The 144,179-nt window shown below is 50.2% G+C and overlaps 1 protein-coding gene across 1 annotated transcript; it reads left to right on the plus strand.

The window, feature by feature from the left end:
- The first annotated feature begins 437 nt into the window (after positions 1–437).
- LOC139250426 (uncharacterized) lies at positions 438–72,224 on the plus strand. The gene is made up of 7 exons (XM_070872820.1): positions 438–976; positions 6,040–6,384; positions 35,777–36,121; positions 48,713–48,857; positions 57,452–57,495; positions 62,435–62,478; positions 71,115–72,224. Exons 1-7 carry the CDS (start codon positions 664–666, stop codon positions 71,229–71,231), a joined length of 1,353 nt encoding a protein of 450 aa, XP_070728921.1. The 5' UTR covers positions 438–663; the 3' UTR covers positions 71,232–72,224.
- The last annotated feature ends 71,955 nt before the right edge of the window (positions 72,225–144,179 follow it).

A 144,179-nucleotide genomic window follows, 5' to 3' on the forward strand; every position in this document is an offset into this window, starting at 1 on the left:
GGAGGAAGTTAAAGCAAACCCAGAACAATACTTTCAGATATAACCAGGGCAGGAGGGCACAGTCAGGATTGTAAAGGCCAAGTTCAGGACTCAGTTATTTGAAGACGGTGATCAAAAGCTGGAACAGGTTCCCAGGCGAGGCCAGAACACGGGACAGGTTTACAAACCGCTGGACGCTGCAATGGGACGATGGTAGCATTGGAATTCTGGAAGGATGAAACGAAGTGGACCGAGAGCCTTCTGTATCTGAACCTACATCAGAATCTTGTGTTGGGTATCGCAAAATATTACTAAAACTGGCAACTTTTTACCTGATTTTATGCTTTTAATACCAACCTCCGTGGTAAAAGCAGCAAAGAACATATCCACAGCAAGAGTTCTGAGTTCAGTTGCAGTGCATGTGTTTTTGGGCTGCCTGTTCACACTGGGATTGTTGGTCAGTACAGGGCAATGTGGGACAGCTAAGCTCAGGATATGTTTGAAACAACTCAGCTACAAATTACTGATAATACACAATATCCATTCGCAAACAGACAGGAAATTTTATAATCGCTTCGGCTTCAAGTTATTACTTTATGTGGTTCCTCATCTGTTCTGATCATCAGTTATTTATTATTCACAGGTCTAAAGGCAAGTCCGGTTCTTATCCAGTCCCCAGAAGTTATGACTGTGCCCAAGGGTGGGACGGTGCAGTTTCGATGTACCTTGGAGAGAAGCAAAGTGCAATACAGTGTGGACAGATATGATGTACACTGGTTCCTCTCACAAGATAGGAATCACAAAATACTTACTCATTATGCAGATGGCAGGATTTACCGATCACGCGGTTTCTCTGAGCGGTTTCAGCTTTCCAGAGATGTTGCCAGTAACAGCTACATTCTGACCATCAGAGGCGTGCAGCACAGAGACAGCGCGGTCTATATCTGTGGTATTTGGAAAACAATCTATGGAAATGGAACCCCATTGAATGTAACCAGTAAGTACCTTCTATATTATATCAGTTTTCTATCTAATAATGTTACAATACCAACATCTCGTGTTTAAAAATGTTGTACAATGTTGCCACTTTTACAGTAACAACACTGAGTGGAAGTTCTAAGCATAGAATAGAGGGTGAAATCTGGGCCAAACTCAATTTGTTTTTAATTGAACAAAAACATGTGAGCACATGGTGGGAAAAAACTCTCACACACAGGATTAAATGGTAAAATACATCTTGAAGGAAAAATGCAATAATAGGAATAACAGACACCTACCTGATAAAATCAGGACATTGACAGGGTAAATGTATAAAACATCATATCATCATCATAGGCAATCTCTTGGAATCGAGGAAGACTTGCTTCCACTCTTAAAATGAGACCTTCCGTGGCTGAACAGCCCAATACGAGAATCACAGACCCTGTCACAGGTGGGACAGATAGTCGTTGAGGGTAAGGGAGGGTGGGACAGGTTTGCCACACGCTCTTTCCATTGCCTGCGCTTGATTTCTGCATGCTCTCGGCGATGAGACTCGAGGTGGACAGGAGTTCCCAATATAGTGCTTGCTTTAGGAGTCTCGTGTCTGGCATCCGGACCATGTGGCCTGCCCAGCGGAGCTGATCAAGTGTGGTCAGTGCTTCAATGCTGGGGATGTTGCCCTGGTCGAGGACACTAATGTTTGTGTGTCTGTCCCCCCAGGGGATTTGTAGGATCTTGCGGAGACATCGTTGGTGGTATTTCACCAGCGACTTGAGGGGTCTACTGTACATGGTCCATGTCTCTCAGCCACACGGGAGGGCGCGTATAGCCCTGTAGACCAAGGGCTTAGTGGCAGATTTGAGGGCCTGGTCTTCGAACACACTTTTCCTCAGGCAGCCGAAGGCTGCACTGGCGCACTGGAGGCGGTGTTGAATCTTGTCGTCAATGTCTGTTTTTGTTGATAAGAGGCTCCCAAGGTATGGGAAATGATCCACCTTGTCCAGGGTTGCGCTGTGGATCTTGATGACTGGGGGACAGTGCTGTGCGGCGAGGACAGGCTGGTGGAGGACCTTTGTCTTATGGATGTTTAGCGGTAGGCCCATGCTTTCGCACGCCTCAGTAAATATGTCGACTATGTCCTGGAGTTCAGCCTCTGTATGTGCGCAGTCACATCTCTTAGTGACCAAATCTGCACTCATCAATACAAACAAATGACCTCTCGACACTTTCCAAGATGCAATAAACCATCCTTCAGCTTGCTAATGTAATTCAGGAATGTGCAATCGGCTTTCTGAATGGCTGGGCGGCAAAGAACAGCGTCTTGTTTTGGAGTTGAAAGCCAGAAACTATTTAATAATGGTGTCCCGTGAGATTCTCTTCCATGGGCCTGCAATGTACCCAATACACACAGACTGTACTGTGTCTGGAATGTACCCAATACACACAGACTGTAGTGGGTCTGGAATGTACCCAATACACACAGACTGTAGTGGGTCTGGAATGTACCCAATACACACAGACTGTAGTGGTTCTGGAATGTACCCAATACACACAGACTGTAGTGGGTCTGGAATGTACCCAATACACACAGACTGTGGTGGGTCTGGAATGTACCCAATACACACAGACTGTAGTGGGTCTGGAATGTACCCAATAAACACAGACTGTAGTGGGTCTGGAATGTGCCCAATACACACAGACTGTAGTGGGTCTGGAATGTACCCAATACACACAGACTGTAGTGGGTCTGGAATGTACCCAATACACACAGACTGTAGTGGGTCTGGAATGTACCCAATACACACAGACTGTAGTGGGTCTGGAATGTACCCAATACACACAGACTGTAGTGGGTCTGGAATGTACCCAATACACACAGACTGTAGTGGGTCTGGAATGTACCCAATACACACAGACTGTAGTGGGTCTGGAATGTACCCAATACACACAGACTGTAGTGGGTCTGGAATGTACCCAATACACACAGACTGTAGTGGGTCTGGAATGTACCCAATACACACAGACTGTAGTGGGTCTGGAATGTGCCCAATACACACAGACTGTAGTGGGCCTGGAATGTGCCCAATACACACAGACTGTAGTGGGCCTGGAATGTACCCAATACACACAGACTGTAGTGGGCCTGGAATGTGCCCAATACACACAGACTGTAGTGGGTCTGGGAGGGTGTGACCCAGAGAGAGAACATGACCAACCTGGTCGGAAGCCTGAGATCTGTGAACTGACAATTTATGATTTAAACAAACATATCGATGTACGGCTAGAATGTGACTGTAAAGGAGTAATGTTGGAAGCCTCGCCCACTGGGACAGTATATGGAAGGTTCAGCAGATGCCGCCCACGATTTTCTGACCATCTGGCAGCGAGATTCCTTGCAGAGCTCTGGTCTCGTTACCTTTTTTGCCTTCTCAAAAAAGCCTATGCAAAAGAAGTTCTTTCCTCGTGTCCAATGCCAGGTACCACTTCGAAAGACAAGTGCACACTTTGTATAAGCACCACTTGGAGAAAGGACTGAGGGTAGCAAGGGCACAGAATGTACTCTGGCTAGGCAGCTTCAATGTCCATCACCAAGACTCGGGAGTACCAGCACTGACCAAGCTGGCCGAGTCCTGAGGGACATTGCTGCCAGACTGGGCTTGCGGCAGCTGGTGAGAGGACCAACATGAGGGAATTACTGATCTGGCTCTGTCCTCCCCAAGCTACAACAACTTGTATTTATACAGCGCCTTTAACATAGTAAAATATCCCAAGGAGCTTCACAGGAGCGTTATCAGACAACATTTGACACCGAGCCACATGAGGAGATATTAGGGCAGGTGACACATGTTGTAACTTCTATGTATATCAGAGCCATTGAAGATGTTGCTGGGGCCGAGGAGATTCACCTATGAATCTAAAACTTTAGAAGCTGAAGGATCCAGAGTAAGAGACCCAAGAATATAATAGGTCCAACTGTGTCGCAGGCTTTCACGTGTAGCAGAAGTGGCAAGTGTAGGTCTGCACGGACTTGGCCAACTAGGTGTGTCAGGGCCAATTACAAGTGGCTGCCAGGCACCTGAGGTACAAGTCCATCACTCATTCTGCCCCCTCCCTGAACTCCTCTTCCACCTCCAAATCCACAGGAGCCACTGGCAAGGCCCAGTGAGCCTCCGTGCAGAGCAGTATGGTTAGAGAGGAGATTCACAGCTTGACAGCAACAATACAGTGGCTGGGGAGCTGTGCAAAAAGGAAACATCAGAAAATAACTATTGCACGGACAACGATGCAGAAACAGCAGTACGGGAGATGGAGGGGAAAAAAACAACTTTCCAAAAATCAGTCCCTCTGTCCCAGCTTCGAGTGGACATTCTGCGGTGAGCAGCTGGGAAGACCACAAGTGTCCATTGTAAACGGGCAAGCAAAAGGCACCAAGTGAGGACACGTGGGGATTCACCATGGGACTGAGTGACATCTATTTACATATTTCTCAGGGTATAATGAATCCACGCAGGCTTTCAACACAACCTGAAAATACTTCAGATGTCTTCTCCAGCCGCATCTGTTGCACCCGGACCGCCTGCCCCATCCCGCGCTGCTTGTGCACTGGCTGCAGAGCACCGCCCCTCCAGTCTGACATTGAGTCAGTGTGACAGTGATTTCAGTGGGAATTAGATCGACATAAAGGCAGCGCAGGTGGAAGACAACAAACACTTGCATTTACAAAGCTCCTTTCACATAATTGTCTCAAAGTGCTTCACAACAATGGAACTAGGGCGACAGGCACCAAGCCGTCAAGGAAGAAATTGGTAGAGGTGTCGGAAATGCTGGTCAAAATGATGGGTTTTTGTAACAGTTTCTAAAGTTGGAGAGAGAAGTGGAGAGTTGGAGGGCGTAATATATGAAGTTTATGGAGCTGTTGCATTGTGAGTGGCTCAGCCAGTCACGTGATGTTCACAAAACTCAATAAAACTTTAATGAGGTATGCAGTTGTGAGCCTAGTGGATGAACTGCTAATGTGTAGTGGGATTGTTAAACCTTTGTTAATAAACCAACTCGTTCTTGATAATAATGTGTTGCTCTGAATTCTTAAAGCAAAGAACCCATGAAGCAAATGCATTATGGAGGGGTTTAGCGAGGGAGCTCCAGAGAGTAGGGCTGAGGCAACGAAAGGCTTTTCCACCAATGGGGGGAGGGGAAGGGGGAGTGAATGCACAGTTAAAGAAGCAAAGAGTGCCGGGGTTATCAGCCTGGAGGAGGTTACAGAAGGTTGGAGGTGGGACATGGCAGTGAGAGATTTGAAGCTGAGGACAAGAGTTTATATTTAGTGCATTGAGGGACAGGGAGCCTCTGTACGATGACAGTGAGGAGGATTTCCTGTGGGACAGGATATGAGCGACTGTATTTTGGACAAATCAGTCGAGTTCACTGAGGATGTGAGGCCAGCAATGAGAGCATTGGAGCCATCAAGACCAGAGGTGACAGGAGCATGGATAAGGATGTCAGTGTTGTAGGGTATCAGGTGTGACCTTGGGCAGGGCCACTTCAATGCTGTGAGCTGGAATTGGACTGGACAGATTGGAACAGGCAGCATTGAGAGGGTTGGGCTTGGAGTTTAGGTGAAGATGGGTCAGCAGGCAGAGAGGACAGGCGGGTGGGTGGCTTGTTTGAGGAGGGGATTGATGACTGGTTTTGAATGTTTGAGGAAAGTCACTAGTAGTGTGAGCTACACAGTAAGGGATAAAGAGGAGTCAGGAGATGTATGGAGAAGAAATCAATGGGCCAGGGTGTGAGCATCATTTGGGAAATAAGTGAAGAGAAGGCATGGGAGGGAGATTGGGGAGAATCTGCAGTGATGGGGATCAGGGAGGAAGACTCGGGGAGGTTGGGGAGGAAGTGGCAGAGGCAGCTGTGTGCATGAAGCAAAGAAATCCTGGAGCTTTTCATATCAGGCCATATAATGATCATTTGTTTAGAATTTACTGAAGCTCAGGTGAGCTGCCTGCAGTTTTCATTGAAACACTTCAGACATTTATCAACCTTCAGACCGGTTTTTAAGTGATTGATATTTTCCCATTAAAGGTGCAGTTGTCCCTGTCCTGACCCAGTCTCCGAGCCTGGAACGTGTCACAGAGGGTCACACGGCGCGGTTACAGTGCACCATGAGGAACGCCAGAGTGAGTGACACCGATGTCCACTGGTACCGGCAACTACCGGGGCAAGATACGGAGTGGGTTTTAACACATAAGGCAAGTGGCAGCACACGAGGGAGCCCAGGTTCCACTGACCGTCTCCAGCCTTCCAGAGACACCTCCAATAACAGCTTCATTCTGACAGTCACAGACGTGCAGCCCAGTGACACTGCCGCCTATTACTGTAAAGTGTGGGGCGATATCAGCGGGAGCGGAACCCAGCTCAATGTAACCAGTAAGTATAAGTTACATTTGGTTTTATTCATAATAGCATTACTACATAGAGGGTAATTTTACAACAATACACTCCCAGTCGAGAGGCACACACACACTGGGAGCATGGACTGGAGAATTGGGGCTGTGATGTTGTGGCCCTATATCTGACCCACATTCCATGGGACTGTGGCTTCTCACTGGGAGCACGGCATTGTGGGATCCCTCTTATACACACTTCACTTCTCAATAGAACACAGGAGCTTCCCAAACTTGATGGAAATATTTTGTTTAGCCTAAAGTGTGATTTCACTTATACTGACAGGAATTAGAAATTCTAAGGCGATTTGATTCTTTTAAAATTCAACATTACTACACGTTAAAGTGCCAGTAATCCGTCACAGTGCAACTCAGCAGCAGATAGTTTTGCAATAATTTCTCACATTTATCTGCGCCTATTTTCTCCTCGTGATGGTCCAGTCCACAGGCCCTGACTCCTTGCCCAAGTTACCATTCACACCCACACATATCCCCATCAGTGTTACCCTGCATTTGCTTTTTGATGCGTGGTTCCTTTAATGGGCGGCGCGGCCCATTCAAAGTTTCACATCGGGAAAGCTGAACCCGGGCTGTGCTGATCTCCCCCTCCCCCACGTCCCCCCCAACCCACATCACCCCTCCCCCTCCCCCACGTCCCCCCCCACCCACATCACCCCTCCCCCTCCCCCACGTCCCCCCCAACCCACATCACCCCTCCCCCTCCCCCACGTCCCCCCCCACCCACATCACCCCTCCCCCTCCCCCACGTCCCCCCCCACCCACATCACCCCTCCCCCTCCCCCACGTACTCCCCCACCCACATCACCCCTCCCCCTCCCCCACGTCCCCCCCCACCCACATCACCCCTCCCCCACATCCCCTCCCCCACCCACATCCCCCCTCCCCCACTCGCGTCTAACCACCACACCCCCATCTCCCCGCCCCCCCACACATTCCCTCCCCTCCCACATGTCCCCTCTCCCCCCCCCAACACGTCCCCTCCTCCCTCCCCGCCCGCTCCTCCCCCCCTCCCTCACCCCCACCCACATCGCCCCTCCCCCACCCACATATCCCTCCCTTACCCTCGATTTAATTCCGAAGTTGATTTTTATGCAGCTCCTTTCCGCTCCCGACAGGATTTGTTCATTCTTTATAAATTCACCTGAAATAATGATTTGTGGTTAATTCTATAAAAATTGTTTGGCTGGATTTGCGATGTTCTGGGCAGAGGATGTGTTCCCCCTCGCACCAAGTGCAGTTATTGAAGTAGGGCAGGGATGACCATCACTGGTATAACATTGAGACAAACACCATGCGCTGTATATTTTAGGTACTTGCTGTCTCACAATACAAGCTGTTCTCGCTCCACAGTCCCATTGACCAGTTTTATGCTCCGACTTCCTTCTGTTTGAATCAAACTTTGATAAAATTTACACTTGTATTATCCATGCCTTTATATAATCTTACAGCACAGAAAGAGGCCATTCGGCCCATCGTGCCCGTGCTGGCTCTTTGAAAGAACGATCCAATTAGTCCCACTGCCCCTGCTCTTTCCCCACAGCCCTGCAATTTTATTCCTTTTCAAGTATTTATCCAATTCCATTTTGAAAGTTACTATTGAATCTTCCACCGCCCTTTCAGGCAGCGCATTCCAGATCACAGCAACTCGCTGCGTAAAAAGGAATTCTCATCTCTTTCCCCCCTCCCCCCTGGTTCTTCAATCTGTGTGCTCTGGTTACTGATCCTCCCCACACTGGAAACATTTCATCCTCATTTACTTCAGCAAAACCCCTCAGAATTTTGAACGCCTCGATTAAATCCCCCTGTAACTTCACTGCTCTAAGGAGAACAATCCTAACTTCTTCAGTCTCTCCACATAACTGAAGTCCCTCATCTCTGGTCACATTCTAGTAAATCTCCTCTGCACCCTCGCCAAGGCCTTGACATCGTTCCTAAAGTGTGGTGCCCAGAATTGGACACAATAGTCCAGCTGAGGCCTAACCAGTGATGTATGGACGTTTAGCATCACTTCCTTGCTTTTGTACTCTACACCTCGATTTATAAACCCAGGGTTTTTTTTTAGCTTTTAAAGCCTCATCAACTTGTCCTGCCACTATGAAGATTTGTATACGTGAACCCCCAGGGCTCCCTGTTCCTGCACCCACTTTATAATTGCACCATTTAGTTCATATTACCATTCCTCATTTTTCCTTCCAAAATGCATCACTTCACACTTCTCTGCATTAAATTGTATCTGCCATGTATCTGCCCATTTCACCAGTCCTCCTGGAGACTGCTGCTTTCCTCCTCATCTGCAAACTTTGAAATTATGCCCTCTAAATCCCAGTCTATTTTCAGCATTTAAAATACCTGCTTCATGTCCTCTCTCAATGAAATATCCCTGCTCCAGTGAGAACTAATTTAATTCTATCATCACACTTGTTAATCGGCTTGAAATCCTTTGCGCTGCTATTCTGAGCCCTCTCCAATGTGTCACTCCCCCGGTGAAGATAAGACCACAACAAGCAATTAATCAGGAAGTCAAATGGAATGTTGGCCCACATTACAGCAAAATTCTAAAGGGGCAAAGTGTGTTAAAAAGACAAGCCTGAAGGCTCTGTGCCTCAATGCGAGGAGTATTCGTAATAAGGTGAACGAATTAACTGCGCAGACAGGAGTTAACAGATATGATGCAATTGGCATCATGGAGACATGGCTCCAGGGCGACCAAGGCTGGGAACTCAACATCCAGGGGTATTCAACATTTAGGAAGGATAGGCAGAGAGGAAAAGGAGGTGGGGTAGCATTGCTGTTTAAAGAGGAAATTAATGCAATAGTAAGGAGGGACATTAGCCTGGATGATGTGGAATCGGTATGGGTGGAGCTGTGGAATACCAAAGGGCAGAAAACGCTCGTGGGAGTTGTGTACAGACCACCAAACAGTAGCAGTGAGATTGGGGACAGCATCAAACAAGAAATAAGGGATGTGTGCGATAAAGGTAGAGCAGTTATCATGGGGGACTTTAATCGACATATTGATTGGGCTAAACAAACTGGGAGCAATGAGGTGGAGGAGGATTTCCTGGAGAGTATTAGGGATGGTTTTCTGGGCCAATATGTCGAGGAACCAACTAGAGAGCTGGCCATCCTAGACTGGGTGATGTGTAATGAGAAGCAACTAATTAGCAATCTTGTTGTGCGAGGCCCCTTGGGGAAGAGTGACCATAAAATGGTAGAATTCTTTATTAAGATGGAGAGTGACACAGTTAATTTGGAAACTAGGGTCCTGAACTTAAGGAAAGGTAACTTCGACGGTATGAGGCGTGAATTGGCCAGAATAGACTGGCAAAGGATACTGAAAGGGTTGACAGTGGATAAACAATGGCAAACATTTAAAGATCACATGGATGAACTTCAGCAATTGTACATCCCTGTCTGGAGTAAAAATAAAACGGGGAAGGTGGCTCAACCGTGGCTGACAAGGGAAATTAAGGATAGTGTTAAAACCAAGGAAGAGGCAGATAAATTGGCAAGAAAAAGTTACAAACCTGAGGACTGGGAGAAATTTAGAATTCAACAAAGCAGGACTAAGGGTTTAATTCAGAGGGGGGAAATAGAGTATGAGAGGAAGCTTGCAGGGAATATAAAAACTGACTGCAAAAGCTTCTACAAATATGTGAAGAGAAAAAGATTAGTGAAGACAAGTGTAGGTCCCTTGCAGTCGGATTCAGGTGAATTTATAATGGGGAACAAAGAAATGGCAGACCAATGTGGAATGTGGGAAGGGAGGACCTTGAGACAATCACTATCACTAGGGGGGTAATACTGGACAGGCTAATGGGACTCAAGGTAGACAAGTCCCCTGGTCCTGATGAAATGCATCCCAGGGTATTAAAAGAGATGGCGGAAGTTATAGCAGATGCATTCGTTATAATCTACCAAAATTCTCTGGACTCTGGGGAGGTACCAGCGGATTGGAAAACAGCTAATGTAACGCCTCTGTTTAAAAAAGGGGGCAGGCAAAAGACAGGTAACTATAGGCCGGTTAGTTTAACATCTGTAGTGGGGAAAATGCGTGAAACTATCATTAAGGAAGAAATAGCGGGACATCTAGATAGGAATAGTGCAATCAAGCAGACCCAGCATGGATTCATGAAGGGGAAATCATGTTTAACTAAGTTACTGGAATTCTTTGAGGATATAATGAGCATGGTGGATAGAGGTGTACCGATGGATATGGTGTATTTAGATTTTCAAAAGGCATTCGATAAGGTGCCACACAAAAGGTTACTGCAGAAGATAAAAGTACGCGGAGTCAGAGGAAATGTATTAGCATGGATCGAGAATTGGCTGGCTAACAGAAAGCAGAGAGTCGGGATAAATGGGTCCTTTTCGGGTTGGAAATCGGTGGTTAGTGGTATGCCACAGGAATCGGTGCTGGGACCACAACTGTTTACAATATACATAGATGACCTGGAAGAGGGGACAGAGTGTAGTGTAGCAAAATTTGCAGATGACACAAAGATTAGTGGGAAAGCGAGTTGTGTAGAGGACGCAGAGAGGCTGCAAAGAGATTTAGATAGGTTAAGCGAATGGGCGAAGGTTTGGCAGATGGAATACAATGTTGGAAAGTGTGAGGTCACCTTGGGGAAAAAAACAGTAAAGGGGAATATTATTTGAATGGGGAGAAATTACAATATGCTGCGGTGCAGAAGGACCTGGGGGTCCTTGTGCATGAATCCCAAAAAGTTAGTTTGCAGTTGCAACAGGTAATCAGGAAGGCGAATGGAATGTTGGCCTTTATTGCGAGAGGGATGGAGTACATAAGAACATAAGAACATAAGAATTAGGAACAGGAGTAGGCCATTAGCCCCTCGAGCCTGCTCCGCCAATTTAAAACCGAGTTGAGAAGGAATTTCTTCTCCCAGAGGGTTGTGAATCTGTGGAATTCTCTGCCCAAGGAAGGAGTTGAGGCTAGCTCATTGAATGTATTCAAGTCACAGATAGATAGATTTTTAACCAATAAGGGAATTAAGGGTTACGGGGAGCGGGCGGGTAAGTGGAGCTGAGTCCACGGCCAGATCAGCCATGATCTTGTTGAATGGCGGAGCAGGCTCAAGGGGCTAGATGGCCTACTCCTGTTCCTAATTCTTATGTTCTTATCTTCTTATGTATGTTCTTAATTGAACAAATACTTCGGTTCTGTCTTCACGAAGGAAGACACAAATAACCTTTTAAATGTACTAGAGGACAGTGGGTCTAGTGAAAAGGAGGAACTGAAGGATATCCTTATTATGCGGGAAATTGTGTTCAGGAAATTGATGGGATTGAAGGCCGATAACTCCCCCGGGCCTGATAGTCTGCATCCCAGAGTATTAAGGAAGTGGCCCTAGAAATAGTGGATGCATTGGTGATCGTTTTCCAACAGTCTATCGACCCTGGATCAGTTCCTATGGTCTGGAGGGTAGCTAATGTAAAAAGGAGGGAGAGCGAAAGCGAGTAAGTATAGACTGGTTAGCCTGACATCAGTAGTGGGGAAAATGTTGGAATCAATCATTAAGGATGAAATAGCAGCGCATTTGGAAAGCAGTGACAGGATCGGTCCAAGTCAGCATGGATTTATGAAAGGGAAATCATGCTTGATGAATCTTCTGGAATTTTTTGAGAATGTAGCTGGCAGAGTGGACAAGGGAGAACCAGTGGCTGTGGTGTATTTGGATTTTCAAAAGGCTTTTGACAAGGTCCCGCACAAGAGATTGGTGTGCAAAATCAAAGCACATGGTATTGTGGGTAATGTACTGACGTGGATAGAGAACTGGTTGGCAGACAGGAAGCAGAGAGTCAGGATAAACGGGTCCTTTTCAGAATGGCAGGCAGTGACTAGTGGAGTGCCGCAGGACACAGTGCTGGGACCCCAGCTCTTTACAATATACATCAATGATTTGGATGAGGGAATTGACTGTAATATCTCCAAGTTTGCAGATGACACTAAACTGGGTGGTGGTGTGAACTGTGAGGGGGACGCTAAGAGGCTGCAGGGTGACTTGGACAGGTTAGGTGAGTGGGCAAATGCATGGGAGATGCAGTATAATGTGGATAAATGTGAGGTTATCCATTTTGGGGGCAAAAACACGAAGGCAGAATATTATGTGAAATGCCGGCAGATTAGGAAAAGGGGAGGTGCAACGAGACCTGGGTGTCATGGTTCATCAGTCATTGAAGGATGGCATGCAAGTACAGCAGGCGGTGAAGAAGGCAAATGGTATGTTGGCCTTCATAGCTAGGGGATTTGGGTAACGGAGCAGGGAGGTCTTACTCCAGTTGGTGAGGCCTCACCTGGAGTATTGAGTTCAGTTTTGGTTTCCTAATCTGAGGAAGGATGTTCTTGCTATTGAGGGAGTGCAGTGAAGGTTCACCAGCCTAAATCCAGGGATGGCTGGACTGTCATATAAGGAGAGACTGGATCAACTGGGCCTTTATTCACTGGAGTTCAGAAGGATGAGAGGTGATCTCATCGAAACATATAAGATTCTGACGGGACTGGACAGGTTAGATGCGGGAAAAATGTTCCCGATGTTGGGGAAGTACAGAACCAGGGGACATAGTCTTAGGATAAGAGGTAAGCCATTTAGGACTGAGACGAGGAGAAACGTCTTCACTCAGAGGGTTATTAACCTGTGTATTCCCTGCCGCAGAGAGTTGTGGATGCCAGTTCATTGCATATAATCAAGAGGGAATTAGATATGGCCCTTACGGCTTAGGGGATCAAGGGGTATGGAGAGAAAGCAGGAAAGGGGTACTGAAGGAATGATCAGCCATGATCTTATTGAATGGCGGTGCAGGCTCGAAGGGCCGAATGGTCTACTCCTGCACTTATTTTCTATGTTTCTATATTTCTATGGCCTTTATTGCAAGGGGGATTGAGTATAAAAGCAGAGAAGTTCTGCTACAACTGTACAGGGTATTGGTGAGGCCACACCTGGAGTACTGCGTACATTTTTCGTCTCCGTATTTAAGGAAGGATATACTTGCATCGGAGGCTGTTCAGAGACGGTTCACTAGGTTGATTCCGGAGCTGGGCAGGAAAGTGGACCTGAGTCCATGATCGGATCAGCCAAGATTGTATTAAATGGCGGAGCAGGCTCGAGGGGCCATATGGCCTACTTCTGCTCCTACTTCTTATGTTCTTATGAGGGGGTTGACATATGAGGATAGGTTGAGTAGGTTGGGTCTATACCCATTGGAGTTCAGAAGAATGAGAGGTGATCTTATTGAAGCATAAGTGGCTCGACAAGGTAGATGCAGAGAGGATATTTCCGTTCATAGGGGAAACTAAAACTTAGAATAATCATGGGTGATTTTAACCTCCATATTGATTGGACAAATCAAATTGGTCAGGGTAGCCTTGAGGAGGAGTTCATAGAGTGCGTAAGGGACGGGTTCCTTGAGCAGTATGTAACGGAACCAATCAGGGGGGCAGGCTATCTTAGATCTGGTCCTGTGTAATGAAACAGGATTAATAAACAATCTCCCAGCGTCGAGGAGGTGCGTGGAGAGGCCTATAAAAGGCACAGCAGGGAGTCCGGGGCCCAGCGTCGGCGGCAGTCGGGAGCAGCGTCGGAGATGCGTGGAGAGGCCTATAAAAGGCACAGCAGGGAGTCCGGGGCCCAGCCTCGAGGAGGTGCGTGGAGAGGCCTATAAAAGGCACAGCAGGCAGTCCGGGGCCCAGCGTCGGCGGCAGTCGGGAGCAGCGTCGGAGATGCGTGGAGAGGCCTATAAAAGGCACAGCAGGCAGTCCGGGGCCCAGCGTCGGCGGCAGTCGGGAGCAGCGTCGAGGAGGTGCGTGGAGAGGCCTATAAAAGGCACAGCAGGGAGTCCGGGGCCCAGCGTCGAGGAGGTGCGTGGAGAGGCCTATAAAAGGCACAGCAGGGAGTCCGGGGCCCAGCGTCGAGGAGGTGCGTGGAGAGGCCTATAAAAGGCACAGCAGGGAGTCCGGGGCTAGCGTCGGCGGCAGTCGGGAGCAGCGTCGAGGAGGTGCGTGGAGCGGCCTATAAAAGGCACAGCAGGGAGTCCGGGGCCCAGCCTCGAGGAGGTGCGTGGAGAGGCCTATAAAAGGCACAGCAGGGAGTCCGGGGCCCAGCCTCGAGGAGGTGCGTGGAGAGGCCTATAAAAGGCGGGACTTGTGCAGCTACAGGGAGAAGGCAAAAAAGAAGTAGAAAGAAATCAAAAGGTGACGTCACAGCCAAGAGGGTAAGTGATTGGCTGGTGATTGGTGAGTAGTTTTTCTTTTTTCTCTTCTATATCAGTCAGTAACTTTTAACATTGTTGTTGCCAATTTAAGTGTATATAAGGGTTAAGTCATGGCAGGAGAGCTCGGTCGGGTGTTATGCTCCTCCTGTACCATGTGGGAACTCAGGGACACTTCCGGTGTCCCTGACGATTACGTGTGCGGGAAGTGTATCCGCCTCCAGCTCCTGACAGACCGCGTTGCGGAGTTGGAGCTGAGGGTGGATTCACTCTGGAGCATCCATGATGCTGAGAATGACGTGAGTATCACGTGTAGCGAGTTAGTCGTACCACAGGGAAAGGGTCCACAGCCAGATAGGGAATGGAAGACCAACAGGAAGAGCAGTGCAAGGAAGGTAGTGCAGGAGTCCCCTGTGGTCATCCCCCTGCAAAACAGATACACTGCTTTGGGTACTGTTGAGGGGGATGACTCATCAGGGGAGGGCAGCAGCAGCCAAGTTCATGGCACCGTGGCTGGCTCTGCTGCACAGGAGGGCAGGAAAAAGAGTGGGAGAGCAATAGTGATTGGGGATTCAATGGTGAGGGGAATAGATAGGCGTTTCTGCGGCCGCAACCGAGACTCCAGGATGGTATGTTGCCTCCCTGGTGCAAGGGTCAAGGATGTCTCAGAGCGGGTGCAGGACATTCTAAAAAGGGAGGGAGAACAGCCAGTTGTCGTGGTGCACATTGGTACCAACGACATAGGTAAAAAGAGGGATGAGATCCTACGAAACGAATTTAAGGAGCTAGGAGCTAAATTAAAAAGTAGGACCTCAAAAGTAGTAATCTTGGGATTGCTACCAGTGCCACGTGATAGTCAGAGTAGGAATCGCAGGATAGCGCAGATGAATACGTGGTCTGAGCAGTGGTGCAACAGGGAGGGATTCAAATTCCTGGGGCATTGGAACCGGTTCTGGGGGAGGTGGGACCAGTACAAACCGGACGGTCTGCACCTGGGCAGGACCGGAACCAATGTCCTAAGGGGAGTGTTTGCTAGTGCTGTTGGGGAGGATTTAAACTGATATGGCAGGGGGATGGGAACCAATGCAGGGAGACAGAGGGAAACAAAAAGGAGGCAAAAGCAAAAGACAGAAAGGAGATGAGGAAAAGTGGAGGGCAGAGAAACCCAAGGCAAAGAACAAAAAGGGCCACTGTACAGCAAAATTCTAAAAGGACAAAGGGTGTTAAAAGAACAAGCCTGAAGGCTTTGTGTCTTAATGCAAGGAGTATCCGCAATAAAGTGGATGAATTAACTGTGCAAATAGATGTTAACAAATATGATGTGATTGGGATTACGGAGACGTGGCTCCAGGATGATCAGGGCTGGGAACTCAACATCCAGGGATATTCAACATTCAGGAAAGATAGAATAAAAGGAAAAGGAGGTGGGGTAGCATTGCTGGTTAAGGAGCAAATTAAGGCAATAGTTCGGAAGGACATTAGCTTGGATGATGTGGAATCTATATGGGTAGAGCTGCAGAATACCAAAGGACAAAAAACGTTAGTGGGAGTTGTGTACAGACCTCCAAACAGTAGTAGTGATGTTGGGGAGGGCATCAAACATGAAATTAGGGGTGCGTGCAATAAAGGTGCAGCAGTTATAATGGGTGACTTTAATATGCACATAGATTGGGTTAACCAAACTGGAAGCAATACGGTAGAGGAGGATTTCCTGGAGTGCATAAGGGATGGTTTTTTAGACCAATATGTCGAGGAACCAACTAGGGGGGAGGCCATCTTAGACTGGGTGTTGTGTAATGAGAGAGGATTAATTAGCAATCTCGTTGTGCGAGGCCCCTTGGGGAAGAGTGACCATAATATGGTGGAATTCTGCATTAGGATGGAGAATGAAACAGTTAATTCAGAGACCATGGTCCAGAACTTAAAGAAGGGTAACTTTGAAGGTATGAGGCGTCAATTGGCTAGGATAGATTGGCGAATGATACTGAAGGGGTTGACTGTGGATGGGCAATGGCAGACATTTAGAGACTGCATGGATGAACTACAACAATTGTACATTCCTGTCTGTCGTAAAAATAAAAAAGGAAAGGTGGCTCAACCGTGGCTATCAAGGGAAATCAGGGATAGCATTAAAGCCAAGGAAGTGGCATACAAATTGGCCAGAAATAGCAGAGAACCCGGGGACTGGGAGAAATTTAGAACTCAGCAGAGGAGGACAAAGGGTTTGATTAGGGCAGGGAAAATGGAGTACGAGAAGAAGCTTGCAGGGAACATTAAGACGGATTGCAAAAGTTTCTATAGATATGTAAAGAGAAAAAGGTTAGTAAAGACAAACGTAGGTCCCCTGCAGTCAGAATCAGGGGAAGTCATAACGGGGAACAAAGAAATGGCAGACCAATTGAACAAGTACTTTGGTTCGGTATTCACTGAGGAGGACACAAACAACCTTCCGGATATAAAAGGGGTCGGAGGGTCTAGTAAGGAGGAGGAACTGAGGGAAATCCTTATTAGTCGGGAAATTGTGTTGGGGAAATTGATGGGATTGAAGACCGATAAATCCCCAGGGCCTGATGGACTGCATCCCAGAGTACTTAAGGAGGTGGCCTTGGAAATAGCGGATGCATTGACAGTCATTTTCCAACATTCCATTGACTCTGGATCAGTTCCTATGGAGTGGAGGGTAGCCAATGTAACCCCACTTTTTAAAAAAGGAGGGAGAGAGAAAACAGGGAATTACAGACCGGTCAGCCTGACATCGGTAGTGGGTAAAATGATGGAATCAATTATTAAGGATGTCATCGCAGTGCATTTGGAAAGAGGTAATATGATAGGTCCAAGTCAGCATGGATTTGTGAAAGGGAAATCATGCTTGACAAATCTTCTGGAATTTTTTGAGGATGTTTCCAGTAGAGTGGACAAGGGAGAACCAGTTGATGTGGTATATTTGGACTTTCAGAAGGCTTTCGACAAGGTCCCACACAAGAGATTAATGTGCAAAGTTAAAGCACATGGGATTGGGGGTAGTGTGCTGACATGGATTGAGAACTGGTTGTCAGACAGGAAGCAAAGAGTAGGAGTAAATGGGGACTTTTCAGAATGGCAGGCAGTGACTAGTGGGGTACCGCAAGGTTCTGTGCTGGGGCCCCAGCTGTTTACACTGTACATTAATGATTTAGACGAGGGGATTAAATGTAGTATCTCCAAATTTGCGGATGACACTAAGTTGGGTGGCAGTGTGAGCTGCGAGGAGGATTCTATGAGGCTGCAGAGCGACTTGGATAGGTTAGGTGAGTGGGCAAATGCATGGCAGATGAAGTATAATGTGGATAAATGTGAGGTTATCCACTTTGGTGGTAAAAACAGAGAGACAGACTATTATCTGAATGGTGACAGATTAGGAAAAGGGGAGATGCAAAGAGACCTGGGTGTCATGGTACATCAGTCATTGAAGGTTGGCGTGCAGGTACAGCAGGCGGTTAAGAAAGCAAATGGCATGTTGGCCTTCATAGCGAGGGGATTTGAGTACAAGGGCAGGGAGGTGTTGCTACAATTGTACAGGGCCTTGGTGAGGCCACACCTGGAGTATTGCGTACAGTTTTGGTCTCCTAACCTGAGGAAGGACATTCTTGCTATTGAGGGAGTGCAGCGAAGGTTCACCAGACTGATTCCCGGGATGGCGGGACTGACCTATCAAGAAAGACTGGATCAACTGGGCTTGGATTCACTGGAGTTCAGAAGAATGAGAGGGGACCTCATAGAAACGTTTAAAATTCTGACGGGGTTAGACAGGTTAGATGCAGGAAGAATGTTCCCAATGTTGGGGAAGTCCAGAACCAGGGGACACAGTCTAAGGATAAGGGGGAAGCCATTTAGGACCGAGATGAGGAGGAATTTCTTCACCCAGAGAGTGGTGAACCTGTGGAATTCTCTACCACAGAAAGTTGTTGAGGCCAATTCACTAAATATATTCAAAAAGGAATTAGATGAAGTCCTTACTACTAGGGGAATCAAGGGGTATGGTGAGAAAGCAGGAATGGGGTACTGAAGTTGCATGTTCAGCCATGAACTCATTGAATGGCGGTGCAGGCTAGAAGGGCCGAATGGCCTACTCCTGCACCTATTTTCTATGTTTCTATGTTTCTATCCCCTCGGAATGAGTGATCATAGCATGATTGATTTTCAAATTCAGATGGAGGGTGAGAAAGTTGGATCTCTAACTAGCATACTAGAATTAAATAAAGGAGACTATGAAGATATGAGGGCAGAGTTGGGTATAGTGGACTGGGAAAGTAAATTAAAGTATAGGATGATTGATGAACACTGGTGTACATTTAAGGAGATATTTCACAACTCTCAAGAAAAATATATTCCAGTGAGGGGGAAAGGGTGTAAGAGAAAAGATAGCCATCCGTGGCTAACTAAAGAAATAAAAGGATGGTATCCAATTAAAAACAAGTGGCCAAAACTAGTGGAAGCACAGAAGATTGGGATCCTTTTGAAAGCGAGCAAAGAATGACTAAAAAAATGATTAAAAAAGAGAAGATAGACTATGAAAGTAAACTAGTGCAAAATATAAAAACAGATAGCAAGAGTTTCTATAGGTATATAAAAAGGAAAAGAGTGGCTCAAGTAAATGTTGGTCCCTTGGAGGACGAGACCGGGGAATTAGTAATGGGGCACATGGAGATGGCAGAAACTCTGAACAAATATTTTGTATCAGTCTTTACGGTAGAGGACACTAACAATATCCCAACAGTGGATAGTCCACGGGCTATAGGCGGGGAGGAACTTAACACAATCACAATCACTAAGGAGGTGGTACTCAGTAAGATAATGGGACTGAAGGCAGATAAATCCCCTGGACCAGATGACTTGCATCCTGGGGTCTTAAGAGAAGTAGCGGCAGGGATAGTGGATGCATTGGGTGTAATTTACCAAAATTCCCTGGATTCTGGGAAGGTCCTAGCAGATTGGAAAACTGCAAGTGTAACGCCCCTATTTAAAAAAGGAGGCAGACAAAAAGCAGGAAACTATAGACCAGTTAGCCTAACATCTGTGGTTGGGAAAATGTTGGAATCCATTGTTGAAGAAGCAGTAGCAGGACATTTGGAAAAGCAAAATTCGATCAGGCAGAGTCAGCATGGATTTATGAAGGGGAAGTCATGTTTGACAAATTTGCTGGAGTTCTTTGAAGATGTAACGAACAGGGTGGATAAAGGTGAACCACTGGATGTGGTGTATTTGGACTTCCAGAAGGCATTTGACAAGGTACCACATAAAAGGTTACTGCACAAGATAAAAGTTCAAGGGGTTGGGGGAAATATATTAGAATGGATAGAGGATTGGCTAACTAACAGAAAACAGAGAGTCGGGATAAATGGTTCATTCTCTGGTTGGCAACCAGTAACTAGCTGGGATCAGTGCTGTGACCCCAACTATTTACAATCTATATAAACGACTTGGAAGAAGGGACTGATGTAACATAGCCAAGTTTGCTGACGATACAAAGATGGGAGGAAAAGCAATGTGTGAGGAGAACACAAAAAATCTGCAAAAGGAAATAGACAGGCTAAGTGAGTGGACAAAAATTTGGCAGATGGAGTATAATGTTGGCAAAGCAAGTTATTATTTAAATGGAGAAAGATTGCAAAGTGCCGCAGTACAGCGGGACCTGGGGGTACTTATGAAACACAAAAGGATAGTATGCAGGTACAGCAAGTGATCAGGAAGGCCAATGGAATCTTGGCCTTTATTGCAAAGGGGATGGAGTATAAAAGCAGGGAAGTCTTGCTACAGTTATACAGGGTATTGGTGAGGCCACACCTGGAATACTGCGTGCAGTTTTGGTTTCCATATTTAAGAAAGGATATACTTGCTTTGGAGGCAGTTCAGAGAAGGTTCACTTGGTTGATTTCAGAGGGGGTTGACATGAGGAAAGGTTGAGTAGGTTGGGTCTCTACTCATTGGAATTCAGAAGAATGAGAGGTGATCTGATTGAAACGTATAAGATTATGAGGGGGCTTGACAAGGTGGATATAGAGAGGATGTTTCCACTGATAGGGGAGACTAGAACTATAGAGGCATGATCTTCGAAGAAGGGGCTGCCCATTTAAAACAGAAATGAGGAGAAATTTCTTCTCTGAGGGTTGTTAATCTGTGGAATTCTCTGCCTCAGAGAGCTGTGGAAGTTAGGACATTGAATAAATTTAAGACAGAAATAAACTGTTTCTTAAACGATAAGGGGATAAGGGGTTATGCGGAGCGGGCGGGGAAGTGGAGCTGAGTCCATGATCAGATCTGTCATGATCTTATTAAATGGCGGAGCAGGCTCGAGGGGCCATATGGCCTACTCCTGTTCCGATTTCTTATGTTCTTATGTAATAAGGGACACAAAGAGAAAGAACCTGCACTTCGATAGCGCCTTTCACAGTCTCGGGATGTCCCAAACCACTTTACATAAGCCAATAACGTACATGTGAAGTGCAATCACTGTTGTAATTTAGGAAACACACAATGTCCCACAAACAGCAATTAAATAAATAGCCAGATCATGTGTTTTAGGTATAAATGTTGACCTGGACACTGGGAGAACTCCTCTGCTAATCTTCGAATAATGCCGTGAGATCTTTTCCATCCAACTGAGATGGCAATCTCATTTCAATGACGGCACCTCTGGCAGTGTAGCACACCCTCCATGCTGCACTGGAGTGTCTAGATATGTGCTAGGATCTCTGGAGTGGGATTGTGACTCTGAGAAAGAAAGACTTGCATTTATATAGGGCCTTTCACGCCCTCATGATGTCCCAAATTGCTTTGTAGTCAATGAAGTACTTGTTGAAATGTAGACACTGTTGTAATGTAGGAAACACGGCAGCCACTTTGCACACAGCAAGCTCCCATAAACAGCAATGTGATAATGATCACATAATCTGCTTTAGTGATGTTGATTGAGGGATAAATATTGGACAGGGCACTGGGGATAACTCCCCTGCTCTTCTTCAAAATAGTGCCGTGGGATCTTTTATATCCACTTGAGAGAGCAGACGGGGCCTCGGTTTAACAAGTCATTCAAAAGACAGCACCTTGGACAGTGCAGCACTCCCTCAGCACTGCACTGGGAGTGTCAGCCTAGATTTTTGTGTTGAAGACTCTGGAGTGGGACATGAACCCATAACCTTCTGACCCCGAGGCGAGAGTGCTACCCACTGAGTCATGGCAGACACTATTGATGATGTCGAGTTCCACTTTGTCTGGGCTCTCAGTTTACAAACTGCTGGGTTAAGCATCAGGTGCTCTCATAACATTCCAAATGTTATAAATTTTTCAACTTTGAATGCTGGAGAAATATATTTCTTTGTGTCAGACTCCATATATTTCCCACGTACAGATCCATTAGCTGATCCGGTCCTTGTTCAGCATCCAACAGTCAGCAAGGTCCCAGAGGGTGAAACCGTGCAGTTACAATGTGCCATGTACAATGCCAGTGTGAGTGACACTGATGTCCACTGGCACTGCCAGCGACCCGGGAACAACAGCGAGTGGGTGATGAGCCAGTTTGTGAATGGCACCATTACCAGGTCCCGGGGTATCCACGACCGTTTTCTGCCTTCCAGGAACATCACCAGTAACAGTTACATTCTGACCATCGTGAATGTGTCCCTCAGTGATACTGCTGCCTACAGCTGCAGTGTGTGGAGCTACATCTATGGAGCAGGAACCCAGCTCAATGTAACCGGCAAGTCAATGTTAACTCACACTGGCAGGGTCACAGTAACAGCTCCTTACTGGGAACATATGTAACCTTCACACAGTGGGGTGGACCAGTGGAAATATACCGTCAGACACAGTGGTTACTGTCGTGCTGTGGAACAGAGAGTGGGAATGTTGTTAGTGATGTGCGAAATGCCAGAGTTGAATAGTGGCGATGTAAGAATGGATCAAAACTCTGGAACAACAACAGAACATACGGAATGTCTCGGCCAGTCTGTTTTTTGTGGAGAAAATGGAGGAGTTGACATTTTGGACACCCAGAACAAAAGGGAAGCGAGAGTGGAAAACAGACATGACAAAAGAAATGGGCACACTTATTTATACTGCAAAAATGGCTGCCATGCTCCACCCTTTGTCAATGATTGGTCCTCATGGAGGATAAGCCACACCCTGAAGTTTCACAGGAATGTATAACTGGAATCGTCCATCCCAAGGTCTCACTGACTTTGCAAATTGTAACTCGATCCACTTTGACTTCCTGTGTCGACAGAGGACAAAGCTCCCCAGAAGACAGCAATGGCCAAAGTGCCTTACCCCAGTCCAAACCCATCCCTCTCTCCGCACCCCCCCCAAAGTACCTCACCCCAGTCCAAGTACATCCCTACCCCAGCCAAAGTACCTCACCCCTGTCCAAGTACATCCCTCCCCCAGCCAAAGTACCTCACCCCTGTCCAAGTACATCCCTCCCCGGGCCAAAGTGCCTCCTTACACCAGCGCAAGTGCATGACCTTACCCTCCCCCACCATAGATGGGGCTTTGTGTACGGATTGTTAACAGGTTTATTAATAATAACTGTTATTTATATAGCGCCTTTAACATAGTAAAATGCCCCAAGGCGCTTCACAACAATTTTACTACAGTTTCGATATTGACCAGTGAGGGAAAGAGAGAGAAAGTGTGAGAAGGAAGTGTAAAGAGAGGTTAAAGGCTCAGGTCCATTAAATAAGTGGAAGGTGGCTCAATCGTGGCTAATAAGGGAAATTAGGGATAGTGTTAAATCCAAGGAAGAGGCATATAAATTGGCCAGAAAAAGCAGCAAAGCTGAGGACTGGGAGAAATTTAGAGTTCAGCAGAGGAGGACAAAGGGTTTAATTAGGAGCGGGAAGATAGAGTATGAGAGGAAGCCTCCAGCGAACATAAAAACTGACTGCAAAAGCTTCTATAGATATGTGAAGAGAAAAAGATTAGTGAAGACCAACATAGGTCCTTTGCAGACAGAATCAGGTGAGTTTATAATGGGGAACAAAGAAATGGCAGACCAATTGAACAAATACTTTGGATCTGCCTTCACTAAGGAAGACACAAATAACCTTCCGGAAATACTAAGGGTTCGAGGGTCTAGCGAGAAGGAGGAACTGAAGGAAATCCTTATTAGTCAGGAAATTGTGTTTGGGAAATTGATGGGATTGAAGGCCGATAAATCCTCAGGGCCTGATAGGCTGCATCCCAGAGTACTTAAGGAAGTGGCCCTAGAAATAATGGACGCATTGGTGATCATTTTCCAACATTCGATTGACTCTGGATCAGTTCCTATGGATTGGAGGGTAGCTAATGTAACACCACTTTTTAAAAAGGAGGGAGAGAGAAAATGGGGAATTATAGACCGGTTAGCCTGACATCGGTGGTGGGGAAAATGTTGGAATCAATTACTAAAGATGAAATAGCAGTGTATTTGGAAAGCAGTGACAGGATCGGTCTAAGTCAGCATGGATTTATGAAAGGGAAATCATGCTTGACAAATCTTCTGCAATTTTTTGAGGATGTAACTAGTAGAGTGGACAAGGGAGAACCAGTGGATGTGGTGTATTTGGACTTTCAAAAGGCTTTTGACAAGGTCCCACACAAGACATTAGTGTGAAAATTAAAGCACATGGTATTGGAGGTAATGTATCGATGTGGACAGAGAACTGGTTGGCAGACAGGAAGCAGAGAGTCGGAATAAACGGGTCCTTTTCAGAATGGCAGGCAGAGACCAGTGGGGTGCCACAGGGCTCAGTGCTGGGACACCAGCTATTTACAATATACATTAATGATTCAGATGAAAGAATTGAATGTAATATATCCAAGTTTGCAGATGACACTAAGCTGGGTGGCGGTGTGAGCTGTGAGGAGGATGCTAAGAGACTGCAGGGTGACTTGGACAGGTTAGGTGAGTGGGCAAATGCATAGCAGATGCAGTATAATGTGGATAAATGTGAGGTTATCCACTTTGGGGGCAAAAACAGGGAGACAGAATATGATCTGAATGGTGACAGATTTGGAAAAGGGGAGGTGCAACGAGACCTGGGTGTCATGGTACATCAGCCATTGAAGTTTGGCATGCAGGTACAGCAGGCGGTGAAGAAGGCAAATGGCATGTTACATAGAAACATAGAAAATAAGGCATTCGGCCCTTCGAACCTGCACCACCATTCAATAACACCATGGCTGATCATTCCCTCAGTACCCCTTTCTACTTTCTCTCCATACACCTTGACCCCCTTAGCCGTAAGGGCTATATCTAATTCCCTCTTGAATATATCCAATGAACTGGCATCAACAACTCTCTGCCATAGGGAATTCCACAGGTTAACAACTCTCTGATTGAAGAAGTTTCTCCTCACCTCAGTCCAAAATGGCCTACCCCTTATCCTAAGAATGTGTCCCCTGGTTCTGGACTTCCCCATCATCGGGAACATTCTTCCCGCATCTAACCTGTCCAGTCCTGTCAGAATCTTGTAAGTTTCTATGAGATCCCCTCTCATCCTTCTAAACTCCAATGTATAAAGGCCCAGTTGATCCAGTCTCTCCTCATATGTCAGTCCCGCCATCCCGGGAAACAGGCTGGTGAACCTTCACTGCACTCCCTCAATAGCAAGAACGTCCTTCCTCAGATTAGGAGACCAAAACTGAACACAATATTCCAGGTAAGGCCTCACCAAGGCCCTGTACAACTGCAGTAAGACCTCCCTGCTCCGATACTCAAATCCCCTAGCTATGAAGGCCAACATACTATTTGCCTTCTTCACCGCCTGCTGTACCTGCATTCCAACTTTCAATGACAGATGAACCATGACACCCAGGTCTCGTTGCACCCCCCCCTGTCCTAATCTGCCGCCATTCAGATAATATTCTGCCTTCGTGTTTTTGCCCCCAAAGTGGATAACCTCACATTTATCCACATAATACTGCATCTGCCATGTATTTGCCCACTCACCTAACCTGTCCAATTCACCCTGCAGGCTTTTAGCGTCCTCCTCACAGCTCACACCGGCACCCAGCTTAGTGTCATCTGCAAACTTGGAGATATTACACTCAATTCCTTCATCTAAATCATTAATGTATATTGTAAAGAGCTGGGGTCCCAGCACTGAGCCCTGCGGTATTCCACTAGTCACTGCCTGCCATTCTGAAAAGGATCCATTTATCCTGACTCTCTGCTTCCTGTCTGCCAACCAGTTCTCTACCTCCAATACCATGTGCTTTAATTTTGCACACCAATTTCTTGTGTGGGACCTTGTCAAAAGCCTTTTGAAAGTCCAAATACACCACATCCACTGGTTCTCCCTTGTCCACTCTACTAGTTACATCCTCAAAAAATTCCAGAAGCTTTGTCAAGCATGATTTCCCCTTCATAAATCCATGCTGACTTGGACCGATCCTGTCACTGCTTTCCAAATGCGTTGCTATTTCATTTTTAATAATTGATTCCAACATTTTCCCCACAATTGATGTCAGGCTAACCCGTCTATAATTACCCGTTTTCTCCCCCTCCTTTTTTAAACAGTGGTGTTACATTAGGTACCCTCCAGTCCATAGGAACTGATCCAGAGTCGACAGATTGTTGGAAAATGATCACCAATGCATCTACTATTTTTATGGCCACTTTCTTAAGTACTCTGGGATGCAGACTGTCAGGCTCCGGGGACTTCACAGCTAGAGGATTTGAGTATAGGAGCTGGGAGGTCTTACTGCAGTTGTACAGGACCTTGCTGAGGCCACACCTGGAATATTATGTTCAGTTTTGTTCTCCTAATCTGAGGAAGGATGTTCTTGCCATTGACGGAGTGCAGCGAAGGTTCACCAGACTGATTCCCGGGATGGCAGGACTGACATATGAGGAGAAACTGGATCAACTGGGCTTGTATCCACTGGAGTTTAGAAGAATGGGAGGGGATCTCACAGAAATATATAAAATTCTGACGGGAGTGGAAAGGTTAGTGGCAGGAAGAATGTTCCCATTGCTGGGGAGTTCCAGAAACAGTGGTCACAGTCTAAGAATAAGTGGCAAGCCATTTAGGACTGAGATGAGGAGAAACTTCTTCAGAGAGTGGTTAACCTGCGGAATTCTTTACCGCAGAAAGTTGTTGATGCCAGTTCGTTTGATATATTCAAGAGGGAGTTCATTATGGCCCTTACGGCCAAAGGGATCAAGGAGTATGGAGAGAAAGCAGGAAAGGGGTACTGAGGGAATGATCAGCCATGATCTTATTGAATGGCGGTGCAGGCTCGAAGGGCCGAATGGCCTGCTCCTGGAACTAATTTCGATATTTCTATGTTTTTATGTTATTAGCTGTCGTTAAGTTTCATTCCCTGTCCAGTGATTCACTTAATCGGGAAGAACCAATCACTGTCCCCCATTCTTGTGATGTCATAATTTTAGTGGGTATGGTGACTCGTGATAGTTTTGTGACGTCTGGATTTTATCCTCTCCAACGATGTCCCTTGCAGGGGATTGGAACAACGTGATCCATCTTCCCTGAGTTCCCTCTCTTCCATCTGATTCCCTGCCCCCACGCATGTGTCTCACCCCCACAACCAACCCCCCCCCCCGTCACTCTCCCTTCCCCCCACTTTATCACCCCCACCCCGTCTCTCCCCTCCCGTCTCCGCCCCCCTCATCTCCCTCCCCCAGATCTCTTCCCCCGCCATCTCTTCCCCCCCCTCCCCCATCTCTCTTCCCCCATCTCTCTCCCCGCCCCGTCCCTCCCCCCACCCACCCTGGTCTCTGCCGCCCCCCGTCTCTCCCCTTCCCTCCCGTCTCTCTTCCCCCCTCCCCCGCCTCTCCCGCACGTATCTTCTGCCCCCCGTCTCTTCTGCCCCCCTCTCACTCTCCCCCCTGCCCCGTCTCTCCCCACCACATCTCTCCCCACCCCCTCTATTCCCCCGCCTCTCTTCCCCCACCTTCCTCCCCGTCTCTCCCTCCCGCCCCCGCGTCTCTTTCACCACCTGTCTCTCCCTCCCGCCCCCGTCACTCCCTCCCCCCCCGTCACTCCCTCCCCCCCCCGTCACTCCCTCCCGCCCCCGTCTCTCCCTCCCGCCCCCGTCACTCCCTCCTGTCCCCGTCTCTCCCTCCTGCCCCCGTCACTCCCTCCCGCCCCCGTCACTCACTCCCCCCACGTCACTCCCTCCCCCCACATCACTCCCTCCCGCCCCCGTCTCTCCCTCCCACCCCCGTCTCTCCCTCCCGCCCCCGTCACTCCCTCCCGCCCCCGTCACTCCCTCCCCCCCGTCTCTCCCTCCCGCCCCCGTCACTCCCTCCTGTCCCCGTCTCTCCCTCCTGCCCCCGTCACTCCCTCCCGCCCCCGTCACTCACTCCCCCCACGTCACTCCCTCCCCCCACATCACTCCCTCCCGCCCCCGTCTCTCCCTCCCACCCCCGTCTCTCCCTCCCGCCCCCGTCACTCCCTCCCGCCCCCGTCACTCCCTCCCCCCCGTCTCTCCCTCCCGCCCCCGTCACTCCCTCCCGCCCCCGTCTCTCCCTCCCACCCCCGTCTCTCCCTCCCGCCCCCGTCTCTCCCTCCCGCCCCCGTCACTCCCTCCCCCCCGTCTCTCCCTCCCGCCCACGTCACTCCCTCCCCACCCCGTCTCTCCCTCCCCCCATCTCTCCCTCACCCCCCATCTCTCCCTCCCGCCCCCATCTCTCCCTCCCCCCCGTCTCTCCCTCCCCCCATCTCTCCCTCTCCCCCATCTCTCCCTCCCCCCCTTCACTCCCACCCCCCCGTCACTCCCACCCCCCCCGTCACTCCCTCTCCCCCCCCGTCTCTCCCTCCCGTTCCCGTCTCTCCATCCCGCCCCCATCACTCCCCACCCCCTCTCTTCCCCCGCCTCTCTTCCCCCACCTTCCTCCCCGTCTCTCCCTCCCGCCCCCGCGTCTCTTTCACCACCTGTCACTCCCTCCCGCCCCCGTCACTCCCTCCCCCCGTCACTCCCTCCCTCCCCCATCTCTCCCTCACCCTCCATCTCTCCCTCCCGCCCCCATCTCTCCCTCCCCCTCCATCTCTCCCTCCCCCCCCCCGTCTCTCCCTCCCCCCCATCTCTCCCTCCCCCCCATCTCTCCCTCCCCCCCATCTCTCCCTCACCCCCCATCTCTCCCTCCCGCCCCCATCTCTCCCTCCCGCCCCCCGTCTCTCCCTCCCCCCCCGTCTCTCCCTCCCGCCCCCGTCATTCCCTCCCCCCCCATCTCTCCCTCCCCCCCGTCACTCCCACCACCCCCGTCACTCCCTCCCCCCCGTCTCTCCCTCCCGCCCCCGTCTCTCCCTCCCTCCCCATCTCTCCCCACCCCCTCTCTTCCCCCGCCTCTCTTCCCCCACCTTCCTCCCCGTCTCTCCCTCCCGCCCCCGCGTCTCTTTCACCACCTGTCACTCCCTCCCGCCCCCGTCACTCCCTCCCCCCGTCACTCCCTCCCCCCCGTCACTCCCTCCCCCCCGTCACTCCCTCCCTCCCCGTCTCTCCCTCCTGCCCCCGTCTCTCCCTCTCACCCCCCGTCTCTCCCTCTCACCCCCCGTCTCTCCCTCTCACCCCTGTCTCTCCCACCCACCCCCGTCACTTCCTCCCCCCCGCCACTCCCTCCCCCCACGTCACTCCCTCCCTCCCCGTCTCTCCCTCCCGCCCCCGTCATTCCCTCCCCACCCCGTCTCTCCCTCCCCCATCTCTCCCTCACCCTCCATCTCTCCCTCCCGCCCCCATCTCTCCCTCCCCCTCCATCTCTCCCTCCCCCCCCCGTCTCTCCCTCCCCCCCCCGTCTCTCCCTCCCCCCCATCTCTCCCTCCCCCCCCATCTCTCCCTCCCCCCCATCTCTCCCTCACCCCCCATCTCTCCCTCCCGCCCCATCTCTCCCTCCCCCCCCGTCTCTCCCTCCCCCCATCTCTCCCTCCCCCCCCCCCATCTCTCCCTCTCCCCCATCTCTCCCTCCCCCCGTCACTCCCACCACCCCCGTCACTCCCTCCCCCCCGTCTCTCCCTCCCTCCCCATCTCTCCCTCCCCCCCGTCACTCCCACCACCCCCGTCACTCCCTCCCCCCCCCCGTCTCTCCCTCCCGCCCCCGTCTCTCCATCCCGCCCCCGTCACTCCCCACCCCCTCTCTTCCCCCGCCTCTCTTCCCCCACCTTCCTCCCCGTCTCTCCCTCCCGCCGCCGCGTCTCTTTCACCACCTGTCTCTCCCTCCCGCCCCCGTCACTCCCTCCCCTCCATCACTCCCTCCCCCCCCGTCACTCCCTCCCCCCCGTTACTCCCTCCCCCCCCGTCACTCCCTCCCGCCCCCGTCACTCCCTCCCCTCCATCACTCCCTCCCCCCCCGTTACTCCCTCCCCCCCCGTTACTCCCTCCCCCCCGTCTCTCCCTCCCTCCCCGTCTCTCCCTCCCGCCCCCGTCTCTCCCTCCCGCCCGTCTCTCCCTCCCGCCCCCGTCTCTCCCTCCCGCCCACGTCTCTCCCTCCCGCCCCTGTCTCTCCCTCCCGCCCCCGTCTCTCCCTCCCCCCATCTCTCCCTCCCCCCATCTCTCCCTCCCCCTCCGTCTCTCCCTCCCGTCCCCGTCTCTCCCTCCCCCCATCTCTCCCTCCCCCTCCGTCTCTCCCTCCCGCCCCCGTCTCTCCCTCCCGCCCCCGTCTCTCCCTCCCGCCCCCGTCTCTCCCTCCCGCCCCCGTCTCTCCCTCTCCCTGCCATCTCTCCCTCCCCCCATCTCTCCCTCCCCCTCCGTCTCTCCCTCCCGCCCCCGTCTCTCCCTCCCCCCCGTCTCTCCCTCCCCCTCCGTCTCTCCCTCCCGCCCCCGTCTCTCCCTCCCCCCCGTCTCTCCCTCCCGCCCCAGTCTCTCCCTCCCCCTCCCGTCTCTCCCTCCCGCCCCGTCTCTCCCTCCCCCTCCGTCTCTCCCTCCCCCCCGTCACTCCCTCCCCCCCCGTCACTCCCTCCCTCCCCGTCTCTCCCTCCCGCCCCCGTCTCTCTCTCCTGCCCCCGTCTCTCCCTCCCCTCCATCTCTCCCTCCACCCCCCCCGTCTCTCCGTCCCCCCCCGTCTCTCCCTCCCGCCCCCGTCTCTCCCTCCCCCCCCGTCTCTCCCTCCCCCCCCCCGTCTCTCCGTCCCCCCCAGTCTCTCCCTCCCCCCCCGTCTCTCCCTCCCCCCCCGTCTCTCCGTCCCCCCCAGTCTCTCCCTCCCCCCCCGTCTCTCCCTCCCCCCCCGTCTCTCCCTCCCGCCCCAGTCTCTCCCTCCCCCCCCCGTCTCTCCCTCCCGCCCCCGTCTCTCCCTTCCGCCCCCGTCTCTCTCTCTCCCCCCCGTCTCTCCCTCCCTCCCCCGTCTCTCCCTCCCCCCGTCTCTCCCTCCCCCCCGTCTCTCCCTCCACCCCCCCCGTCTCTCCCTCCACCCCCCCCGTCTCTCCGTCCCCCCCGTCTCTCTCTCCCCCCCGTCTCTCCCTCCCTCCACCGTCTCTCCCTCCCCCCCGTCACTCCCTCCCCCTCCCCCCCGTCTCTCCCTCCCGCCCCTGTCTCTCCCTCCCGCCCCCGTCTCTCTCTCTCCCCCCCGTCTCTTCCCCCACCCCCATTTCATTCCCCCACTGCCGTGTCTGAGTCTCTTTCCCCCACACCGTCCGTCTCTCGTTCCCCCTACCCCTGTCTCTCTTCCCCCAGTACCGTCCCCCTCTCTCTCTCTCCCCCAGCCCCATCGTTCCTTCCCCGCAGCTTCGTCTCACTCTCTCTCTCTCCCCAGTTTCTCCCTCTCTCCACCCCCCCGTCCCTCTCTTTCTCCGTCTTCCCCCAACCCTTTCTCTCCCTCCTCGTTCCTCCCCCAGCGCCTCTCTCTTTCACTCCCCCCCCCCTTGCCCCCCGCACAACCCGCTTTCTCTCTCTCTCCCTCCCCCCGCCCCCCCCCCCGAAGCACCTCTCTGTCTCCCTCTTCCATCCGCCCTCTCGGCCCCCCACCAAGACCAGGTTGGCAGTCTCGGGCCTCGGGTCCTGCTTCTCGGCACCATGTGAAGTGAATGATTCTGGGCGGTGGGGAGGGGTGCGGAGGCGGGAGGGAGACAGTGCTTGAGATGAGCGCGGGGCGGAGCTAGATAAATGGCAGACTCAGCACCGGGCGGGTGTAGCGCGGGGGCTTGACAGACACATGCGCAAAAAAAGTGCAGTACAGATAGTTACATCGAAAAGAAATCGGGTGCCTCGTTAACTGTTGAAACATAGAAAATCGGTGCAGGAGTAGGCCATTCGGCCATTCCAGCCTGCACCACCATTCAATAAGATCATGGCTGATCAGTACCCCTTTCCTACTTTCTCTCCATACCCCTTGATCCCTTTAGCCGTAAGGGCCATATCTAACTCCCTCTTGAATATATCCAATGAACTGGCATCAACAACTCTCTGCGGTAGGGAATTCCACAGGTTAACAACTCTCTGAGTGAAGAAGTTTCTCCTCATCTCAGTCCTAAATGACTTACCTCTTATCCTTAGACTGTGTCCCCTGGTTCTGGACTTCCCCAACATCGGGAACATTCTTGTCTAGTCCTGTCAGAATTTTATAGGTTTCAATGAGATCCTCCTTCATCCTTCTAAACTCTAGTGTATACAGGCCCAGTCGATCCAGTCTCTCCTCACATTTATCCACATTATACTGCATCTGCCATGCATTTGCCCACTCACCTAACCTGTCCAAGTCACCCTGCAGCCTCTTAGCATCCTCCTCACAGCTCACACCACCACCCAGTGTAGTGTTATCTGCAAACTTGGAGATATTGCACTCAATTCCTTCATCTAAATCATTGACGTATATTGTAAATAGCTGGGATTCCAGCACTGAGCCCTGCGGCACCCCACTAGTCACAACATTTTCCATACTACTGATGTCAGGCTAACCGGTCTCTCCCCCTCCTTTTTTAAACAGTGGTGTTACATTAGCTACCCTCCAGTCTATAGGAGCTGATCCAGAGTCGATAGACTGTTGGAAAATGATCACCAGTGCATCCTATTTCTAGGGCCACTTCCTTAAGTACTCTGGGATGCAGACTATCAGGCCCCGGGGATTTATCGGCCTTCAATCCCATCAATTTCCCTGACACAATTTCCTGCCTAATAAGGATTTCCTTCAGTTCCTCCTTCTCACTCGACCCTCGGTCCCCTACTATTTCCGGAAGGTTATTTGTGTCTTCCTTCGTGAAGACAGAACCAAAGTATTTGTTCAACTGGTCTGCCATTTCTTTGTTCTCCATTATAAATTCACCTGAATCTGACTGCAAGGGACCTACGTTTGTCTTCACTAATCTTTTTCTCTTCACACATCTATAGAAGCTTTTGCAGTCAGTTTTTATGTTCACAGCAAGCTTCCTCTCATAATCTATTTTCCCCCTCCTAATTAAACCCTTTGTCCTCCTCTGTTGAATTCTAAATTTCTCCCAGTCCTCAGGTTTTCTGCTTTTTCTGGCCAATTTATATGCCTCTTCCTTGGATTTAACACTATCCTTAATTTACCTTGTTAGCCACGGTTGAGCCACCTTCCCTGTTTTATTTTTACTCCAGACAGGGATGTACAATTGTTGAAGTTCATCCATGTGATCTTTAAATGTTTGCCATTGCCTATCCACCGTCAATCCTTTAAGTATCAATCGCCAGTCTATCTAGCCATTTCACATTTCATACCATCGAAGTTACCTTTCCTTAAGTCTCTGAATTAACTGTGTCACTCTTCATCTTAATAAAGAATTCTACCATATTATGGTCGCTCTTCCCCAAGGGGCCTCGCACAACAAGATTGCTAATTAGTCCCTTCTCATTACACATCACCCAGTCTAGGATGGTCAGCCCTCTAGTTGGTTCCTCGACATATTGGTCTAGAAAACCATCCCTAATACACTCCAGGAAATCCTCCACCACCATATTGCTACCAGTTTGGTTCGCCCAATGTATATATAGATTAAAGTCGCCTATGATAACTGCTGTACCTTTATTGCATGCATCCCCAATTTCTTGTTTGATGCTGTCCCCAACCTCACTACTACTGTTTAGTGGTCTGTACACAACTCCCACTAGCGTTTTCTGCCCTTTGGTATTCCGTAGCTCCACTCGTACCGATTCCACATCATCCAAGCTAATGTCCTTCCTTACTATTGCGTTAATTTCCTCTTTAACCAGCAACGCCACCCCACCTCCTTTTCCTTATCTTTGAAGGGGATAACAGAACATTAAATGACATAAGCGATATAATCAATAACTGTTTCAGATTGTCAGCATTTGCAGTTGAAATCCTAGAATGGTTACAGCACAGGAGGCCATTCGGTCCATTGATCCCGTGCCGGCTCTCTGCAAGAGCAATTCAGCTACTCCCACTCCCCCGCCCTTTCCCCATAGACCTGCAAAAAGGTTTTTCTTCAGGTACTCATCCAACTCCCTTTTGAAAGCCACAATTGAGTCTGCCTCCACGACCCTTTCAGGCAGTGCATTCCAGATACTAACCACTCGATGTGTAAAAAGGTTTTTCCTCATCTTGCCTTTGGTCCTTTTGCCAATCACCTTAAATCTGTGTCCTCTAGTTCTCAACCCTTCCGCCAATGGGAACAGTTTCTCTCTGTCGACTCTGCCCAGACCCCTCATAATTTTGAACACCTCCATCAAATCTCCTCTCAATGTTCTCTGCGCCAAGGAGAACAAGTCTAGCTTCTGCCGTCTATTAAAGTAACTGAAGTCCCTCATTCCTGGAATCATTCTCGTAAATCTTTTCTGCACCTTCTCTAAGGCCTCAACATCCTTCCTAAAGTATGCTGCCTAGAAATGGACACAATACTCCGGTTGGGGCCGAACCAATATTTTATACGCTATAGTTCTACCCCTCTCTGCCCTTTACACTATTACTATCCCAGTCTATATTGGGATAATTGAAGTCCCCCATTATCATTACTCTATAGTTCCTACACCTCTCTGTAATTTACCTGCACATTTGCTCCTCTTTGCCTTTTGAGAATATTCTGGATTTTTCCGTGATTACCTTTGAGAATCAGGGAGCGTTTATACAGAACTTCCCCTCAGGAGATTAAATGAGTGAGTGAGTAGAGTCTATGATAGGGTAGCGTGTATACAAACTGTACAAGGAGATTTCATGGGCATGTAGTGTTTATGGTGTGTTTGTGTGAAGCGGGGTGGGGGCATTAAATGGACAGAGTAAAGTCTATGATAGAGTAGAGTGTACATGGACTGAATGAGGAGAATAAATAGGTAGGGTAAAAAGTCTATGATTGGGAAGAATGTCCATGGGCAGTGGGAGGAGAGTAATTTGATGGTAGAGTCCAGGATAGATTGTATACAGGTTTGCAAGGAGTTCAAATTGGTGGGTGGTCCATGATAGGCTGTAGAAGGAGAAACAGTTGGTTGCTGGTCCATGATAGGCTGTAGGAGGAGATACAGTTGGTAGCTGGTTCATGATAGGCTGTAGAAGGGGATACATTGGTAAGTGGTCCATGATAGGCTGTAGAAGGAGATACAGTTGGTAGCTGGTCCATGATAGGCTGTAGGAGGAGATACAGTTGGTAGCTGGTCCATGATAGGCTGTAGAAGGAGATACAGTTGGTAGCTGGTCCATGGTAGGCTGTAGACGGAGATACAGTTGGTAGCTGGTCCATGATAGGGTGTAGAAGGAGATACAGTTGGTAGGTGGTCCATGATAGGCTGTAGAAGGAGATACAGTTGGTAGGTGGTCTATGATGAGGTGAAGAAGGAATGGACCAGATGAAATGAATGTCCTTAAGTAGTTCAATGCTTTATAATTTTGCTGGTTATCAATTGTATTCAACTCTTTTCAGATACGTTTTTGTCTGAGTACTTAGTGACCAAGGAAAATTCTTAAAAAATATATTTTTAATCACATTCAACACTATATTTTATCCCAAGTGTGGTTACATAATATTCCCGCACAGCTAAACTCATAGTAAAGAGTTCATGGTTCAGAACTTTAGAAAATGATTCCATTTTTAATATAAGGTATTAACAATTTAACTCTGCTGATTTAGTATTAGAATCTGTTTTTCCTTTTAAGCACATAATCTATGTTGCCTGAACTTTCCATTTAAAGAATGAGGACTATTGGAAACCTTCAGACTGGTTCTTACATTACTGATATTTTTCCCTCATAGTTGCAAATGCTCCAGTCCTTATCCAGGCTCCGAGCCTGGAACGTGTCACAGAGGGTCACACGGCGCGGTTACAGTGCACCATGAGGAACGCCAGAGTGAGTGACACCGATGTCCACTGGTACCGGCAACTACCGGGGCAAGATACGGAGTGGGTTTTAACACATGAGGCAAGTGGCAGCACACGAGGGAGCCCAGGTTCCACTGACCGTCTCCAGCCTTCCAGAGACATCTCCAATAACAGCTTCATTCTGACAGTCACAGACGTGCAGCCCAGTGACACTGCCGCCTATTACTGTAAAGTGTGGGGCGATATCAGCGGGAGCGGAACCCAGCTCAATGTAACCAGTAAGTACAGTTTACGTTATACTAACTGATCTCCGATGGTGTCGTTGATGGGCAGGCTGAGAATTGAAGAGCAGTTTTGCTTGTTTATTTCTAATTTTTATATCACGGATTAAAACGTTGTTCAAAAATCTGAAAAAATTAAAGTATTTTTCATGAATTTTCAGTGCTTGCACCTGATGAAATCAATATTTGTAAATTTTGCGGTGTGCTCGACTGTAAGGGGTGGTCTCTATGAGGGGGTCAGGTTCCCTTCTGTCCAACTTGAGCGGTTCGAATCACTTCCACTCCCTTGGGTTCTCGACTCTGGATTTATTTGGGGGATGTGACAAAGTGCAAAGGACAACTGGTTTGATGCAAAAGAACTTTGATTTTATTTTAGTCAAGAAATTACAAACTTATAATTACTCGAATAGGAAAGTACAATGTCAAAACTGATTCAAACTTATTAAAGAACAATACCGTACACTCTCAGAGGGGGTTACAGTAGCTTATAATGACTCTAATAGAGAACAACACATTACATTCAAAGGGGGTTACAGTAGAATTATACCTCCCACCTCCCAATACCTAATTCTAGCTAGGTTAGACTCCAGGGCAGGCAGGGACTATGCTTACCAATCCTTTTGACAGTTAACGGTAGATCGCGGTTTCAGGGTTCGCTGGATGTGGTAGGGTCTGCTTGCCGTACCCCGAATGTTGGAGAAGACTTTCTGCTGCACAATCTTCAGTTGGGTTGAATCCGCTGATGCGGTAAGACGCGTTTTGGATCAGTGGGGTAAGTACCCGTTTTGTTTGGTTAGAAATAGGTTTCTACAGTCGTTAAGGTAATGTTTTACCCGTTGATAGGTCAGGATGAGATTGTAGAGTGGAAACTTTTCGATTCTTCGTTTTTTTTCCCGTTGGAGTTTTGTTTCGAGTTTGGTCGATCGCGGTGGTTTTCCGTTGATACCACGTTGGTTGTGGTCGGTTGGTTGTGGCCGCGATGGTGATGTTCTTCCTTCCTTCAGGACTTCAGCCTTCAAGGCTGGAGAAGTTAATTTATAACTGTCGCATTTGGTTTCTCTGTTATATGGCAAAGTGTGTCATTCCCTCTGTTGAGACAGGGTGCCAGTTATACGGTTTGAGTGGTTCTAATCTTGGCGCCAAATCAGTTTAGAATTCTTTGTTTAAATTTGGCAGGCTTGACTCTTTGTAATATTTTGGCGGGCTCGTTAAAAGTTGATATGTTTTGGCTGGGTTGATGTTAGAAAACTGTTTCCTGATGGAAATATTAGTTTGTTAAATGCAATGTCCTTTTGTGCTTAGTTTTTCGCATACAGGCTAGCTTGTGCCTCTTTGTGATGTATATGCTAAAATGGTTTTCCAGTTTCAAGTTGATGGTTAGCTATCTCTGGGTCATTTTGTAATGTTAATGTCTCTTGTGGAGAAGGATTCTCGAATACCCATTTCTCCAGACAGGCTACTTTAGTCCTCACACCCAGGTAGTCTCACTAATCAGGTTGTCTCCTGTCAGTTCTTTTAGGCCGCCCACAGCCTTGAATTTGTCTTGTAAAAGTTCAAAATTCTATTAAAGGTCATAGTTTCTTGTATTAGCACTTTAGGGTTCCAAACTCTTTGATAGATAGTCCCAAATTAAATTTCCTTTCGAATGAGCCCAAACACAAGTGGGGGTTCTTGTGAATTTTGCACCCTTTCAGTCCCCACTATTGACACTCCATACTCTTGAGTGTCAATCAAGGTAAGCAAAATTCCCAAGAGTCAACCTTTCCTGCATTTATATTAGCTAAACATTACCCTGCATCCCCCGTTGAAATGTAATGCAATTTGCAGGCGAATATAATCATTACAATTCGGTTAGAGCATAGAGGGAGTGCCCCTCCTTTACTCGGTTTTCTCAGTCGAGTAACGGTATACAGTCAAACACAACTTTAAGTAAAATAAAATGAAAGCACATAGTAACACATTCTCAAGTCAAACACATTTTAAGTTCAGTAAAATAAAGGTACATAGTCAAAACATTTTAAGTAACACTCACGATGTTGCGGTTTACAGCAGGTAAAATCAACACAAATTAAACATGGCAGTATGGTGTCACCCCTCCCTGCGCGATTCCCAAGTTTGGCCAAGGAGCATACAGCACCCTTTGGTGCCTGACCTGACGGCCTCTGCGTTTCACTCGGCAAGTGAGACACCATAAGTAAGGAATAATCGCGAGTTGGCAGATAACTAAAGTGTGGGAAGCGATTTGGATCCAGACTGGGACTTCTATATTTCTGAAAAAGTCCCACCAAGGTGGAATTGTGATCGCGAGAATCTGTTTCCCTATCTCAATTGTTTTCTGTTCTAGAGTGTAGAAGTGTTTTTGTGAGATAATTACAGCTTTTAGCAGAGCGGTAAGATGTTCGGGTAGAGGGGGAATTGCATAGCCAAAATGTACAACATAATCCTGCAGGTTTGTAATGTGTTCCTTCACAGTAAGGTGGACAGTGGAGGGTTCAGGAATGGGGACAATCTGTTCCTGGGCCACTTGAACTGATGCCTCAAGTTTGAAGCAAAAACTGCTGTCACTTACCGGACACCAGAAGTGTCCATGTTGGTAGTGGGGTGCACTGGTGGTGACACAATATGTCCCACCCCCTATGTATGTTACCTGTGGAGGGACCTGGTCTTGTGCTGTTACCTCCATGGTGCAGTTAATAGACTGTGCGCCAGCAGCTTTAAACCCACACTGTGATTTTGAATGGGCACTGAAGTACTGGGGACACAGTATTACGTGTGCACCCCGGCTCCGACACCTGGAGAGGTCAGTACCCGTTACAGTGTGCTCCCACTTTATGACATAGGGTGGGACCGCTGTGAAACGAATGTGTGCACCTCCCTGAATAACTCCAATGTTCTCCACCCGGTATACCGGTGCGGGTCGGGCTGTCCCACCTATGACCGGCATCCTTAATACCATCCCCATAATAGTGTGGTTAGATTTTCCACAGTCTACTGGGACAGGGTAGGCTTCAGAGGCTAGGCGGAGCTGGCACGGGCTTAGTGAATTGCTGTACGGGTGGAGGGCTGCGAGGTGCTTGTTCCTGATCTAAGAGGGGACTACACCTTGTTTTAAATCTTCCAGGTTGTTGCGGCCCTCTCCCAACAACCATGCCCCATACAATACGCACACCTCGTTCTGTGCAGCCTGGTCAGAAGCGTTTCTATCCTCCCGTATGAGTGCATTCACTGTCTGTGCATGTTTTTCCAGCTCGGCCACTATTTCCTTTAAATGGACAGTCATAGCCTGGTCCTCGTGTAGTTCTGAACCTACTACTGTATTCTCTTGTTTCAGGATTTTCCTTAATTGGTTCTTTAAACCGTTTATCTGTGTTTGCAGTTGTATATCATCAAAGCTATTTATTACAGAGGATGCTGTATTGTAGGTAGTGAAAACGTCGTTTATGATTCCCCTCCTAGGTCTCCCCGAGCCCATGGTGTCCCTAGCGTTTAGGGTGTATAGATCTGCTTTGTCTACATTTCCAAAGTCTAACTCATAACATTTCTTGAACATGTCTCTAAGTAGGGCCTGGTATAGCAGCTCTGTTTCCTTCGGACACCATGCAGGCAGGTGTACCTCGGTAAGGTTTAAAATTACTGAAGCTATTGCATAATGTACCCCCTGGTATAACACCTTCTCGGTCGGTACCAATACTAATCCGTTCCCAGGTCCCTTGGTGGTGGTAGGACACCTTTCTATTATTGTGTGTATTGGCGGGTTGTGGGCAGGGGTTTCTTAATATGTGCTCTAAGTTCAGTGGCGTTAATTGGGAGTGGGGAGTGTGGGACCACGCACCCGTGTAGGCTAGAATCCCACCCCATCCCTTCCCCTTCACCTTGCCATTGCCTGGCGAAGGCGATCGATATGCCTGCGGGACAAATACTCTCTGATCCCCACATGCAAACATAAATTCCTTGTTCGGATTCCCACCATTTGTCCCGACACACTTTTACTCCTCTTCCCTGTGTCCCCGTGATGGTGCGCTACGTATCATTACTGAGTCTTTCCCAGTCCGATTCCTGGTCCCATGCATCCTTGCTGAGTTTTCTGAGCCACCACCATCTTCCCAGGAGAATATTCCCTTTGCAAGTCAAACATACACGCTTTCCCTCTGTAACACTGACTCGGGCAGCGATGATCCGTATCCGGGGACATGGAACTGATGCCTCCTCGTAGGTAAAACCTTCCTGGCTGGAGTAGCGGATAGAGTTAGATCCCAGCCACCCTGGCCATCTTCCCTCGTGGGCGTAAACGGCGAGTTCTTCCACGTCTCGGGGGCCACCCTCAGTGGGTACGATCGGTGCTCTCCCTCCTGAACACCCGTAAATGAGGGATTCTTCCACGTCTCCTCGGTCACCGCTGCTCATCCCTATCAGGGCGAGTAGGAACAGGATCCTTTCCATACTGTTCTCCTTCCTGTGGGTACACAGAAAACCGATTGTCTAGCCCTGAGAAAGCTCTCTGGCTTGACAAAGGGGACCGATTTCCAATTTGGGCTCATAGTCTTTAATCGACTGGCTGTCTTATTCAGTTCCTTGTGGACTGATGTCTGCTTCTAACTTTATCTCAAAGCCATTTTACTCTTATCTTACCGGTGCTTCCTTAATAGCCATACCGATAGATTCTTCTTACTCCCAGGCATTACCCAGCCTGTGCCTCTTTTAATAGCTTCTTTCCTTATCCCAGTAACTAATAGATATATACTTATTATTACACAGACGAACCTTACATAGTCTAACTTATTCCTTAAACATTCTTAAATTCATATCGTATTATATATGTACATCTGCCACCCGTCTCCGGGTGGCCAGGTTAATTCCTGCCTTCTTTCTTTCTTTCTTCTTCTGCTGGGTATCCATCGAGGTCGGTAATAGGTCCGTCTGCACCGCTGGACCCGGAGTGTCTTGATCGGAGGTGGGCCTGAGTCCCACACTATCGGGGAAACGTCCCCTCTAGTGCTGCAGCACACCGCTCCTTTGGGGGTGGCTGCCTGGTTCGTTTCTTCCCCTGGGGGTTCTGCCTGGTTGAGGGCTACAGGCTGGGGACTCTCACTTGGTGGCTGTTCCACCGCTATCTCTTCTGGGGGCCCCTTGTTGCCCGAAGCGACCAGCTGGGTGTCCCCGCTCGCGGGCCGGTCTCTGACCTTAGGTGCCCTTTTGCAGATGGTCCCTTTCCCGGGGCTGAACCATTTAAATTGGAGCACTGGTGACCACGGTGTCTTTGGCCGTGCTGTGCGGGGAGTCCTTCTTAAGGCTCTGGCTGCTGGAGGTGCGTCCAATTCCCAAATGATTGGGGGGAACAGCTCCTCCAGTAACACAGTCCACCGCCCCTCTAGGTACAGTCTGTGGGTCTGCCACGTTCCCTGTGGGATCTCCAGTCTTCCACAGTGAACCCTTCCCTTTTGTGAGTGCTCTTCTGTCCCTCTGCCGTTTCTGTAAGCTAGGGTCAGTTGCCTAAGCACTCCCTGTTCGGTGGCTTGGGGATCTCTTGGGTCGAACCAGGCCTCAGCCTTGGTTCTTATTCGGGTTAAACTGTTAGCTACTAGGCTTCGGAGCCAGTGTGCTAATTCGTCTGGCCTTAAGTTATCCCTGTCTATGTCCTCGGTAACCTGACATTGAAAATAGTTCTGACTGTTTTTAAACCTTCCCATTATTTGGGTCCTTTCCTGTTTTAGCTTACCGAGTTCTCCCGATAATCTTTCTTCTGACATAACCCTTTCCTGGTAGTTCTCTGCGCATTCCCATAACTCTGCCTGTAGTGTCTCATTAGTTTTATCTAGGAGTTGGACCTGTCGCTGTAGACAGACCAACCATATTGCCTTCTCTACTGCTTCTTTGTGATCTTTGCTTGCTGTCCACTGGGCTGCAGCGTCCGCTGGATGCACAGCACGCATAGACTAAACACCCATTCCTTCGTGACATTCACTTTCTTATACACATAGGAGGAAATCCTCTCTTCCATTTTGGTTCTTTGCCCCAAACCAGCACTCTCCACATCACAGCCCGTGTACCAGAGTCCTGCCGCGGTCGCCATTTTGTAAGGGGTGGTCTCTATGAGGGGGTCAGGTTCCCTTCTGACCAACTTGAGCGGTTCGAATCGCTCCCACTCCCTTGGGTTCGCGACTCTGGATTTATTTGGGGGATGTGAGAAAGTGCAAAGGACAACTGGTTTGATGCAAAAGAACTTTGATTTTATTTCAGTCAAGAAATTATAAACTTATAATTACTCTAATAAGAAAGTACAATGTCAAAACTGATTCAAACTTATTAAAGAACAATACCTTACACACTCAGAGGGGGTTACAATAGCTTATAATGACTCTAATAGAGAACAACACATTACATTCAAAGGGGGTTACAGTAGAATTATACCTCCCACCTCCCAATACCTAAGCCTAGCTAGGTTAGACTCCAGGGCAGGCAGGGATTATGCTTACCAATCCTTTTGACAGTTAACGGTAGATCGTGGTTTCGGGGTTTGCTGGATGTGGTAGGGTCTGCTTGCCGTACTCCGAATGTTGGAGAAGACTTTCTGCTGCACAATCTTCAGTTGGGTTGAGTCCACTGATGCGGTAAAGCACATTTTGGATCTGTGGGGTAAGTACCCGTTTTCTTTGGTTAGAAATAGGTTTCTATAGTCTTTTAGGAAATGTTTTACCCGTTGATAGGTCAGGATGAGATTGTAGAGTGGAAACTTTTCGATTCTTCGTTTTTTTCCCGTTGGAGTTTTGTTTCGAGTTTAGTCGATTGCGGTGGTTTTCCGTTGATACCACGTTGGTTGTGGTCGGTTGCGATGGTGATGTTCTTCCTTCCTTCAGGACTTCAGGACTTCGAGGCTAGAGAAGTTAGTTTACAACTGTCGCGTTAGTTTCTCTCCTTGTCTTGATGACATCAGCTTGGTCTCGGTTGTATGGCAAAGTGTGTCATTCCCTCTGTTGAAACAGGGGGCTAGTTATACGGTTTGAATGGTTCTAATCTTGGCACAAAATCAGTTCAGAATTCTTTGTTTAAATTTGGTGGGCTTGACTTCTGTGTAATATTTTAGCGGGCTCGTTAAAAGTTGATATGTTTTGGGTGGGTTGATGTTCGAAAACTGTTTCCTGATGGAAATATTAGCTTGGTAATTGCAATGTCCTTTTGTGCTTAGTTTTTCACATACAGGCTGGTTTGGGCCTCTTTGTGATGTATATGCTGAAATGGTTTTCCAGTTTCAAGTTGATGGTTAGCTATCTCTGGGTCATTTTGTAATGTTAATGTCTCTTGTGGAGAAGGATTCTCGAATACCCAGACAGGCTACTTTAGTCCTCACACGCAGGTAGTCTCACTAATCAGGTTGTCTCCTGTCAGTCCTTTTAAGCCCACCCACAGCCTTGAATTTGTCTTGTAAAAGTTCAAAATTCTATTAAAGTTTGTAGTTTCTTCCATAAGCAGTTTAGGGTTTCAAGCTTTTTGATAGATAGTCCCAAATTAAATTTCCTTTCAAATGAGGTGGCGGGGTGGGGGGGGTGTGGGGGTTCTTGTGAATTTTGCACCCTTTCACTACATTGTGAGACCAAACGCACATTGGGTGTCTGCAAGTGTGACCCTGAGCTTCCGCTCACTTGCCATTTTAATTCTCCTCCCACTCTGCCCTCTCGGCCCTCGGCCTCCGACACTGTTCCAATGAAGCTCGAGGAACAGCACTTCATCTTTCGATTAGACACTTTACAGCCTTCGGGATTCAACATCGAGTTCAACAATTTCAGGTCAGAGCCACTGCACCCATTTTATTGCGCTGGTAATGAAATAAAAACAGAAATTGCTGGAAATACTCAGCAGGTCAGGCAGCATCTGTGGAGAGAGAATCAGAGTTAATGTTTCAGGTCGATGACTTTTCATCAGAACTGGAAAAAGTTAGAGATGTCACAGGTTTTAAGCAAGTGCAGGAGCAGGGAACTCTCCCCTATCACAGATCCTACCCACCCATTGAATCCCCTCCCACAGCCCATGTACACACTCCCCTATCACAGACCCTACCAACCCATTGAATCCGCTCCCACAGCCCATGTACACTCTCCCCTATCACAGACCCTACCCACCCAGTGAATCCCCTCCCACAGCCCATGTATACACTCCCCTATCACAGACCCTACCCACCCATTGAATCCCCTCCCACAGCCCATGTATACACTCCCCTATCACAGACCCTACCCACCCATTGAATCCCCTCCCACAGCCCATGTATACACTCCCCTATCACAGACCCTACCCACCCATTGAATCTACTCCCACAGCCCATGTACACTCTCCCCTATCACAGACCCTACCCACCCAGTGAATCCCCTCCCACAGCCCATGTACACTCTCCCCTATCACAGACCCTACCCACCCAGTGAATCCCCTCCCACAGCCCATGTACACTCTCCCCTATCACAGACCCTACCCACCCAGTGAATCCCCTCCCACAGCCTATGTACACACTCCCCTATCACAGACCCTACCCACCCAGTGAATCCCCTCCCACAGCCCATGTATACACTCCCCTATCACAGACCCTACCCACCCAGTGAATCCCCTCCCACAGCCCATGTACACTCTCCCCTATCACAGACCCTACCCACCCAGTGAATCCCCTCCCACAGCCCATGTATACACTCCCCTATCACAGACCCTACCCACCCAGTGAATTCCCTCCCACAGCCCATGTACACACTCCCCTATCACAGACCCTACCCACCCAGTGAATCCCCTCCCACAGCCCATGTACACACTCCCCTATCACAGACCCTACCCACCCAGTGAATCCCCTCCCACAGCCCATGTACACACTCCCCTATCACAGACCCTACCCACCCAGTGAATCCCCTCCCACAGCCTATGTACACACTCCCCTATCACAGACCCTACCCACCCAGTGAATCCCCTCCCACAGCCCATGTATACACTCCCCTATCACAGACTCTACCCACCCAGTGAATCACCTCCCACAGTCCATGTATACACTCCCCTATCACAGACCCTACCCACCCAGTGAATCCCCTCCCACAGTCCATGTACACACTCCCCTATCACAGGCTCTACGGGTTCGAAATGGCTCCTCTCCTTAAGGCCTATTATCCTCGCAAATTGTCAGCCTCGCTGCAGAGTGGAGTGGCTGCCGACTTTTGGTGGAATGGCCGCTGCTAGCCCAATTGCCCTCCCGAGGTTTCCCGGTAGTGCCCCAATCGCTCCCCCCCCCCCCCCGCCCACCTTATCACTCCACTGCTGCCGATCCGTGTAAAGTGTGTCATCACCGTGCGCACTGCCGACCTACCTCCTGACGGCGACAATCCCCTCGGAAAATCTTCGGCTCGTCCGGCGGTGCCAAAACCTGTTTTTTTCCCGGTGGTCCAGTGAGGCTGTGGCCTTCTGCAGCGGTGGTGTGGCTTCCCTTAAAGGGAGGGCGCACTGCCGCTGCCGCCATCTTTTTTTTTGTTGGCCAACTGCCATATCGGCCTGACTATTATGCTCCCAGGTTCGGCCAGGCCGCCAACAGGCAGCTGGGCACCCCATGCCCTCTTAGGTGACAGGCTGCTGGCCCGGCCGAAACCCTCCCTAGTGGCCCAGGGCGCAGAAGTTTTAAAATCGCGGAGACTCTCCCCTTTAAATGAAGTGGAGAGCCGTGGTGACGCGGCGCCGTGATGACATCATTGCGGCAGCCACTCCGTACCGCCCCCAGCTTCCGCCCTAAAGTGTATTCCCCAGCCCGTATCCGCCCCTCAAGTGTTGTCTCCGCCCCCTTTAGGAGCGACTTCCAGATCCAAGGACAAAAACAACAAAGAGCCGAATGTCGCTGAAGAACCACAGCTGCGGTAAAAGCCACAGAAACGGGGTGGGAGCGTCCGTTTCAGGCGGGGGGCAATTTCTACCCCTATCTTTTTATTTAATATATTAAGGAAAAGTACTGCAAAATATCTCACTGACGTTAAATATAATTGAGCAGAACTGTACAATATTCACCTACATTCACGTTTTCATTGTTCAACCTCAGCCCGTTGCTTTTCATAGATGACATTTCAATGATTGTAGTAACACAGATTTAAGCAGAAGTGTTATTGCATCAGCCGAGTGTTACAAACACCGCGCAATATTCAGCTCCCTTACAGTCAGTGGAATTCAGTATCAGGCGGGGCGTTTCCTGTCCGGCCGATTTGTTATTGCCTGTTTTGTACTGTCCCCCCAAGGCAGATTTCTGCTCCCGTGTCTTTATATAGAGCCTTTCACAAACAGCTTCACAGCCAATGACGTACCTTTGATGTGTAATCACTGTGTTACGGAGGCCAAAGTGCAGCCATTTTGTGCACAGCAAGGTTCCACAACAGCAATAAGATCAAGAGCTCGTTCATCTGATTTTGGTGATGTTGGTTGAGGGATAAATATTGGCCAAGACACCGGGGAAAACTTCTGCTTTTCTTGGAAATAGTGCCATCATCATCGTAGGCGGTCCCTCGTATTGAGTGCCACATCCACCTGAGAAGACAGACAGGGGCCTCGGTTTAACGTCTCATCCGAAAGACGGCACCTCCGACAGTGCAGCGTTCCCTCAGCACTGCACTGGTGTGTCAATTCCTTGGAGTGGGGTTTGAACCTACAACCTTCTGACTCCAGTGTCAGCTGTGGCTCAGTGGGTAGCACACTCGCCTCTGAATCAGAAGGTTGTCGATCCCACTCCAGGGACTTGAGTACATAAATCTAGGCTGACACTCCAGTGTAGTGCTGAGGGAGTGCTGCACTGTCTGTCTTTCGGATGAGACGTGTAATGTACAAGACATTAAACCAAGGCCCCGTCTGCTCGCTCAGGACCATTACCAGGTCCCTGGGTTTCCCCGACTGTTTTCAGCCTTCCAGGAACATCGCCAGTAACAGTTACATTCTGACCATTGTGAATGTGTCCCTCAGTGATACTGCTGCCTACAGCTGCAGTGTGTGGAGCTACATCTATGGAGCAGGGACCCAGCTCAATGTAACCATTACAATCTCCTTACAAAGGGAGCGTAGAAATCTTTTCTCTGGTGGGGGAGTTTATTGGCCCCCTCCCCGACTGACAATGGACAACCGTTTCCAGCAGTGAGGGGCTGGCGGGCAGTGGCACTGACTCCCACTTACCCCGAGGAGATGGAATGCTCTCCCACTAACCCCAGCTCTGCCATGGTCAGTGTTGGAGGGCACCAGTGAGTGCAATCCCACCATAACTGTCGAGATCGCGGCCCATGCAATTTCAGGGCCGAGCTTTTAGCTTTCTCTCTGCTTTTAGTGAGAGAATATCAAGGGTAGATTTTCGAGTTGCCACCTGGGATTAAATCGGCGTCGCAGACCACAGCCGATTACAGAAACCGCCTGAATTACATTTTCAGTGAAATTAATCTAAATTAAAATTTAACATTTTCTGTGACAGGCAACTATCTTCAACGTCAATTGTACGCCCAGCCGGTATGTTGAAAATCTACCCCAAGTGTTTCTATTGCTCTGTATAAACACCACATCCCTCAGTAACCACGATCCATAGAATCCTAGAAATTTACAGCACAGAAGGAGGCCATTCGACCCATCGTGTCTGTGTCTATTCTTCCTTAGTGCCTGAGAGCAATGTGATACCCAGGGGGAGCTGTCTGTCTCAGTTGTGCTTATATTAAACCTGGTTTTAATGTTATACCGAGGGAGAGTTGCCTGTCTCGGTTGTGCTTATATTAAACCTGGTTTTAATGTTATACCGAGGGAGAGTTGTCTGTCTCGGTTGTGCTTATATTAAACCTGGTTTTAATGTTATACCGAGAGAGAGCTGTCTGTCTCGGTTGTGCTTATATTAAACCTGGTTTTAATGTTATACCGAGGGAGAGCTGTCTGTCCCGGTTGTGCTTATATTAAACCTGGTTTTAATGTTATACCGAGGGAGAGCTGTCTGTCTCGGTTGTGCTTATATTAAACCTGGTTTTAATGTTATACCGAGGGAGAGCTGTCTGTCTCGGTTGTGCTTATATTAAACCTGGTTTTAATGTTATACCCAGGGGGAGTTGCCTGTCTCGGTTGTACTTATATTAAACCTGGTTTTAATGTTATACCGAGGGAGAGCTGTCTGTCTCGGTTGTGCTTATATTAAACCTGGTTTTAATGTTATACCGAGGGAGAGCTGTCTGTCTCGGTTGTGCTTATATTAAACCTGGTTTTAATGTTATACCGAGGGAGAGCTGTCTGTCTCGGTTGTGCTTATAATAAACCTGGTTTTAATGTTATACCGAGGGAGAGTTGCCTGTCTCGGTTGTACTTATATTAAACCTGGTTTTAATGTTATACCGAGGGAGAGTTGCCTGTCTCGGTTGTGCTTATATTAAACCTGGTTTTAATGTTATACCGAGGGGGAGTTGCCTGTCTCGGTTGTACTTATATTAAACCTGGTTTTAATGTTATACCGAGGGGGAGCTGCCTGTCTCGGTTGTGCTTATATTAAACCTGGTTTTCTGAAGGACAGGAATCCGAGTCTTTACTCGATTCACCTTACTGCTGTTGAACTATATGTCACTTTTTGATATTTTACAGAGTTATCTGAAAAGTCATCTCTGAATATCATCATCAGCATTGCAGTCTGTGCCCTGGTATTAGCCGCCTTACTCTGCATCTTCATAGCCGCAGTATTCTACGTGAAAAAATGGGCATGTTTTCAAAGCAGACTAAAAGCGGAAGGGTAAATACAGTTTCATTTCCTGTCTCATTTCAGTCTGATATTGATTGGTGCAGGGGATGGAAGCAGCCCAAGAATGGGGGCAGACTAGCTGGGGACTGAGGGTTTTCTCTTGCTGTACAGGTCAATAAATACAAACATAAACAGCATTAAATCACCCAGTTATAAAATACACTGCAACTTCTCAGGTAATTAAAGGAGTTTTGTGTTTTACACCCTCTCTCTTTCAGTGTTTCTCTCCTTCTCCTCTGCCTCTCTCTATCCATCTGTATCGCCCGCTCTCTCTCTCTCTCTCTCTCTCGCTGCCACACACTCTCATTGTCCCACCTGTTTTCTCCATGTGACTGTATCTCAACCTTTCCCTCCCTTTCTCTTATTGTCCTTCTGTATCTCTCTGTCCCGTGCTCTCGTTGTTGTGTTTTCTCTCTCTGCCCTTCCCTCCTTCTGCACCTTTGAAATTTTACGGCTGGAATTTTCCAGGTGGGAGCGCTGCTTCAGGCTGTGCGCTCAGCCGGGGGTCCATGTGCTCACGGCCTTGTGTCTTCCATATAACTGCCAATGTAAAGCGTCTATCTGTCTGTAACTCATCTACTCCTTTTATCACTTTGAACATCTCGATCAAATCCTCCCTCAATCTTCCTGTTTGAAGAAAATTCCGTCCCAGTCGCTCGAGCCTATCCTTGTAACACAGACCCCCTCATCCCTGGTAACTCTGGGAATATCTCATGCCATACTTCCCAGTCAGTTGTGTTATGTCTTGAATAAAGAATCTGAACAGATACTGTAAGCTTAAAGTAATGTGTGACCGTAGTCCTTTATTACAGGTCTCAGAGTGCCTCTCCAGCCTGTGAGACCTCCTTATGTACCAGTGCTCCCAAGTGATTGTGGGATCTCTTGGGACTCCAGGGAATGAGCCCACTGGTGGTTAAACATGGTATTTACAGGTTTACATGTATATCAACACTCTTCCCATCGCCCACCGCCCCCCAAAGTCAATAGTGTAACCATTTACAATGTGAGTCAATCTGGGGCCTTCCTTTCCCTGGTTGATCGTCTCGGTGCAAATGCTGGTTTTGGTGAGTCGTTTGTTGGGCCCTCGCTGGGCTGCTGTGCAGCTGGCCTTGCAGGGCTGCTGGAGGTGGTGAGTCCTGCTGGGCTGCTGCGGGTGATGGGTTCTGCTTCGTGGTCACCCGCTGTGTCGGTTGCTACTTGTGTGTGTGTTGGGGAGTCGAAAAAGGTGGAGTCTATTGTTGGTTGTTCTGGATAGTCCATGAAACTGAGTTTGGTTTGGTCCAAGTGTTTTCTGCAGGTGAGTCCATTTGAAAGTTTGACCACAAACACCCTACTCCCCTCTTTGGCCATGACAGTGCCGGGAAGCCACTTGGGACCATGTCCATAGTTCAACACAAATAAAGAATCATTAATCTCGATTTCGTGTGACACATTTGCACGATCATGATATGCATTCTGTTGAAGCCACCTGCTCTCTACCTGTTCGTGTAGAGCAGGGTGGACTAATAAGAGCCTTGTCTTAAGTGCCCTTTTCATGAGCAGTTCAGCGGGGAGAACCCCAGTGAGCGAATGGGGTCTTGTGCGGTAACTAAGCAAGACTCAGGATAGGTGAGTCTACTGTGAGTCTTCAGTTAGTCTCTTTAAGCTCTGCTTGATTGCTTGCACTGCTCGATCTGCCTGACCATTGGAAGCTGGTTTAAACGGGGCAGATGTGACATGTTTGATCCCATTGTGGGTCATGAACTCTTTGAACTCGGCACTGGTGAAGCACGGCCCATTGTCACTTCAAAGGACATCAGTCAGGCCGTACATGGCAAGCATGGCCCACAGGCTTTCAATGGTGGCAGTGGACGTGCTTGCTGACATTATCTCACATTCAATCCATTTGGAGTACGCATCTAATACCACAAGGAACATTTTTCCCAAGAATGGGCCTGCATAGTCGACATGGACCCTGGACCAGGGTTTGGAGGGTCAGGACCATAAACTTAGTGGCGCCTCCCTGGGTGCATTGCTTAACTGTGAACATGTATTACATTTGTGCACGCAGGACTCTTATGTCTGCATCGATACCAGGCCACCACATGTGGGATCTGGCTATCGCTTTCATCATTACGATGCCTGGGTGGGTGCTGTGGAGATCACTGATGAAAGTGTCCCTGCCCTTTTTTGGCACCACTACCCGATTACCCCACAGGAGGCAGTCTCCCTGTGTCGACATTTCATCTCTGCGCCGCTGGTACGGCTTTATTTCTTCCTGCATCTCTAGTGGGACATAGACCAACTCCCATGAAGCACACAATGTTTTTACAAAGGACAGTAAGGAGTCCTGGCTCGTCGAGATTCTAACCTGTCGGGTGATAACAGGTGATTACTCACTCTCGAATGCTTCCATTACCATAACTAAATCTGCGGGCTGTGCCATCTCCACTTCTGTGTTGGGCAATGGCAGCCTATTGAGAGCATCGCTACAGTTTCCTGTGCCTGGCCTTTGGCGGATTGCATAGTTGTATGCGGACAACTCTCTGGATGCGGACCGATGCATTCGTATTTATCCCCTTACTTTCAGAAAAGAGGGATATAAGTGGCTTATGGTCGGTTTCCAATTCAAATTTGAGCCCAAGCAGATATTGATGCATTTTCTTTACCCCATAAACACATGCTAATGCTTCTTTTTCAATCATGCTGTAGGCCCTCTCAGCATTAGACAGACTTCTGGATGCATAAGCAACCGGTTGCAGTTTCCCAAATTCATTAGCTTGTTGCAATACACACCCGACGCCGTATGACGACGCATCATATGCAAGTACCAAACACTTTCATGCATCATACAACACAAGCAATCTGTTAGAGCATAACAGTTTCCTAGCTTTCTCAAAGGCATTTCTTGGCTTTTACCACATACCCATTCATCTCCTTTACGCAGTAAAGAGTGCAGGGGTTCTAACAATGTGCTAAGACCCGGTAAGAAGTTACCAAATTAGTTCATGAGTCCTAGAAACTACTGCAGCTCCGTCACGTTCTGTGGTCTTGGTGTGTTCTTGATTGTCTCCGTCTTCGAATCGGTGGGCCTGATGCCATCCGCCGCGATTCTTCTCCCCAGGAACTTCACTTCAGGCGCCAGGAAAACTCACTTTGAGCGTTTTAGCCTGAGCCCCACACAATTAAGCCGACTAAGAACCTCCTCCAGGTTCTGCAGGTGCACGATGGTGTCCCGACCTGTAACCAAGATGTCGTCCTGGAAGACAACAGTGCGCGGGACCGACTTCAGCAAGCTTTCCATGTTCCTCTGGAATATCGCCGGGGCTGAACGAATCCCAAATGGGCATCTGTTGTAAATGAAGAGACCTTTGTGCGTGTTGATGCAGGTGAGGCACTTCGATGATTCCTCCAGCTCCTGCGTCATGTAGGCCAAGGTCAAGTCCAGCTTTGTGAACGTTTTTCCTCCCACCAGCGTCGCAAACAGGTCGTCTGCCTTTGGTAGCGGGTATTGATCCTGCAGTGAGAAACAATTGATAGTTAGTTTGTAATCACCAATGTTGGGGAAGTCCAGAACCAGGGGTCACAGTCTAAGGTTAAGGGGTAAGCCATTTAGGACCGAGATGAGAAGAAACTTCTTCACCCAGAGAGTAGTGAACCTGTGGAATTCTCTACCACAGAAAGTTGTTGAGGCCAATTCACTAAATGTATTCAAAAAGGAGTTAGATGAAGTCCTTACTACTAGGGGGATCAAGGGATATGGCGAGAAAGCAGGAATGGGGTACTGAAGTTGCATGTTCAGCCATGAACTCATTGAATGGCAGTGCAGGCTCGAAGGACCGAATGGCCTACTCCTGCACCTATTTTCTATGTTTCTATGTTTCTATGATTCTGACGGTGCCGTCTTTCTTGAGGACTGGAACAATCTGACTGGCCCAGTCATAACGGAATGTCACCTGGGCCAGGAAATAGTGCGGGGAATCCTGTTAGACCGCTCTAACGCATGTGTAGAAAATGTGCAGGAGCCCATTTTACATCTTGTAATCTGTGGAAATGAATGCTAATGGTGGCTAGCAGGATTCCCCAGTTTTCCCAGGAGCAATGTCCATTGTGCTCTGCTCACCCACATAAAGTGAGCCAGTGCTTTCAGCAGGTCGGTATGCAAAGGGCTTCTGGCTTTTCCACAGCAGCGTTTTTGATGATGGACGTGGGATTTGAGAGCTGCGGCAGTTTTGTTTTATTAGTTGTGATGCACTGCATTGGAATTATTCCACATCACAGGATTCGCCAAAGTCCAAGGCATTGTTGTTGGTATCCGTGCCCACCTTGGACCCTACACATTACACCACGGTCTTCCTGAACTCCGGGGGCTTCGAACCCCCTCAATGTGCAGTTCAGTGACCAGCTCATCATGCGGTGAATGTTCTGATCCCTCCATTTTAAGACCATCCACTGTGCCTTAACTCTTTCAAGGAGAAGGCAGACTGGGATCATGGTTCCTGAGAGACAAAGGCTATCCTCTGAGCCCTGGTTCCTGACATCATTGTGACAAGCGGGATCAAAGACACAACATGATGCACGCAGTCACCGGGATCATTAATCTCCAAGATGCAACAATGCATTTCTAGTCCTGACCCCATCTCCAAAATACACTGGCCCAATACACCCTTACCAACATAGACCTCTGCACTAACTCAACTACCATAGCTGCCCAGCCTATTGCCTGCTAATACCTAATTCTGCACTGTCAGACGGAAACTGTCTGGTCACAGGTTGGGCCTCTACTCATTGGCATTCAGAAGAATGAGAGGTGATCTTTTCGAAACGTATAAGATTATGAGGGAGCTTGACAAGGTGGATGCAGAGAGGATGTTTCCACTGATAGGGGAGACTAGAACTAGGGTGCATAATCTCAGAATAAGGGACACCCCATTTAAAACTGAGATGAGGAGGAATTTCTTCTCTCAGAGGGTTGTAAATCTGTGGAATTCACTGCCTCAGAGAGCTGTGGAAGCTGGGACATTGAATAAATTTAAGACAGAGATACACAGTTTCTTAACCGATAAGGGATTAATGGGTTATGGGGAGCGGGCAGGGAAGTGGACATGAGTCCATGATCGGATCAGCCATGATCTTATTAAATGGCGGAATAGACTCGAGGGGCCATATGGCCTACTCCTGCTCCTATTTCTTATGTTCATTGTTTTCGGTCCCCGCCACAAACTCCGTTCCCTAGCCACTGACTCCATCCCTCTCTCCAACTTCTGCCTGAGGTTGGACCAGACTGTTCGCAAACTTGGTATTATATTTGACCCTAAAATGAGCTTTTGACCACATATCCTCAACATACGACCGCCTATTTCCACCTCCGTAACATCACCTGTCTCTGCCCTTGCCTCAGCTCATCCGCTGCTGAAACCCTCATCCATGTCTTTGTTACCTCAAGACTTGACTATTCCAACGCACTCCGAGCTGGCCTCCCATATTATATCCTACGTAAACTAGAAGTAATCCAAAACTTGGCTGCCCGTGTTCTAACTTGCACCAAGTCCTGCTCACTCATCACCCCTGTGCTCGCTGACCGACATTGGCTTCCAGTTAAGCAACGCCTCGATTTCAAAATTCTCATCCTTATTTTCAAATCCCTCCATGGCCTCGCCCCTCCCTATCTCTGTAATCTCCTCCAGCCCCACAACCCCCCCGAGATATCTGCGCTCCTCTAATTCTGCCCTCTTGAGCATCCCTGATTATAATCGCTCCACCATTGGTGGCCGTGCCTTCTGTTGCCTGGCCCCAAGCTCTGGAACTCCCTGCCTAAACCTCTCCACCTCTCTACCTCTCTTCCCTCCTTCAAAACGCTCCTTAAAACCGAAGTCTTTGAACAAGCTTTTGGTTACCTGCGCTAATTTCTACTTATATGGTTCAATGTCAAATTCTTTATCTCAAATAATACTCCTGTGAAACACCTTGGGACATTCACTACGTTAAAGGCGCTATATAAATACAAGTTGTTGTTGTTATGTATAGGAGACAAACATAACCCACTTCAATCAGGAGGAGTCGATCGAACATCAACCAAACGGTCATGACTTGTGCAGAATTTCATTTTAAGAGAGAGACGTTCTTTGAAACTTCTGTGCTCTTTCCTGCTCACAGCAGTGTCAGTGTGAAGTTGTACAGAGACATTCACTGATATTTATGCTCATAGCAGTGCCAGTGTGAAGTTGTACAGAAACATTCACTGATATTTATGCTCACAGCAGTGCCAGTGTGAAGTTGTTGTACAGAAACATTCACTGATATTTATGCTCACAGCAGTGCCAGTGTGAAGTTGTTGTACAGAAACATTCACTGATATTTATGCTCACAGCAGTGCCAGTGTGAAGTTGTTGTACAGAAACATTCACTGATATTTATGCTCACAGCAGTCCCAGTGTGAAGTTGTACAGAAACATTCACTGATATTTATGCTCACAGCAGTGCCAGTGTGAAGTTGTACAGAAACATTCACTGATATTTATGCTCATAGCAGTGCCAGTGTGAAGTTGTACAGAAACATTCACTGATATTTATGCTCACAGCAGTGCCAGTGTGAAGTTGTTGTACAGAGACATTCACTGATATTTATGCTCACAGCAGTGCCAGTGTGAAGTTGTTGTACAGAGACATTCACTGATATTTATGCTCACAGCAGTGCCAGTGTGAAGTTGTACAGAAACATTCACTGATATTTATGCTCACAGCAGTGCCAGTGTGAAGTTGTTGTACAGAAACATTCACTGATATTTATGCTCACAGCAGTGCCAGTGTGAAGTTGTTGTACAGAAACATTCACTGATATTTATGCTCACAGCAGTCCCAGTGTGAAGTTGTACAGAAACATTCACTGATATTTATGCTCACAGCAGTGCCAGTGTGAAGTTGTTGTACAGAAACATTCACTGATATTTATGCTCACAGCAGTGCCAGTGTGAAGTTGTACAGAAACATTCACTGATATTTATGCTCACAGCAGTGCCAGTGTGAAGTTGTTGTACAGAAACATTCACTGATATTTATGCTCACAGCAGTGCCAGTGTGAAGTTGTACAGAAACATTCACTGATATTTATGCTCATAGCAGTGCCAGTGTGAAGTTGTACAGAGACATTCACTGATATTTATGCTCACAGCAGTGCCAGTGTGAAGTTGTACAGAAACATTCACTGATATTTATGCTCACAGCAGTCCCAGTGTGAAGTTGTTGTACAGAAACATTCACTGATATTTATGCTCACAGCAGTGCCAGTGTGAAGTTGTTGTACAGAAACATTCACTGATATTTATGCTCACAGCAGTGCCAGTGTGAAGTTGTTGTACAGAAACATTCACTGATATTTATGCTCACAGCAGTGCCAGTGTGAAGTTGTTGTACAGAAACATTCACTGATATTTATGCTCACAGCAGTGCCAGTGTGAAGTTGTACAGAGACATTCACTGATATTTATGCTCATAGCAGTGCCAGTGTGAAGTTGTTGTACAGAAACATTCACTGATATTTATGCTCACAGCAGTGCCAGTGTGAAGTTGTTGTACAGAAACATTCACTGATATTTATGCTCACAGCAGTGCCAGTGTGAAGTTGTACAGAAACATTCACTGATATTTATGCTCACAGCAGTGCCAGTGTGAAGTTGTACAGAAACATTCACTGATATTTATGCTCACAGTCGTGCCAGTGTGAAGTTGTACAGAAACATTCACTGATATTTATGCTCACAGCAGTGCCAGTGTGAAGTTGTTGTACAGAAACATTCACTGATGTTTATGCTCACAGCAGTGCCAGTGTGAAGTTGTACAGAGACATTCACTGATATTTATGCTCACAGCAGTGCCAGTGTGAAGTTATTGTACAGAAACATTCACTGATATTTATGCTCACAGCAGTGCCAGTGTGACGTTGTTGTACAGAAACATTCACTGATATTTATGCTCACAGCAGTGCCAGTGTGAAGTTGTTGTACAGAAACATTCACTGATATTTATGCTCACAGCAGTGCCAGTGTGAAGTTGTTGTACAGAAACATTCACTGATATTTATGCTCACAGCAGTGCCAGTGTGAAGTTGTACAGAAACATTCACTGATATTTATGCTCACAGCAGTGCCAGTGTGAAGTTGTACAGAAACATTCACTGATATTTATGCTCACAGCAGTGCCAGTGTGAAGTTGTTGTACAGAAACATTCACTGATATTTATGCTCACAGCAGTGTCAGTGTGAAGTTGTTGTACAGAGACATTCACTGATATTTATGCTCACAGCAGTGCCAGTGTGAAGTTGTACAGAAACATTCACCGATATTTATGCTCACAGCAGTGCCAGTGTGAAGTTGTTGTACAGAGACATTCACTGATATTTATGCTCACAGCAGTGCCAGTGTGAAGTTGTACAGAAACATTCACTGATATTTATGCTCACAGCAGTGCCAGTGTAAAGTTGTACAGAAACATTCACCGATATTTATGCTCACAGCAGTGCCAGTGTGAAGTTGTTGTACAGAAACATTCACTGATATTTATGCTGTAAATGAATCATTGACTTTCTGTTTCTGCACCATCTCCCTAGGCCCCCCGCTGGAGAGCTTAACCCGGTGTATGCAACAGTCAGTGGTAAGAAACCCAATTCATTACTCATTCCGTTGATTAGTCCGAATAATGTTTATTGTTTTGTGATGTTTCTAAAAATCAATCGGATGAATCTTCTACTTATTGTTATCTCTGAAAAATGGAACACTTTCCCATTTCAAGCACTCAATAGCTGCATCAAGCTGGTGAAGATATAGGAGAGTCAGCTGTGCAATAAAGCTCCCTCTGCCGGGCATCACTAATGTGCCTCACCCTCAGACTTGGAACAGAGCTCACCACTGGAACAATTTCTACTTCAATTCTTGCCACCTCTCTCAGCAATGTTGATGTTTAGTGTCCAGTGAGGGATGTGTTGTACTGAGATCTGTAAGAGCCACGTGGAGACGGACACACAGACACAATCTCCATCCCTCCAGCCGCGGCCGATTTCAAACCCACTCCCACTGGTGAGCAGACAGAGTTCAGTTACCCCCATTGGAACGTTAACCTTGGAGTTGGTGCTGTGTAGATGTGTTGCAGCTCACTGCTCCCAGGTGAAGCAATGACACAGGATCAACCTACTTCATGTGTGAACATTTAATGCTGCATTTATACCACACAAACCAGACTCATGATGTAGTATACGTGGGAAGTGACGCAGTGTGTGTGGGGAGTGAGTGTGTGTGGGGAGTGACGCAGTGTGTGCCGGGGGAGTGACGCAGTGTAGGATAGGCAAGCAGAGTTATGGATGAGCTAAAGTTTATGTTGGACGGAGGATGTGAGGCCAACCAGGAGAGCACTGCAATAGTCGAGTCTTGAAGTGATAAAGTCAGGGTGAGAGTGTCTGCAGCAGGTGGCCAGAGATGGCCGATGGTTTTTTAATCATTCACAAAGAGCATTTATTGCCCTTGGGAAGGTGCAGCCCGTGAGGTGATGCTACTCCCACAGTGAGTATATTTCTTGGTCGCAGTTTGTTACAACTGTGTGACTTGCTTGGTCATGTCAGAGGGCAGTTAGAACTCAACCACATTGCTGTGGTCTGGAGTCACATATAGACCAGATTTCATTCCCTAAAGGACATTGGGGAACCAGAATCTGGTAGTTTCATGGTCACCATTACTGATACTAGATTTTTATTGCAGATTTATTTAATTAGAACCATAGAATAGAATCCTAGAATGGTTACAGCACAGAGGGAGGCCATTCGGCCCGTCGAGCCCGTGCTGGCTCTCTGTAAGAGCACTTCAGTGAGTCCCTCTCTCCCGCCCTCTCCCCGTAGCCCTGTAAACCTGTTCCCTTCGGGGACTGACCTATTCCCTTCTGAAAGCTACGATTGAATCTGCCTCCACCAAGCTTTCAGGCACTGCATTCCAGATCATAACCACTCGCTGCGTCAAAAGGTTTTACCTCATTGGTTCTTCTGACAATCACCTTAAATCTGTGACCTCTGGTTCCCGACCCTTCCACCAATGGGAACAGTTTCTCTCTATCTACTCTGTCTGGACCCCTCATGATTTTGATCACCTCTCTCAGATCTCCTCTCAATCCTCTCTGCTCCAAGGAGAACAACCCCAGTTTCTCCAGTCTGTCCATGTAACTGAAGTCCCTCATCCCTGGAACATTCTTGTAAATATTTTCCGCACCCTCTCTAAGACCTTCACATCCTTCCTAAAGTGTGGTGCCCAGAATTGGACACAATACTCCAGTTGAGGTTGAACCAGTGTTTTATACAGGTTCATAATAACTTCCCTGCTTTTGTACTCCATGCCTCTATTTATGAAGCCCAGGATGCCAAATACTTTTTTAACCACTTTCTCATCCTGCCACCTTCAACGATTTGTGCTCATGTACCCCCAGGTCTCTCTGTTCATGCACCCACTTCAGGATTGTACCCTTTAGTTTATATTTCCTCTCCTCATTCTTCTGATCAAAATGTATCACTTCACACTTTTCTGTGTTAAATTTAATCAGCGACCTGTCCGCCCATTTCACCAGCCTGTCTATGTCTTCCTGGTCTGTCACTATCCTCCTCACTGTTCACTGTACTTCCAGATATTGTGTCAGCTGTACATTTTGAAATTGTGCCCTTCATCCCCAAGTCCAAGTCATTAGTATATATCAAGAAAAGCACTGGTCCTAGTCTCGTCCCCTGGGGAACACCACTGTATACCTTCCTCCAGTCCGATAAACAACCGTTCAATGGGGAAAGATTGGATTTACTGCGGTTGTTTCCTTTGGAACAGAGGAGACTGTGGGGACACCTTATCGGTGTGGATAAAATTATGAGGGACCTAGATAGAGTGGATAGAAAGGACCTATTTCCATTAGCAAGAGGGGTCAATAACCAGGGGACCTCGCTTTAAAGTCATTGGTCGGAGGTTTAGAGTGGACTTGAGGGGAAATTTGTTCACCCAGAGGGTGGTGGGGATCTGGAACTCACTGCCTGAAAGGGCGGGCGATGCAGAAACCCTCACCACATTTAAAAAGTACTTGGATGTACACTTGAAGTGCTGTAACCTACAGGGCTACGGACCTAGAGCTGGAAAGTGGGATTAGGCCGATAGCTCTTTGTCGGCATCGCCGACACGATGGGCCGAATGGCCTCCTTCTGTGCTGTAAATTTTGATGATTCTATGGGGCTGAAATTCGCCCCTCTCCTGAAGGCCTGTTACCACCGTAAATCAGCGGCCCCACTGCGGAGTGGAGTGGCCGGGGACTTTTGCTGGAATGGCTGCTGCTAGCCCAATTGCTCTCCCGAGTTTTCCCGGCGGTGCCCCGATCCCACCCTTACCACCCCTCTGCTGCCGATCGGTGTTAAACACATCATCACCGTGCACACTGCCGATCCAACCCCCCGATAGCGACATTCCCCTGGGAAAATCTTCGGCCCACTCGGCGGTGCCAAAACAACCTTTTCCCGGTGGCCCGGTGAGGCTGTGGCCTTTTGCAGCGGCCGTGCAGCTTCCCTTAAAGGGGAGGACCCACTGCCGCTGCCGCCATGTTTTTCTTGTCGGCCGACTGCCAGGTCAGCCCGACAATTATACCGCGGGTTCGGCCGGGCCACCAACAGGCAGCATGGGGGCCGCTGGCCCGGTCGAGACCCTCCCTGGTGCCCCTGTGGACTGAAGTTGAAGGGGACAGTTGCGGTGACGCGTGGCGTGATGATGTCATCGCGGCGGTGAATATGCACCGCCCCCAACATCCGCCCCTCAGTTGCTGTCACCGCCACGTTTTTGCCGCTCCGGTGTAGTCATCGGCCCCATTATGATCGACTTCCGGATAGAAACAAGAAAAAACACAGAGCGTAATTTCCCGAAAGAGTCGACCCGAACTGCAGCTGTGGTAAAAAATATCGAAACGGTATGCGTGCGGGGGGCATTGTGTGCCCCTATGACTCTATGACACTCTCCTTTTCCTGTCACTTAGCCAATTTCATATCCATGCAACTGTGGGGTGTTCGACAGATAGAGCGAGGGGCGAGGCTATGGAGGGATTTGAAAATAAGGATTAGCATTTTTAAGTCGAGGTCTTGTTTAACTGGAAGCCAATGTAGGTCAGCGAGCACAGGGGTGATGGGTGAGCGGGACTTGGTGCGAGTTAGGACACAGGCAGCCAAGTTTTCGATTACCTCTCGTTTACGTATGGTAGAATGTGGGAGGCCAGCCAGGAGTGCGTTGGAATAGTCAAGTCTAGAGGTAACAAAGGCATGGATGAGGGCTTCTGCAGCAGATGAGCTGAGGCAAGGGCAGAGACGAGTGATGTTACGGAGGTGGAAATAGTGAGGTACAACGTCTGGGTAATGTTGCCGAGGAGTAACATGTAGATGTGAGAAAGGAGGGGCCAAGGATCCATCTTTGGGGGAGGTTTGAGAAGAGAAGCTATTGATGCAGATAAGTGGAAGCACTGAGCTGGAGGAGAGATGTTGGACGATGATTGTGTGGGTCGACTGTGTCAAAGGCTGCATAGAGGCCGAGGAGGGAGAATGCAGCATGGACACAGTCACACAGAATGCTGGTGACGACGTTGGCTCGGGCCATTTTGGTGATAAACATGGACGTTGCATTGGGTCTGTCAGCGGCTGGCCTGGAGATCGAGGAGGTGGAGGGTGTCACAGAGAGGAAAAGCACAGATGTGCTTATATCTCGAGTCTGGCACCCACTCTGACTCTGCCCAGCTACTACACTTTCACACCTACTTGGCCATACCTGAGGAGACCCGTCTTTTCTGTCTCCACTCACGAAGCAGTCTGTGACAGAGTTATGCCACGTGCTGAAGCCAGGAATCCAGAGTGGGCCGAGCACAGGGACAGACATGGCCATTGTGGGTGAACATCACAACATTGAGCTTTTGTGCAATCAGATCCTTTCAAGCCACCACTGGAGACATTTGTAACATTAGTATTACTTCAGTCCGCTGATGCCGCAAGCAGGCCCTGGGAGCCGAGGTTTGCAGGGGAAACACCTTCGTCACTTTGTCCATTGAAAGGAGGCAACAGCTCGAGTGGGCACAGCACTTTTACCTGTTGCAGCTTCTGTAAAGTGCAGGGTCTCATCGATGGCACATACACAGCCAACAAGACCCATAATGACTATCCCAAGGTGGGCATCTATAGCAAAGGCTTCTATCCATCATTGTACAGGTGGTGTCAGACCACAAGTACAGGATCATTCAGGGGAATGTGCACCAGTCCAGCCTGGAGTGACAGCCTGGATTATGGGCTCAAGTCCCTGGAGTGGGGCTTGAACCCACCATCTTCTGACCCCGAGGTGAGAGTGCTACCCACTGAGCCACACCTGACTCCCGTGGTGTACAGTGTAGAGCACTGACAGAGTGTGTGGCTTATCACCACATGTGTGCTGCATGGTTTGCTGCAGGTTGCTGAGTGGGATACAGTCGAAGAGTATTTGACCACACTGGTTTCACTGTGATTATCAGTCATACATGTGGCAGCTATAATAAACTCACACAGGTTCTTATATTTCAGCTGCAACCCAGACTAATAAACAGGCAGCCACAACCTCGACTGTGGTGAGTACTGAGCAACAGCTTTTATACCGATATCCTGCTGTTAAATACACCTCATCACTTCCTCTCCAGCCCTGGACGTTATAGTGTGTTTCTTTTACTTATGACCAGTGTTCTTCTGAAGGAGCTGACTCTTGCTGGGGAACAGTTTACAAATGGCAACAGCCCCTCCTGATATCACACCAAGCAACTGTTTATCATGTGTAGCTTGGACAGTAACCAGTAACCATGGCAGTGAGTGAGGGAACATAGGAACAGGAGCAGGCCATTCAGCCCCTCGAACTGTTCCGCCATTCAATCAGACCAGGGCTGATCTGTATCTCAACTCCAGCTACCCGCCTTGGTTCCGTAACCCTTAATACCCTTGCCGAACGAAAATCTATCCATCTCAGTTTTGAAATGTTTAATTGACCCCCCCAGCCTCAGCTTTTTTGGGTAAGTTCCAGATTCCCACTGCCCTCTGTGTGAAGAAGTGTTTCCTGATTTCACCCTGAATGGCCGAGCTCTAATGTTAAGGTCATGTCCGGACTCCACCATCCAGAGGAAATAGTTTCCCACAGTACCTTCCCTATCAATTCCTCGGATCATCTTAAACACCTGAATTCCATCACCCCTTAATCTTCTATACTCGGGAATACAAGCCTGGTCAGTGCAACCTGTCCTCATAATCTAACCCTTTTAGTCCCCGAATCATTCTGGTGAATCTGCACTGCACCCCCTCCGAGGCCAATATCCTTCCTGGGCTGCGGTGCCTAGAACTGAACGCAGTGCCCCTGATGTGTTGTAACCAGAGTTTTATCCAAGTGTAGAATAACTTCCGCCCTTTGTATTCCAGCTCCTCTGAGATAAAGGCCAACATTCCATCAGCCTTTGTAATTATTGTTTGTACCAGTCCCCTGGGTTTTATGATTTCTGTGCATGGACTCTTAAATCTCTCGCTCCTCCACAGTTCCTAGCTTCTCGCCATTTAAAGATATTCTGATCTATCTCAGGTGGAGCTCGGGTGGAGTTGAGTAACACGTGGTGCATCCCTTTAAAGCCATAAGGTCGAATTGCCATACCTTGTTCACGGAAACAGAAATTCATCAGTGTGATCGTGTGACTCTGAACAAGCATTGAATTCGTTGTCATTTACAAAAACGAATATTGAATTTCCTGCTGTAGCAAAGCCTGTCATCTGGGTCACTAGGCGACTCTGATAATGTCACTGACCAGCTCCAGCCGTTCGAAAGTGGAAGCTTTTTCAATGCCTGGGTCCATATAAACAACATCTACAGACTCTCCCTTATCGAGCACCTTAGCTACCACCTCAAAAAATTCAACTAAGTTCGTAAGACATGAGTTAGGCTTTACAAATCCATGCTGGCTCTCTCTGACCAGCTCATGTTGTCCAAGTGCTCAGCGACCCTCGCTAATAATAGGCCCAGCCTGATCCTGAACTCACGTGACTTTCACAGGTTGGGGTCTAGTTTGACTCCCGGGCCGGGGACTAGTGGTCAAATGACCGACTGAGGGAGTGATGGTCAGGTGACTGACTGAGGGAGTGATGGTCAGGTGACTGACTGGGGGGGGGGAGATGGTCAGGTGACTGACTGGGGGAGTGATGGTCAGGTGACTGACTGGGGGAGCGATGGTCAGGTGACTGACTGGGGGGGGGGATGGTCAGGTGACTGACTGGGGGAGTGATGGTCAGGTGACTGACTGGGGGAGCGATGGTCAGGTGACTGACTGGGGGAGTGATGGTCAGGTGACCGACTGGGGGAGCGATGGTCAAGTGACTGACTGGGGGAGCGATGGTCAGGTGACTGACTAGGGGAGCGATGGTCAGGTGACTGACTGGGGGAGTGATGGTCAGGTGACTGACTGGGGGAGTGATGGTCAGGTGACTGACTGGGGGAGTGATGGTCAGGTAACTGACTGGGGGAGTGATGGTCAGGTGACCGACTGGGGGAGTGATGGTCAGGTGACTGACTGGGGGAGCGATGGTCAGGTGACTGACTGGGGGAGCGATGGTCAGGTGACTGACTGGGGGAGCGATGGTCAGGTGACTGACTGGGGGAGTGATGGTCAGGTGACTGACTGGGAGAGCGATGGTCAGGTGACTGACTGGGGGAGTGATGGTCAGGTGACCGACTAAGGGAGTGATGGTCAGGTGACTGACTGGGGGAGCGATGGTCATGTGACTGACTGGGGGAGCGATGGTCATGTGACTGACTGAGGGAGCGATGGTCAGGTGACTGTTCCAGTGGTGCCGAGCTCCCCCTCCTCCCTGCGATTGTGAGCCACCGGCCTCATTTAAATCTGTCGTTCCATGGCCCGTGGGTCGGGTCGGGTCGGTGTGAGCACAGCCCAGGCTCCTGCCCGCTCCCACCCGAAATGGCAATCGGGGTCCCAATGACATTGTGACTATTACTGCGGTGGGAATACTCTGAGCCCGCTGGGTGTGACTGGACCCTGGGTGATGGTGGGTCAGGATGTCAGTAGGGAGAGAAGGGATAACGTAAGGTGCTCCTGTCCCTGAGTGAGGGCGAAGCCTCCGGCTTCAGCCTGTCCCAATCCCTCTGCTCCCAGGCACAATCATTTCCAAGTGGCTCCCCTCCAAAGGCTCTCGGGGTTGTGTCTGTGGGCCCTCCTGTCCCGGCCTCCTCTCTCCTGTTAAGTCACACCTTATTGTGCAGGCAGAGGGACGGTGAGCTGCTGGAAGGGTCAGGAGCAGGTGCCGCAGATTATCGGTGTGTGTGGGCACCCGACACGAGGCTGGGATTTGTTCAAAGGGATTGTCTCTGTGAAACCCTTTGTGTGTTTCCCAATCTACTAGTTTCCCACTAACCTTGGCCACCAATGCGTATAAGGTGGCCAAGGTTAGTGGGAAACTAGAAGATTGGGAAAATATTTAACGACAGCAAAGAATAACGAAGAAAGCAATAAAGAAAGGAAAGATAGATTACGAAGGTAAACTTGCGCAAAACATAAAAACAGATAGTAAAAGCTTTTACCGATATATAAAACGGAAAAGAGTGACTAAAGTAAATGTTGGTCCCTTAGAAGATGAGAAGGGGATTTAATAATGGGAAATGTGGAAATGGCTGAGACCTTAAACAATTATTTTGTTTCGGTCTTCACAGTGGAAGACACAAAAACTATGCCAAAAATTGCTGGTCACGGGAATGTGGGAAGGGAGGACCTTGAGACAATCACTAACACTAGGGGGGTAGTGCTGGACAGGCTAATGGGACTCAAGGTAGACAAGTCCCCTGGTCCTGATGAAATGCATCCCAGGGTATTAAAAGAGATGGCGGAAGTTATAGCAGATGCATTCGTTATAATCTACCAAAATTCTCTGGACTCTGGGGAGGTACCAGCGGATTGGAAAACAGCTAATGTAACGCCTCTGTTTAAAAAAGGGGGCAGACAAAAGGCAGGAAACTATAGGCCGATTAGTTTAACATCTGTAGTGGGAAAAATGCTTGAAACTATCATTAAGGAAGAAACAGCGGGACATCTAGATAGGAATAGTGCAATCAAGCAGACACAGCATGGATTCATGAAGGGGAAATCATGTTTAACTAATTTACTGGAATTCTTTGAGGATATAACGAGCATGGTGGATAGAGGTGTACCGATGGATGTGGTGTATTTAGATTTCCAAAAGGCATTCGATAAGGTGCCACACAAAAGGTGACTGCAGAAGATAAAGGTACGCGGAGTCAGAGGAAATGTATTAGCATGGAGATAGAACTGGCTCGATCTGGCTCAGCCATGATCTTGTTGAATGGCGGAGCAGGCTCGAGGGGCTAGATGGCCTACTCCTGTTCCTAATTCTTATGTTCTTATGTTCTTATGTGTGTACGTGTGTGTGGGGAATGTGTGTGTGTGGGGGGAGTGTGTGTGTGGGGGGAGTGTGTGTGTGTATGTGTGGGGGGGGGGGAGTGTGCGTGTGTGTGTGGGTGGGGAGTGTGTGTGTGGGTGGGGAAGGTGTGTGTGTGTGTGTGTGGGTGGGAAGTGTGTGTGTGTGTGTGTGTGTGGGGAGTGTGTGTGTGTGTGTGTGGGTGGGGAGGGTGTTTGTGTGTGTGTGGGTGGGGAGTATGTGTGTGTGTCGGTGGGGAGTGTGTGTGGGGAGTGTGTGTGTGTGTGTGGGTGGGGAGTGTGTGTGTGTGGGTGGGGAGTGTGTGTGTGTGTGTGTGTGTTTGTGGGTGGGGAGTGTGTGTGTGTGTGTGTGTGTGGGGAGTGTGTGTGTGGGTGGGGAGTGTGTGTGTGGGTGGGGAGTGTGTGTGTGGGTGGGTGGGGAGTGCGTGTGGGTGGGGAGTGTGTGTGTGTATGTGTGTGAGGGTGGGGAGTGTGTGTGTGGGTGGGTGGGGAGTGTATGTGTATGTGTTTGTGGAGAGTGTTTGTGTGTGGCTCAGTGCCAGTGACAGACAGCAGCCAGAGTCTGTGCATGTTGCAGTGAGGCCTCGGACAGGAAGCTTTAAAAGAGCAGGAACCGGTCTGAGTGCTTTGTCACAGTGCAATTATGAGGATATGTTGCATGAACTTGGCTTGTATTGTCTGGGGTTTCGAAGGTTAGGGGATGATTTAATCAAGGGTTTAAAGTGAGAAAGGGACTTGCTATAAATTTGACTTGTGGGGCCGGAGGAACAGGAAGGTCCCTCCACCCTCTCTCCGCCAGTAATCCCCCTCCCCTCGTCCCTCCGCCAGTAATCCCCATCCCTCCCTCTGCCAGTAAACCCCCTCCCTCCATCCCTCCGCCAGTAATCCCCCTCCCCCCCTCCCTCCGCCAGTAATCTCCCTCCCCCCGCTCCGCCAATAATCCCCCTCCCCCGTTCCGCCAGTAATCTCCCTCCCTCCCTCTGCCAGTAATCTCCCTCCCTCCGCCAGTAATCCCCCTCCCTCCCTCCCTGTGCCAGTAATCCCCCTCCCCCGCTCCGGCAGTAATCCCTCTCCCCTCCTCCCTCCACCAGTAATCCCCCTCCCTCCCTCCGCGAGTCATGCCCCTCCCTCCCTCCTTCCCTCCGCCAATAATCTCCCTCCCTCCCTCCCTCCGCCAGTAATCCCCCTCCCCCTCCTTCCGCCAGTAATCCCCCTCTCTCCCTCCCTCCGCCAGTAATCCACCTCACTCCCTCCCTCCACCAGTAATCCCCCTCCCTCCCTCCCTCCACCAGTAATCTCCCTCCCCGCTCCCTCCCTCCGCCAGTAATCTCCCTACCTCCCCCCCTCCGCCAGTAATCCCCCCTCCCTCCCTCCGTATACCCCCTCCCTCCCTCCCTCCATAAACCCCCTCCCTCCCTCCCTCCCTCCGTAAACGCCCTCCCTCTCTCCCTCCGTAAACCCCCTCTCTCCCTCTCTCCGCCAGTAATCCCCCTCCCTCCCTTCCTCCTGCCAGTATTCTCCCTCCCTCTGCCAGTAAACCCCCTCCCTCCCTCTGCCAGTAATCCCCCTCCCCCCCTCCCTCCGGCAGTAATCCCCCTCCCTCCCTCTGCCAGTAAACCCCCTCCCTCTCTCCCTCTGCCAGTAATCCCCCTCCCCCCCTCCCTCCGCCAGTAATCCCCCTCCCTCCCTCTGCCAGTAAACCCGCTCCCTCCATCCCTCCGCCAGTAATCTCCCTCCCTCCCTCTGCCAGTAATCTCCCTCCCTCCGCCAGTAATCCCACTCCCTCCCTCCCTCTGCCAGTAATCCCCCTCCCCCGCTCCGGCAGTAATCCCCCTCCCCTCCTCCCTCCACCAGTAATCCCCCTCCCTCCCTCCGCCAGTCATCCCCCTCCCTCCCTCCTTCCCTCCACCAGTAATCCCTCTCCCTCCCTCCCTCCGCCAATAATCCCCCTCCCTCCCTCCCTCCACCAGTAATCTCCCTCCCCGCTCCCTCCCTCCGCCAGTAATCTCCCTACCTCCCTCCCTCTGCCAGTAATCCCCCCTCCCTCCCTCCCTCCCTCCCTCCCTCCGTATACCCCCTCCCTCCCTCCCTCCCTCCGTAAACCCCCTCTCTCCCTCTCTCCGCCAGTAATCCGACTCCCTCCCTTCCTCCTGCCAGTATTCTCCCTCCCTCCGCCAGTAATCACCCTCCCTCCCTCCCTCTGCCAGTAATCCCCCTCCCTCCCTCCCTCCCTCCGCCAGTAATCCCGCTCCCTCCCTCCCTCCCTCTTCCAGTAATCCCCCTCCCTCCCCTCCCTCTGTCAGTATTCCCCCTCCCTCCCTCCGCCAGTAATCCCCCTCCCCCCCTCCCTCCCTCCGCCAGTAATCCCACTCCCTTCCTCCCTCCTGCCAGTAATCCCCCTCCCTCCCTCCCTCCCTCTGTCAGTAATTTCCCTCCCTCCCTCTGCCAGTAATCCCCCTCCCCCCTCCCTCCCTCCGCCAGTAATCCCCCTCCCCCCCTTCCTCCCTCCGCCAGTAATCCCGCTCCCTCCCTCACTCCCTCCTGCCAGTAATCACCCTCCCTCCATCCCTCCGCCAGTAATCCCCCACCCCCTCCCTCCCTCCGCCAGTAATCACCCTCCCCCTCCCTCCGCCAATAATCCCCCTCCCCCTCCCTCCGCCAGTAATCCCCCTCCCTCCCTCCCTCCGCCAGTAATCTCCCTCCCTCCCTCCCTCCCTCTCTCCGCCAATAATCCCCCCCCTCCCTCCCTCTGCCAATAATCCCTCTCCTTCCCTCCACCAATAATCCCCCTCCCTCCCTCCACCAGTAATCCCGCTCCCTCCCTCTCTCCCTCCGCCAGTAATCCCCCTCCCTCCCCTCCCTCCCTCTGCCAGTATTCCCCCTCCCTCCCTCTGCCAGTAATCCCCCTCCCCCCCTCCCTCCCTCCGCCACTAATCCCGCTCCCTCCCTTGCACCGCCAGTAATCTCACTCCCTCCCTCCCTCCGCCAGTAATCCCACTCCCTCCCTCCCTCCCTCCTGTCAGTAATCACCCTCCCTCCATCCCTCCGCCAGTAATCCCACTCCCCCCTCCCTCCCTCCGCCAGTAATCCCCCTCCCCCTCCCTCCCTCCGCCAGTAATCCCCCTCCCCCTCCCTCCGCCAATAATCTCCCTCCCCCTCCCTCCCTCCGCCAGTAATCCCCCTGCCTACCTCCCTCCACCAGTAATCCCCCTCCCCCTCCCTCCGCCAGTAATCCCTCTCCCTCCTTCCGCCAGTAATCTCCCTCCCTCCCTCCGCCAGTAATCTCCCTCCCTCCGCCAGTGATTCCCCTCCCTCCCTCCACCAATAATCCCCCTCCCCCCTCCCTCCGCCAGTAATCCCCCTGCCTACCTCCCTCCACCAGTAATCCCCCTCCCCCTCCCTCCGCCAGTAATCCCTCTCCCTCCTTCCGCCAGTAATCTCCCTCCCTCCCTCCCTCCGCCAGTAATCCCCCTCCCCCCTCCCTCCCTCCGCCAGTAATCCCCCTCCCCCTCCCTCCGCCAATAATCTCCCTCCCCCTCCCTCCCTCCGCCAGTAATCCCCCTGCCTACCTCCCTCCACCAGTAATCCCCCTCCCCCTCCCTCCGCCAGTAATCCCTCTCCCTCCTTCCGCCAGTAATCTCCCTCCCTCCCTCCGCCAGTAATCTCCCTCCCTCCGCCAGTGATTCCCCTCCCTCCCTCCACCAATAATCCCCCTCCCCCCTCCCTCCGCCAGTAATCCCCCTGCCTACCTCCCTCCACCAGTAATCCCCCTCCCCCTCCCTCCGCCAGTAATCCCTCTCCCTCCTTCTGCCAGTAATCTCCCTCCCTCCCTCCCTCTGCCAGTAATCCCCCTCCCCCCTCCCTCCCTCCGCCAGTAATCCCCCTCCCCCTCCCTCCGCCAATAATCTCCCTCCCCCTCCCTCCCTCCGCCAGTAATCCCCCTGCCTACCTCCCTCCACCAGTAATCCCCCTCCCCCTCCCTCCGCCAGTAATCCCTCTCCCTCCCTCCGCCAGTAATCTCCCTCCCTCCGCCAGTGATTCCCCTCCCTCCCTCCACCAATAATCCCCCTCCCCCCTCCCTCCCTCCCTCCGCCAGTAATCCCCCTTCCTCCATCCCTCCACCAGTAATCCCTCTCCCTCCCTCCCTCCGCCAATAATCCCCCTCCCTCCCTCCCTCCCTCCCTCCCGCCAGTAATCCCGCTCCCTCCCTCCACTCCCGCCAGTAATCCACTTCCCTCCCTTCCTCCGCCAGTAATCCCACTCCCCCCTTTCCCCCCCCCACCCTCCACCAGTAATCTCCCTCCCGCCAGTAATCCCCCTCCCGCCAGTAATCCCCCTCCCGCCAGTAATCCCCTCCCCCCTCCCGCCTGCCAGCTCACCCTCCCGCCGTGTTTGGGCAGGACAGCGATGGGGCCTGTGCAGAGCAGGCCTGAGAGTTAGAATCTCCCGGGCCTCACGGTGTGAAGGGCCTGATGGTCTGCCGTACGGCCCAGCCCCCAGCTCTCACTACTCCCGCCTCGAGTTAATGTCGAGGGTCAGACGTGAGCAAAGGCCACTGAGACCAGGTACCAGAGGCCCCCGGAACGTTACTGAGGGCCAGTGCCTTTAGCAGGACACTGACGGAACCTCAGCTTATGTATAAATGAGAGGGGATCCCGGCTCTGCCTCTGATGTGGGTTGATGGGTTTGTGCTTTAAGTAAGTGCGTGGGTTGGGGGAGAGGCCTGTTTCCGTGTGGTAATCTGTGTATTTATGTATGTCACTGTGTTTCAGTCGGAGGAAGGAGAGCTGTATTACGCCAATATTCAGTTCCTGCGACAGAAAACCGTGGGCCCGACATTAATAATCAGTGAGGAGACAACCGAATATGCTGCCATCAAACGCCCATAGTGACTGGGAATACATTCTTTAGCACCTACAAGTGGTTTGGTGAAGGACAGTGTTTGTGGCCGGTACCTCCGATCCCACAGGACCTCAACAACAACAACAGCTTTTATTTATATAGCACCTTTAACGTAGTAAAACGTCCCAGGTACTTCCCAGCGCGTGATAAGACAAAACAGATAAATTTGACACTGAGCCACATTAGAAGAAATTGCGGCAGATGACCAAAAGCTGGTTAAAGAGGTAGGTTTTAAGGAGCGTCTTAAAGGAGGAAAGAGTGGTAGAGAGGTGTTCACTGGGGTTTATTGGTATTTCTGCTCAATAATTATTGTCGAATTTCCTCACCAAAGGTGCAGAGCCCTGTCGGACTGAAGTCCCATAGGTCCCGGAGCCCATCCCTCCCTCGCCCCAGGTGACCATTCTTCACACGTGAGCCTTTGGGGCATCATTCTATCCTCACTCACTGCCCACACTTTCTGTCAGGGGTCACTAGGTTGTGGTTAGAAACAGGAATCCTCACCCGCTCCCTGACTCAGCTACACTGAGTTAAATGTATGTGTTTCCACTGGGACCCTGTCTCAGGATAGATAGTGAGACCCACACACACCACTGGGACCCTGTCTCAGGATAGATAGTGAGACCCACATACACCACTGGGACCCTGTCTCAGGATAGATAGTGAGACCCACACACACCACTGGGACCCTGTCTCAGGATAGATAGTGAGACCCACACACACCACTGGGACCCTGTCTCAGGATAGATAGTGAGACCCACACACACCACTGGGACCCTGTCTCAGGATAGTGAGACCCACACACACCACTGGGACCCTGTCTCAGGATAGATAGTGAGACCCACATACACCACTGGGACTCTGTCTCAGGATAGATAGTGAGACCCACATACACCACTGGGACCCTGTCTCAGGATAGAGAGACCCACACACACCACTGGGACCCTGTCTCAGGATAGATAGAGAGACCCACACACACCACTGGGACCCTGTCTCAGGATAGATAGAGAGACCCACACACACCACTGGGACCCTGTCTCAGGATAGATAGTGAGACCCACACACACCACTGGGACCCTGTCTCAGGATAGATAGTGGGACCCACACACACCACTGGGACCCTGTCTCAGGATAGATAGTGAGACCCACACACACCACTGGGACCCTGTCTCAGGATAGATAGTGAGACCCACACACACCACTGGGACCCTGTCTCAGGATAGATAGTGGGACCCACACACACCACTGGGACCCTGTCTCAGGATAGATAGTGAGACCCACACACACCACTGGGACCCTGTCTCAGGATAGATAGTGAGACCCACATACACCACTGGGACCCTGTCTCAGGATAGATAGTGAGACCCACACACACCACTGGGACCCTGTCTCAGGATAGATAGAGAGACCCACACACACCACTGGGACCCTGTTTCAGGATAGAGAGACCCACACACACCACTGGGACCCTGTCTCAGGATAGATAGTGAGACCCACACACACCACTGGGACCCTGTCTCAGGATAGAGAGACCCACACACACCACTGGGACCCTGTTTCAGGATAGATAGTGAGACCCACATACACCACTGGGATCTCCCTGGTCTGTTTGCCTCAGTACTACACAGTGCACTTTCCCACCAAACCATCAGGGGTGATTCTCTGTTACTAAAATTGAATAAATAAAATTGAATGTTCTCTAACTGTGCCAGTGAGCAATAACATGCTTCTTGACTAGAATCTGGGAGCACGAGTCTGGTTGTGATTCAATTGGCTTTACGGTAATGAATTGCTATATCCACATCGCCCAGGTCTTGTGTTAACGGAGAGAGAAATGACCTGAGTTTTGCCAAATAGCGATATCTGGTCACTTCAATGGGCTGATGTTTAGTGTCCGGAATAAATAAAACATTAATTTGATGCAGGATTTGAGCCAATCAGAGACTGGTTTAAAGCATCTGGGAGAAAGGTTATTTAAATTTACAATAAAAAGCTTAAAGCGATGCATTTATCAAATGTCAAATAAAAGTTAAAATAATGAGTGTAAGGATAGCTCAGCTCATCGGCTTCCAAAGAGCGACCTCAAATCAGACACATTTCCAGTGTCAGCCGTGGATCAATGGGCAGCTCTCTCGCCTCTGTGTCAGCAGGTTGTGGGTTCAAGCCCCACTCCAGAGACTTGAGCACATAATGGAGGCTACTGGGAGTGCTGCACTGTCAGAGGTGCTGTCTTTTGGATGAGATGTTAAACAGAGTCTGTCCTCTTAAGAACATAAGAAATAGGAGCAGGAGTCGGCCCCTCGAGCCTGCTCCGCCATTGAATAAGATCATGGCTGATCTGATCATGGACTCGGCTCCACTTCCCCGCCCGCTTCCCATAACCCCTTCTTCCCTTATCGGTGAAAAAACTGTCGATCTCTGTCTTAAATATATTCAATGACCCAACTTCCACACTCTCCAGCCACGGGAAACAACCTCTCAGCATCTGCCCTGTTAATCCCCTTCAAAGTCTTTTATGTTTCAATGAGATCATTTCTCATTGTTCTAAACTCCAGAGAGTATCGGCCCATTCTACACAATCTCTCACCATAAGGCCGTTGTATGTAAACAGTCCCATGGCACTATTTCGAAGAGCAGGAGAGTTATCCACGGTATCCTGGCCAATATTTATCCCTCAACCAACATCACTAAAAAGATTATCTGGTCATTAAGATATTGTTGTGTGTGGGAGCTTCCTGTGTGTAAATTGGCTGCTATGTTTCCTACATTACAACAGTGACTACACTTCAAAACTACTTCATTGGCTGTAAAGCAGTTTGGAACATCCTGAGGCCATTAGAGGAGCTGTATAAACACCGGAACAACACTTTCAGACACACCAGGAAAAGAGGGTAACCTTAGGACAGACATTGGGATCGGCTTCTTCACACAGAAGGTGATCTTCTCTCAGAGGGTTATAAATCTGTGGAATTCTCTGCCCCAGAGAGCTGTGGAGGCTGGGTTATTGAATATATTTAAGGTGGAGATAGACAGATTTTTGAGCGATAAAGGAATATAAAGGGTTATGGGGAGCGGGCGGGGAAGTGGAGCTGAGCCCATGATCAGATCAGCCATGACATTAAATGGCGGAGCAGGCTCGAGGGGCCGAATGGCCGACTCCTGTTCCTATTTCTAATGTTCTTATGTAACAGCTGGAATGTTTTCCCAGGCCACTGGATTCATTTAAGGAACAGCTGGATGGGACATGAGGGCTGGTGTTCCGGAGGGATGAGTCCAAGTGGGCCAAAGAGTTGTCTTCATCCAAACCCAATAAGCCTTTCTTTTCTTTCTTGTCCTGTTTTCAATGTGTTCTGGCTACCCCAATGGACGGGGCGGGTAAACCGGAGAAATTCAGCACTTGGTGCCGTCTTTTGGAGTGGGGCTCAAGTGGCCTCATCATCGGGGCACAGTGGGCATCACTAGCGGGGCGGAGTGGGGGCAGGGGGGAGTGACCATCACTAGTGGAGCGGAGTGGGGGCAGGGGGGAGTGACCATCACTAGCGGGGCGGAGTGGGGGCAGGGAGGAGTGACCATCACTGGAGGGGTGGAGTGGGGGCAGGGAGGAGTGACCGTCACTGGAGGGGCAGAGTGGGGGCAGGGGGGAGTGACCATCACTGGAGGGGTGGAGTGGGGGCAGGGAGGAGTGACCATCATTGGAGGGGCGGGGAGGAGTGACCATCACTGGAGGTTGGGAGTGGGGGCGGGGAGGAGTGACCATCACTAGCGGGGCGGAGTGGGGGCAGGGAAGAGTGACCATCACTGGAGGGGCGGAGTGGGGGCAGGGAGGAGTGACCATCACTAGCGGGGCGGAGTGGGGGCAGGGAAGAGTGACCATCACTGGAGGGGCGGAGTGGGGGCAGGGGAGAGTGACCATCACTGGAGGGGCGGGGAGGAGTGACCATCACTGGAGGGGCGGAGTGGGGGCAGGGAGGAGTGACCATCACTAGCGGGGTGGAGTGGGGGCAGGGAAGAGTGACCATCACTGGAGGGGCGGAGTGGGGGCAGGGGGGAGTGACCATCACTAGCTGGGCGGAGTGGGGGCAGGGAGGAGTGACCATCACTGGAGGGGTGGAGTGGGAGCAGGGAGGAGTGACCGTCACTGGAGGGGCAGTGTGGGGGCAGGGGGGAGTGACCATCACTGGAGGGGTGGAGTGGGGGCAGGGAGGAGTGACCATCACTGGAGGGGTGGAGTGGGGACGGGGAGGAGTGACCATCACTGGAGGGGCGGGAAGGAGTGACCATCACTAGCGGGGCGGAGTGGGGGCAGGGAAGAGTGACCATCACTGGAGGGGCGGAGTGGGGGCAGGGAGGAGTGACCATCACTAGCGGGGCGGAGTGGGGGCAGGGAAGAGTGACTATCACTGGAGGGGCGGAGTGGGGGCAGGGAGGAGTGACCATCACTAGCGGGGTGGAGTGGGGGCAGTGAGGAGTGACCATCACTAGAGGGATGGAGTGGGGGCAGGGAGGAGTAACCGTCATTGGAGGGGTGGAGTGGGGGCAGAGAGGAGTGACCATCACTGGAGGGGCTGAGTGGGGGCAGGGAGGAGTGACCATCACTGGAGGGACAGAGTGGAAGCAAGGAGGAGTGACCATCACTGGAGGGGCGGAGTGGGGGCAGGGAGGAGTGACCATCACTGGAGGGGCGGAGTGGGGGCAGGGAACATAAGAAATAGGAGCAGGAGTTGGCCATACGGCCCCTCGAGCCTGCTCTGCCATTTAATACGATCATGGCTGATCCGATCATGGTCTTAAATTTATTCAATGTCCCAGCTTCCACAGCTCTCTGAGGCAGTGAATTCCACAGATTCACAACCCTCAGAGAAGAAATTTCTCATCTCAGTTTTAAATGCGTGGCCCCTTATTCTACTATCATGCCCTCTAGTTCTGGTCTCCCCTATCAGTAGAAACATCCTCACTTTGTCAAGCCCCCTCATAATCTTATACGTTTCGATAAGATCACCTCTGAATTCCAATGAGTAGAGGCCCAACCTACTCAACCTTTGCTCATAAGTCAACCCCCTCACCTCCGGAATCAACCGAGTGAACCTTCTCTAAATTTCCTCCAAAGCAAGTATAACCGTTCGTAAATATGGAAACCAAAACTGCACGCAGTATTCCAGGTGTGGCCTCACCAATACTCTGTATAACTGTCGCAAGACTTCCCTGCTTTTATGCTCCATCCCTTTTGCAATAAAGGCCAAGATTACATTGGCGTTCCTGATCACTTGCTGTACCTACATACTATCCTTTTGTATTTCATGCACAAGTTCCCCCAGGTCCCGCTGTACTGCAGCACTTCGCAATCTTACTCCATTTAAATAAGAACTTGCTCTTTGATTTTTTTTCTGCCAAAGTGCATGACCTCACACTTTCCAACATTATAATCCATCTGCCAAATGTTTGCCCACTCACTTAGCCTGTCTATGTCCTTTTGCAGATTTTTTGTGTCCTCCTCACACATTGCTTTTCGTCCCATCTTTGTATCATCAGCAAACTTGGTTCCGTTACACTCAGTCCCTTCTTCCAAGTCGTTAAACTAGATTGTAAATAGTTGGGGTCCCAGCACTGAACCCGACAGCACCCCATTAATTACTGATTGCCAACCCGAGACTGAACCATTTATCCCAACTCTCTGTTTTCTGTTCGTTAGCCAATCCTCTATCCATACTAATATATTACCCCCAAGGTAGGAGTGACCATCACTGGTGGGGAGGAGTGACCATCACTGGCGGGGAGGAGTGACCATCACTGGCGGGGAGGAGTGACCATCACTGGCAGGGCGGAGTGACCATCACTGGTGGGGAGGAGTGACCATCACTGGCGGGGAGGAGTGACCATGACTGGCGGGGAGGAGTGACCATCACTGGTGGGGCGGAGTGACCATCACTGGCGGGGAGGAGTGACCATCACTGGCGGGGAGGAGTGACCATCACTGGCGGGGCGGAGTGACCATCACTGGCGGGGCGGAGTGACCATCACTGGCGGGGAGGAGTGACCATCACTGGCGGGGAGGAGTGACCATCACTGGCGGGGCGGAGTGACCATCACTGGCGGGGCGGAGTGACCATCACTGGCGGGGAGGAGTGACCATCACTGGCGGGGAGGAGTGACCATCACTGGCGGGGAGGAGTGACCATCACTGGCGGAGCGGAGTGGGGGCAGGGAGGAGTGACCATCATTGGAGGGGTGGAGTGGGGACGGGGAGGAGTGACCATCACTGGAGGGGCAGGGAGGAGTGACCATCACTGGAGGTTGGGAGTGGGGGCGGGGAGGAGTGACCATCACTAGCGGGGCGGAGTGGGGGCAGGGAAGAGTGACCATCACTGGAGGGGTGGAGTGGGAGCAGGGAGGAGTGACCGTCACTGGAGGGGCAGTGTGGGGGCAGGGGGGAGTGACCATCACTGGAGGGGTGGAGTGGGGGCAGGGAGGGGTGACCATCACTGGAGGGGTGGAGTGGGGATGGGGAGGAGTGACCATCACTGGAGGGGCGGGGAGGAGTGACCATCACTGGAGGGTGGGAGTGGGGGCGGGGAGGAGTGACCATCACTAGCGGGGCGGAGTGGGGGCAGGGAAGAGTGACCATCACTGGAGGGGCGGAGTGGGGGCAGGGAGGAGTGACCATCACTAGCGGGGCGGAGTGGGGGCAGGGAAGAGTGACTATCACTGGAGGGGCGGAGTGGGGGCAGGGAGGAGTGACCATCACTAGCGGGGCGAAGTGGGGGCAGTGAGGAGTGACCATCACTAGAGGGATGGAGTGGGGGCAGGGAGGAGTGACCGTCATTGGAGGGGTGGAGTGGGGGCAGAGAGGAGTGACCATCACTGGAGGGGCTGAGTGGGGGCAGGGAGGAGTGACCATCACTGGAGGGACAGAGTGGAAGCAAGGAGGAGTGACCATCACTGGAGGGGCGGAGTGGGGGCAGGGAGGAGTGACCATCACTGGAGGGGCGGAGTGGGGGCAGGGAGGAGTGACCATCACTAGAGGGGCGGAGTGGGGGCAGGGAGGAGTGACCATCACTAGCGGGGCGGAGTGGGGGCAGGGAACATAAGAAATAGGAGCAGGAGTTGGCCATACGGCCCCTCGAGCCTGCTCTGCCACTTAATACGATCATGGCTGATCCGATCATGGTCTTAAATTTATTCAATGTCCCAGCTTCCACAGCTCTCTGAGGCAGTGAATTCCACAGATTCACAACCCTCAGAGAAGAAATTTCTCATCTCAGTTTTAAATGCGCGGCCCCTTATTCTACTATCATGCCCTCTAGTTCTAGTCTCCCCTATCAGTAGAAACATCCACACTTTGTCAAGCCCCCTCATAATCTTATACGTTTCGATAAGATCACCTCTGAATTCCAATGAGTAGAGGCCCAACCTACTCAACCTTTGCTCATAAGTCAACCCCCTCACCTCCGGAATCAACCGAGTGAACCTTCTCTAAATTTCCTCCAAAGCAAGTATAACCGTTCGTAAATATGGAAACCAAAACTGCACGCAATATTCTAGGTGTGGCCTCACCAATACTCGGTATAACTGTCGCAAGACTTCCCTGCTTTTATGCTCCATCCCTTTTGCAATAAAGGCCAAGATTACATTGGCGTTCCTGATCACTTGCTGTACCTACATACTATCCTTTTGTATTTCATGCACAAGTTCCCCCAGGTCCCGCTGTACTGCAGCACTTCGCAATCTTACTCCATTTAAATAAGAACTTGCTCTTTGATTTTTTTTCTGCCAAAGTGCATGACCTCACACTTTCCAACATTATAATCCATCTGCCAAATGTTTGCCCACTCACTTAGCCTGTCTATGTCCTTTTGCAGATTTTTCGTGTCCTCCTCACACATTGCTTTTCCTCCCATCTTTGTATCATCAGCAAACTTGGCTCCGTTACACTCAGTCCCTTCTTCCAAGTCGTTAAACTAGATTGTAAATAGTTGGGGTCCCAGCACTGAACCCGACAGCACCCCATTAATTACTGATTGCCAACCCGAGACTGAACCATTTATCCCAACTCCCTGTTTTCTGTTCGTTAGCCAATCCTCTATCCATACTAATATATTACCCCCAAGGTAGGAGTGACCATCACTGGTGGGGAGGAGTAACCATCACTGGCAGGGCGGAGTGACCATCACTGGTGGGGAGGAGTGACCATCACTGGTGGGGAGGAGTAACTATCACTGGCAGGGCGGAGTGACCATCACTGGTGGGGAGGAGTGACCATCACTGGTGGGGCGGAGTGACCATCACTGGCGGGGAGGAGTGACCATCACTGGCGGGGCGGAGTGACCATCACTGGCGGGGCGGAGTGACCATCACTGGTGGGGAGGAGTGACCATCACTGGCGGGGCGGAGTGGGGGCAGGGCGGAGTGACCATCACTAACGGGGAGGAGTGACCATCACTGGCGGGGAGGAGTGACCATCACTGGCGGGGCGGAGTGGGGGCAGGGAGGAGTGACCATCACTGGAGGGGTGGAGTGGGGGCAGGGAGGAGTGACCGTCACTGGAGGGGCAGAGTGGGGGCAGGGGGGAGTGACCATCACTGGAGGGGTGGAGTGGGGGCAGGGAGGAGTGACCATCATTGGAGGGGCGGGGAGGAGTGACCATCACTGGAGGTTGGGAGTGGGGGCGGGGAGGAGTGACCATCACTAGCGGGGCGGAGTGGGGGCAGGGAAGAGTGACCATCACTGGAGGGGCGGAGTGGGGGCAGGGAGGAGTGACCATCACTAGCGGGGCGGAGTGGGGGCAGGGAAGAGTGACCATCACTGGAGGGGCGGAGTGGGGGCAGGGGAGAGTGACCATCACTGGAGGGGCGGGGAGGAGTGACCATCACTGGAGGGGCGGAGTGGGGGCAGGGAGGAGTGACCATCACTAGCGGGGTGGAGTGGGGGCAGGGAAGAGTGACCATCACTGGAGGGGCGGAGTGGGGGCAGGGGGGAGTGACCATCACTAGCTGGGCGGAGTGGGGGCAGGGAGGAGTGACCATCACTGGAGGGGTGGAGTGGGAGCAGGGAGGAGTGACCGTCACTGGAGGGGCAGTGTGGGGGCAGGGGGGAGTGACCATCACTGGAGGGGTGGAGTGGGGGCAGGGAGGAGTGACCATCACTGGAGGGGTGGAGTGGGGACGGGGAGGAGTGACCATCACTGGAGGGGCGGGAAGGAGTGACCATCACTAGCGGGGCGGAGTGGGGGCAGGGAAGAGTGACCATCACTGGAGGGGCGGAGTGGGGGCAGGGAGGAGTGACCATCACTAGCGGGGCGGAGTGGGGGCAGGGAAGAGTGACTATCACTGGAGGGGCGGAGTGGGGGCAGGGAGGAGTGACCATCACTAGCGGGGTGGAGTGGGGGCAGTGAGGAGTGACCATCACTAGAGGGATGGAGTGGGGGCAGGGAGGAGTAACCGTCATTGGAGGGGTGGAGTGGGGGCAGAGAGGAGTGACCATCACTGGAGGGGCTGAGTGGGGGCAGGGAGGAGTGACCATCACTGGAGGGACAGAGTGGAAGCAAGGAGGAGTGACCATCACTGGAGGGGCGGAGTGGGGGCAGGGAGGAGTGACCATCACTGGAGGGGCGGAGTGGGGGCAGGGAACATAAGAAATAGGAGCAGGAGTTGGCCATACGGCCCCTCGAGCCTGCTCTGCCATTTAATACGATCATGGCTGATCCGATCATGGTCTTAAATTTATTCAATGTCCCAGCTTCCACAGCTCTCTGAGGCAGTGAATTCCACAGATTCACAACCCTCAGAGAAGAAATTTCTCATCTCAGTTTTAAATGCGCGGCCCCTTATTCTACTATCATGCCCTCTAGTTCTAGTCTCCCCTATCAGTAGAAACATCCTCACTTTGTCAAGCCCCCTCATAATCTTATACGTTTCGATAAGATCACCTCTGAATTCCAATGAGTAGAGGCCCAACCTACTCAACCTTTGCTCATAAGTCAACCCCCTCACCTCCGGAATCAACCGAGTGAACCTTCTCTAAATTTCCTCCAAAGCAAGTATAACCGTTCGTAAATATGGAAACCAAAACTGCACGCAGTATTCCAGGTGTGGCCTCACCAATACTCTGTATAACTGTCGCAAGACTTCCCTGCTTTTATGCTCCATCCCTTTTGCAATAAAGGCCAAGATTACATTGGCGTTCCTGATCACTTGCTGTACCTACAAACTATCCTTTTGTATTTCATGCACAAGTTCCCCCAGGTCCCGCTGTACTGCAGCACTTCGCAATCTTACTCCATTTAAATAAGAACTTGCTCTTTGATTTTTTTTCTGCCAAAGTGCATGACCTCACACTTTCCAACATTATAATCCATCTGCCAAATGTTTGCCCACTCACTTAGCCTGTCTATGTCCTTTTGCAGATTTTTTGTGTCCTCCTCACACATTGCTTTTCGTCCCATCTTTGTATCATCAGCAAACTTGGTTCCGTTACACTCAGTCCCTTCTTCCAAGTCGTTAAACTAGATTGTAAATAGTTGGGGTCCCAGCACTGAACCCGACAGCACCCCATTAATTACTGATTGCCAACCCGAGACTGAACCATTTATCCCAACTCTCTGTTTTCTGTTCGTTAGCCAATCCTCTATCCATACTAATATATTACCCCCAAGGTAGGAGTGACCATCACTGGTGGGGAGGAGTGACCATCACTGGCGGGGAGGAGTGACCATCACTGGCGGGGAGGAGTGACCATCACTGGCAGGGCGGAGTGACCATCACTGGTGGGGAGGAGTGACCATCACTGGCGGGGAGGAGTGACCATGACTGGCGGGGAGGAGTGACCATCACTGGTGGGGCGGAGTGACCATCACTGGCGGGGAGGAGTGACCATCACTGGCGGGGAGGAGTGACCATCACTGGCGGGGCGGAGTGACCATCACTGGCGGGGCGGAGTGACCATCACTGGCGGGGAGGAGTGACCATCACTGGCGGGGAGGAGTGACCATCACTGGCGGGGCGGAGTGACCATCACTGGCGGGGCGGAGTGACCATCACTGGCGGGGAGGAGTGACCATCACTGGCGGGGAGGAGTGACCATCACTGGCGGGGAGGAGTGACCATCACTGGCGGAGCGGAGTGGGGGCAGGGAGGAGTGACCATCATTGGAGGGGTGGAGTGGGGACGGGGAGGAGTGACCATCACTGGAGGGGCAGGGAGGAGTGACCATCACTGGAGGTTGGGAGTGGGGGCGGGGAGGAGTGACCATCACTAGCGGGGCGGAGTGGGGGCAGGGAAGAGTGACCATCACTGGAGGGGTGGAGTGGGAGCAGGGAGGAGTGACCGTCACTGGAGGGGCAGTGTGGGGGCAGGGGGGAGTGACCATCACTGGAGGGGTGGAGTGGGGGCAGGGAGGGGTGACCATCACTGGAGGGGTGGAGTGGGGATGGGGAGGAGTGACCATCACTGGAGGGGCGGGGAGGAGTGACCATCACTGGAGGGTGGGAGTGGGGGCGGGGAGGAGTGACCATCACTAGCGGGGCGGAGTGGGGGCAGGGAAGAGTGACCATCACTGGAGGGGCGGAGTGGGGGCAGGGAGGAGTGACCATCACTAGCGGGGCGGAGTGGGGGCAGGGAAGAGTGACTATCACTGGAGGGGCGGAGTGGGGGCAGGGAGGAGTGACCATCACTAGCGGGGCGAAGTGGGGGCAGTGAGGAGTGACCATCACTAGAGGGATGGAGTGGGGGCAGGGAGGAGTGACCGTCATTGGAGGGGTGGAGTGGGGGCAGAGAGGAGTGACCATCACTGGAGGGGCTGAGTGGGGGCAGGGAGGAGTGACCATCACTGGAGGGACAGAGTGGAAGCAAGGAGGAGTGACCATCACTGGAGGGGCGGAGTGGGGGCAGGGAGGAGTGACCATCACTGGAGGGGCGGAGTGGGGGCAGGGAGGAGTGACCATCACTAGAGGGGCGGAGTGGGGGCAGGGAGGAGTGACCATCACTAGCGGGGCGGAGTGGGGGCAGGGAACATAAGAAATAGGAGCAGGAGTTGGCCATACGGCCCCTCGAGCCTGCTCTGCCACTTAATACGATCATGGCTGATCCGATCATGGTCTTAAATTTATTCAATGTCCCAGCTTCCACAGCTCTCTGAGGCAGTGAATTCCACAGATTCACAACCCTCAGAGAAGAAATTTCTCATCTCAGTTTTAAATGCGCGGCCCCTTATTCTACTATCATGCCCTCTAGTTCTAGTCTCCCCTATCAGTAGAAACATCCACACTTTGTCAAGCCCCCTCATAATCTTATACGTTTCGATAAGATCACCTCTGAATTCCAATGAGTAGAGGCCCAACCTACTCAACCTTTGCTCATAAGTCAACCCCCTCACCTCCGGAATCAACCGAGTGAACCTTCTCTAAATTTCCTCCAAAGCAAGTATAACCGTTCGTAAATATGGAAACCAAAACTGCACGCAATATTCTAGGTGTGGCCTCACCAATACTCGGTATAACTGTCGCAAGACTTCCCTGCTTTTATGCTCCATCCCTTTTGCAATAAAGGCCAAGATTACATTGGCGTTCCTGATCACTTGCTGTACCTACATACTATCCTTTTGTATTTCATGCACAAGTTCCCCCAGGTCCCGCTGTACTGCAGCACTTCGCAATCTTACTCCATTTAAATAAGAACTTGCTCTTTGATTTTTTTTCTGCCAAAGTGCATGACCTCACACTTTCCAACATTATAATCCATCTGCCAAATGTTTGCCCACTCACTTAGCCTGTCTATGTCCTTTTGCAGATTTTTCGTGTCCTCCTCACACATTGCTTTTCCTCCCATCTTTGTATCATCAGCAAACTTGGCTCCGTTACACTCAGTCCCTTCTTCCAAGTCGTTAAACTAGATTGTAAATAGTTGGGGTCCCAGCACTGAACCCGACAGCACCCCATTAATTACTGATTGCCAACCCGAGACTGAACCATTTATCCCAACTCCCTGTTTTCTGTTCGTTAGCCAATCCTCTATCCATACTAATATATTACCCCCAAGGTAGGAGTGACCATCACTGGTGAGGAGGAGTAACCATCACTGGCAGGGCGGAGTGACCATCACTGGTGGGGAGGAGTGACCATCACTGGTGGGGAGGAGTAACTATCACTGGCAGGGCGGAGTGACCATCACTGGTGGGGAGGAGTGACCATCACTGGTGGGGCGGAGTGACCATCACTGGCGGGGAGGAGTGACCATCACTGGCGGGGCGGAGTGACCATCACTGGCGGGGCGGAGTGACCATCACTGGTGGGGAGGAGTGACCATCACTGGCGGGGCGGAGTGGGGGCAGGGCGGAGTGACCATCACTAACGGGGAGGAGTGACCATCACTGGCGGGGAGGAGTGACCATCACTGGCGGGGAGGAGTGACCATCACTAGCGGGGCGGAGTGACCATCACTGGCGGGGAGGAGTGACAATCACTGGCGGGGAGGAGTGACCATCACTGGCGGGGAGGAGTGACCATCACTGGCAGGGCGGAGTGGGGGCAGGGCAGAGTGACAATCACTGGTGGGGCGGAGTGGGGGCAGGGAGGAGTGACCATCACTAGCGGGACGGAGTGACCATCACTGGCGGGGAGGAGTAACCATCCCTGGCGGGGAGGAGTGACCATCACTGATGGGGTGGAGTGGGGGCGGAGCGAAGTGACCATCACTGGAGGGGGTGGAATGGGGGCGGGGCAGAGTGACCGAAGCTGCAAGCCTTCAGTGCCGTGCTGATGATGTCATCGCGCTGGCGTGTCACAATGTCCCTCCCCCATCAGTTAAAGGGGAGGGCCCGCGAACTCTGCAGCCACTTTAGTGCAAACACTGGGCCACCAGGGAGGGTTTCGGCCGGGCCAGTGGCTTGACACCCAATTGCCGGGTCGGGCTGACAAAAAAATAAGATTGCATCGCGGGCAGTGCCACCTCCCCTTTAAGGGCAGCTGTGTGGCCAAGTCACAGAGAATGTACCGACAGCAAAAGCTGTTGGGGCACCGATCGGCGGTGGGGCTGCTCCCGAGGGGTAATTCCGGGAAGGGGTCACTGCCGGTCGGTAAGGGGTCAGCGGGTGCATGCCGCGGCAGGAAAACAGGCGGAACCGTCCCCTACACCGCTCCAAACTCGAGGAAGAACAATTTTTAAAATGGTGGCCCCTCTGCAGAGACTCGGTGCCATTCCGCACCGACCCGTGGCCGACACTTTCACATGGCCAGAAGCCTTATAGAAAGGGCCAATTTCAGCCCCTTAGTGTTGTAGATAGTGTGGTCCACACCACAATGGGTGAGACCCCCTCACATCACTCACTGTGAAGCAGTGCCACAGTCTGCACCCTGACAATTGTGCTCGTCGCTGTTTGTATTCTGCTTTCCTCATTGTTTGTATTTTGTGTTAAAAATGCAAAATACTGATTGGCTGTGAATCTCTGCACCACATAAAGAGCACTGTCGAATTATTTTAGCAAAACACCTGAACATGCTGTAAGTGATTTCTGTAAATGCAATAAAATCGATGTGGCCTGACCAATGACATCAGCAACCCCAGGAACAGCTTCAGAAAAACAAGTGGCAGGGAAGGGCTGTCAGTGAAGCCCAGCAGCAGCAGGGAGTAGATACTGAGACAGGACAAGCAATGTCTTATTGATCAGGCTTTGGGGAAACGATTTCAACATCCAGCCCAATTAGCATGTTAGTCACTTTCCATCTCAGTCCATCATTAACCGTCTGTCAACACACTTCATTTTTGTAAAATTCTAATATTTTAATGTAACTTTTCCAAATCCTCACTGTGGAAAAATGGCCAGTGTTACACTCATAATAAATGGTCAGACTGAGTACTGAGTGTAATGAGCAAGTGTGACCTTCGCTCCTTTATTAAGATTCCAGAGTACAGGTACCTCGTGGGAGGCCTGCTTATATACTGTGCTCCCAAGGGATGCTGGGATCCCTTGGGGCTCCAACAGGTGGGCCTCTGGTGGTCAGGTGTGATGCAGATTACAAAGGGTTAAATACATAACATCACTCCCCCATGAAGTCAACACTACACTTATTTACAAGGTGAGGTTATCTGGGGCTTTACGCTCCCTTGTCGATCGTCTCGGTACCAATGCTGGTGTGGGTGGGTTGGTCAGTTCATCACTGGGCTGTTGGGCAGCCGGCCTTGCCGGGCGGCTGGGGATGATGAGTTCGGTTTTGTGGTCAACTGTGATGTCAGTTGCCACTTGTGTGTGTGTGTTGGAGGGTCACAGTTGGTGGTGTCCTCTTCAGGTTGTACGTAGCTGTTGGTGAACCGCAATTTGATTTGGTCCAAGTGTTTTCTGTGTGTTTGTCCATTGGTCAGTTTGACCTGAAACACCCTACTCCCCTCTTTGGCTGTGACCGTGCCAGTGAGCCATTTGGATGATCAGGGTGGACAAGAGAGAGGCTTATTTTAAGCACCCTTTTCATGAGCAGCTCAGCTGGGAGAATTCCGGTGAGTGAGTGGGGTCTGGTGCCATAGCTGAGCAGTACTCGGGATAACCGGGTCTGCAGGGAGCCTTCTGACACGTGTTTCAAGCTTTGCTTGATGGTCTGAACTGCCCGTTCTGCCTGGCCATTGGATGCGGGCGAGAACGGGGCAGGTGTGACATGTTTGATCCCATTACGGGTCATGAATTCCTTGAATTCAGCACTGGTGAATCACGGCCCATTGTCGCTGACTAGGACATCAGGCAGGCCGTGCGTGGCAAACATAGCTCGAAGGCTTTCAATGGTGGCCGTGGATGTGCTTACAGACATTATTGCACAATCCATTTTGAGTAAGCGTCTACGACAACCAAAAACATTTTGCCTAGGAATGGGCCCGCATAGTCTACATGGATCCTCGACCACGGTTTGGAGGGCCATGACCACAAACTTAGCGGTGCCTCTCTGGGTGCATTGCTCAGCTGAGAGCAAGTGTTGCACTGGCGCACGCATACTCTAAATCTGAGTCGATACCGGGCCACCACACGTGGGATCTGTCTATGGCTTTCATCATTACGATGCCTGGGTGGGTGTTTAGCAGTTTGCAAATAAATGTGTCTCTGCCTTTCTTGGGCAAGACTACACAATTGCCCCTCAAAAGGCAGTCCGCCTACAGGGACAGCTCCACTGGGACACTGGACCAGCTCCCATGGAGGACACAGTTTTTTACCAAGGACAGTAAAGGATCCTGGATGTTCCAGGTCCTGATCTGGGGCGCCATAACGGGGGACTTCTCGTCATGACCATGACCATGAGCAAATCCGCTGGCTGTGCCATTTCCACCCCGGTGGTGGGCAATGGTAGCCGACTGAGAGCATCTGCGCAGTTCTCTGTGCCCGGTCTGTGGCAGATTACATAGTTGTATGCCGACAGCGTGAGCGCCCATCTTTGGATGCGGGCAGAGGCATTGGTGTTAATCCCTTTGCTGTCCAAGAATAGCGATATGAGCAGCTTGTGGTCAGTTTCAAGCTCGAACTTGAGGCCAATAAGTACTGGTGCATTTTTTTTTTACCCCTTAAATGCACACCAGAGCCTCTTTTTCAACCATGCTGTCGGCCCTTTCGGCCTTGGACAAACTCCTCGATGCATACGCAAATGGTTGCAAAATTCCCGATTCATTAGCTTGTTGTAACACACACCTGACCCTGTATGATGACACATCGCAAGCTAACACCAATCATTTACATGGGTTATACAGGACAAGCAGTTTGTTAGAACACAATAAGTTTCTGGCTTTCTTAAAGGCAGCCTCTTGTGAATTCCCCCATACCCAGTCGTCTCCCTTGCACAGTTGCGCATGTAGGAGGTATAAACCTGTAAATACCATGTCTAACCACCAGAGGGCTTATCCCCTGGAGTCCTAAGGGATCCCACAATCCCTTGGGAGCACCTGTATAGAAGGAGGCCTCACAGATTGGAGAGACACTCTGAGATCGTAACAAAGGACTATGGTCACACCTTACTTTGAGCTTGCAGTATCGAGTCTGACTCTTTATTCAAGACGTAACAACTGGCGACGAGATACAAACGGCGAACCCCATCGCAACAATGCAGAGAACCGAGGGCATCCTGGAGAAATTTTCGGAGGGAGATGATTGGGAAACCTCCGTGGAGCGACTCGACCAATACTTCGTGGCCAACGAGCTGGAAGGAGAAGCGAACACTACCAAACGAAGGGCGATCCTCCTCACCGTTTGCGGGGCACCAACGTACGGCCTCATGAAAAATCTGCTCGCTCCAGCGAAACCCACAGAGAAGTCGTACAATGAGTTGTGCACACTGGTCCAGGAGCTTCTAAACCGGTAGGAAAGCGTTCTGATGGCGAGGTATCGGTTCTACACGTACAAGAGGTCTGAAGGCCAGGAAGTGACGAGCTAAGTCGCCGAGCTAAGGCGCCTTGCAGGACATTCCAAATTTGAAGGACACTTGGAGCACATGTTCCGGGACTTCTTTGTACTTGGCATTGGCCATGAAGTAATACTTCGCAAACTTTTAACTGTAGAGACCCCAACCTTGAGTAAAGCCAACGTGATAGCCCAGGCATTTATCGCCACCAGTGACAATACCAAACACATTTCTCAGCACACGAGTGCTGCTGCAAGTACTGTGAACAAGGTAACATTGTTTTTGAATCGAAATGTACAGGGCTGGACTTACGCGCCTGCAACTGCATGACCGCAGATGACTGAGTCCACCATCAAGGGTGGTGAATACAAGGCCATTAACACCTTGTTGGCGCTGCGAGGGTGATCATCGTTTCCATTCATGCCGCTTCAAAGGGTACGTTTCCAAGGGCTGTGGAACAATGGGTACCTCCAACGCATGTGCAGGCAAGCTGCAAACCCTGCTAATCCTGCAAGCCACCATGTTGCAGAGGATGACAGATCCACGGTGGACCACGATGAACCAGAGCCTCAGAACGAGGAGGCAGAGGTATATGGGGTGCACACATTTACCACAAAGTGTCCCCTGATAATGCTGAAGATTGAATTAAATGGACTCCCGGTGTCCATGGAACTGGACACTGGTGCAAGCCAGTCCATAATGAGCAAAAAGACTTTCGATAAGTTGTGGTGCAGCAAGGCCTCAAGGCACTGATTCCTGTAATCGGCAGTGCTACCGGAAAGGTTTCCTACGATGGAGCGGTGCACGAGTTATCATTCTGGGTGGTACCGGGCGATGGCCCCACGCTGTTCGGCAGGAGCTGGCTGGGAAAGATACGCTGGAACTGGGACGACGTCCGAGCGCTTTCATCCGTCGATGACATCTCATGTGCCCAGGTCCTAAACAAGTTCCCCTCGCTGTTCGAACCAGGCATAGGGAAGTTCCAAGGAACAAAAGTGCAGATCCATTTGATTCCGGGGCACGACCCATCCATCACAAGGTGAGAGCGGTACCTTACGTGATAAGAGAGAGGGTGGAGATCGAACTGGACAGGCTGCAACGAGAGGGCATCATCTTGCCGATCGAATTCAATGAGTGGGCCAGTCCGAATGTTCCTGTCCTCAAGGGAGACGGCACCGTCAGAATCTGTGGTGATTACAAAGTAACTATCAATCGTTTCTCACTGCAGGATCAATACTCACTACTGAAGGCAGACGATCTATTTGCGACGCTGGCGGGAGGAAAAACGTTCACGAAGCTGGACTTGACCTCGGCCTACATGATGCAGGAGCTGGAGGCCTCCTGCATCGAAAGGCCTCACCTGCATCAACACGCACAAAGGTCTCTTTAGTTACAACAGATGCTCATTTGGGATTCGATCGGCCGTGGCGATATTCCAGAGGAACATGGAAAGCTTGCTGAAGTCGGTCCCGCGCACCGTGGTCTTCCAGGACGACATCTTGGTTACAGGTCGGGACATCGTCGAGCACCTGCAGAACCTGGAGGAGGTTCTTAGTCGGCTTAATCGTGTGGGGCTCAGGCTAAAACGCTCGAAGTGCATTTTCCTGGCGTCTGAAGTGGAGATCCTGGGGAGAAGAATCGCGATGGATGGCATCAGGCCCACCGATTCGAAGACGGAGGCAATCGAGAACGCAACGAGACCACAGAACGTGACGGAGCTGCGGTCATTTCTGGGACTCCTGAACTAATTTGGTAACTTCTTACCGGGTCTTAGCACATTGTTAGAACCCCTGCACTCTTTACTGCGTAAAGGAGATGAATGGGTATGGGGTAGAAGCCAAGAAAATGCCTTTTGAGAAAGCTAGGAAGCTGTTATGTTCAAACAAATTGCTTGTGTTGTATGATCCATGTTAGCGTTTGGTACTCGCATGTGATGCGTCGTCGTACGGGGTAGGGTGTGTATTGCAACAAGCTAATGAATTTGGGAAATTGCAACCAGTTGCTTATGCATCCAGGAGTCTGTCTAAGCCCGAGAGGGCCTACAATATGATCGAAAAAGAAACGTTAGCATGTGTTTAAGGGGTAAAGAAAATTCATCAATATCTGTTCGGGCTCAAATTTGAATCTGACACCGACCATAAGCTGCTTATATCCCTCTTTTCTAAAAGCAAGGGGATAAATACGAATGCACCGTCCCGCATCCAGAGATGGGCGCTCACGTTGTCCACATACAACTACACCATCCGCCACAGGCCAGGCACAGAAAACTGTGCTGATGCTCTCAGTAGGCTGCCATTGCCCACCACGGGGGTGGAGATGACACAGCCCGCAGATTTAGTCATGGTAATGGAAGCATTCGAGAGTGAGCAATCACTTGTTACCGCCAGACAGATTAGAACCTGGACAAGCCAGGACTCCTTACTGTCCTTAGTAAAAAAACTGTGTGCTCCACGGGAGTTGGTCTAGTGTCCTGTTAGAGATGCAGGAAGAAATAAAGCCGTACCAGCGGCGCAAAGATAAAATGTCTACACAGGCAGACTGCCTCCGATGGGGTAATCGGGTAGTGGTGACAAAAAAGGGCAGGGACACTTTCATTAGTGATCTCCACAGCACCCACCCAGGCATCGTAATGATGAAAGCGATAGCCAGATCCCACGTGTGGTGGCCCAGGATCGATGCAGACTTAGAGTCCAGCGTGCACAAATGTAATACATGTTCCCAGTTAAGCAATGCACCCAGGGAGGCGCCACTTAAGTTTATGGTCCTGGCCCTCCAAACCGTGGTCCAGAGTCCATGTCGACTATGCAGGCCCATTCTTGGGAAAAATGTTCTTAGTGGTTGTCAATGCGTACTCCAAATGGATTGAATGTGTGATAATGTCGGCAAGCACGTCCGCTGCCAGCATTGAAAGTCTACGGGCCATGTTTGCCACACATGGCCTGCCTGATGTCCTTGTAAGTGACAATGGGCCATGTTTCCCAGTGCCAAGTTCAAGAAGTTCATGACCCGCAATGGGATCAAACATGTCACATCTGCCCCGTTTAAACCAGCGCCCAACGGTCAGGCAGAACGAGCAGTTCAAACAATCAAGCAGAGCTTGAAAAGGGTAACTGGAGGCTCATTGCAGACCGAGTCCTGCTCAGTTACCGCACAAGACCCCACTCACTCACTGGGTTCCCTCCCGCTGAACTGCTCATGAAAAGGGCACTTAAGACAAGGCTCTCGTTAGTACACCCTGATCTACATGAACAGGTAGAGAGCAGGCAGCTTCAACAGAATACATATCATGATCGCGCAAATGTCTCCTGTGAAATTGAGATAAATGATCCTGTATTTGTGTTGAACTATGGACAAGGTCCCAAGTGGCTCCCTGGCATTGTTTTGTCCAAAGAGGGGAGTAGGGTGTTTGTGGTCAAACTCTCAAATGGACTCACCTGCAGGAAACACTTGGACCAAACCAAACTCAGATTCACGGACTATCCAGAACAACCCACAATAGACTCTACCTTTTTCGACCCTCCAACACACACACAAGTAGCAACCGACACAGCGGGTGACCACGATGCAGAACCCATCACCAGCAGCAGCCCAGCAGGACTCGCCACCTCCAGCAGCCCAGCAAGGCCAGCGAGGGCCCAACAAAGGACTCACCAAAACCAGCATTTGCACCAAGACGATCAACCAGGGAAAGGAAGGCCCCAGATCGACTCAGATTGTAAATAGTTGCACTATTAACTTTTGGTGGGCGGGGGGGGCGGCGGGCAGGGGGAGTGTTGTTATGTATGTAAACCTGTAAATACTATGTCTAACCACCAGAGGGCTTATCCCCTGGAGTCCCAAGGGATCCCACAATCCCTTGGGAGCAGCTGTATATAAGGAGGCCTCACAGGCTGGAGAGGCACTCTGAGACCTGTAATAAAGGACTATGGTCACACCTTACTTTTAGCTTGCTGTATCTAGGCTGGTGGAGGACCTTTGTCTTACGGATGTTTAGCGTAAGGCCCATGCTTTTGTACGCCTCAGTAAATACGTCGACTATGTCCTGGAGTTCAGCCTCTGTATGTGCGCAGACGCAGGCGTCGTCCGCATACTGTAGCTCGACGACAGAGGTTGGGATGATCTTGGACCTGGCCTGGAGACAGCGAAAGTTGAACAGGTTCCCACTGGTTCTGTAGTTTAGTTCCACTCAGCGGGGAGCTTGTTGACTGTGAGGTGGAGCATGGCAGCGAGGAAGATTGAGAAAAGGGTTGGGGCGATGACGCAGCCCTGTTTGACCCCAGTCCGGACATGGATTGGGTCTGTAATGGATCCATTGGTAAGGATCACAGCCTGCATGTCTTTGTGGAGCCGGCGGAGGATGTTGATGAATTTTTGGGGGCATCCGAAACGGAGGAGGATGCTCCATAGACCCTCACGGCTGACAGTGCGAAAGGCCTTTGTAAGATTGAAGAAGGTCATGTATAAGGGCTGCTGCTGTTCCCTGCAACTGTCGCACTGCAAAAATCATGTCCGTTGTGCCCCGCAGGTGAGGAAATCCGAACTGTGACTGCGGGAGGAGTTCTTCGACCACAGGGAGAAAGCGATTGAGGAGGACTCCAGTGACGACTTTCCCAGTGGCTGATAGCAGAGAGATTCCTCTGGTTGCCGCAGTCGGATTTGTCCTCTTTTTTAAAGATGGTCATGATCACTGCATCTCTGAGATCTCCCGGCATGTTCTCCTCCCTCCAGATGAGAGAGATGAGGTCATGTATTCGCGCCGGTAGTACCTCTCCGCCATACTTCAGTGCTTCAGCAGGGATTCCATCCGATCCCGATGATTTGAAGCGTGAATCGGCTAGAATAGACTAGCGAAGGATACTTAAAGGATTGACGGTGGATAGGCAATGGCAAACATTTAAGGATCACATGGATGAACTTCACCAATTGTACATCCCTGTCTGGAGTAAAAATAAAATGGGGAAGGTAGCTCAACCGTGGCTAACAAGGGAAATTAAGGATCGTGTTAAATCCAAGGAAGAGGCATATAAACTGGCCAGAAAAAGCAGCAAACCTGAGGACTGGGAGAAATTTAGAATTCAGCAGCGGAGGACAAAGGGTTTCAGTAAGAGGGGGAAAATAGAGTACGAGAGGAAGCTTGCCGGGAAGATAAAAACTGACTGCAAAAGCTTCTATAGATATGTGAAGAGAAAAAGATTAGTGAAGACAAACGTAGGTCCCTTGCAGTCGGATTCGAGTGAATTTATAATGGGGAACAAAGAAATGGCAGACCAATGAACAAATACTTTGGTTCTGTCTTCACGAAGGAAGACACAAATAACCTTCCAGAAGTACTCGGGGACCAAGGGTCTAGTGAGAAGGAGGAACTGAAGGATATCCTTATTAGGCTGGAAATTGTGTTAGGGAAATTGATGGGATTGAAGGCCGATAAATCCCCGGAGCCTGGTAGTCTGCATCCCAGAGTACTTAAGGAAGTGGCCCTAGAAATAGTGGATGCATTGATGATCATTTTCCAACAGTCTATCGACTCTGGATCAGTTCCTATGGACTGGAGGGTAGCAAAGGTAACACCACTTTTTAAAAAGGGAGGGAGAGAGAAATGGATAATTATAGACCGTTTAGCCTGACATCAGTAGTGGAATCAATTATTAAGGATGAAATAGCAACGCATTTGGAAAGCAGTGACAGGATCGGTCCAAGTCAGCATGGCTTTATGAAGGGGAAATCTTGCTTGACAAATCTTCTGGAATTTTTTGAGGATGTAATTGGTAGAGTGGACAAGGGAGAACCAGTGGATGTGGTGTATTTGGACTTTCAAAAGGCTCTTGACAAGGTCCCACACAAGACATTGATGTGCAAAATCAAAGATCATGGTATTGAGGGTAATATACTGACGTGGATAGAGACCTGGTTGGCAGACAGAAAGCAGAGAGTCGGGATAAATGGGTCCTTCTCAGAATGGGAGGCAGTGACTGGTGGAGTGCCACAGGGCTCAGTGCTGGAACCCCAGCTCTTTACAATATACATCAATGATTTACATGAAGGAATTGAGTGTAAAATCTCTAAGTTTGCAGATGACACTAAACTGAGTGGCGGTGTGAACTGTGAGGGGGACTCTTAAGAGGCTGCAGGGTAACTTGGACAGGTTAGGTGAGTGGGCAAATGCATAGCAGATGCAGTATAATGTGGATAAATATGAGGTTATCTACTTTGGGGGCAAAAACGCGAAGACAGAATATTATCTGAATGGCGGCGGATTAGGAAAAGGGGAGGTACAACGAGACCTGGATGTCATGGTTCATCAATCAATGAAAGTTGGCATACAGGTATAGCAGGCAGTGAAGAAGGCAAATGGTATGTTGCCCTTCATAGCTGGGGGATTTGAGTATAGGAGCAGGGAGGTCTTTCTGCAGTTGTACAGGGCCTTGGTGAGGCCTCACCTGGAATATTGTGTTCAGTTTTGGTCTCCTAGTCTGAGGAAGGACGTTCTTGCTATTGAGGGAGTGCAGCAAAGGTTCACCAGACTGATTCCAGGGATGGCTGGACTGACATATGAGGAGAGACTGGATCAACTGGGCCTTTATATACTGGAGTTTAGAAGGATGAGAGGGGATCTCATAGAAATGTATAAGATTCTGACAGGACGGGACAGGTTAGATGCGGGACGAATGTTCCCGATGTTGGGGAAGCCCAGAACCAGGGAACACAGTCTTAGGATAAGGGGTAGGCTATTTGGGACTGAGATGAGGAGAAACTTCTTCACTCAGAGAGTTGTTACCCTGTGGAATTCCCTGCCGCAGAGAGTTGTTGATGCCAGTTCATTGGATATATTCAAGAGGGAGTTAGATATGGCCTTATGGCTAAGGGGATCAAGGGATATGGAGAGAAAGCAGGAAATGGGTACTGAGGGAATGATCAGCCATGATCTTATTGAATGGTGGTGCTGGCTCGAAGGGCCGAAAGGCCTACTCCTGCACCTATTTTCTATGTCTATGTTTCTATGCCTTAACTGTCCACCTGCCCAGTTTCACTGGGCAGGAAGGATTAAAATCAGCCTCAAAGCCTCATTCTTTGCTGTCAAATAATTCTATAACTATTGCTCTGTTTAGTATTCTGCTTGTGGGATTTTGCTTTTGTGAATAATTTTTAATTGTACATAAATGTGATCAGTGGTTTAGCCTCTCCACGAGGCCTAGTGTGATATTTACACCCTAATGTAGTAGGCATCACGTGTTCTCCAGTAACCGACCGTGCTTGTGGTTAACTGGGCTGCCTGAGAGTAAGGGCTCAGGTCTCAGTTCGGAGGAGGGAGAGTCTGTTGAGACAAACCACTCTCTGGCCTTTTACATTAAAAACCCACAACAACAGACCCCCTCTCTCCCCAATCTACAGACGCATCAATAGAGTAAATATATCTGCAAAAGTGAGACTTCTGAGAAGTAAAATAATGAAGTGAAGAGACGTGACAATGTGACAGGAAACTGATAAAGTAGGGAACACGTTAAATCATCGAACCGTACGGCACAGAAGGAGACCATTCGGCCCACCGTGCCTGTGCTGGCTCTTTGATAGAGCTATCCAATTAGTCCCCCTCTCCTGCTCTTTCCCCATAGCCCTGTATTTTCCCCATTAAGTATTTATCCAACTCCCTTCAGAAAGTTATTGAATCTGCTTCCACCTCCCTTTCAGGCCGTGCAGGTCAGGTCACAACTCCTGTGTAAAAATAATTCTCCTCATCTCACTTCTGGCTCTTTTACCAATTACTTCAAATCTATAATTCTAAATAGAATCCTGGAGTAGTACAGCCGAGAAAGAGGCCATTCGGGCTGTGCTGGTGCTTTCGAAGAGTAATCCAGTTAGTCCCACTCCCGCTCTTTCCCCATATCCCTGAAATTTGTTCTCCAAGTATTTATCCAATTCCCTTTTGAAGGTTACTATTGAATCTGTATCCACCTCGCAATCAGTCTCCAAAGCCTTCACGTCCTTCCTAAAGTCTGGTGCCCAGATTTGGACACAGTACTCCAGCTGGGGCCGGACTAGTGATTTATATATGTTCAGCATAACTTCCTGGCTTTTGTACTCTGCCTCTATTTATAAAGCCCAGGATCTCGTATGCTTTTTTAACCAAAGCAAAATATTGGATGCTGGAAATCTGAAATAAAACAGAAAACACTGGGAAATACTCAGCAGGTCGGGCAGGATCCGTGGAGAGACAAACAGAGTTAATGTTTCAGCTTGTTGGCCTTTCATCTGAACTGGAAAAAGTTAGAGATGTAACAAGTTTTAGACAAGTCCAGAGGCAGGGAAAGAGGGAGTGGAGGAAAGAACAAAAGGAGAGGTCTATGATAGGGTGGGAGGCAGGAGTGATTAAATGAAAAAAGGGATTATTTTTGTTCTGCGACGTGGGTGTCGCTGGCAAGGCCAGCATTTATTGCCCATCCCAAATTGCCCTGGAGATGGTGGTGGTGAGCTGCCTTCTTGCACCGCTGCAGTCCGTGTGGTGAAGGTTCTCCCACAGTGCTGTTCCCGAGGGAGTTCCAGGATTTTGACCCAGCGACGATGAAGGAACAGCGATATATTTCCAAGTCAGGATGGTGTGCAAATTGGAGGAGAACTTATCCTCCACACGAGCTGCATCGTAACCCCCTGACCCCATGTCAGTTTATCCTGAAGAGCGCAACTCCAAACCAACGTTGCTTCGTAGACTTGAGACCCTCCTTCCCACTCACATACACATTTCAGAATGTGTTTCTTCCCAAAGCTCCAGTGGCTCTTTGATGTGGCTTCACGTGAAAAGGGTCTCACTTTGGATCCTTGCTCCATGTTGAATGAAGTGATCTCAGCCAGAGTACTTGTGGTAACTGCTTTAATTATCCTGGATTATCTTTAATTATCCTGTGCTATCCAGCGACACCTGCTGGAAAGTGCATGTTTGGTGAGGACAGAGGGACGTGTTCATGGAAAGTACTCAAGATAGTTTTCTAGATCAGTATGTCGAGGAACCAATGAGAGAACAGGCTATTTTAGATCTAGTACTGTGCAATGAGAGAGGGTTCATTAATAACCTTGTAGTAAAGGGGCCTTTTTCATCATAATGTCCATAGTGTCAGCTGTGGCTCAGTGGGTCAGAAAGTTCTGAGTTCAAGCCCTACTCCATGGCACTTGAGCACATAAATCTAAGCTGACACTCCAGTTCACTGCTGTCGGAGGTGCCATCTTTCGGATGAGACGTTAAACTGAGGCCCCATCTGCAATCAGGTGGATGTAAAAGATCCCATGGCACTATTTTGAAGAAGAGTAGGGAAGTTGTTCCTGGTGTCCTGCCCAATATTTATCCCTGAATCAACTGAACAAAAAACAGATTAGCTGGTCATTATCACATTGCTATTTGTGGGAGCTTGCTGTGTGCAAATTGGCTGCTGCATTTCCCACATTACAATAATGACTACACTTCAAAAAATACTTCATTGTCTGGTGGTCATGAAAGGCTATATAAATGCAAATCTTTATAGTATGACAGAATTTTATGTTAAGTTTGAGAGTGACTTAGTCACATCTAAAACCAGGATCTTCAATCTGAACAAAGCAAACTACGTGGGTATGAGAGGACCATTGGCTAAGGTAGGTTGGGAAACTGCATTAAAAGAAACTAGATTAAAAGATATCAATAGCTAAGCAACGGCAAACATTTAAAGAAAACTGTTATATTTCACAATAAATATACATTCGCTTAAGGAATAAAAACCCCACGGGAAAAATGATCCAATCGGTGCGAACAAAAGAAGATAAAGATAGTTGGGTGGCGGTGTGAGCTGCGAGAAGGATGCTATGAGGCTGCAGAGTGACTTGGATAGGTTAGGTGAGTGGGCAAATGCATGGCAGATGAAGTATAATGTGGATAAATGTGAGGTTATCCACTTTGGTGGTAAAAACAGAGAGACAGACTATTATCTGAATGGTGACAGATTAGGAAAAGGGAAGGTGCAACGAGACCTGGGTGTCATGGTACATCAGTCATTGAAGGTTGGCATGCAGGTACAGCAGGCGGTTAAGAAAGCAAATGGCATGTTGGCCTTCATAGCGAGGGGATTTGAGTACAAGGGCAGGGAGGTGTTGCTGCAGTTGTACAGGGCCTTGGTGAGGCCACACCTGGAGTATTGTGTACAGTTTTGGTCTCCTAACTTGAGGAAGGACATTCTTGCTATTGAGGGAGTGCAGCGAAGATTCACCAGACTGATTCCCGGGATGGTGGGACTGACCTATCAAGAAAGAGTGGATCAACTGGGCTTGAATTCACTGGAGTTCAGAAGAATGAGAGGGGACTTCATAGAAACGTTTAAAATTCTGACGGGTTTAGACAGGTTAGATGCAGGAAGAATGTTCCCGATGTTGGGGAAGTCCAGAACCAGGGGTCACAGTCTAAGGATAAGGGGTAAGCCATTTAGGACTGAGATGAGGAGAGACTTCTTCACCCAGAGAGTGGTGAACCTGTGGAATTCTCTACCACAGAGAGTAGTTGAGGCCAATTCACTAAATATATTCAAAAGGGAGTTAGATGAAGTCCTTACTACTCGGGGGATCAAGGGGTATGGCGAGAAAGCAGGAATGGGGTACTGAAGTTTCATGTTCAGCCATGAACTCATTAAATGGCGGTGCAGGCTAGAAGGGCTGAATGGCCTGCTCTTGCACCTATTTTCTATGTTTCTATTTTCTATTAGGTTATTAGATTAAATGAAGAGGCTTATAATGTTGGCAAAAGGAGCAGTAAGACTGAGGATTGGGAAGATTTTAGAATTCAGCAAAGGATGACCAAGAAATTGATCAAGAGAGAGAAAAAGAATATGAGAGTAAAATAGCAAGAGATATAAAAACCGATTGTAAAAGTTTCTGTAGGATGTAAAAACCGATTGTAAAAGTTTCTGTAGGGATGTAAAAAGGAAGGGAGTAACAAAAGTAAACGTGGGTCCCTTAGAGGAGAACTTATAATGGGGAATAAGGACATGGCAGGGACATTAAACAAATACTTTGTCTCTGTCTTCACGGTAGAAGACACAAAAAACTTCTGGAAATATTGGGAAACCAAGGGGCCAAAATTTCCCTCCGCCCGAAACGGGTCACATGCACTGCATTTGAGTGTCCCTTACCTCGAAATGGATGGGGTGGTGTTAGGAGGGAAATTGGTCTTTTTCGGGCCCGAAACGGAGCGGAGTGGTAATGCCTGGTGGTAAGGGCTGCTTTCAGCGGTGTGGCAGCGGAGTGGTGTTTGGAGCACGACATTCCCCTCCCTGCCCTTTGATGCTAACCATAAAGGGCAGGTTTTGCAGCTGTGTCTTGAGTTCGTTCTGACTTACATCTGAGGCGATGGCTGCAAGGGGAGGTTTGAGGAGGGCCAGCCGCTTCAGCGACACAGAGCTGGAGACTCGAATGGAAGTTGTGGAGGGAAGGAGGCGGCTACTCTTCCCTGAAAGTGGTGGGAGACCAACTCGGAGCGTCTTCACCGAAGCCTGGAGGCAGATTGTGGAGGAGGTTTCAGGGACCTCCATTCACCAGCGGACCCCCAACCAATGCAGGAAAAGGCTAACCGACCTTACTCGAGTGATGAAATTGAGAACATGTTCCCCTAACTCCTCACATTACATCTGCCACACTCTCTTTCACCTTAACTTGTTTCTCACCAACACGATACAGGAGCTGAAGTGCCTGTTGATTGCTGGCCTGTATGTGTGCACACTCACAATGGATGATAGAAACACAGAAACATAGAAAATAAGTGCAGGAGTAGGCCATTCATCCCTTCGAGCCTGCACCGCCATTCAATATGATCATAGCTGAACATGCAACTTCAGTACCCCATTCCTGCTTTCTCTCCATACCCCTTGATCCCTTTAGCCGTAAGGGTCACATCTAACTCCCTTTTGAATATATTCAGTGAATTGGCCTCAACAACTTTCTGCGGTAGAGAATTTCACAGGTTCACCACTCTCTGGGTGAAGAAGTTTCTCCTCATCTCGGTCCTAAATGGCTTACCCCTTATCCTTAGACTCTGACCCCTGGTTCTGGACTTCCCCAACATCGGGAACATTCTTCCTGCATCTAACCTGTCCAGTCCTGTCAGAATTTTAAATGTTTTATGAGATCCCCTCTCATTCTTCTAAATTCCAGTGAATATAAGCCTAGTCGATTCAGTCTTTCATCATATGTCAGTCCTGCCATCCCGGGAATCAGTTTGGTGAACCTTTGCTGCATTCCCTCAATAGCAAGAATATCCTTCCTTAAATTAGGAGACCAAAACTGTACATAATACTCAAATCCTCTGGCTATGAAGGCCAACATGCCATTTGCCTTCTGTACCTGCATGCCAACTTTCAATGACTGATGTACCATGACACCCAGGTGTCGTTGCACCTCCCCTTTTCCTAATCTGTCACCATTCAGATAATATTCTGCTTTCCTGTTTTTGCCCCCAAAGTGGATAACCTCACATTTATCCACATTATACTGCATCTGCCATGTATTTGCCCACTCACCTAACCTGTCCATGTCACCCTGCAGCTTCTTAGAATCCTTCTCACAGCTCACACTGCCATCCAGCTTAGTGTCATCTGTAAATTTGGAGATATTACCTTCAATTCCTTCGTCTAAATCATTAATGTATATTGTAAATAGCTGGGGTCCCAGCACTGAACCCTGCAGTATCCCGCCTGCCATTCGGAAAAGGACCCGTTTATTCCTACTCTTTGCTTCCTGTCTGCCAACCAGTTCTCTATCCATGTCAATACATTACCCCCAATACCATGTGCTTTAATTTTGCGCACTAATCTCTTGTGTGGGACCTTGTCAAAGGCCTTTTGAAAGTCCAAATACACCACATCCACTGGTTTTCCTGTGTCCACTCTACTAGTTACATCCTCAAAAAATTCTAGAAGATTTGTCAAGCATGATTTCCCTTTCATAAATCCATGCTGAAATGGATCCTGTCACTGCTTTCCAGATGCGCTGCTATTCCATCTTTAATAATTAATTCCAACATTTTCCCCACTACTGATGTCAGGCTAACCGGTCTATAATTCCCTGTTTTCTCTCTCCCTCCTTTTTTAAAAAGTGGGGTTACATTAGCTACCCTCCAATCCATAGGAACTGATCCAGAGTCTATAGAATGTTGGAAAATGACCACCAATGCATCCACTATTTCTAGGGTCACTTCTTAAGTACTCTCGCATGCAGACTATCAGGCCCTAGGGATTTATCAGCCTTCAATCCCATCAATTTCCGTAACACAATTTCCTGACTAATAAAGATTTCCTTCAGTTCCTCCATCTCGCAAGACCCTCGGTCCCCCAGTATTTCCGGAAGGTTATTTGTATCTTCCTTAGTGAAGACAAAACCAAAGTATTTGTTCAATTGGTCTGCCATTTCTTTGTTCCCCATTATAAATTCACCTGATTCTGACTGCAAGGGATCTACATTTGTCTTCACTAATCTTTTTTTCTTCACCTATCTATAGAAGCGTTTGCTGTTATGTCTTGAATTAAGAGTCAGACTAGATACTGCAAACTCAAAGTAAGGTGTGACCATAGTCCTTTACTACAGATCTCAGAGTGCCTCTCCAGCCTGGGAGGTCTCCTTATATTGTGGGTTCCCTTGGAACTCCAGGGGATAAGCCCTCTGGTGGTTAGACATGGTATTTACAGTTTACATACATAGCAACACTCCGCCCCCACCCCCCGCCAAAGTCAATAGTGTAACTATTTACAATGTGAGTTGATCTGGGGCCCTCCTTTCCCTGGTTGATTGTTTCGGTGCAAATGCTGGTGTTGGTAGGTCATTTGCTGGGCCATCGCTGGGCTGTTGCACAGCTGGTCTTGCTGGGCCACTGGGGATGGTGAGTCCTGCTGGGCTACTGCGGGTGATGGGTTCTGGTTCGTGGTCAACCGCTGGGTTGGTTGCCACTTGTGTGTTGGAGAGGCGAAAAAAGTAGAGTCTATTGTGTGTTGTTCCGAATAGTCCGTAAATCTGAGTTTGGTTTGGTCCAAGTGTTTTCTGCAGGTGATTGCATTTGCGAGTTTGACCACAAACACCCTACTCCCCTCTTTAGCCAAAACAATGCCAGCAAGCCACTTGCGACCTTGTCCATAGTTCAACTCAAATACAGGATCATTTATTTCAATTTTGCGTGACACATTTGCGCGGTCATGATATGTATTCTGTTGAAGCCGCCTGCTCTCTACCTGTTTCTGCAGATCAGGGTGGACTAATGAGAGTCTTGTCTTAAGTGCCGTTTTCATGAGCAGTTCAGCGGGAGGAACCCCAGTGAGCAAATTGGGTCTTGTGCGGTAACTAAGCAGGACTCGGTCTGCAGTGAGCCTTCAGTTACCCTTTTCAAGCTCTGCTTGATTGTTTGAACTGCTCGTTCTGCCTGACCGTAGGACGCTGGTTTAAAGGGGAAGATGTGACATGTTTGATCCCATTGTGGGTCATGAACTCCTTGAATTCGGCACTTGTAAAGCATGGCCCATTGTCACACACAAGGACGTCAGGCAGGCCGGGCGTGGCAAACATGGCCCGTAGACTTTCAATGCTGGCAGCGGACGTGCTTGCCGACATTATCACACATTCAATCCATTTGGAGTATGCATCTGCAACCACTAAAAACATTCTCCCAAGGATGGGTCTCCCTAGCCGACATGGACCCTAGATCCTTGGAGGGCCAGGATCATAAACTTAGTGACGCCTCCCTGGATGCATTGCTTAACTGGGAACATGTATTACATTTGTGCACACAGGACTTTAAGTCTGCATCGATCCTGAGCCACCACACGTGGGATCTGGCTATCGCTTTCATCATTACGATGCCTGGGTGGGTGCTGTGGAGATCACTAATGAAAGTGTCCCTGCCCTTTTTTGGCACCATTACCCGATTACCCCATCGGAGGCAGTCTGCCTGTATATACATTTCATCTTTACACCGCTGGTACGGCTTTATTTCTTCCTGCATCTCTAACGGGACACTAGACCAACTCCCGTGGAGCACACAGTTTTTTACTAAGGACAGTAAGGGGTCCTGGCTCATCCAGGTTCTAATCTGTTGGGCGGTAACAGGTGATTGCTCACTCTCGAATGCTTCCATTACCATAACTAAATCTGCGGGCTGTGCCATCTCCATCCCTGTGGTGGGCAAAGGCAGCCTACTGAGAGCATCGGCACAGTTTTCTGTGCCTGGCCTGTGGTGGATGGCGTAGTTGTATGCGGACAACCTGTGAGTGCCCATCTCTGGATGCGGGCCGATGCATTCGTATTCATCCCTTTACTTTCAGAAAAGAGGGATATAAGCAGCTTATGGTCGTTTTCCATTTCGAATTTCAGCCCGAACAGATATTGATGCATTTTCTTTACCCCGTAAACACATGCTAACGCTTCTTTTTCGATCATACTGTAGGTCTCTCAGCCTTAGACAGACTTCAGGATGCATAAGCAACTGGTTGCAATTTCCCAAATTCATTTGCTTGTTGCAATACACACCCTACCCCGTACGACAACGCATCACATGCTAGTACAAACATGGATCGTACAACACAAGCAATTTGTTTGAACATAACAGCTTCCGAGCTTTCTCAAAGGCATTTTCTTGACTGTTACCCCATATCCATTCATCTCCTTTACGCAGTAACGAGTGCAGGGGTTCTAACAATGTGCTAAGGCCCGGTAAGAAGTTGCCAAATTAGTTCAGGAGTCCCGAAAACAACTGCAGCTCCGTCACGTTCTGTGGTCTTGTTGCGTTCTTGATTGCCTCCGTCTTCGAATCGGTGGGCCTGATGCCATCCGCCGCGATTCTTCTCTCCAGGAACTTCACTTCAGGCGCCAGGAAAACTCACTTTGAGCGTTTTAGCCTGAGTCCCACACAATTAAGCCAATTAACAACCTCCTCCAGGTTCTGCAGGTGCTCGATGGTGTCCCGACCTGCAACCAAGATGTCATCCTGGAAGACCACAGTGCATGGGACCGACTTCAGCAAGCTTTCCATGTTCCTCTGCAATATCGCTGCAGCTGATCGAATCCCAAACGGGCAACTGTTGTAAATAAGGAGACCTTTGTGGGTGTTGATACAGGTGAGGCCTTTCGATGATTCCTCCAGCTCCTGCATCATGTAGGCCGAGGTCAAGTCCAGCTTCATGAACGTTTTCCCACCCGCCAGCGTCGCAAATAGGTCGTCTGCCTTTGGTAGCGGGTATTGATCCTGCAGGGAGAAACAATTGATCGTTACTTTGTAATCACCACAGATTCTGACGGTGCTGTCTCCCTTGAGGACTGAAACAATCGGACTGGCCCACTCATTGAATTCGATCGGCGAAATGATGCCCTCTTGTTGCAGCCTGTCCAACTCGATCTCCACCTGCTCTCTCATCATGTAAGGTATCGCTCTCACCTTGTGATGGATGGGTCACGCCCCTGGAATCAAATGGATCTGCACTTTTGCTCCTTGGAACTTCCCGATGCCCGGTTCGAGCAGCGAGGGGAACTTGTTTAGGACCTGGGCACATGCGATGTCGTCGACGGACGAAAGTGCTTGGACGTCATCCCAGCGTATCTTACCCAGCCAGCTCCTGCCAAACAGCATGGGGCCATCGCCCGGTACCACCCAGAGTGGTAACTCATGCACCGCTCCTTCATAGGAAACCTTTACGGTAGCACTGCCAATTACGGGAATCAGTTCCTTTGTGTACATTCTCAGTTTAGTACGAATCAGGACTGGCCTTGAGGCCTTGCTGCACCACAATATATTGAAAGTCTTTTTGCTCATTATGGACTGGCTCGCGCCCGTGTCCAGCTCCATGGACACCGGGAGTCCATTTAATTCAACCTTCAGCATTATCGGGGGACACTTTGTGGTAAATGTGTGCACCCCATATACCTCTGCCTCCTTGGTCTGAGGCTCTGATTCGTCGTGATCCACCGTGGATCCGTCCTCCTCTGCTACATGGAGGTTTGCAGGATTAGCAGGGTTTGCAGCTCGCCTGCACATGCGTTGGAGGTGTCCCATTGTTCCACAGCCCTTGCAAACGTACCCTTTCAAGCGGCATGAATGGAAACGATGATCACCCCCGCAGCACCAACAAGGTGTTAATAGCCTTGTATTCACCACCCTTGATGGTGGACTCTGAGTCATCTGTGGACGTGCAGTTGCAGGCGTGTAAGTCCTGCCCTGTACATTTCAATTGGAAAACAATGTTACCTTGTTCACATTACTTGCAGCAGCACTCGTGTGCTGAGAAATTTGTTTAGTATTGTCACTGGTGGCAATAAATGCCTGGGCTATCGCTATGGCTTTCTTCAAGCATGGCGTCTCTACAGTCAAAAATTTGCGAAGTATTACCTCATGGCCAATGCCAAATACAAAGAAGTCCCTGAGCATGTGCTCCCAGTGTCCTTCAAATTCGCAATGTCCTGCAAGACGTCTTAGCTCGGCAACATAGCTCGCCACTTCCTGGCCTTCAGACCTCTTGTACGTGTAGAACCGATACCTGGGTTTAGATGCTCCCGGACCAGTGTACACAACTCATCGTACGACTTGTCTGTGGGTTTCGCTGTAGCGAGCAGGTTTTTCATGAGGCCATACATTGATGCTCCCCAAACGGTGAGGAGGATCGTCCTTCTGTTTGGCAGCGTTCGCTTCTCCATCCAGCTCATTGCCACAAATTATTGGTCGAGTCGCTCCACGAAGGTTTCCCAATCATCTCCCTCCGAAAATTTCTCCAGGATGCCCACAGTTCTCTGCATTGTTGCAGTGGGGTTCGTCATCTGTATCTCGTCGCCAGTTGTTATGTGTTGAATAAAGAATCAGACTAGATACTGCAAGCTCAATGTAAGGTATGACCATAGTCCTTTATTACAGATCTCAAAGTGCCTCTCCAGACTGGGAGGCCTCCTTATATACAGCTGCTCCCAAGGGATTGTGGGATCCCTTGGAACTCCAGGGGATAACCCCTCTGGTGGTTAGACATGGTATTTACATTCATAACATTTGCAGTCAGTTTTTATGTTCCCTGCAAGTTTACTCTCATACTCTATTTTCCCCCTCCGAATTAAGCCCTTTGTCCTCCTCTGCTGAATTCTAAGTTTCTCCCAGTCCTCAGGTTTGCTGCTTTTTCTGGCCAATTTATATGCCTCTTCATTGGATTTAACACTATCCCTAATTTCCCTTGTTAGCCACGGTTGAGCTACCTTCCCCGTTTTATTTTTACCCCAGACAGAGATGTACAGTTGCTGAAGTTCATCAATGTGATCTTTAAATGTCTGCCATTGCCTATCCACCATCAACCCTTTCAGTATTATTCACCAGTCTGTCCTCGCTAATTCACGTCTCACACCATCAAAGTTACCTTTCTTTCATTTCAGGACCCTAGTCTCTGAATTAACTGTGTCACTCTCCACCTTAATGAAAAAATTGACCATATTATGGTCACTCTTCCCCAAGGGGCCTTGCACATCCCCAAGATGCCTTGCATCTAACAGTCACAGCTGCATGTAATGGACCCACACTTGCACTCATTGCCGAGGCCTCTGGAAACTTACCGACACTTCGTTGCTTTACAGGCCAAGGTGGTGCACAACCGTGCCGCCCAACAAGCCACTGGTGGGGGCGACTCGCAAAATGTGCAGCTCACAGATCCTGAGGAGAGGGTGCAGGGGCTAGTGGGTGCCTGGGTTTAAAGCAAAAGCTGCTGTACGGTATTGGACACCACCTTCCCGGTCCGTCTTCATACCGTTGGGCACTTGTGGTGACACAATATGTCCCACCGCCTACATATGCTGCCTGTGGAGGCATGTGGTTAGGGGCCATTACCTCCATTGTGCAATTGATAGGCTCTGCCCCAGCAGTGCTGAACCCACATTGTGGCCTTGCAAAAACGTTCAAGTGCTGGGGGCACAGGATTACCTGTGTTCCCCTGCTCCGACAACCCGAGAGGTCTGTACCTGTCACAGTGTGCTCCCACATTGTGACATAAGGTGGGACCTCTTGGAATCGAACATGCACCCCTCCACGAATGACTCCCACATTCTCCACTCAGTACAGGGGTGCTGGTCGTGGGGACGCCCCCATCACGGGCATCCTGACCACCACACCCATGGTGGTATGGTTTGACTTTCCACAGTCCACCGGTACCGGGTAGGCTTCCGACGCTACACGAAGTTGGCAGGGACTCAAAACATTATCATAAGGGTGCAGTGCTGCTAAGTGCTGGTTGCTGATCCAGGAGGGGACCTGTCCCTGTCTCAGATCCTCGAGGTTACTCCGTCCCTCTCCCAGCGACCAGGCCCCATAGAGCACACACACCTCATTTTGGGCGGCTTGATCGGAGGCGTTTCTATCCTCCCGAATCAAGGCGTTTACAGCCCTGGCCTGTGCCTCCAATTGAGAGATAATCTCCTTTAAGTGAACTGTCATTGCCACCTCTTCGTGGAGCGCGGATCCCACTACGGTATTCTCGTCCCCCAGGACTTTGCGTAGCTGATTCTTTAACCCATTTATCTGGAGGGCCAGCTGCATGTTATCCAAACTGTTTATGGCGGACGCCCCGATGTTAAACCCCGTGAAAATGTCATTTAAAGTGCTACACCTCTGCCTGCCCAGTTCGGCCCTATCCCACTGTTTATACAAGTCTGTCACTTTGACATCCCCGAAGTCCAGTTCATAGAACTTCCGGAACATCTCCCGCAGCAGAGCCTGGTATAACAGCTCGGTTTCCTGGGGACACCACGTAGGTAGGCGGACTTCTGTCAGATTTAGCACCACTGATGCCACCGCGTAGTGTACCCCCTGATAAAGTAGTTTCTCGGTAGGGACCAACACTAAACCATTCCCCGGCCCCCTGGTTGTTGTCGGGCACCCGTATTATCATTATCCAGACGTTCCCAGTCCGAGTGTCGGTCTCCCACGTCCCTCTTGAGCTTTCTGAGCCACCACCACCGCCCCAGAGGTATGTCCCCTTGGCAAGTTAGGCATACCTTCCTGCCTTCTGTCACTCTCACTCTGGAAGTGGCCACATTGATCTCCGGGCAGGGGATGGAGGCCTCTCCGTAGGTAAAGTCCTTATGGTTGGAGTACTTGGTGGAGTTCGATCCCAACCACCCAGGCCATCTCCCCTCGTGGGAGTAGGTGACCCGGCCATCCGCCGCCGGAGTCCCTTCTCCTGTGGTCACTGTCGGCGCTCTGCCCCCGGAGCATCCGAAAACCAGGGAGTCCTCGGTGTCCCCTCGGTGCCCGGTGCAGATCCTTAGCGATACCAGCATCACTAACGTCCAGTAGGGAGGTGTTGACATCTGAAAGGCAAGAAGAACATGGCCTTGCCCTGAGAGACCTCTCCAGGCTCGGCCCACTTAACATGTTCCAAACATAAAATGCTGTACCCAACCGTCACTGCCTTACCTAAACACATATACTCACAACACAAAGTAACAAAACAGGAAGGGAAAATATACACACCGCCACCCGTCCCCGGGTGGCCAGGCTACATCCTGTCACTGTACAGGCGTCGTCGACCACTCGGCTGACCGTACCCTGGGGACCAGGATGTCCTCCACTGAGGGGCTCGTATGGTCCCCCTTAATGAGTCTTGTGCTGCCCTCCAAGGCCCTCCCGAGCCCCGGATAATCGGTGGGAGACCCTCGCTAGTGCAACAGAGCACCCTCTCTGTTGTCTTTCACCTTCTCGGTCTGGGGCGGGAGGCTAAGTAAACAGGGGACCACGGTGCCCTGGGCTGAGGCACTCTGTCACTCCTCCTTACTGTCGGTGCAGAGTCCCATGTTATGGGCTGCAATGCCATCTCCTCCACCTCTTGGGCTAGCCCCAGCTGATCCACCATGGGAGGTTCAGCTTCCCCTCTGACCTTGCTAATGGTAGAGCCTTTCTCCCTACTTCTGTTAGTGGGCTGGGAACCTCTACCCAGTGGTGGGATAGCCTTACAGGAGCAGTGAACCAGCCCCGGCTGTAGAGCTTCGGGGCCCGCTGCCTCCTCCGGAGCCTCCAAATCCACCGGGGCCTGTTCTTCCCCCAGTGCCTGATTCCCTTCCCTTGCTCGTCCCCTCTATTTTTTACCTCTTTTGGGGTCAAACAATTGACACTGATTAATGTGATACCACTTCACCCGGCGAGGCAGTCGAACCACATAGACTACAGGGCTGGCCTTGTCGACGATGCTGTATGGTCCCATATACAGTGGTTCAAATACCCCGACCCGGGCGAAGCTGCTCACCATCACCTGGTCGCCCACCTCCCAATCATGGTGACTGCAGGGTTCCAGCAGCAGCCGATTGGCACGGTGCTGTTTACCCATGTTGTTGGCCGCCTGCCAGTGAATCTGGTGAAGCTGTTCGAACAGATTCCTGACGAAGCAGTCCCGGTTCACCTCTCGGAGCTGCCCTTCGGTGAGAACCGGCGCCAACACATGCACTGGGGTTCTCATGATCCGGCCCGTCATCAGCTCATGGGGTGAGTACCCTGTGCTCTTTGACTGACTGGCCCGGATTCCCATGAGGACCAACGGTAAGACCTCCACCCACTTGTTCGGTGAGTCTCCCGTCTCCTTGCACAGCCTTTCCTTTAGGGTCCGGTTCAGGCGTTCTACGGGGCCTGAGGACTGAGGGTTGCAGGCGACATGCCATTTGGCTCTTATCCCCAGCACCTTTAGGGTGGCCTGCATCACCTGGCCGGTGAAGTGGCTTCCCCGGTCGGACTCCACGATTTGAGGTAGACCCCACCGAGAGAACACCTCCCTCACCAGGATTTTCGCAGTCCCCACCGCGGTAGCTGTTCGGCAAGGGAAGGCTTCCACCCACTTGGAAAACACATCCACCAGGACGAGGCAGTATTTATAACCTCCCTGGGCAGCCGGTAGGGTTCCGATATAGTCGATCTGGATCGACTGCCATGGTCCCTCTACCTGCCTGACGTGTCCCATAGACACCTTCCTTTTCTGTGGGTCCGGGTTGTTTGCAGCACAAACCAGACAGCCCGCACAGAAGTCACGGACGTCTTCCCGGAGGTCTGGTCACCACCCTGCCTTTTCTACCCGTTGCCAGGTAGATTCCGGCCCAGGGTGTCCCGCACCTGGACCCTCATGGGCCAGCTGAAGGAATTCTCTCCGGTGTTGTGGCGGCACTACCCATTTGTCCCCTTTAAACAACATGCCTTCCCGCACAGCAATATGGTCCCTCAGCCTTTTCCCCCTTTCCGATAGCAGCCAAGGCAGCCTTCAGGACCGGATCCTGCATCTGGACTACTTTAAGGTCCGGGGCCGCAGCCGCCCCTACGCCCCCTTGTGTCCCTGGCTTGCTTCTTGCTGCTGCTATCCTGCCTGCCTCATATGGGTCCCATGGGCGACCTGTGTGAGCACCTTCCCTTGCCAGCAGGTCTGCCTGCTGGTTACCTTCCCCCCGTGGCTCAGTTTTGGAGTGGGCCTTTACCTTATGGATATATACATCCCCGGTTTCTCCCACTGCAGCCACGATCTTTTCTAGCAGGGGTTTGGTCACAAGGGGCTTCCCAGCCACAGAGGTGTACCCCCGGCGTGACCAAATCGCCAGATACTCTGTACACGAATTGCAAGTGAACATGCTGTCCGAGCAAATCGTGTATGGGGTAGGGAATTCCTCGGGGTGTGTGACCACATACATCACCGCCGAGAGTTCCGCCTGCTGGGCGCTCAGGGTGCATGGGAGTTTAAGAGCCAAGGCAATTCCTGCCTTGGGATCCCAAACTCCGCAGCCCGTGAGTCTTGTACCCGTGGACACTGAACTGGAGCCATCAACGTAGATCTCGCGGCCTGTGGGGTGTATCCCTGCCCGAGATCCAAAGTTAATGTCCCATACCCCCTCCACAGAGCATCGATGCGGCTGCCCTGGATAGATTAAATTTGCTGCGAGCCTGGGCTCGCAGAGGCCCTTGACCTTTAAAGTCATTTGGGAGAGGAGGAGGGTCCAGCGAGTGATTCTAGCACTGCTCACTGTCCCGTCCTTAATCCTCCCGTCCAACAGCATCTGCGTCGGGGTATGATGGGTGAGGAGTGTAATGGGGGATACTCCGGTAAAGATCTGAGCTCTCTTTACTGCCCAGTGGGTGGCAAGCAAGTGCCTCTCACAATTGGAGTATCCCTTTTCTACCTCCGTGAGGACCCTGGAGGAGTACACCACTGGTCTCAGCTGGCCGTTTCACTCCTGGAGCAACACTGCACTTAAGCTGTTGCCACTGGCTGCCACCTCCAGGAAGAATTCCTCACCCCCATCAATTGCCCCTAGGGCTGGTGCTACCTGCAGGTCTCTCTTAAGACGGACAAATGCTGCCTCACAGCCCTTGTCCCATTCCCACTCGACCCCCTTGTGTAGGAGTCTGAGCAGAGGGGCGGCAGTGGTTGCATAGTCCTCGATGAAGTCCCGACAGTAGCCAGTGATTCCCAGGAAAGACCTTACCCCCGACACATCCCTAGGGACAGGGAGTTCCTGCACTGCCTTTCTTCTAGCCTCATCAATGGCCCTTTCTCCTGCCCTTATCGTCAGGCCCAGGAATTTTACTTCTCCTAGACCTATCTGGGCTTTCTTGGGGTTAACTTTAAAACCCCCTTCCTTCAGTAAGACCAGCAGTTCGGCCAGCAGTGGACCGTGTTCCTCACTGCTGTCTGTGAACAACAACAGGTCGTCCACATACTGGACCAGCTGGTGTGGTTGGCTGAAGCCTTTTAAGCAGTTCGCCATGCATTGGTGAAAGATGCTGGGACTATTATGAAAGCCCTGTGGGAGGCAGCTCCATGTACACTGCTGTTCCCGGAAGGTGAAGGCAAACTTGTACTGGTCTTCCCTCCGTACAGGGATAGACCAGAACCCGTTGGATATGTCCAACACTGTGAACGTGGTTGCGGATGCAGGGATTTCCCCTATCAGATCCCTTTTCCCACCTGCTCCCAGTTCATCAGGACGCACTTCCATTGTGTTTGGAGTACTCCTAAATGAACTGCGAGTGGGACTGAGAAAAACCCAGCCTTCTCATTACCTGTGAACCCAACTAGTTGATACCGCACCCCGTTTGATAGAGGTGAGGTTGCGGGGTCCTCCGAATGGACTATCGTGCTGGAAGTACCAGTGTCCAAAAGGTAAGTACCTAATACACCCTCAACCTCCATCTTGACCCAGGGTCGTCCCCAGGGGTGTATTCTAGTGGGCACAGGTATGCAGGCTGGGTCTGGGCTAGTCACGGCCTCTGTACTGGCAGGGTTGCTGGTGCTTCCCTGCCTGTTGCCGTGGCTACCTTCCCAGTCCCCTCCAGCGCTGTCCTCACTGCAGCTACTATCTGGTCAAGGGATGGTGAGGAGCTCGCTCCACTTCCCCCACTCTGGGCGGCTCCTGAAGGACTTCTCCCCCCACATCTCTTTACTGGGCTCCTGCAATCCCTTTTAAAATGCCCAGCTTTCCCGCACCCGTAGCACACTCCCTCCGTATCAGACGAGCGGCCACCCTCCTGGTGCCATTCCCTTTTGGGAATCGAGTTGGGTTTTACTTAATTTACCCGACCTTTGGAGGTTTTCTCCTCCTCCCCTCCTCCATTCCGTTGGACCAGTGCCAGTTGCCTGACCACTGCTTCCTCGGTGAGGTTGGGGTCCCGGGAATCGAACCACAGTTCTGCCCTGGCCTTGAGCCGGGGCAAGCAGTTTGCCACCAACATCCTCAGCCAGCGGCCAGTCTGTACCGCGGAAAGATTCGCCCGGTCAAGGAGCTCCCCACAGGCTGCGTGGTATACCACCCACAGCCTGTCCGCAAACGCCTGCAGGGTTTCCCCTGCGAGTTGCCTTGTCCTTTCGACCCGTTCGAAAGGACTGCCGTCATCGAAGCCCATAGCCTCAAGGACGGCCCTCTGGACCTCAGTAAATGTACGCTGTCCCCTCCGGCATTCTGCCGGTAGGGCCTGGTATAATTTGCTGTCCAGAGAGAAGAGCAGCAGCTTGGCTGTCTCTCCCTCGTCGCACCCATTAATTTCCCCTGCCTGCATCACCTCCATGAAGTGGATCGACGGGTCCCCGCTGCGAGTGAGTTTGGCCAAATGGGCCACCATGGCCCTGAGTGATTGAACTCCATGGGGAATAATAAAGTCGCTCTCCAGCGCTCCCTGACCTTGGCCACCTCCCTGTGGAGGACCGTATTTGCGCTGCCTGACCGGGCACATCTGCCCTGGTTCAGGATCTTTCTGCGCTGGTCCCTCTACCTCCGGCTGTCCCACCAAACCCGGTGCAGCAGACAGTGCCTGGTCACCTGATCCAGCCCTTAACTGACCCTCGGCTGGAGCCTCACATCCCTGCTGCCGAGCGGGACTCATTGGTCCTGCCCCCAGCCCTGGGTATGCTACTACCTGCGTGCCCCACTCCTCCTGGTACCCCACCGGACAAACCACCGGTGCCTCAGGAGGTGGTCGGGCGTCTCTTGCCTTTGGATTCTCCTCTACCCCCCAATACTCTCCTTTGTCCCCTGTGGACCCTCCGGGTCCTATCAGGGCGACCATCCCCTTTGCCTGGGATAGAGCGTGGGTGAGAGTTTTAATCCTCTCCTGGCAGGGACCGTGATCTGCCTTTTGAAACTCACTGCTACTGGCCACTTTATAAGCTGCCTGTACATCTTTTAATTTATTCTCCAGTTCCCTAATTTTCTGGGTGTACCGAGAGTTCTGTTCCCGGAGGGACCCCTCACTACCCTTGGCCTCAGTGACCTGACACTGAAGATAGTCCCGTTATTTCGGAAGGTCTCCTCCAACTGCCGGTTCCTCTGCTGCTCCTCAGCTAATTCGGCAAGCAGGTTGTCCCCAACCACAGCCCGGATAGCAGATAGCTCCTCTGATTTCTGAAGACTCTGTTCCAAGTCCTTCACCCGCTGGTCGAGCTTTCGGACTTGGCGGGTGAAGCAGATAAGCCAGATGGCCTTTTCCACCCTGTGGTTGTGGTCCTTCCCTGCTGTCCACTGGGCAGCAGCATCCACTGGGCGCTCTGCCCGAGTGAGGGCTTGTACCCAAGGTTTGGTGAGGTTCACCTTGCCAAAAATGTATGAGGAAATTCTCTCCTCCATTTTAGTTTCCTCTCTTATCACCTCATCTGTTATATTAACATCTCCTGTTTGCTTGTGTCCTGCCACGGTCACCATGTTCTGTAAGGGGTTCTCGGGGAGTGTTGTTGTGCCTTGGGTGTCTCTCTCTGGCCTTCTGCCCTCACAGCTTATGCCTGGCCTGTGAGGTACCCTGGGTGCTGCAAGAGCACCCCTGGAGAGACTGTGTCCACAGCTTATGAAGGGGGTTTTGAGACTCGAGCGTCCCCACAGCTTATGACTAGCCTGTGAGGCACCTGTGAGTGTCAAGCACTCCTAACCCCTTTCTTCCCTAGCCTGTGGCACAGAGTTGAGTGTTTTCGAGGCGCTCCTGTCTACCCTTACACTGTTCTGACACAAGACTCACGATCAGGAGATGCAATACAACAGAACTGAGACGAGGCGATTCCAAGAGGAACTTTAAGTTTCCAATTTATTTGACAAGGTGTATCTCAACAAACAGCAATACACCAACAAAACAATCCCCCTAAATCCCACTAAACGGACACAACGGAAATTTTTACACGAGTTTAACAGCAGTGCAATGCCCAACCTCCCACCTTCCTGACCTAACTGAGTTGGGAGTTCTGGGACCAGAGATTATACTCACCACAGCCTTTACAGTCTTTCCAGGTCAAAACACGTTTTCGGGGTTCTCTTTTTGCTATCTTCAGGAGCTTGAAGTTACTTTTTCGGTTGTGATTTTCTTGGAAACTTGGTTGTTGTTGCGTCTTGTTGTTGCTGTGGATCTACCTGAGACCAGCTCTCAGGGGAAAATCCTTGTGGAAAAGAAAAGGTTCGGTCTCCAGTAGCGAAAGGAGGCTGAACTGATGCCGTCTCGGGATGGTGGTTTGCTTCTTCTGTCTTCAGTGTCTTCGGACACTGGTCTTCCTTCTGTGTCGAAAGGCTGCCTGCTTGCTGGAACACGAGAACGGAACAACTTGTCAGGGCACAAACCCTTTCTTATGTCCAGACTTTCGTGCTGAAATAAATCCTTCCCATTGGTGGGCTTGTGATTTTTGAAAAATGCAGCAGTGTTGGATTTCTCGGGGGTTTTCCACTGGCCATCCCTGATGTTAACCTAATCAAGGGTTGAGTAGGTGTTAATTGGGTTGGCAGGGTGTGGGCCTCCTGTAGCCATTGTGTAGGCCCTCGGTTTGTTTTGAGTTCCCTAGTTTTCTTAAGGCCTGCATAATATCCCTCCATAGTGTAAACGTGGGGGAGACAATAGCCCGGTATCGGTGATGAGTCAGTCCCGAGTTTTCGAGCAAGGGCACTCCCATTGGCTTGGAGTCCCTTGCTTCGGGCTGACTCTGTCCCACCATTGGCACTCTGTTATCATCCCCCGTCCAATCACTGCCCTGCCAAGGCCAAACCGTATCGGTTTCAATCCACATCTGGTTCTGGGTTCCCTGTTCCTTCCAGGACACTGGCCTGCTGCAGCACAGACAGATCCCACAGCCCTTTTCCTTCTGGGTAAAATGAGGGGTTTTCATCCTCCCCTACAGTGTTAGGTATTGGGAGGTGGGAGGTGTATTATTCACTGTAACCCCTTTGAATGTGTGATGTACTGTTCTTTATTAGAGTAATTATAAGTTTGACATTGTATTTTCTTGTCTTTAATAAAATCAAAGTTATTTTGCACCAAGCCAGTTGTCTCTTGCACTTTATCACATTCCCCAAATAAATCCAGAGTCGAGAACCCAAGGGAGTGGGAGCGATTCGAAGCGCTCAGAAGGTCAGAGGTGAACCTGGTCCCCGAGACCAGCCCTTACAGTAATGAGTAGGGTGGATAAGGGGGAATCAGTGGATGTGGTGTATTTGGATTTCGATAAAGTGCCACATAAAAGGTTACTGCACAAGATAAAAGTTCACGGGGTTGGGGGTAATATATTAGCATGGATAGATGAATGGCTAACTAACAGAAAACAAAGATTCGTGATAAATGGGTCATTTTCATGTTGGCAAATAGTGACTAGTGGGGTGCCGCAGGGATCAGTGCTGGGTCCTCAACTATTTACTATCTATATTAACGACTTGGATGAAGGGACCGAGTGTAATGTAGACAAGTTTGCTGATGATACAAAGATGGGTGGGAAAGCAAATTGTGAGGAGGACACAAAAAATCTGCAAAGGAATATAGACAGGCTAAGTGAGTGGACAAACATTTGGCAGATGGAGTATAATGTGAGAAACTGTGAGGTTATCCACTTTGGCAAAAAAAATAGAAAAGCAAATTATAATTTAAATGGAGAAGCATTGCAAAGTGCTGTAGTACAGAGGGACCTGGGGGTCCTTGTGCATGAAACACAAAAAGTTAGTATGTAGGTACAGCAAGTAATCAGGAAGGCAAATGGAATGTTGGCCTTTATTGCAAGGGGGATAGAGTATAAAAGCAGAGAAGTCCTGCTACAACTGTACAGAGTATTAGAGAGGCCACACCTGGAGTACTGCGTGTAGTTTTGGTCTCCGTATTTAAGGAAGGATATACTTGCATTGGAGGCTGTTCTGAGAAGTTTCACTAGGTTGATTCCGGAGATGAAGGGGTTTGAGCCTATACACATTGGAGTTCAGAAGAATGAGAGGTGATCTTATTGAAACTTATAAGATAATGAGGGGGTTTGACAAGGTGGATGCAGAGAGGATATTTACACTGATGGGGGAAACTAAAACTAGGCGACATAATCTCAGAATTAGGGGCCGCCCATTTAAAACTGAAATGAGGAGTAATTTCTTCTCTCAGAGGGTTGTAAATCTGTGGAAATCTTTGCCACAGATTTTTGAGTGAATAAAGGTTTATGTGGAGGGGGCAGGGAAGTGGAACTGATTCCATGATCATATCAGCATGATCTTATTAAATGGCGGAGCAGGCTCGAGGGTCCAGGTGGCCTACTCCTGCTCCGATTTATTATGTTCTTACATCACTGACAAGGTGTGCCAGTGCAGCCTCCTTTAGTTACCTGAGGAAGAGAGTGTTTGAAGACCATGACCTCAAACCCAACACCAAGCGTATGGTCTACAGGGCAGTGGTGATACCCGCCCTCCTGTATGGCTCAGAGACATGGACTATGTGCAGTAGGCACCTCAAAACACTGGAGAAGTACCACCAACGCTGCCTCCGCAAGATTCTGCAAATCCATTGGCAGGATAGACGCACCAATGTCAGTGTTCTCGCTCAGGCCAACATCCTAAGCATCGAAGCACTGACCACGCTCGATCAGCCCCATTGTGCGGGCCACATGGTCCGCATGCCCGACACGAGACTCCCAAGGCAAGCGCTCTATGCGGAGCTTCGACACGGCAAGCGAGCCCCAGGTGGGCAAAGGAAATACTTCAAGGACACCCTCAAAGCCTCCTTGATAAAGTGTAACATCCCCACCAACACCTGGGAATCCTTGGCCCAAGACTGCCCAAAGTGGAGGAAGAGCATCCGGGAAGGCACTCAGCACTTCGAATCTCTTCGCCGATATTATGTATGTATGTAAACGTTGTCAAAATGTAAGACTTGCCACTAGGGGGCACACCTGTGGGAGACCTAAGGATCACCTGTGCACCTGTGGCAAGCGGGTGTAAAAGGTAACTCACCATGCTGCTTCCTCACTCTGGAGTCTGAATAAAGAGACCAAGGTCACAACAGTTTGCACTTGCGATATAATCCTGTGAATTTATTCTGAACATAACAAATTGGCGACGACTAACGGATCACGAACTTTCACGCGGTAATGACAGAAGTTAGTGTCCCACCACCACACCAGGCCCAGGGAATGGTTTAGTTTTAGTCCTGACCAGAAAGGTTTTATTCCAGGGGCTGCATTACACAGTGGCATCGGTCATGTTAAACCTAACCGCGGTACATCTGCCTGAGTGGTGTCTAAAAGAAACTGAGCAGCTGTATGAGGTGATTGGAGAAATGTTCCGCCAGTTCTTTGAACTCAGTTACGGGGATGTGAGTCGGGATAGATTGTACGCTATGGGAGTGAGGGATAACGTTAGTCCGGGGAGGCAGAGGCGAGGGGTGCTCAATGAGGTCACTACTGCGTTTAGCACGGGTACATCTCTGGTCAACAGCATGGACACCGTGCAGCTGCAGATCAGTGGTTTCAAGGACCAGCTGTGGAAAATCCTGGGGAAGGGAACGCGGTGGGAGGGTCAGAGTTAGAGGAGGACCAGGCAATGACTGTCCATTTAAAGGTTATCGCAGAGCTGGAGACACATGCAAAGACTGTAAATGTATTAATACTGGAGGACAGGAATACCTCGGTGCAGGCAGCACGAAACGAAGTGTGCATGTTGTACGGTGCCTGGTTGCTGAGCGAGGGGTGCAGTAATTTAGAGGCCCTCCAGCAAGGTCACATCCCGCCATGGATCAGCAACCAGCACCTCGCAGCACTCAGCCCGTACAGTAATTCGATGAGCCCGTGTCAGCTGTGTCTAGCCTCTGAAGCCTATCAGTCCCAGTGGATTGTGGTTGGTCCAACCACTCAATCATGGGGATAGTGTTGTGTACGCCGGTAATGGGTGGGACATCACAACCAGCGCCGGTATACAGGGTGGAGAACATTGGGGGCGTACGGGATGGGGTGCACGTGCGGTATCATGCGTCCCACCATTTGTTATAAAGTGGGAGCACGCCATGACTGGCACTGACCACAAGGGGTGCCAGAGCAGGGGTGCACACGTCATATTGTGTCCCCAGCATTTGAACGCATTCGATCGGCCAGAGTGTGGGTTTGAATCCAAGAGGCACGAGCTCATCAATTGCCCCATGGAGGTGAGGGCCTAGAGCCACGTCCCACCTCAGGTAGCACATGTGGGCGACGGGACATACTGTGTAACCACGAGTGTGGACCGGTATCGAATGCACCGGGACACTTGGTGTCCGGCAATGACAGCACTTTCTGCTTCAAACCCCACGCCGAAGTTCAAGTGGCACAGGAAGGTATTATTCCGATCCCAGAACCATCCACGGTACACATTACGGTAAACAACACGATCCCGAACCTGCAACAGTACATTACCCAGTTTGGGTATCAGATTCCTTTTGAGCCGGGACACCTAACAACGTTATTAAAGGCCATCGAGCTAACCCCAAAAACATTATTTCATGCTGGAACAGGCGAACCGGGACACAGGGGAAAGAATTAAAGGGATAAATGCCCCGTCCTGGTGGGACCTTGGTATAAGTGTGGAGGTTCCTCCGTGGATCCAGATATGCTCACATGCTCTCGTCATTGTACAGTGTTTGATTGTGATATACCTGTTGTGTATTTCTTGTAAAAAGAGAAGTCAGATGCTCCGGAGTCGATGGGAGGCTGCAGTTAACGAACCGTGAATGTAACGTTCTGTATCTCCATGGTAACAGTGCGATGCACGGTTGTATTTCAGGGATGTATATTCGGGGTGTTTTAAAAGTAAAAAGGGATAGGATTGGTTGGGAACCACGAGGCTTGCTCACCAGCGGACGTTGATATGTTCTTGAAGACTCTTGAAATATCATAGGGGAGACTGTAAGGACTGTAAGCAACGAATCCCCAAGGATCTGGACATTGCGTTTTAATCCCCAAGGATTTGCGTTTTAATGTTTTTCTCACCGCAGAAAAAGCTGGAAGGGGCCCAGGTGCGGCTATGATGGACTTAGAATGATGGGCAGGGGTTCTGGGAAGACAATGGCCACGCTAAGGCAATTTATTGCAGGTGATGAGCAAATGGACTGTGTTTTCTTAAGCAATGTGAACTGGTGAAGTGAACTGATCAGTGATGGAGCCATTACCTGGATGAGAGACCAGAACAATAGAAAGCCATTAAGCCCCAGACTGCTCGGAAGCAAAACCCATCACTGGAAAAACAGGAAACCTCGAAACAAAGGGAGAAACTTTATTGAGCTAAAAGCAGAAGACACACCCACAGGAAGTCTTGCCTCGAAACAAACTTTATTCAGCCTGAAAGGACAGACAGTACTGGGATATAAAAGAGGACGTGTGGTCACTCTCTCTCTCTCTTGCATCGCTGTTTCGCCTCGACAAGAATCCAACCCTCCATGTGGGATGGAGAGAAGAAACCAGAAGAGACACCTTTTCATCGGAAGAAGCAGTGAGTAAGCCAGCGAATCGGTGAGCATCATTTCTGCACACACATCTTTTAAGATCACAGTCACGGTGTGAGGGGGTATCGTGCGTTCTCCCAACCAATATCTTAGGGATTTTCAGGGGAGGTGTTTTAGACGTGGGTACTTCGCAGTAGGTTTAGACAGGCCAGACTGTGTGTTGTACTGCGTTTGTTTTTATTACACTACCAGGGTGTGTTTGTACTGGGTGCAAGTGTGTGTTTTAACTTTAATAAAAGCATTGCCAGTACTCGGACCAAGGTACCCATCCCTGACTCATCCATCTGTTCGGTACAGTAATAATTCCCAGCGTTAGAACTATTGTAAAGTGGGGATGCTTCGAAAACACCGAAGGGAAACCACTTCCAGCTGAGAGGGCAGGGGGTGTGGGAGACACTTACAGGGCTGTGGGAAGGGAACAAGGAGAGAATTAGATGTGTGCTGGGAGGGCAGCGGGTGGTTAGGAGCCATTTGTGGGACTGTGGGGAGGGAGCAGGGGAATGAGACTTTTGTGTGGCTCGTGCAAAGGTCCAGCATAGACATAATGGGCTGAATGGCCTCCTTCCGTGCTGTATGAGTCCATGGCTTGTCACAGAGTCATCACCCTCTGGAGCAAACGTGTGCAACATGTGCTGAGTAACAGAGGGTGAGTGTTGGGGCACTACACTCATTTATTTTGCAGGGGAAGTTGAAAAGTTTCTGAGCGGACATTGGCAGTTACGGGGAGTGAGAGGCCACTTTAGATTGTGATGTTACTGGAGCAGCAATGCTCTCCCTGGAGCCTCAGGGAGTTGTAGAGCAATTGCCCAGAGGTTTTTTTCCTGAATTGGCCACATTCCTTTGTTTGTTCCAAGAGATAGCGTTACTGGAGGTGGGACAGGAGCAGGCGAGGTTATGCTGTCTGAGAGTCTTTATCTACTGATGGTCCTTTTGTAGGTTTGTATGTGCAGACTGAGGATTGTCTCTGGGCCCTGCCTGGTGTGTGGCTCAGAGAGTTCACCCAGTCAGTAGCTCAGCCCAAGGACAATCCACAGTCTGCAAAAACTCCCCATCGAAGAACTCAACCCTCCCCCTTTGTTCCTTGCTATGATCTGTGCACAAAGGTGTAAAGAAAGGAAAGATAGATTACGAAAGTAAACTTGCGCAAAACATAAAAACAGATAGTAAAAGCTTTTACCGATATATAAAACGGAAAAGAGTGACTAAAGTAAATGTTGGTCCCTTAGCAGATGAGAAGGGGGATTTAATAATGGGAAATGTGGAAATGGCTGAGACCTTAAACAATTATTTTGCTTCGGTCTTCACAGTGGAAGACACAAAAACCATGCCAAAAATTGCTGGTCATGGGAATGTGGGAAGGGAGCACCTCGAGACAATCACTAACACTAGGGATTAGTGCTGGACAGGCTAATGGGACTCAAGGTAGACAAGTCCCCTGGTCCTGATGAAATGCATCCCAGGGTATTAAAAGAGATGGTGGAAGTTATAGCAGATGCATTCGTTATAATCTCCCCAAATTCTCTGGACTCTGGGGAGGTACCAGCGGATTGGAAAGCAGCTAATGTAACGCCTCTTATTAAAAAAGGGGGCAGACAAAAGGCAGGTAACTATAGGCCAGTTAGTTTAACATCTGTAGTGGGGAAAATGCTTGAAGCTATCATTAAGAAAGAAATAGCGGGAAATCTAGATAGAAATAGTGCAATCAAGCAGACACAGCATGGATTCATGAAGGGGAAATCATGTTTAACTAATTTACTGGAATACTTTGAGGATATAACGAGCATGGTGGATAGAGGTGTACCGGTGGATGTGGTGTATTTAGATTTCCAAAAGGCATTTGATAAGTTGCCACACAAAAGCTTACTTCAGAAGATAAAGGTACGCGGAGTCAGAGGAAATGTATTAGCATGGAGAGAGAATTGGCTGGTTAACAGAAAGCAGAGAATCGGGATAAATGGGTCCTTTTCGGGTTGGGAATCGGTGGTTAGTGGTGTGCCACAGGGATCGGTGCTGGGACCACAACTGTTTACAATATACATAGATGACCTGGAAGAGGGGACAGAGTGCAGTGTAACAAAATTTGCAGATGACACAAAGATTAGTGGGAAAGCGGGTTGTGTAGAGGACACAGAGAGGCTGCAAAGAGATTTAGATAGGTTAAGCGAATGGGCTAAGGTTTGGCAGATGGAATACAATGTAGGAAAGTGTGAAGTCATCCACCTTGGAAAAAAATTATTTGAATGGGGAGAAATTGCAACATGCTGCTGTGCAGAGGGACCTGGGGGTCCTTGTGCATGAATCACAAAAAGTTAATTTGCAGGTGCAGAAGGTAATCAGGAAGGCGAATGGAATGTTGGCCTTCATTGCGAGAGGGATGGAGTACAAAAGCAGGATGGTCCTGCTGCAACTCTATAGGGTATTGGTGAGGCCGCACCTGGAGTAATGTGTGCAGTTTTGGTCATCTTACTTAAGGAAGGATATACTAGCTTTGGAGCGGGTACAGAGACGATTCACTCGGCTGATTCCGGAGATGAGGGGGTTACCTGATGATGATAGATTGAGTAGACTGGGTCTTTACTCGTTGGAGTTCAGAAGGACGAGGGGTGATCTTATGGAAACATTTAAAATAATGAAAGGGATAGATAAGATAGAGGCAGAGAGGTTGTTTCCACTGGTCGGGGAGACTAGAACTAGGGGGCACAGCCTCAAAATACAGGGGAGCCAATTTAAAACCGATTTGAGTGGGAATTTCTTCTCCCAGAGGGTTGTGAATCTTGGAATTCTCTGCCCAAGGAAGCAGTTGAGGCTAGCTCATTGAATGTATTCAAATCACAGATAGATAGATTTTTAACCAATAAGGGAATTAAGGGTTACGGGGAGCAGGCGGGTAAGTGGAGCTGAGTCCACGGCCAGATCAGCCATGATCTTGTTGAATGGCGGAGCAGGCTCGAGGGCCTACTCCTGTTCCTAATTCTTATGTTCTTATGTTCTTATGTAAATCAGGAAACACAGAGTAAGTTCGTTAATCTTCATTGCACCTTTATTTCCAGATGTTAAACTTCTCACATTTAAGTTGTTGAAATAACGTGACTTGAAACATAAATGAGGACAGGAAAAGACCCGCTGCTCCATCCAGCCTGTCCCACACAACTGAGATGCTCTGTACCAGCAGACAACATTCGATGATGACTTGAAACCCGTCAGCGGCTTGTCCCGAGCTTTCACTTTTATGTCATTCCGGCTTGCACAAACACTGTCGCCAATCTGTTTTTGAAAGCGCTAACTGTGACCCCTTTCATTTGCCATTCCTTTGGGCCCTGCCATGCTCAGTGGATTGGAATTGAGTTACAGAGCCAGCAGCAATGAATGGATGAAACATCAGCTCCTAAACATTAATGGGCCAAATGGGAGGGTTCAAGGGGGGTGAGGCGGTTGGGGATGGGGACCTAATTATCGGGGTGCATCGGCACAATTTACGCGGCTCCCATGCTGTGTTAACTTTTAGCACACTCCAGAACTCAGTTTGTTGACACCCAAAGACAATCCAGAATGAGGAGAATCCATTCACTTCCCTCCCCAAAAGACACAAGAGACAACCAGGTAGCTTAAAAATGCCGTCACTTGAAGAATGAAGAGGAGCTTACAAGGGAACAGCTTACAAAGGAGCTGATCTTCATTTGGGCATTCTCCACGCACTGCTGGCAACCATCCAAGTAGACGAGGAGGATGAGAAAGGAGGCTTAAGTGACCAGACAAACGTGATAAAGTGATTATTACCCATGGGTACACCCTACTCTGATGGGCATGCCATCTCAACAGCCAGGCTACCAATCAGAAGCTGGCAAGATCCAAATCCAGATCCTGCTGATGCAGTTTTCTGTTTCGATCTGGCGCTGGTGTCCGTGAATAACACTGACTTTGATCAATTTGTCCTGGGAGTTGGAGAGTCTGTTCCCTTGCAGGGCCCACCCTTCTCACCCTGACTACCAGTTGGTCAGTGTCCAACAGTATGTGGAGCATGTTGGAATGAAAAATAACGATTCCATAAAAAAAAGTAGGCTTGTCTTTAATCTGGAAATGACTCCTGTGAGCTTCTGAAGTCAGGCCGGCAATATTCAACACGCGGGTGTATGAGAAACATGGTTTGTGAGGCAAGGAAAGGGTTAACCAGAATCACCATCTGCTGCAATTTTCTGTAGCATCCTGGAGATCAGGCAACCCCTGAGCAACAGAATCTAAAAACTAAAGAACGAAAGACTGTCCAGCCTCCGCCTGACTGCCTGAGGTCCTCGAGCAGATTGGCGATTGTCCGGTGATACGAGCAAGTCCATCGATCTGGTAAGCCTCAAAGTGCTGAAGATATTCTGGACTATCTCAGTGTGGATCATCCACTTGTCAGGGTGAACCACAGAGCGACTGACTGTGCTGACTGTAGTATTGTCCACCCCGACCGAAGGGACTCCAGGGCCGGAACTACCCAAAACTACTGCTCAATACACCCAGCTTGCGCTCGGGCCCCCAGTGGCATCCAGGCCTATCCCCAGTGACGTCTGGGCCTCTCCCCGGCAGAGTCCGGGCATTCGGGCTCCCTTGGGGACGACTGGGCCGCTACCTCCCCGCGGTACTCCGGGTGTAGTCTGCCCAGGGCTTTGTGCAGCTGCAGAGGGCTGGCAGTGCCCATGGAGCAGTGCCAAGGGAGTAACCTACTACTGACTTACATCTTAAACTTTTAAGAAGCTTTTAATCAACTTTTAAACTTTTAATCAACTTGAGAAACTTTCCAAACAATTTGGGAAAACTTTTAAACTTTTAAACAACTTGGAGAAATTAGTTTAAAACCTCTGGAGAAAGTGTTACATAATTTTGGAAAACTTATTTTTTAAACTTTGGAAGAAACTTTTTAAAACATCCCTCAGAACTCCAGCGGACAACTGACCTTCCTAATGCCTGCCCCCAACCAAGCCTCGGGACACCTACAATCAAGGGCGCTACTCAGCACCGAGCTTGCCGCCAACATCTCGCTGTCGGCAATTCGGCTCATACAGCAGTGCCTGGTCTCCAGTCGTCTTGGACCTCTTTGCCACTGGACCAAGACCTTGCTCAGCTAAGTCCGTGTGCAACGACCACCCCACATTAAAAGAACTCACACACAGGCATCTTTCACTTTGTTAACATGAAGTTCGGGACCTGAAACGTCAGGACCCTCATGGAGAACTCCAACAGCGACAGGCCAGAACGCCTCACCACCATAGTCGCCCAGGAACTTAGGCGCTTTGACATCGACATAGCCATCCTAAGCGAGACCCGGTGGGCAGGGGAAGCCCAGCTCAAGGAACAAGGTGGAGGTTACACCTTTTTCTGGAATGGAAAACCAGAGGAAGAACGCCGCCTTCACAGAGTCGGTTTCGCCATCAAAGGTGAGCTGGTCGGCCACCTCAAAGACTCCCCCTGTGGGGTTAACGGACGCCTCATGACTCTTCGACTCACCCTATCCTGGAACCGATGCACCACGGTCATCATTGCGTAGGCCCCTACACTCGATGCAACGGATGAGACCAAAGAGGGTTTTTATTCCAACCTCGAAATATCCCTGTCCCGTGTCCCCGCGGGCGACAAACTGATCCTCCGAGGTGACTTCACGTCAGGGTCAGCAAAGACACAGCCCTCTGGGATTGGCAGCGAGGGGATAGAGAAAGCCAGCGGTACCCTACTCCTGACAAAATGTCCAGAACATGAACTTCTCATCACCAACATCCTGTTCCGCCAGAGGGACAAATACAAGGTATCGTGGCAACACCCTCGCTCCAAACACTGGCACCTTCTCGACTGTCATCATCCGAGCCAGGGATTGCAAGTATGTGCATATCACCCGCGCCATGACAGGAGCTGACGACTGCTGGACGGACCAGCGCCTAATCCGATCCATCATCGACATTTAAAAGCCCCAAAGCGAAGGGGACAGCAGAAGCAGTGCCACAAAAAAGTCAATGCAGGGGCACTTAAAGACCCAGCAAAGATGGACCTATACAGCCAGCACCTCACAGCTAACCTGGCATGCCTTGATAACCCTGAGATACTGAATGCCCACAGTGCTTGGTCTGCCCTCCAGGCCTCCATAACCAGTGCCTGTGACCACTTGGTCACTCAACTAGAAAACACCAGGACTGGTTTGATGAGAATGATCAGATGATCCAAGAACTAAGAGATCACAAGAGCAGAGCATTTCTGAGCCTCAAACAACAACCCAACATGGGAGCAGCAAAGTAACATTACAGACGGCTCAAGGCTGAGGTCCAACAAAAAACCCGGGACCTAACAAAAAGGTGGTGGATGGAGAAAGCACAGGAGATACAGCAGCTGGCCGATAGTCACGATATGCGAGGATTCTTCATCGCAGTCAAGACCAACTACATTCCAAACTTCCAAGGCCCCATAATCATCATCATAGGTAGTCCCTCGGAATCGAGGAAGACTTGCTTCCACTACTAAAGTGAGTTCTTTAGTGGCTGAACAGTCCAACACGAGAGCCACAGACCCTGTCACAGGTGGGACAGACATTCGTTGAGGGAAGGGGGGTGGCACTGATTTACCACACGCTCCTTCCGCTGCCTGCACCTGACCTCTTCACACTCGCAGCGTTGAGATTCGAAGAACTCAACACCCTCCCGAATGCACTTTCTCCACCTAAGGTGGCCTTCAGCCAGGATCTCCCAGGTGTCAGTGGTGATGTCACACTTCACCAGGGAGGCTTTGAGGGTGTCTTTGTAACGTTTCCGCTGCCCACTTTTGGCTCATTTACCATGAAGGAGCGCCGCATAGATCGCTTGCTTTGGGAGTCTCGTGTCTGCCATGCAAACTAAGTGGCCTGCCCAGCGAAGCTGATCGAGTGTGGTCAGTGCTTCAATGCTGGGGATGTTGGCCTGGGCAAGGACACTGATGTTGGTGCGTCTGTCCTCCCACGGGATATGAAGGATCTTGCAGAGACATTGTTGGTGATATATCTCCAGCGACTTGAGGTGTCTTCTGTACATCGTCCATGCCCCTGACCCATACAGGAGGGCGGATATTACTACAGCCATGTAGACCATGAGCTTAGTGGTAGATTTCAGGGCCTGGACTTCGAACACTCTTTTCCTCAGGTGGCCGAAGGCTGCACTGGCGCACTGGAGGCGGTGTTGAATCTCCGCGTCAACATCTGCTTTTGTTGATAAGAGGCTCCTGAGGTAAGGGAAATGGTCCAGGTTGTCGGGGGCCACGCCATGGAACTTGATGACTGGGGGACAGTGCTTTGTGGCAAGGACAGGCTGGTGGAGGACCTTTATCTACCACCAAGCTCATGCGCTATAGGGCTGTAGTAATACCCTCCTGTATGGCTCAGGGGCATGGACGATGTACAGAAGGCACTTCAATTCGCTGGAAATATAGCACCAACGATGTCTTCGCAAGATCCTACTAATCTCCTCGGAGGACAGGCGCACCAACATTAGCGACCACGTCCAGGCTATCATTCCCAGCACTGAAGCACCGACCACACTCGGTCAGCTTCGCTGGACAGGCCACATAGTTCGCATGTCAGACACGAGATTCCTTCAGCAAGTGAACTATGCAGAGCTCCTTCACGACAAATGAGCCAAAGGTGAGCAGCGGAAACGGTGCAATGACACCCTCAAAGCCTCCCTGATAGAGTGCGACACCATCACTGACACCGAGAGTCCCTGGCCAAAGACCGCCCTAAGTGAAGAAAGTGCATCGGGAGGGTGATGAGCACCTCGAGTCTCAACGCCAAGAGCGTGCGGAAATCAAGCGCAGACAGCGGAAAGAGCATGTGGCAAACCAGTCCCACCCAGCCTTCCCCTCAACGACTATCTGTCCCACCTGTGACAGAGTCAGTGGCTCTCTTATTGGACTACTCAGCCACCAAAGTACTCACTTCAGGAGTGGAAGCAAGTCTTCCTCTATTCCGAGGGACTGCCTATGATGATGATGTCCACCCTGGCCAAATGTGGCAGCAAGAGTGTCACCCCGTTGTTCAAGCACCAATGGGAAGTAACACGTCAACTTGACAGAGGGACCCAGGAGGGGGTCCCAGACTGTAGAAATACCAGACTACTGTCATACAGTCTGTCTGTGGACATGCTGACTTGCTCGGCACTGAGACTGAAAGTGTACACTGTCCTATTGGACCATTCACATCCTGAGGCTGCTGATCACTGTTTGGGGACGTGGAGCTGGAACGGGTTTCGAAGGTTACTGCCCTGCATTCCAGGTCCTAATCGGGAATGATGGACTAGATGGTACAAAGGACATTACGGTCTGGATAAAGCATTGTAAAGTCTTATGGAGGTGAATGATTACATCGATTACAGCACAGAAACAGGCCATTCGGCTCAACCAGTCCATGCTAGCGTTTATGCTCCACTCGAGCCTCCCCACTGTCTCCCCTCATTTAACTATCAGGATAACTCTCTGGTCACTTCTCCCTGAAATGCTTATCTCAATCAATCATCAGAGGCAGTCTCTCGGAATCGAGGAAGACTTGCTTCCACTACTAAAGTGAGTTCTTTAGTGGCTGAACAGTCCAACACGAGAACCACAGACCCTGTCACAGGTGGGACAGACATTCGTCGTGGAAAGGGTGAGGTGGCACTGATTTACCACACGCCCCTTCCGCTGCCTGCACCTGACCTCTTCACACTCGCAGCGTTGAGATTCGAAGAACTCAACACCCTCCCGAATGCACTTTCTCCACCTAAGGTGGTCTTCGGCCAGGGTCTCCCAGGTGTCAGTGGTGATGTCACACTTCACCAGGGAGGCTTTGAGGGTGTCCTTGTAACGTCTCCACTGCCCACCTTTGGCTCGTTTGCCATGAAGGTGTGCTGCATAGAGCGCTTGCTTTGGGAGCATCGTGTCTGGCATGCGAACTAAGTGACCTGCCCAAGCTGGGGATGTTAGCCTAGGCAAGGACACTGATGTTGGTGCGTCTGTACTCCCACGGGATACGAAGAATCTTGCGGAGACATCATTGATGATATATCTCCAGTGACTTGAGGTATTTTCTGTACAACGTCCATGCCCCGGAGCCATACAGGAGGGCGGGTATTACGACAGCATGTAGACCATGAGCTTAGTGATAGATTTCAGGGCCTGGACTTCGAACACTCTTTTCCTCAGGTGGTCGAAGGCTGCACTGGCGCACTGGAGGCGGTGTTGAATCTCCGCATCAACATCTGCTTTTGTTGATAAGAGGCTCCTGAGGTAAGGGAAATGGTCCAGGTTGTCAGGGGCCACGCCATGGAACTTGATGACTGGGGGACAGTGCTTTGCGGCAAGGACAGGCTGGTGGAGGACCTTTATCTACCACCAAGCTCATGCTCTATAGGGCTGTAGTAATACCCTCCTGTATGGCTCAGGGGCATGGACGATGTACAGAAGGCACTTCAATTCGCTGGAAATATAGCACCAACGATGTCTTCGCAAGATCCTACTAATCCCCTCGGAGGACAGGCGCACCAACATTAGCGACCACGTCCAGGCTATCATTCCCAGCACTGAAGCACCGACCACACTCGGTCAGCTTCGCTGGGCAGGCCACATAGTTCGCATGTCAGACACGAGATTCCTTCAGCAAGTGAACTATGCGGAGCTCCTTCACGGCAAATGAGCCAAAGGTGAGCAGCGGAAACGGTGCAATGACACCCTCAAAGCCTCCCTGATCGAGTGCGACACCATCACTGACACCGAGAGTCCCTGGCCAAAGACCGCCCTAAGTGAAGAAAATGCATCGGGAGGGTGATGAGCACCTCGAGTCTCAACGCCAAGAGCGTGCGGAAATCAAGCGCAGACAGCAGAAAGAGCATGTGGCAAACCAGTCCCACCCAGCCTTCCCCTCAACGACTATCTGTCCCACCTGTGACAGAGTCTGTGGCTCTCTTATTGGACTACTCAGCCACAAAAGTATTCACTTCAGGAGTGGAAGCAAGTCTTCCTCTATTCCGACGGACTGCCTATGATGATGATGTCCACCCTGGCCAAATGTGGCAGCAAGAGTGTCACCCCATTGTTCAAGCACCAATGGGAAGTAAGACGTCAACTTGACAGAGGGACCCAGAAGGGAGTCCCAGACTGTAGAAATACCGGACCACTGTCATACAGTCTGTCTGTAGACATGCTGACTTGCCCGGCACTGAGACTGAAAGTGTACACTGTCCTATTGGACCATTCACATCCCGAGGCTGCTGATCACTGTTTGGGGACGTGGAGCTGGAACGGGTTTCGAAGGTTACTGCCCTGCATTCCAGGTCCTAATCGGGAATGATGGACTAGATGGTACAAAGGACATTACGGTCTGGATAAAGCATTGTAAAGTCTTATGGAGGTGAATGATTACATCGATTACAGCACAGAAACAGGCCATTCGGCTCAACCAGTCCATTCTAGCGTTTATGCTCCACTCGAGCCTCCCCCCTGTCTCCCCTCATTTAACTATCAGGATAACTCTCTGAGATAAGCATTTCAGGGAAAAGTGACCAATCAATCATCAGAGGCAGTCTCTCGGAATCGAGGAAGACTTGCTTCCACTACTAAAGTGAGTTCTTTAGTGGCTGAACAGTCCAACACGAGAACCACAGACCCTGTCACAGGTGGGACAGACATTCGTCGTGGAAAGGGTGGGGTGGCACTGATTTACCACACGCCCCTTCCGCTGCCTGCACCTGACCTCTTCACACTCGCAGCGTTGAGATTCGAAGAACTCAACACCCTCCCGAATGCACTTTCGCCACCTAAGGCGGTCTTCGGCCAGGGTCTCCCAGGTGTCGGTGGTGATGTCACACTTCACCAGGGAGGCTTTGAGGGTGTCCTTGCAACGTCTGCACTGCCCACCTTTGGCTCGTTTGCCATGAAGGTGTGCCGCATAGAGCGCTTGCTTTGGGAGCATCGTGTCTGGCATGCGAACTAAGTGACCTGCCCAAGCTGGGGATGTTAGCCTAGGCAAGGACACTGATGTTGGTGCATCTGTCCTCCCACGGGATATGAAGGATCTTGCGGAGACATCATTGATGATATATCTCCAGGGACTTGAGGTGTCTTCTGTACATCGTCCATGCCCCTGACCCATACAGGAGGGCGGGTATTACTACAGCACTGTAGACCATGAGCTTAGTGGTAGATTTCAGGGCCTGGACTTCGAACACTCTTTTCCTCAGGTGGCCGAAGGCTGCACTGGCGCACTGGAGGCGGTGTTGAATCTCCACATCAACATCTGCTTTTGTTGATAAGAGGCTCCTGAGGTAAGGGAAATGGTCCAGGTTGTCGGGGGCCACGCCATGGAACTTGATGACTGGGGGACAGTGCTTTGCGGCAAGGACAGGCTGGTGGAGGACCTTTATCTACCACCAAGCTCATGCTCTATAGGGCTGTAGTAATACCCTCCTGTATGGCTCAGGGGCATGGACGATGTACAGAAGACACCTCAATTCGCTGGAGATATAACACCAACGATGTCTTTGTAAGATCCTACAAATCCCCTCGGAGGACAGACGCACCAACATTTGCGACCATGCCCAGGCTATCATTTCCAGCACTGAAGCACTGACCACACTCGGTCAGCTTCGCTGGGCAGGCCACATAGTTCGCATGTCAGACACGAGATTCCTTCAGCAAGTGAACTATGCAGAGCTCCTTCACGGCAAATGAGCCAAAGGTGAGCAGCGGAAACAGTGCAATAACACCCTCAAAGCCTCCCTGATAGAGTGCGACACCATCACTGACACCGAGAGTCCCTGGCCAAAGACCGCCCTAAGTGAAGAAAGTGCATCGGGAGGGTGATGAGCACCTCGAGTCTCAACGCCAAGAGCGTGCGGAAATCAAGCGCAGACAGCGGAAAGAGCATGTGGCAAACCAGTCCCACCCAGCCTTCCCCTCAACGACTATCTGTCCCACCTGTGACAGAGGCAGTGGCTCTCTTATTGGACTACTCAGCCACAAAAGTACTCATTTCGGGAGTGGAAGCAAGTCTTCCTCTATTCCGAGGGACTGCCTATGATGATGATGTCCACCCCGGCCAAATGTGGCAGCAAGAGTGTCACCCCGTCGTTCAAGCAGCAATGGGAAGTAACACGTCAACTTGACAGAGGGACCCAGGAGGGGGTCCCAGACTGTAGAAATACCGGACCACTGTCATACAGTCTGTCTGCAGACATGCTGACTTGCCCGGCACTGAGACTGAAAGTGTACACTGTCCTCTTGGACCATTCACATCCCGAGGCTGCTGATCACTGTTTGGGGACGTGGAGCTGGAACGGGTTTCGAAGGTTACTGCCCTGCATTCCAGGTCCTAATCGGGAATGATGGACTGGATGGTACAAAGGACGTTACGGTCTGGATAAAGCATTGTAACGTCTTATGGAGGTGAATGATTACATCGATTACAGCACAGAAACAGGCCATTCGGCTCAACCAGTCCATGCTAGCGTTTATGGTCCACTCGAGCCTCCCCCCTGTCTCCCCTCATTTAACTATCAGGATAACCCTCTATTTACTTCTCCCTGAAATGCTTATCTCAATCAATCATCAGAGGCAGTCTCTCGGAATCGAGGAAGACTTGCTTCCACGACTAAAGTGAGTTCTTTAGTGGCTGAACAGTCCAACACGAGAACCACAGACCCTGTCACAGGTGGGACAGACATTCGTCGTGGAAAGGGTGGGGTGGCACTGATTTACCACACGCCCCTTCCGCTGCCTGCACCTGACCTCTTCACACTCGCAGCGTTGAGATTCGAAGAACTCAACACCCTCCCGAATGCACTTTCGCCACCTAAGGCAGTCTTCGGCCAGGGTCTCCCAGGTGTCGGTGGTGATGTCACACTTCACCAGGGAGGCTTTGAGGGTGTCCTTGTAACGTCTCCACTGCCCACCTTTGGCTCGTTTGCCATGAAGGTGTGCCGCATAGAGCGCTTGCTTTGGGAGCATCGTGTCTGGCATGCAAACTAAGTGACCTGCCCAAGCTGGGGATGTTAACCTAGGCAAGGACACTGATGTTGGTGCGTCTGTACTCCCACGGGATATGAAGAATCTTGCAGAGACATCATTGATGATATATCTCCAGTGACTTGAGGTGTCTTCTGTACATCGTCCATGCCCCTGAGCCATACAGGAGGGCGGGTATTACTACAGCCCTGTAGACCATGAGCTTAGTGGTAGATTTCAGGGCCTGGACTTCGAACACTCTTTTCCTCAGGTGGCCGAAGGCTGCACTGGCGCACTGGAGGCGGTGTTGAATCTCCGCATCAACATCTGCTTTTGTTGATAAGAGGCTCCTGAGGTAAGGGAAATGGTCCAGGTTGTCGGGGGCCACGCCATGGAACTTGATGACTGGGGGACAGTGCTTTGCGGCAAGGACAGGCTGGTGGAGGACCTTTATCTACCACCAAGCTCATGCTCTATAGGGCTGTAGTAATACCCTCCTGTATATCTCAGGGGCATGGACGATGTACAGAAGGCACTTCAATTCGCTGGAAATATAGCACCAACGATGTCTTCGCAAGATCCTACTAATCCCCTCGGAGGACAGGCGCACCAACATTAGCGACCACGTCCAGGCTATCATTCCCAGCACTGAAGCACCGACCACACTCGATCAGCTTCGCTGGGCAGGCCACATAGTTCGCATGTCAGACACGAGATTCCTTCAGCAAGTGAACTATGCGGAGCTCCTTCACGGCAAATGAGCCAAAGGTGAGCAGCGGAAACGGTGCAATGACACCCTCAAAGCCTCCCTGATAGAGTGCGACACCATCACTGACACCGAGAGTCCCTGGCCAAAGACCGCCCTAAGTGAAGAAAGTGCATCGGGAGGGTGATGAGCACCTCGAGTCTCAACGCCAAGAGCGTGCGGAAATCAAGCGCAGACAGCGGAAAGAGCATGTGGCAAACCAGTCCCACCCAGCCTTCCCCTCAACGACTATCTGTCCCATCCGTGACAGAGTCAAAGGCTCTCTTATTGGACTACTCAGCCACCAAAGTACTCACTTCAGGAGTGGAAGCAAGTCTTCCTCTATTCCGAGGGACTGCCTATGATGATGATGTCCACCCTGGCCAAATGTGGCAGCAAGAGTGTCACCCCGTTGTTCAAGCACCAATGGGAAGTAAGACGTCAACTTGACAGAGGGACCCAGAAGGGAGTCCCAGACTGTAGAAAACCAGACTATTGTCATACAGTCTGTCTGTAGACATGCTGACTTGCCCGGCACTGAGACTGAAAGTCTACACTGTCCTATTGGACCATTCACATCCTGAGGCTGCTGATCACTGTTTGGGGACGTGGAGCTGGAACGGGTTTCGAAGGTTACTGCCCTGCATTCCAGGTCCTAATCGGGAATGATGGACTAGATGGTACAAAGGACATTACGGTCTGGATAAAGCATTGTAACGTCTTATGGAGGTGAATGATTACATCGATTACAGCACAGAAACAGGCCATTCGGCTCAACCATTCCATTCTAGCGTTTATGGTCCACTCGAGCCTCCCCCCTGTCTCCCCTCATTTAACTATCAGGATAACTCTCTGAGATAAGCATTTCAGGGAAAAGTGACCAATCAATCATCAGAGGCAGTCTCTCGGAATCGAGGAAGACTTGCTTCCACTACTAAAGTGAGTTCTTTAGTGGCTGAACAGTCCAACACGAGAACCACAGACCCTGTCACAGGTGGGACAGACATTCGTCGTGGAAAGGGTGGGGTGGCACTGATTTACCACACGCCCCTTCCGCTGCCTGCACCTGACCTCTTCACACTCGCAGCGTTGAGATTCGAAGAACTCAACACCCTCCCGAATGCACTTTCTCCACCTAGACGGTCTTCGGCCAGGGTCTCCCAGGTGTCGGTGGTGATGTCACACTTCACCAGGGAGGCTTTGAGGGTGTCCTTGTAACGTCTCCACTGCCCACCTTTGGCTCGTTTGCCATGAAGGTGTGCCGCATAGAGCACTTGCTTTGGGAGCATCGTGTCTGGCATGCGAACTAAGTGACCTGCCCAAGCTGGGGATGTTAGCCTAGGCAAGGACACTGATGTTGGTGCGTCTGTCCTCCCACAGGATATGAAGAATCTTGCAGAGACATAATTGATGATATATCTCCAGTGACTTGAGGTGTCTTCTGTACATCGTCCATGCCCCTGAGCCATACAGGAGGGCGGGTATTACTACAGCCCTGTAGACCATGAGCTTAGTGGTAGATTTCAGGGCCTGGACTTCGAACACTCTTTTCCTCAGGTGGCCGAAGGCTGCACTGGTGCACTGGAGGCGGTGTTGAATCTCCGCATCAACATCTGCTTTTGTTGATAAGAGGCTCCTGAGGTAAGGGAAATGGTCCAGGTTGTCAGGGGCCACGCCATGGAACTTGATGACTGGGGGACAGTGCTTTGCGGCAAGGACAGGCTGGTGGAGGACCTTTATCTACCACCAAGCTCATGCTCTATAGGGCTGTAGTAATACCCTCCTGTATGGCTCAGGGGCATGGACGATGTACAGAAGACACCTCAATTCGCTGGAGATATAGCACCAACGATGTCTTTGTAAGATCCTACTAATCCCCTCGGAGGACAGACGCACCAACATTAGCGACCACGCCCAGGCTATCATTCCCAGCACTGAAGCACTGACCACACTCGGTCAGCTTCGCTGGGCAGGCCACATAGTTCGCATGTCAGACACGAGATTCCTACAGCAAGTGAACTATGCAGAGCTCCTTCACGACAAATGAGCCAAAGATGAGCAGCGGAAACGGTGCAATGACACCCTCAAAGCCTCCCTGATAGAGTGCGACATCATCACTGACACCTCGGAGTCCCTGGCCAAAGTCTGTCCTAAGTGGAGAAAGTGCATCGGGAGGGTGTTGAACACTTCGAGTCTCAACGCTGAGAGCGTGCAGAAATCAAGCACAGACGGCGGAAAGAGCATGCGGCAAACCAGTCCCACCCTCCCTTACCCTCAACGACTATCTGTCCCACCTGTGACAGAGTCTGTGGCTCTCGTATTGGACTATTCAGCCACCAAATAACTCACTTGAGGAGTGGAAGCAAGTCTTGCTCTATTCCGAGGGACTGCCTATGATGATGACCTCCACCCAGGACAAATGTGGCAGCAAGAGTGTCACCCCGTCATTCAAGCACCAATGGGAAGCAACACGTCAGCTTGACAAAGGGATCCAGGAGTGGGTCCCAGACTGTAGAAATACCGGACTACTGTCATACAGTCTGAGTGTAGACATGCTGACTTGCCCCTCACCGAGTCTGAAAGTCTACAATGTCCTATTGTACCATTCACACCCGAGGCTGCTGATCACTGCTTGGGGAGGTGGAGCTGGAACGGGTATCGAAGGTTACCTCCCTGCATTCCAGGTCCTAATCTGGAATGATAGGCGATCATGGTGCAAAGGACATTGCGGTCCGGATAAAGCCTTGTAAAGGCTAATGGAGGTGAATGATTACATAGGAATACAGCACAGAAACAGGCCATTCGGCTAAACCAGTCCATGCTGGCGTTTATACTCCACTCGAGCCTCCCCCTGTCTCCACTCATCTAACTATCAGGATAACCCTCGATTCACTTCTCCCTTCTATACTTCTCAATCAATCATCATAGGCAGTCCCTCGAAATGAGGATGACTTGCTTCCACGCCAAAAAAGGATGAGTTCACAGGTGTTTCAATGAAGACCCCGAACTACATCCTCAAGGTTGGAAGATGCCTGTGCTTGGATGTTTTTAAAATCTGGTGGCCGTTGCACACCAGCCACCACATGGGCTTGACAGAGCGAGGTCTTGGTCCAATGGCAAGGGTTAACCAAGACGATTAGAAACCAGCTCTGCTGCATGGACCTAGTGCGTACACATATCTCATCTAGCCTCCCCTTAAATACATCGATACTATTTGCCTCAACTACTCCACATCTCACCATTCTCTGGGTAAAGAAGTTTCTTCTGAATTCCTAATTGATTTGTGGGTGACTATCTTATATTGATGTCCTCGAGTGAAAACATTCTCTCTGTAACTACTCGATCAAAACCTTTCATCATTTTAAAGATCTCTATTGGTTACCCCTCAGCCTTCTTTTATCAAGCAAAAAGAGACCCAGCCTGTTCATCACTTTCTGATAGGTTTACCCTCGCATTTCAATATCATCCTTGTAAGTCTTCTCTGCACCCGCTCCAGTGCCTCTATATCCTATCTGTAATATGGTGACCAGAATTGTACGCAGTGCTCCAAGTGTGGTCTAACCAAGGTTTGATACAAGTTTAGCATAGCTTCGCTACTTTTCAATTCTGTCCCTCTAGAAATAAACCCCAGTGCCTGGTTTGCTTATTTTATGGCCTTGTTAGTCTGTGTCACAACTTTCATCAATTGGTGTATTTGTACTCCGAGATCCCTTTGTTCCTCGACCCCACCCAGACTCGCACGATCCAAACAATAAGTGACCTCCTTATTCTTCCCACCAAAATGTAATACCTCACATTTTTCTGTTTGAAATTCATTTGCCAAGTAGATGCCCATTCTACAAGTTTATTAATGTCCTCCTTTATAATTTGTTGCGGTCCTCCTCAGTATTGACTACCCTCCAATTTAGTGTCATCGGCAAATTTAGAAATTGTGTCTTTGATTCCAAAGTCTAAATCATTAATATAAATTGTGAACAACATTGGTCCCAGCACTGATCCTTGTAGAACACCACTCCCCACATTCTGCCACTGTCAATAGCTACCCTTCACCCCTCCTCTCTGCTTTCTGTCTTGAGGCCAGCTAGCTATCCATTCTGTTACTTGTCTCCTGACTCCACCTTCTCTGACCTTATATTTTAGTCTATTTTGTGGTACCTTATTGAAGGCTTTTTGAAAATCTAGATAAATGACATCTACTGCATTGCCCTTATCTACTCTCTCTGTTACCTTTTCAATGAGGCTGGTCAAGCAAGACATTTCCTTTTGAAATCCAGGCTGCTATCCATTATTATATTTTTGGTTTCTAGATGTGCTTCTATTTTCTCCTTTAGTAGGGATTGCATTATTTTTCCTACGACTAATGTTAAGCTGACTGATCTATAGTTCCCTGGACATGTTTCATCTCCCTCCTTAAATATAAGAAAGGATTGGTGATGGTGAGTGGAAGGGGCCTATAGATGGGGTGGGCTACAACATCGAGAGGAGGAAGGTTTAGAAACAAGTATCTTTACACTTCCCGGGCTTACGTCACCCACATTCTGGCGGCTTCCATACAGCTGGAGCCATGCTCGGAGCACCACCTGGTGTGGGCAGAGCTCGCTCCGCTCCGTGAATGGGTGTGGGGTCTGCGCATTGGCATTTTTAAAACCTGCTGCTTGAGGGTGAGCGGTTTTGGGATTCGTTCCATCAATTCTGCGATTCATGCCATCAATTCTGGGAACGATGAAGGTTCTGCTGCAGCAGTCCACCCGAAGTGCCCTGGAAATTGGTCGGATGAATACAGCAACAGCCTGAGTAAACCCCAAGTAAAGACACAAACCCCCAAGTGAAGGGACTTCTGGAACCCACAGTTTCAGATTCGTCACCCTTGTGTTAAATACATGAAAAAGCCCAAAAGACTGGAGGTGCTGGTCCGACTCAGGCTCCCAGCTTGGCATCCGAAGGTGGGATGGCTCTGGGAAGCTGCCTCGGGCTGAAGAGACAGGGAAGGTTGATAGTGAGGCTCTGGGAACAGAGATGAGGGCCTCACGATCAGCCTTCCTGCCGGTTCAGCCCGAGGAAGCTACCTGGAGGCTTCCTGCCTTCGGAAGCGATTAGTTACAGGCTCATGAATACAAAGGCCGATTGAGTTAGACCCTGCAGACATGAGCCCCCGCCTCGTGGGGGAGGTACCACTGAGGCACACATATCCTCCCTTGGAGTGAGAGCCCTTGGAACCTCGATGCCCCATAGGAATTGGGAGAGATCCTGGTACCAGCAGTCACGGACTCCTCCGAGCCAGCTGGTGCCAGGGGAGGGCTCCCTCTGAATTCTGGGAAGTCTCGGGGCAACAACCAGAGCGTCCATGCTTGAGACTTTCCTGTTAAGTCCCGAGGTGGACCCCTGGATGGCACTGGTTGGAGATGATGGCACAGACTGGGCTTTACCCAGTGCCAGTGCAGTTCACCCCAAGCATTGCCGAACTGAGCCTGGAGTTGGAGCAGGGTTGGTGCTTGTTGCCGGTGCAGGGACATGAGGACTAGATGGGTCTCTGGGGAAGGGGGGATACTGGCCGTTAAATGAAACACAAATTGAAAGGTGTGGAGTTGGTACTGAGAAATGGATGGGACACAGAGGGAGGGCATCGGGATAATTTCAGTTACACCGCCCGCTCCTGTGGTTTCTCTGCTGGCATTGATTTGATTTCTGTCACGATGTGCTCTCTCTTGTGTGTCTGATCCACTTGTCTTTGTGGTTTTGTTACTCACAACTTTAGTCTGGAGGTACTTTGATGAAACCGCCCATTTTCTCTCTCTCATCCTGACGCCAACCGTGTACCTCTAGCAGAAGAACAAATGACAGATTTGTTTTTAAATCACTGGATCACAACAAGACAACGACAGGTACTTTAGAACGAGCATTGTACAGTAAACCATTGAAGCTGTAAATGTTTAATGCAGATTCTGGGGGCAAAACTATCAACGTGTTTCTTTCCATGTAATGTCACTGGCCACAGATTCTGCTGCCACCTGAGTATTAAAGGTTGTGGAGTTGGGGAATTTACACCTTCTTCAGAATCCGAGAGATGGTCCAGAATGGCGGCAATGCCATCAGGTGAACCAGGATCATTGGGACAAGGAACTTCTCTGACAATCGGAGGGCTATTGGTGGCAGTACCTGAGCCAGCTGACCTGGGAGCAAGTCCTTGACAAGGACCCAGGGATTGACAAGGTCAGAGGGCACCAGTAACAGCTGGGACAAGAGTTTCCCATCGACTCCTTGTCCCACAGATTATCCCAGTTGATCAGAACAACGAGCGAGTACTGATCTGGTTTCAGTTCCCAGGGTTTGAACATTGATGTCTGCATGGTCACTGCAGTGGGTTATACTGTTACGCACTCTGACTTTCACAGGGAATTATACAAGCTGGATTAAACAAACCTTCTACAGCAACACCCTTCTGACTGTCAGCTGGTTAGTGATGATTCCATTGTTCACACTCCCTTCATCAGGTCTTCTAGCCGGCCACATTCACTCCTAGAGAGATCAGCCAGTTAGTTACAGTCAGTACAGCTCCCTTTCCTTCACTGAAACTGCTTGTGCAACCTCTTCTGCCTCATGTTGCCCATGTTTACAAACCTATCGTGATGTCAGTGATCACATGATGCACCGGGTAGAGTCAGGCTTGCCCTGTGATGTCACAGTTTGACCCGTCCAGTGAAAGGGCCTCACCTTGATGTAACTGTGTTTGGCCAGAATCCCCTGGGCTTTAGATTACAAGGACAAGATGCGCTAGAATGCAATAACAGCTTTACACTTGGTTATGTCCCAGAGAAGAGGGTGCTCGGGCGATGGACAATGATAAACTTGTTTGCCTTCTCCGTGCCCACATCTCTGGGTGGAGGATGACTCGAGCACTCCAATGTCCTTCTGAAACAGCGTTTGTGTTTCTTGGGTTTGGAGTGCTGGACGCTCAGATCAACGTTGGTGCAGCAGTCATAAGAACATAAGAAATAGGAGCAGGAGTAGGCCATTCGGCCCCTCGAGCCTGCTCCATTATTTAATATGATCATGGCTGATCCGATCATGGACTCAGGTCCACTTCCCTGCCCGCTCCCCATAACCCCTTAATCCCTTATCAGTTAAGAAATTCTCTATCTCTGCCTTAAATCCATTCAATGACCCAGTATCCAAAGCACTCTGAGGCAGTGAATTCCACAGGTTTACAACCCTCTGAGAGAAGAAATTCCTCCTCATCTCAGATTTAAATGGGCGGCCCCTTAATCTAAGATAATGCCTCCTAGTTCTAGCTGGAATAAACAAACCTTCAACAGCAACACCCTTCCGATTGTCAGCTGGTTAGTGATGATTCCATTGTTCACACTCCCTTCACCAGGTCTTCTAGCTGGCCACATTCACTCCTAGAGAGATCAGCCAGTTAGTCACAGTCAGTACAGCTCCCTTTCCTTCACTGAAACTGCTTGTGCAACCTCTTCTGCCTCATGTTGCTCCTGTTTACAAACCTATCGTGATGTCAGTGATCACGTGATGCACAGGGTAGGGTCAGGCTTGCCCTGTGATGTCACAGTTTGACCCATCCAGTCAAAGAACCTCACCTTGATGTAACTGCGTTTGGCCAGAATCCACTGGGCTTTAGATTACAAGGACTAGATGCGCTAGAATGCAATAACAGCTTTACACTTGGTTATGACCCGGAGAAGTGGGTGCTCGGGCGATGGACAATGATAAACTAGTTTGCCTTCTCCGTGCCCACATCTCTGGGTGGAGGATGACTCTAGCACTCCAATGTCCTTCTGAAACAGCTTTTGTGTTTCTTGGGTTTGGCGTGCTGGACGCTCAGATCAATGATGGTGCAGCAGTCATAAGAACATAAGAACATAGGAAATAGGAGCAGGAGTAGACCATTCAGCCCCTCGAGCCTGCTCTGCCATTTAATACGATCATGGACTCAGGTCCATTTCCCTGCCCGCTCCCCATAACCCCTTAATCCCTTATCAGTTAAGAAACAGTCTATCTCTGTCTTAAATCCATTCACTGTCCCAGCATCCAAAGCACTCTGAGTCTGTGAATTCCACAGATTTACAACCCTCTGAGAGAAGAAATTCCTTCTCATCTCAGTTTTAAGTGGGCGGCCCTTATTCTAAGATTATGCCTCCCAGTTCTAGCTGGAATAAACAAACCTTCCACAGCAACACCCTTCAGCTGGTTAGTGATGAATCCATTGTTCACACTCCCTTCACCAGGTCTTCTAGCCGGCCACATTCACTCCTAGAGAAATCAGCCAGTTAGTCACAGTCAGTACAGCTCCCTTTCCTTCACTGAAACTGCTTGTGCAGCCTCTTCTGCCTCATGTTGCCCCTGTTTACAAACCTATCGTGATGTCAGTGATCACATGATGCACCGGGTAGAGTCAGGCTTGCCCTGTGATGTCACAGTTTGACCCGTCCAGTGAAAGGGCCTCACCTTGATGTAACTGCGTTTGGCCAGAATCCCCTGGGATTTAGATTACAAGGACAAGATGCGCTAGAATGCAATAACAGCTTTACACTTGGTTATGTCCCAGAGATAAGGGTGCTCGGGCGATGGACAATGATAAACTTGTTTGCCTTCTCCGTGCCCACATCTCTGGGTGGAGGATGACTCTAGCACTCCAATGTCCTTCTGAAACAGCGTTTGTGTTTCTTGGGTTTGGAGTGCTGGACGCTCAGATCAATGGTGGTGCAGCAGTCATAAGAAAATAAGATCATAAGAACATAAGAAATAGGAGCAGGAGTAGGCCATTCGGCCCCTCGAGCCTGCTCCACTATTTAATACGATCATGGCTGATCCGATCATGGACTCAGGTCCACTTCCCTGCCCGCTCCCCATAACCCCTTAATCCCTTACCAGTTAAGAAATTCTCTATCTCTGCCTTAAATCCATTCAATGACCCAGCATCCAAAGCACTCTGAGGCAGTGAATTCCACAGGTTTACAACCCTCTGAGAGAAGAAATTCCTCCTCATCTCAGTTTTAAATGGGCGGCCCTTATTCTAAGATTATGCCTCCCAGTTCTAGCTGGAATAAACAAACCTTCCACAGCAACACGCTTCCGACTGTCAGCTGGTTAGTGATGATTCCATTGTTCACGCTCCCTTCACCAGGTCTTCTAGCCGGCCACATTCACTCCTAGAGAGATCATCCAGTTAGTCACAGTCAGTACAGCTCCCTTTTCTTTCCTGAAACTGATTGTGCAACCTCTTCTGCCGCATGTTGCCCCTGTTTACAAACCTATCGTGATGTCAGTGATCACGTGATGCACAGGGTAGGGTCAGGCTTGCCCTGTGATGTCACAGTTTGACCCGTCCAGTGAAAGGGCCTCACTTTGATACAACGGTGTTTGGCCAAAAAGCCTTGGGCCTTAGGTTGGATGTGCTGGAATACAATAACCGCTTTGCACTTGGTTATGACCCAGAGAGTCGGGTGTGCGGGCAATGGGCAGTGATGGGATTGTTTGCCTTCTCCGTGCCCCCTTCTCTCAGTGGGGCCCAGTTACATGTGTGACTGTTGCTCACCCTGCAGACCGTCCCGAGCAATGCCCCGGGAGGTCTACCAATGATAAGTAGTTGTCTACATTTACAGAACACGGAGTGAGCACCAAACGCAAGGGCTGGGAGGGGC

Source organism: Pristiophorus japonicus, unplaced genomic scaffold (assembly GCF_044704955.1).
Source record: "Pristiophorus japonicus isolate sPriJap1 unplaced genomic scaffold, sPriJap1.hap1 HAP1_SCAFFOLD_370, whole genome shotgun sequence".
NCBI lineage: Eukaryota > Metazoa > Chordata > Chondrichthyes > Pristiophoridae > Pristiophorus > Pristiophorus japonicus.

Excerpts from the sequence above, each read along its gene's own strand:
- LOC139250426 (XM_070872820.1), top strand. The coding sequence starts at position 664 with ATGACTGTGCCCAAGGGTGGGACGGTGCAGTTTCGATGTACCTTGGAG. Across the intron at positions 977-6,039 it reads AACCCCATTGAATGTAACCA|GTGCAGTTGTCCCTGTCCTG; the intron begins GTAAGTACCTTC and ends TTCCCATTAAAG. Across the intron at positions 48,858-57,451 it reads AGCAGACTAAAAGCGGAAGG|GCCCCCCGCTGGAGAGCTTA; the intron begins GTAAATACAGTT and ends CCATCTCCCTAG.